The sequence below is a fragment of the Aulonocara sp. 'chitande type north' Nkhata Bay genome, linkage group LG10 (assembly GCF_057382095.1).
Source record: "Aulonocara sp. 'chitande type north' Nkhata Bay isolate Kocher_YH1m ecotype deep benthic linkage group LG10, A_spYH_male_GT1.1, whole genome shotgun sequence".
In the NCBI taxonomy this organism is placed as follows: Eukaryota; Metazoa; Chordata; class Actinopteri; order Cichliformes; family Cichlidae; genus Aulonocara; species Aulonocara sp. 'chitande type north' Nkhata Bay.
The window spans coordinates 32,750,832-32,894,272 of record NC_141353.1 but is presented as its reverse complement, the minus strand read 5'-3'; the positions used below and the strand labels follow the sequence as shown (position 1 = coordinate 32,894,272).

At 40.8% G+C, this 143,441-nt stretch overlaps 8 protein-coding genes across 16 annotated transcripts in view; 5 read left to right on the top strand and 3 right to left on the bottom strand.

Annotated features, from left to right (window-relative positions):
• Positions 1-6,303, top strand: part of kcnk4b (potassium channel, subfamily K, member 4b) — a 17,495-nt gene extending 11,192 nt beyond the window's left edge. Inside the window, exons 4-8 of the mRNA XM_086309580.1 lie at positions 2,721-2,835; positions 2,951-3,111; positions 3,647-3,833; positions 4,984-5,126; positions 5,215-6,303. Coding sequence (XP_086165706.1) covers positions 2,721-2,835; positions 2,951-3,111; positions 3,647-3,833; positions 4,984-5,126; positions 5,215-5,823 — 1,215 coding nt within the window. The 3' untranslated portion in view covers positions 5,824-6,303. The remainder of the gene's footprint in view (positions 1-2,720; positions 2,836-2,950; positions 3,112-3,646; positions 3,834-4,983; positions 5,127-5,214) is intronic.
• A 4,645-nt stretch (positions 6,304-10,948) lies between these two features.
• esrra (estrogen-related receptor alpha) lies at positions 10,949-25,252 on the top strand. Of its 2 annotated transcripts, XM_086309578.1 has the most exons (8): positions 10,949-11,259; positions 12,907-13,009; positions 18,901-19,284; positions 19,729-19,845; positions 19,952-20,065; positions 20,957-21,124; positions 21,494-21,763; positions 22,223-25,252. In XM_086309578.1, exons 3-8 carry the CDS (start codon positions 18,906-18,908, stop codon positions 22,474-22,476), a joined length of 1,302 nt encoding a protein of 433 aa, XP_086165704.1. In that variant the 5' UTR covers positions 10,949-11,259; positions 12,907-13,009; positions 18,901-18,905; the 3' UTR covers positions 22,477-25,252. The 2 variants fall into 2 exon arrangements, with proteins under 2 accessions (XP_086165704.1, XP_086165705.1); XM_086309579.1 differs by lacking the exons at positions 10,949-11,259; positions 12,907-13,009 and adding an exon at positions 13,940-14,097.
• A 2,723-nt stretch (positions 25,253-27,975) lies between these two features.
• Positions 27,976-30,818, top strand: prdx5 (peroxiredoxin 5). Its single transcript, XM_086309573.1, has 6 exons — positions 27,976-28,095; positions 29,298-29,432; positions 29,513-29,644; positions 29,799-29,837; positions 29,920-29,984; positions 30,489-30,818. Exons 1-6 carry the CDS (start codon positions 28,000-28,002, stop codon positions 30,592-30,594), a joined length of 573 nt encoding a protein of 190 aa, XP_086165699.1. The 5' UTR covers positions 27,976-27,999; the 3' UTR covers positions 30,595-30,818.
• A 175-nt stretch (positions 30,819-30,993) lies between these two features.
• Positions 30,994-34,122, top strand: banf1 (barrier to autointegration nuclear assembly factor 1). Of its 2 annotated transcripts, none has more exons than XM_086309576.1 (3): positions 30,994-31,142; positions 31,951-32,090; positions 32,538-34,122. In XM_086309576.1, the coding sequence occupies exons 2-3, from the start codon at positions 31,965-31,967 to the stop codon at positions 32,682-32,684; spliced, it is 273 nt and encodes a 90-aa protein (XP_086165702.1). In that variant the 5' UTR covers positions 30,994-31,142; positions 31,951-31,964; the 3' UTR covers positions 32,685-34,122. The 2 variants fall into 2 exon arrangements, with proteins under 2 accessions (XP_086165702.1, XP_086165700.1); XM_086309574.1 differs by lacking the exon at positions 30,994-31,142 and adding an exon at positions 31,428-31,574.
• Positions 34,123-34,178: 56 nt separating this feature from the next.
• gng3 (guanine nucleotide binding protein (G protein), gamma 3) lies at positions 34,179-40,466 on the bottom strand. Its single transcript, XM_086309577.1, has 3 exons — positions 39,963-40,466; positions 39,023-39,122; positions 34,179-35,704 (listed from the first exon to the last, which is right to left on the bottom strand). Exons 2-3 carry the CDS (start codon positions 39,119-39,121, stop codon positions 35,576-35,578), a joined length of 228 nt encoding a protein of 75 aa, XP_086165703.1. The 5' UTR covers position 39,122; positions 39,963-40,466; the 3' UTR covers positions 34,179-35,575.
• An 8,526-nt stretch (positions 40,467-48,992) lies between these two features.
• LOC147321229 (uncharacterized) lies at positions 48,993-73,904 on the bottom strand. Of its 5 annotated transcripts, none has more exons than XM_086309569.1 (5): positions 73,830-73,904; positions 73,589-73,740; positions 57,929-60,051; positions 57,270-57,572; positions 48,993-52,451 (listed from the first exon to the last, which is right to left on the bottom strand). In XM_086309569.1, exons 3-5 carry the CDS (start codon positions 60,033-60,035, stop codon positions 52,186-52,188), a joined length of 2,676 nt encoding a protein of 891 aa, XP_086165695.1. In that variant the 5' UTR covers positions 60,036-60,051; positions 73,589-73,740; positions 73,830-73,904; the 3' UTR covers positions 48,993-52,185. The 5 variants fall into 5 exon arrangements, with proteins under 5 accessions (XP_086165695.1, XP_086165697.1, XP_086165696.1 ...); XM_086309571.1 differs by adding an exon at positions 63,312-63,411 and having other exon boundaries at positions 73,589-73,898; XM_086309570.1 differs by having other exon boundaries at positions 57,929-63,411; positions 73,589-73,898.
• Positions 73,905-81,463: 7,559 nt separating this feature from the next.
• slc8a4a (solute carrier family 8 member 4a) lies at positions 81,464-111,114 on the bottom strand. 2 transcript variants are annotated; one of them, XM_086309566.1, is made up of 9 exons: positions 110,264-111,114; positions 109,824-109,899; positions 105,888-107,303; positions 105,224-105,741; positions 96,709-96,815; positions 94,824-94,942; positions 88,393-88,492; positions 86,731-87,003; positions 81,464-83,274 (listed from the first exon to the last, which is right to left on the bottom strand). In XM_086309566.1, exons 3-9 carry the CDS (start codon positions 107,226-107,228, stop codon positions 82,895-82,897), a joined length of 2,838 nt encoding a protein of 945 aa, XP_086165692.1. In that variant the 5' UTR covers positions 107,229-107,303; positions 109,824-109,899; positions 110,264-111,114; the 3' UTR covers positions 81,464-82,894. The 2 variants fall into 2 exon arrangements, with proteins under 2 accessions (XP_086165692.1, XP_086165693.1); XM_086309567.1 differs by having other exon boundaries at positions 109,824-109,894.
• Positions 111,115-124,522: 13,408 nt separating this feature from the next.
• On the top strand, positions 124,523-136,810 carry cnih2 (cornichon family AMPA receptor auxiliary protein 2). 2 transcript variants are annotated; one of them, XM_086309564.1, is made up of 6 exons: positions 124,523-125,150; positions 128,131-128,199; positions 131,909-131,956; positions 135,369-135,481; positions 135,560-135,703; positions 135,829-136,810. In XM_086309564.1, the coding sequence occupies exons 1-6, from the start codon at positions 125,013-125,015 to the stop codon at positions 135,854-135,856; spliced, it is 540 nt and encodes a 179-aa protein (XP_086165690.1). In that variant the 5' UTR covers positions 124,523-125,012; the 3' UTR covers positions 135,857-136,810. The 2 variants fall into 2 exon arrangements, with proteins under 2 accessions (XP_086165690.1, XP_086165691.1); XM_086309565.1 differs by having other exon boundaries at positions 125,012-126,213.
• The last annotated feature ends 6,631 nt before the right edge of the window (positions 136,811-143,441 follow it).

The window sequence follows — 143,441 nt, the reverse complement described above, 5'->3', positions numbered from 1 at the left end:
AGTTCCGACAACCCCCGCAAGGATGACTTATGGTACAGATCAGCGGTTCATTACAAGCATACAGCAAACTTTGAGTTACTGAAACTACACATTTTGCATTCAAAAAGTGACTCTAGCTTTGCCCAGTGCTGCTTTCTGTTAATCATATATTAACAAACTCCAAACAAGTGTCATGATGACCTCTGATGCCGACTGCCTCTCTAGCTAAAAATACACTTTTGCTGAGTGCGTGACACATACCTGCTTCATGTTTTATACGCACTGGCTGAGTTTGTGGATCCTTAGGATGATCATTCAGATGTGTAACGTGTTCAGTGGAGCTTTGCTGGTGACACAGTGCAGCGGCACAGCACGACGACTATGAGCCAGATAACAGGTGTGGTCAGAGCAGCTATGCAAGGTTCCTTTCATAAGTGTAACTGCGTGACAGCTGATCCACAGATGGGTTGAGCGTTGGCAACCTAGTTGTGATCCTGAGACGCTTGTCCTCACTCTAGAATGAACATTGTAAATTACTGTTTACGCTTTCAAAGCGATCTACGCATGAACTCGGCGACATTTGGGAAAAGGTTAAAGGGATCAAAGGACACTGAAGCACGCAAGCAGGTCTTGTTGTATTTTGTGTTTATTTAGAGGAAGCACATGAGCGATTAGGTGTCTTTTTTTTAAATATCCAAATGAATAGGTGAGCACAGTAAGAAGTCCAAGCTGAAACACTTTCTTGTTTCTCTACTTGTAAAAAGAGCATTTGACAATTTGCTTGATTAAAATCATGTAGATACTAATATATTGTGCTTTTAAAAAAATGCACTCATAATATGCAGCCAGTGATGTGATGATAGCGTCCGTTTGGTTCCATCAGAAAAAGAAAGAAAGGATTGGGATGGTTTGGGTGAACTTTGCACCTCAGTGCACTTATAGAAGTGGGGACACAATGCACTTAATGTCGGCTTACACGAAAACTGCTATTGAGCCACTGTGGATCATGTGTCACCGAACTGATGTTACATTCAGATGTTTCATCTTCTAGTTGCAGTTTCCTCCTCAAGCATCTGTCACATAGCACACCATACTTTATCAAAGATCATGCTATATTTTCTACCAGCAGATATTGATGTGGTTGATCATGTGACATTTATTTTATTGAAGAATTTATTAAACAAAAGTATCATTGCCTTGATGTAGGCATGTTGTGTAATTGTCTAATGTTATTTTTGGACACTGAAAGAATTTTCCGGAGGTCTTCAATTCAGGCAAAATTTGTGCAGCTACTTTCTGATTCGTCACTGTAAATGTTTATCTGAAAACCTTAGGGAGCTCTTCAGATCTTGGCAAGATGACACCACCGTACCAGATAGAGCAGCAGACTCGAGATGTCAGATTTAAATAAGAGCTTCAGCTGTCCCTCCGTATAGACGTTCTTATCACTGCCAACCCCAGATTCTAAATTTATGGATTTGAAAGGCTAATAAATAATGAGGTGTGCTTGGTGAACTTTCTCCACGTGACTTTTTTTCACATGGTCTGGCTATCAGTGCAGGGTCTCCTTTTGTATATCAGTATAAGCTGAGCTTAGATAAGCGAAATTACAACTTTTACAGCTGCCAGTTTGTACGCTGAAATTAAATAAATATAAGAATATAGATAAATATTAAATCTTTCAAGCAATTCATGAAGTCAGTGTGACAACATCCCCTGGCTCAATTTCCTTCTTTATAAAGTTTTGCTGGCTATCTAAACAATCATGTGACATTGACAAATGATTGTCAATAATAAGCAGATTAATTAATACTTCTATATCACATACATTTGATAGCATGTAAAGTATGAACACCATTGTGTTTTCATAGTTGCTGTTTGCATGTATGTTGTGTATTTCACTACATCTGTGAGGGAATTGTGTCATGAAAACCTGAACCTCTCACTTATGGTTAGCATTCCCAGGACGTTTCTTGAACACAGTTACTAAGGATTATATTTCTGGCTCCAAATCATCCCTTTCTGCGGTACACAGAGTACACAGGCTGAGACTGAGGTGCGCATGACTAACCTCATAATTTGCCTCTCGCTTTTAATGTAACTTGAGGAGTAAAAGTAACCTAATTATCGTATGCTAAACCCTCTGGACACAAAACCTCACTGCAGTGTCTTCCTGTATCCACTAGAATGCAGGTAAATTCATGCAAAGTCAGAGCTCACTGATACCCGAACAGTTACAGCACATATCTTGTAATTACAGTGTCACTGATTTGATTCCTACTTCAAACCTACTCTTTTAGTCAGTTGTCACTGCACAAATAGAATTTGAAAGGGTGAGAAGTTCAGTCAGTTTCTGCTAATCTGTTGGGACAGACGTACTTGGCAGTAGACATTTCTACAATCTTCAATCTAAACTTTTAATTGATTGGTTTTAATGATTTCTGCAGAGGCCAAGTTAATTCATAACCTCATCATGCTTAGGTTTATGTTCCGATAATTTAATCAGGGAATTTGATTCTGTGCTGTAAGCGGTTCGATATGCCCGGGACAGAATGGAGCCGTCACAGCTGCTCATCGCCGCTAACTTCCTGCTTTTGATCATGACAGTGCATTTTGTACCCCGTAGCAGGGATGGGTTCATTCATTCGTGTGTTTGTTAATGCCTCTTTTCCAGTGAAACATTAATTATTGGAGTGTTTCATCAACTAAGTACTAACCTTCCCCCCACTGTCCCTTCCCAGGAGGTGGTGGAGGCCACTGGAGCAGGTGTGGATCCCATAGGCAACGCTACATTTGTCAGCAAATGGGATCTGGCCAGTGCCTTTTTTTTCTCAGGGACCATTATCACAACCATCGGTTGGTGTCCAGCTAAAAGTCCTTGTTCATTAAATTTAATTGCATGATGGGACTCATTAATTACATCTGAAGTCTTTAAACAACTGCTCTTCTACCTCTGATCCCACATGTGCAGGTTTTGGAAACATTTCTCCCAAAACAGAAGGAGGGCAGCTGTTCTGCATCTTCTATGCCCTGGTGGGAATCCCAATGTTTGGTATCCTGCTCGCTGGAGTGGGAGACCATCTGGGTACTGGGCTGAGGAAAACTGTGGCCAAGATAGAGAAGCTCTTCCTGGTCAGAGCTTCAAAAAATATTTAAAATGTCTTCTTTACTGCCACTGTAAACATACTTATCCATAGATTTTATAAATAATAGATGGATCTAACATTTGGGTCTGAAGAGTGAAGCCAATGCCTTACATCATCTAAAGCCTACACCTGTATTTGAAAAGAAGAAATTGGTCTCAATTGCATAGAAGCGTTTGGTTCCCTTCATCCAAAACATTTATGGCCTCAGTTGATGGTATCAAGTCTTCTCAGACATAACAAGATTTTTATTTTGTATATTTGGGGTCCAATCAGTGTCAGAAATGTGATAAAATAGGATAAGATTCAGAGTCGGCATAGCTTGGCAGGCTGGTTTCTCAGTCAGACCCAAACCTCGTTCATGACGTCTGGTTTCAAAACGCTAAAGAGGAGATGGCGAAAAGACTGAACTCAAGGCTTAAAAAATGACTTCACAAAGAAATGAGTGACATCACGTCACCACGTCCATCTTTTATATACAGGCTATATATTCATGGAACTAATTGGTTATCCTTTTCTGACAGAAATGGCGAGTTAGTCCCACCATCGTGCGTGTGATCTCAGCTGTCCTGTCCATCCTGTTGGGTTGCGTGCTCTTTGTTGCGCTGCCAATCTTCATTTTTCAAGAGGTGGAGGAGTGGACCCTGCTGGAATCAGCCTACTTCGTGGTTATCACCTTGACCACAGTGGGGTTTGGAGACTATGTTGCAGGTATATAATCAACCACCCACGCTGGTTTGCAGTGGTGCACACAGAATAGGAAAGTGGAAATGGAAAAAGGCCATCTGTCTCAGTATTATTTTAGTTCAAGCGGTGGCCCTTTATCATTCTAGCCAGTTACAAGAAATGGCTTTGGTCTCTGTTGATAGTTCCATTCTTTATAAGAGCTTGAAGGGAGGTGATCCCCACCACCCCCTCACCCCCACCCAATCCATGTGTTTTGATACTGTCAAAGTTTTTAAATGGCTCCTTCTGCTTGTTCTGACATATTTGATTATTATAAAACTTTATTACTGATAAGCTGACATTTGAAACTTTGATGCTTTTATAGGCGGACTTTATTTCAGTACCGGATAATCAGCTGTGCTATTTATTCGAGAGCAGTTCGTCATGTAAATTGCGCAATAATATGTAACTAAGGCTTTCGACAGCTGGAGGAACAAAACACCAAAAAATACAGCATGAGAGAGGCGGCAGTAGGGATAGGCTCCAGCCCCCTCCATGACCCTAAACTAGATAAGTGGGTGGGTGGATCTGGTGTCAGGTTTTTCTTCAGACAGTCAGTGCTCACCCTTACTTTATGCAGAGAGGACAGGTTTATTTCACCCCTGAGGTCACATCAGACCACCAGTATCTCCCCAATAATTAGTCTGCAGGATTTTTTTGTGCTTGTTTTTGTTTTTATTTTTATTAAGATGAGATCCTTTCCACTCTCCACACCCTGTGCACCACCACGGATGCCCATAGCCTGCCACTAGTGTACATCCTGCTTTATTAGGCTCTATAAAAGTGATGCAGCTGAAACACAATCATAGCTTCCAGATCAGTATAGCTTATATCATTTACTTTTTCATACTTTTCTTTTTCGTTGAAGGTATTGATCTGTTGATAAGTAGGAGCTATGACTTAATTAGTCATCCATAAATATAGCTGTCAGTCGTGGTGCATTAAGTTCACTTAGCGCGGACAATGTCGTAAATTATTTATGATGATTTTCTTCACAGATGAATTATTGATTAGCTAGTCTGCTATCTTAACAGTTTATTTACTCCATGGAAATGGATGGCTTCATGGGCGGATGTGTGAATGCGCTGGCCCCTTTTTACCTCCTGCTTCTGTATAATGTGTCTTTGTGTCAAAGGGGATTCAGGAAAGGAAGGCAGCGACCACTGGTACAAACCCTTGGTGTGGTTCTGGATCTTGTTGGGGCTTGCATACTTTGCATCTATCCTCACAATGATTGGTAACTGGCTCCGGGTTCTTTCAAAGAAGACCAGGGCTGAGGTACTCCTGTTCTTTTATGCCTGTTTTATCACCTGCTGTCTCCACTACTTCCTCTCCATCACCTCTGCTTTCATCCTTTTCCTTTCAGATGGAGGAGTTGCGAGCCCACGCCACTGACTGGACTCAGAACATCCAAAATATGTCGGTGGACTTTCGCATGCCAGGAAAAATCGATGACCCCTTTAAACGGCGTAGGAGAAAGCGCCGCCACGGCCCTCGAAGCCATGGTCACAGTGTATCAGCTAACGGGGTGCCTGAGGGGCAAGAAGAGCAGCGTGAGAGTCAGGAAGAGTCTGGGTCATATTCGTCTTCATCATCGTCCTCCTCTAATGAGTCAGGGTCTGGATCGGAGACAGATTCTCAGGCCACTCAGACGGAGCGAGTCCCAGAAGAAAAGCCTGCAGAACCCAAACAGGAGGAGGCTCCTCCTGACCCCCACCTGTCCCAGCCTCTGGACTACTTTGGTGAAAACCTTGCATTTATTGACGAGTCCTCGGATACTCAGAGCGGCAAACTACATTTGGATCCCCTGCTAAATCCAACAAAGCCCAATCCCCGTCAGCCAAAAAGGAGACGCCACAGAAGGCCAGTTCCTCAGAGGAACCACAAAAACAACAGCCCCAACAGCACTAACAAGAAGGAACCCAATAGAAACCCCAGATCCGTTCCAGATTTGCCACCCAAGCCCTGTGAATGATAGCAAATGTATTGAGTCTCGTTTGACAGAGGAGTTTTAATTGTAGAATATATAGTGCCTGCATACAGACATTCAAGATAAAAACAAGATGTCGAAGCCTTAGCCACGTGTGGTTTTGCATTTAATGTTCTTAGCATGTGAGTGTTTATGCCTCCCTTAAAGGTGATGAAGAGATTTTCATGCCAGTGTTCCCTTTACTTGCTGAGGAGTTACTGCTCTCTAGTGGGCCAGGACTGAAGTGCAGTACGACTCTGTGAACAATCTTTATAGTAGTCACGATAAACTTTATACACCAGTGTGCTGAAGAGAGGCTTCTCTGATCTGTGACAGTAACTACTGAATCCCTCCAACAAATAAACAGGTACTCGAGATCCTCTTGTACATTTTTGGTATGTATTGAAATCTTTTTTAAATCCTGTAAACTGCATTATATTTAGATTTTCATGACCAAATGCATTGAATTCTATTGCACTACATACATCTGCCTAATAAAGTTGTTTTTAATAAAACAAGAAATGAATTGAGCATTTTATTACCAATAGGCAAATATAGTAATCATCTTATTTATATTAAAAAAATATTTTCATTTTAACTGTGGGCCCACTATAATAAAACCCCAAATCTCTATAGTAGATAGTGACAAACAGAGGCTTTTCTGTCATTAGTTTGTTTATCTCTACTTAATTCCTTTTTGTAGTAGGAATGGCAAGGAGGGGTGGAGTATTTACCAACAGGAAAAGGTGCAACACATGGAAATAAATTTAAAAGTTCAATTTTCTTTCTTCTTCACATTTTTCAAAGATTTCCAGCATCATCCCCCATCTCTCACACTTCTGTTCATTCCTGTTTCTGAATTTAAATCCATTGAGCTACTTTGACCGTTCTGTGTAGAATTTGTATGGGGGACATACATGTTAGGTTAACTGTTGATGCTGTGGGTGTGAATGCTTGTGTGTCTCCTCGTGTTAGCTCTATGATGAACTAGTGACCTGTCCAGGGTATACCTTACCTTTTGCCCTATGACAGGTAGGCTCCAGCCCCCCTGCAAACCTAAACTGGATAAGCAGCTAAGAAACTGGATGAATGGGTTCATTTCAGTTCATTCTCCCTGGAAACGCAGGGAGTATGTAAACAGTTCAGTTTGTTTGTCTGGTTGTTTGCCTGTTTGTTAGCAGTCTAGTGTCCACAGTTTACCAGATATCATTTCCAATTTCTGTGTGATGGTAGATACAGGAAACAGCTCAAGGTGATTTCATTTTGGTGAAAATTCAGTCAATGTGAAATTCAGTAAAAACTTTATAATACCCACGATTTTTACGGATGGTCTTCAACCTTCTTCACAATATACAAGGCCTTGTATGAGGGACACGAGTAACTAGGCTGGCTAAGCATTTGACCTTGACCTTCATGGTTGGCGCCCAAGGTCATAGTTGACCTTGAAATAAAGTAATTCAATAAACATATTAAGTAATATATCATATAAAAGGACATAGAGATTACTGTACAAAACACTTTTTATTTATTCATCATTCATCATTATTTATTTATGACATCACAATGATGCAAGAACGGGCTAATGTATATGTTTGGTAATTGAGGACCAATGGTTTAAAAAAAAAACACTGGTAAAATGAAGATGCTTTTAAAAATCACTTTCTAATTTGAGGGGATGATTTGAGAATACTTTATTCTTCCTCAACTGAACAGATGCTTAGTTTAGAGTCAAAAATAATCACATTTGAAGTAAAAGTTTATATTTAGCGTGCAGCCATATTGGCAGAAAACATGGCATATAGCTACAAACAGCAATAAGAAGAAAAAATATCACTCTAAGCACGATAAAGTAACTTGAGCATTGACTTTAATGCATTCTATAGGCCTGGTTAGGCTGGTGGAGACAAAAGCAGGCATACGCTGTCAGACTTGCATATCACACATAATGCAGTGTATAAATAGCATTATAGCATGGACCTTTGAGTTCTCAGTCTATCCTTTTAAGAATGTGCTGTGTAGCTGCTCATTTGACTCGTGTAAATGATAGTCTGTTTGAAATTCTAGCTTGTTTCAACCTGAAAATGGCACCAAGGACAAACACAGTGCAGCAGTACAGTGTGACTGCTGCTCTTTTGTTCTATGTATCCTTTTTTTTTAAAGGAAAGCCGGTGTACCTTAATGTTACAAAATATCAGATACACAAAAGTTGAGACTGTCACTAATGTAGATACACACCCCTCCTCCTCCTCAGCTTGTTTCTCTCTAAACACGGCCAGCAGGTGGCGCAAACCTTCAATGTCAAAGATGCAACTGTACTTCACACATCTAATCTGTAACTGAAAACTGAAATTTATCCCTCTGTGTGCGCTTGTTTGTGACCACCTAGATGCCACACTTGCAGCCTGCAGTCATGTCTGCGTGGTGAGTAAGCAGAGCGCAGAAAACAACGGAGTGGTCGACCGGCCTCTGGAAATCTGACACTTTCCCCGCAGGATGTCTAAAAAGAAAAGGCACTGTTCTGGCATTGCAATCAGGAAGTCAGGAGACAGCGATGATGTGCAGTGGCAGTGGGTGACCTTTAACTGGAGGACACTTGCTCAGCTGCTATAACGTCATCAGCACCGCTGCTGCAGTTTCCCCGAGCTGCCACCAGGGGTCGAGTGGTGGCCACATGGGTGGGCTAAAGCACTACTGGCCTGGATTTAAAGAATAATTCCACTCTAAATTAAAATCGAAATAAATAAATATTTTATAGGATTGTAAATATGTAAGCTTTTCTGTATTCAGGTTTTAAAAAAAAGAAGAGACAGACTGTAGTGTAGTGTCAGTTAGAGACATATCCCCAAAGCTGCCCCATAACGAGGACACACTGAAGCTCTAGTCACGGTCCGATACAGGTCATTTCAAACAAAACTGACAGAGTTAGTCAGCACTCACATGACCATCCTGAACATATAATCAAATCAGCCTTCTCTGATCTCACCCCACATTTGCGCACATTGACCTTGCTATTCATAACCACTACAACATGGCATGTGCACAGCAGAGCAGCATAAAACATCTGTGAAGAGAATGTTCCCCCTTGCATGTTCTTGCATTTTTTGGTGATGGCTGAATCTGTATGACCAGCTTTTCTTTTCTTTTTTTTTTTAAGTTTTAAGGTGGATCTAAGTGCACTAAATGAGTTCAGCCCCACTCTGGAATCAGCCTGCTACAGCCTGTAGTCTAATAATAAGCGTCTGTAGTATAGGTGGAGACTGTTTTCAGTCAGTCGTGCTGGCTATGACTCACTAATGCAGTGCCCAGTGCCTTTTGTGGATACAGAAAGAAAAAAAGAGCTTCTTGTTAGAATTTATGTAGCCTATCAGCTGACACCTGTCTCAGGTCATGACCCCCTATGAGGAGCACCCGCAGGGACCCCATCTGGCATTCACTGTGTTTTTTTCTATTTCTTTTTTAGGTTTCTGATTCCCGCACATCCACACTCAATGCGCAGTCACGTGTTTAGACCTATATTATTACGCTAAACACAATCGTACAAAACGCTTTAAACAGATTTGTGCGCAAATCTAACGAACATAGCATGACGGGTTTCGCCTCCAACCGGATAATGCAGAGTCTGCAGCAGTGTGATGCAGTCCCGCAGAAGAATTGCAGTCTCTGCAGCACAGGCTGAATGACCTTGCTTCAAGGTCGCAGTGACACCGCCGTCAGTTTTCCCTGTGAGGCGCGCGCCACGAAAATCCTGCCCGCGAGCGCGCCGCATCTATGTAACCACAGCGAGCCTGCTGTCCCGTACCTCGGACACAGCGCTCACTGCTTCAGTTGAAACCAACGTATACTGGGCTATAATTAGAGCCGGATCACGCCGGGCAGCTTTGGGGTGGAGATATCTAAATAATAGGCTACTATGGTTACTCCGATTTCTTTGTCTTTCTTGATTTCCTCCCCCTCCTCTCCACTTTCACCACACCAGTAGAAAAGCTTTTCAACTCTTTCGTGACAACTCCTCTGCTTTCTTAATGCCAGCTGTTGCCAGGCGTGTTGGGGAGCGCAGGGGGCAGCAGACTATTTCTAGAAGCAGGAGGCTTCTAAGTTTGACAAAAGAAAATCGTTTGTTTTCTTTGCTGTATAATAAAATTGCCAAATAAAGTGAACCTTGGTAGAGCAGGCTTACACAAAAGCCCATACAGGATAACACAGGGGGCGAACTTTGTATTCCAAGCAAGTATTTTTCTTTTCTTTCCTTTTTTTAAATTCAGACTACTATCCTTTAATTATTTTACTTTCTCAACCCTTGGCACAGCTCTCCTCATCTCTTCTTCCTTGGCTCATGTCCAGATGCTGTGCAGCGGCGGAGTGAGACGGGTCAGCGTCACAAGACCAAAAGCATGACTACATTTTCCACAGAGGTGTCCTGGAAAGGACATGCAGCCTCATTTTGTGCCCTATAGCTAATGTGATAATTATAATAATAAAGCATGTTGCAGAAAGCCATTTTCGTTATGGTGTTTTAAGCATAAAGGCTTTCTGAATATAGGCCACAAAACGTATAATAATACAACAGACCCGTGTTTTTAATCTCACAGCAAATATGAAAGCCGTGGGGTTTTTTTCTTTAGTGTGGAAGGGTTCACTGCTATAAAAAGCACTCAATGGTCTGAAATCAGCACTTTGAAGCAGCTCGTCTAAATGAATGAATACACCTTGACTGTACGCGAATTAACGTGGAGTGGGTCATATTTTTTTCACGAGTTGCAGGCCCTTATTAAAATGCGGATGACGCGGGTTGTAGGTGCGTGCAGACGTAACGGAGACCCAGTGGACGCAAATTGTGGCAGAGGGAGGAGAGCAGGCACGAGATCCAGGCTACGTCACTGAGTTCCGTCAAATGCGCGGAAGAAAGCCAGAGGTGTGCCGGAAGTTGAACTGTTAAAATAAAAGCAGCATTTAGAGTTCGTTTTAAGAATATCAGCGTCTCTATCTTTTTTAAAATGTGTTACGGATTTGACGGAAAGGAGGGAGACTTTTGTACTGGATTATTTTTTTTATTTTTGGTCATCTTCCCGCTTGGTAAATGTTTGAAAGGTTTAATATGTCGACGGAGTTTTGCTGTGAAATACTCTTACCGGATGTGGATGCTGTTTTTGTTGGAGACTTGACGCTAAGGTTCAGCTACAACCTCAGTTGTGGAAGGCGAAGACGGGAATTTTTTAACAGCAGTGGACGGAGCCGAACAGCCGGGCGAAGACATTGTGTCGCCGGTTGTTGTTATCTCCCTTTTTACATGCTAACATCGTGATGCGATGTGAGAAACGTCGCGAGGCTCTTACGGCGCCATTAATCCAGTTCAACTGCCAGTGGACTTGCAATCCGCAAAGACTTGACTGACCTCAAATATTTAAGAACAAAAACGACCCCGTGATGTTTTTACATTTCCTAGTAAGTATCTTGTCTTAGCCTACACTTCCGAGGTTGAGCACACATGGGGTGTTTTGCCCATTATTAGTGTTTTTTGGACGTGGCAGCTGTCTTGACGACAGCCTGATGTGCATGCACGATTTGCCCGAAAGAGCTCTAAGTTCGCCTGACCACGTTAATGGGGATATGGGACACGAGCCGGAAAATAGTTAATAGCCTACACTGTGGGATAATTTGCAGTGCACGCCATATTTCAAGCTTATAACACATGTATACCTTGGGACTAATTCATGCTTCAATAAATGCTAGAGGAGTCGTTGGTGGTTAGTACTCTAGTCACCAGTAAGCCACACTCGTTAATGTAGAAAATAAAGACCAACATGCAGATGATAAGTGTTTTCTTCTGTTTTTCTTTCTTGCATGCTGTTACTTAAACAGCAAGTTCTCATGTGCAGAATGCCCCTCCGGCACTTCTTCTTCAGTTGTTCACACTTTAACTTCTCTTCTGTGTATTTTAATCTCCCGAGTTATATTTCTCTCGGTTTTAACACACCGAACTATGTAAGTTGTCGAGCCTCCTGGGCCAGGATTGAGATCCCTGATCTTAAGGCATAATCCACTTCGGCAATTAACCTTTCACCGGTCCGAGATCAGTAAGGCAAGGTCACCCCTGGGTGCTGTTCTCCCTGTCTCCACAGTGCGCCGCATTTAAAACCCTTAAACTGAGTTTAGTGTCGCGTCTGTGAATGTGATGCCGTGTCACTGACGGAGACCTTGCCCCTGACAAAACCACGATAAGAAAGCTTTAAACGGTTGAAGACATAAGGAGCTTGTCGAGGTGTGATATTTGACTTTTTGCTTATGTAATAGAAAGTGTACTTGGAAATCCATTTATGACAAGGAGCTGTTTGGGTGCAACAGTCTACTGGGATTAGAGTCTGAAACTGAAACGACTTATAAAAATGAAATTGTCAGCTGTTTTAACCTCCAGACAAAATGGGAAAAGCATCTCAGTTTGTTTTCATATATAAGAGCCTTGCACACTTTTAAAGTTGCTTAAAATAGGTGTCCTTTTTTGGGATATGGCATTTTTTTAACAGTCATATTTAGACTTTAACAACAAGCTGGAATACTATTCCATTTGGGGTTTTTGTGTTTGTTTTTAAGCCTAAGTAATTTAATTATTTACATAGCTTTATCACCAAACTTAAGTTTATAACTTTGTATGACTGAAAGACAAGGTGTTGGCTTTTCTCTGTCTGCCCTTCAAGCATTCCTGTGACTGTGACCTTTGGAGTGTGTCACGCAGTGTAAAGGGGGAGGGTATGAGCAGTGTGTGTAAAAATCTGGATAGATAGGCTGGGTTATGTATTTTTGGAAAGACAGTTGGTTTTAGGTGTATCCATACGCCTCATTAGAGAAGAAACAAAAACTGTTGGCAGAGCACATGCTTCCTCTGGATCATGTGAAGATTAGCTCCACAGTTATTGTTAGGAGCCTGCCAGTCATTTGCTGCGAGTTTGCATACATTATGGTCATTATGAGGCCGGACGCGGTGTCCTTGTGGAGATTTGACCATTCAAAGCACAAAGGGCAAACATGAAAAGCAAACTCTGGCTTGGCTGCAAGTTTTGGGAATACTCTCAGAAGCGTTTGCTTGCTTCGCAGGTGTCCTGGTAACTGCAGACTTCAGCCCACAGCAATATCATTTTACTGAGCTGTCTTCTGGAGTGAGACATACACAGGCTTCAAGCTCCAGGTCACCAAACAGGTAAGCTGTTCCTACGTCACCTTTTATGTTGATGAAATGTTACACCGTTATGCCGTGTTTCAATTGGGATTATGTGTTAACAAGTGCCTCTTTTTCCTCACAATTCAGTCATTATAAAGGTAGACTTTGTGGTAGACTTTCAGCTGACGCCTTTAGGACATGCACAGATATGAGCAAGTTTGTAGAAGGATTGAGGCTGAGTAAAAACAACAGAGAATAATGTTACAGTGCCACAACCGTATTTTTCATTACTTATATATGTTACCCGTATATTATGATGGTTTTGTTGCAGTCATACACTTTCCAGGACATGTTCCTGTTTGAGAAAAGCAGGCTCATCAGCTAAACACAGATACTTCTCTTGGTCTGTTGTCGAAATTATATCATGAGGGCACAAACTTGAAACGACAGGCCGTGATTGCTCTGCAAACAGAAAATATGGGTTAGGGAGGGGCAAGAGGCGGATAGATGACAGAAAGAAAGAATAATTAATGTATCAGCCTGTGGCTCTTCAGTGACACTAAATTTCTTTTTTGTTTTGGGGATACTGTGTGAGGGGAAACACATCTTCAGCAGTATACATTTGTGTGTAACACCAGGAGCTAAAAGTTTAGCTGTCTTCCCCTAGATTATTGTAACTTTGTTGTTAGTTTAAGCAAGCTGAAACATTTGATCAAAAATAATATATATTACAGTTTAGAAGTTTAATTGCATCCTTCATTAACAATGCTAACTTATAATTCTGACAATGCCAATCAGATTTCCAGCTGGCAATGAAGCATCTTATATTTGATCAGTATAATTTGGGATCTTCCTTTACTCCATTCAAAAAATATAGTAAATATATGACGCTTAATTTTAAAATGAGACATTTACAGATGACAGTGTGAAAGTGTTACTATGTGCTTAGCCTGCATCGCCTCCCAGCTGTTAGGGAAAGCCGATTGTAGGCCGGCCCATCTCCGCACATAGCCAGCACGAGCTAGCAGGAGCTGGTGGTCTGGATACTGATTTTTCTGCTGGATCTGTGTCATGATAGCACACCGTGGGGAGACTTATCGTTCAGTGCTGCTCTAGTCACCGCTCAGGTAAGATGCAGCCTAGTCCGGGTTAGAGTGACCAAAATAAACCTCGGCCCTAGGGGGAGAGAGCTGGATAGTCAGGATTAACGTAGGCTAGCTAGCCTAGTTAGCTAACATACAGTTATCATTTATGTATTCGCTACTCTTGAAGCTAGCTCATGCTAACGTTACACCAAACACGCTGGAATTAGTTTACAGCAAACACCACGCGTTTCTATGGCTGATAAAGTAGATAACAGAGCTATTTAGCAGACCTCTTTAGGTTTTACGCGCTGCTTTAGTCGAATCAATGAGTAACCAGAGAGCTATCATCGCATGCTTGTTAACATTTTCTATGAAGAAACCGAAATTTCCCAAAGAAGTCGAATTGGCCAGCGGTGCACATGGTGACCTGATGATCTGACTCAAGTCCGAGCAAAGCCAAATGACACTGTTCAGTATCTGTGTTTATGTGCTACTACTGGTACTGTCTGGTTGAGCGATTAACTGAGCTTTCAGTGAGTCCAGGTAGGCTAAACTTTAAACAGGATAAGTTTCTTTGACGTGTCCGAGGCTTGCCAAACAGCTCTCATATACAGAGAGGGCAAACTCCAAAGAAAATTGTATGCCAGCAACCATAGGATTGGGTTATCTGCTGCAGCAATAAGTATGATAAAGGCTTACTTGCTTGGGAAGTACCTACTGACACTGTTAGTAGGACTGACTAACTCTGACTGTTTTTCTCATAGTGTGCTTTCAGTCTGAGGCTCTCTGTTCTGTTCTCAGTGGTTCCCATCAGCAAAGACAGAAAGCTCTTTTCTGATGGTCATGTCTTAGAAGTGCAGTTTGATGTTAAATATGTCTGAACAAGAGGCTGTTTATTATTGACACAGTAGTAATTAGTAGTAATTTTTTAAACTGACAGAGATAAACCACTCAAAGCTGACCAGCCCAGGACTGATGTTTATTGATTATATCACAAAAAGCCTCAGAATCTTCACTGTTTTTGTTGTCACAGTCACATGTTTTGTAATTATACGAGACTTGAGTGGATTATCAGCCCACCTGATAAACAAATAGAAAAATGTTGGATAATTGCAGTAGATTGCTACTATGTGTGCAAGAGAAACTGAGGACTTAACTGGATTGAGGCTATTTAGACTGCAGAAATCCTCCTCAACGTCCTCACGCAGTGATCTATTAACACAGTCATTCAAGTAAGGGTCTGCATTAATGCTTAAGAGGTGAAGCTAAGAGACAGTTCATGCTCACGTTACGGTTACTTTCTCAATTTCACAATTCAAATCAAGAAAACAAAGTTCGTTTCAGGTAGAATAATAAAACATGTCAAGAGTGTTTTGGTGGCAATTTATCAACTGTCTGTCTTTATAGTGATTAAATACAGGCGTGATCCGCTCTCTTCTGAATTGATGACCCTCGCTTGGGCTGGGCAAAGCGGTGGTCAGTTTGTGCATGCAAACACTCGCCCACCAGTTTGTTAAGTTACATAAAGACGAGAAACCTCAGATGCCCCATTGATATTATTACATTATATGTCAGAGATCAGACTGCTCTTAAGCTGATTGTCTTATTTTATATGGATGGTTGACATTAAGAACCCTGACATTTGGCTTTAAAACTAAGTTGAGCTTAAAAGCATTACACAGAATTACTCACAGAGATGCAGATTTTGGTATTAGAAGTGCATGTTCACTTGGGTAATTGAATCTTCTCTTTCATTTTTTATGTCAAACAACATCTTCTGCGTACTTCTCTCCTTCGCTGGAGTGCATTTCAAGGTGCAGTGCACAGTATGCCATCTCGACTGTGTACTGAGACTCATTAACTTTTTTATACGCTTGTATTGAGATTCATAAACATCCCAAATATAACATGTTTACTATTTTTGCTAGCATAATTTAAGTTAGAACTACAGACTACTACTTTTGCTTACTTATTTGAATACAAGTTATGTGATTGAGTGATTTCTTTATAGCACAGTGGCCTCCATTCACTCACCTTAGACATCTTAATGACTTGAAATATGACAGAGGTGTAGTTCTATTAGGTGCGACGTGTTTTTGATAGCTTTCATTAATATCTTTAGAAGGCAAGATTATGGCCAATATGATGATCATGATTATTTTGTTCAGCATTAAGGTCATGATTATTTGTCATAATTATTCATTAAGATCGTTGACAATATTTTTGTTGCACTTTCATGCATTTCATTTCACGTTTGTACAAATCTTTGTGTCAAAATAAAATTGGACCTACTTATTTATCTAAATTCAGTGTGTTTTTTAGAAGAAACATTTAAAAAAAAAAACTGTACTAAATGAACAGGCCACTGATTTCACTTTTGTGTTGCACCACATTCCTGTTTGTTAATGTTCACAAACCAATCTTTGATGACAAATAGTATGAAGTTTTTTACTTAATTCATTGCACCTGCATGATGGATGCGAATAAAACTCAAAGAACTAGATAAACCCTTTCTTTTTCCCCAGTAATGTTTCACATACTCGTCAGGTATTACTACTTCAAGAATCGCTCTTTTGTCCATTATGGTGACCGTTTTCCTGAAGTCTTGCTTACTCACAGTGTTTGGTGGACACACGCCTTTAGCCAAATGGAACGTGATTACTTTGATGATTTCAGTGTGCGGATGGATTTGCTGAGGCTCGGTAAAGGCTCGCTTTTAAGGATGGCTGAGTTGATGTTGGAAAGTTCACTGCAGCAACCATTGCACTATTTATTCATTTATTTTTGGCCTTCATGTCTGTGCATACTGCAGTTTGTGGTTGAATAAGTTGTGTTGCTGAATATGATTTATTTTTGATTAACCTCTCTAAAGTAGGGAGTAATTCTAGTCACTAGATGATTATCTGCTTTCTGCTGTGCCAGACATTTAAATATTTGTTGTGCATCAGCCATTTAATGAAGTGTTACACATCCAGACTAGTCCAGGAAACTTCGAGCTGCCAGGTGCAGCTGCAGTTGGCTCGTGCAGTCACATGTTCAGACATTGATTTGCGGAGTGCTTGAATTAATTAATTGTTTTAATTGGTGGAGGATGTATTTTAAATTGTGTGAGAAGCCAAATGGCATTTTCTTGTATGTATGTAGAGGACCAGCCACATATGTAGTATGTCAAAGGTTGAGGAAGGGAGAACTCAAGCATTTGGAGGGACAGTTTATTTTATGTTTGCATCCTCAGACTCCAAATAGGAAGGTTCATACTTATGTTTCATCATCTGAGAGGGGGTCCCCTTGACCAAAGAAGTGAAAACACAAATGAAAGAGACAACACCACTGGCATCTGGGTAAAATATCCCCTTGCTTCTCATTCAAGCCTCATCTCCTGAGCTGAAGTCAGGGGTCTAATCTGTCAGCAGATGACCCTCCCGTCTCTGGATAGCTGGCGACGAGCTGGCTAAACAACAACAACAACAACTGGTTAAAAGCTAACGCTGTGTCAGCTAATGTTAGGCTTGAGTGTCCTAAAGATTGCACTTTCTCTCTGATAAACAGTGTGAGTACATTCTCATGTCATGTATGAGTTCAGAAATATTTGATCCTCTTCAAAGAAACATTCACTTATGCCAGCTGACAGACAAACAAAAACAGCAGCGCGTACTGACAGAAAAGTTCAGGACATTCTTAACAGCGATACTCGGTGTTGCTTTTATTGGGCAGAAGTACATTTCACTGAATTACTGATTCCTAATAGACTCATTTTACAAAGTTTTAATCATTCAGAATAAATAGACACGGGCACATATTGACATCTGGGTAAACAACAAAGTGACACCCTGTACTCTCTACAGATGAACGGCGACAAGAGTGTTTGAGATGACTGGAGGGAAAAAATGTAAAATTCTAGAAAATATTTCATTGACACTTACCAGTTTTTCATTCCTGATTTCTTTCCAAGTGTCGATATTATTTAAATATATTCAAATTTAGTTTGTACAAAAATGTTTTTATGCAGCAACAGTAGAAGAAACATGTTCCCAGATGCTCTGCGTTTCCCCATAATGGCTGCTGTTATGGGGTACAGTCTAAACGTAATGTGTTTTAATGTCTTTGTCCTACAGTGGCTAAGATTATGCAAAAGTCTGATTACAGCAATTGTAGACTGTGAGCTACAATCTGCTGTAAGATTTTACACACTGTACTTTTAAGCACACATACATATATAGCTCAGGTGGTAGAGCAGGTCTCCTACTAATCAGAAGGTTGGTGGTGCAGGTCAAACATCTTTGGGCAAGATGCATCCATCAGAGTGTAAATGTTGGATAGAAAGAGCATAGAAAAAAACTGCTTGTGAGAATGGGTGAATTAGGCAAGTTGTGAAAAGTGCTTTGAGTGCTCAGAGTAGAAGAGTGCTATATATGAATCAGTCCATTTACCATTTAGTTTAGGGAAGGTTAGTTGAGGTTAATTTGATAGTAGATTAAAGCAGCATTTGCATCACCACAACTTGAAATGTTTTTCTCTCTGCTGCCTGTTTCCTTCTGATTACAGTGTTTATGCTCAAACCATCACAAATCCCACACAGTAGTGCAAACAGTTTGATGGTTTAAAAAGCTTTAAGAAGGACTAAAGACTGGGGTGGGAATATGGTAAAGTGTTGTAGCCCATGAAGGGGCACTACACTACTGAGATGTTTATTTACATCCTTTTTTTCTTTGCTTTATCATTTTATTACTTTTGTTTGTTATCATGAAAATCTGTGACTGATGATTTTCTCAGAGATATAGATGTGAGTTAAAAGTCTCTGTGCTATTATTTACTTTGACATTTCTTTTTCCTTTTGCCCTGCAGACATCATGTCTTCCCGTGAGCGTCGGTCAGATGTCTACATAAAGGCAGAACCAAGTAGTCCAGAGGGAGGCGGGGGAGGTCGGACCAGCCCTGGCGGGGCCTCCTCAGATTCTTCTCATAGCGGAGGCGGAGTGACCCGAGGAGACAACGTTAAACGTTACTCCCCGCCACTGTACACACCAGCTCTGCGTTGCCATTTCAAGGATGAGGGTGGCGATGGGGCAGAGGAGGGCTCCGCTGGAAATGGGGCAGGTCGATGCAAGTACGCCCTGAGCACGCTTCCCAAGAGGCTGTGTCTCGTTTGCGGGGATGTGGCCTCAGGTTACCATTATGGTGTTGCATCGTGTGAGGCCTGTAAAGCATTCTTCAAGAGAACCATTCAAGGTGTGTTGTGGTAAAGTTTGCTTTAGTGACAGGTAAAGCACTTTAAATGTGTTTAAATGTTTTCACAACAAAACATAGAGTATAAAACACGTATTTGTTTTCTAGAATACCGCTAAAACTTCTCATTGATTTTCCAAAAAAAAAAAAGCTATTTTGTCCCAAAAAACAAGAAATGTATGCAGTTTTGAAAATCTTTCATATTGTTGCTTGTTTCTGGGACCTTCATGAACTCCTGACATTATTTCTGTAACTTTCCAGAGAGTGTAACAAAATCACTGTCACACCTCTGTATGAGGATTGGTATAGTCGGAGTGTAGGACATAAAAAAAGAGGAATAGCAGAATGTGTGTGTGGTTGAAAGATAAGAGAGAGTATAGGCACTTGCTTCTTCGCGAATTTATTTGTACATTCGTTGAGATTAACATTTTCTGCTTCTTCATATAGGTAACATTGAATATAGCTGTCCAGCATCAAATGAGTGTGAAATCACTAAAAGGCGCAGAAAGGCTTGCCAGGCATGCCGCTTCACCAAGTGCTTGAAAGTAGGCATGCTTAAAGAGGGTGAGTGTGACCAGACTTTGATTATTATTCCAATATGTTCATTATTGTGCAGTTGCTTAGTTTATTGCTGACCTAAACGAGAACTGCTGATTCTTGCACAACGTAGGAGTTCGTCTGGACAGGGTCAGGGGTGGAAGGCAGAAGTACAAAAGACGCCCAGAAGTGGAGAATGCAACATACCAGAGTGCTCCTCTACCGCTGACAAAGGAGAGCGAAAAAAGTGAGCTTTGATAAATTGTATTATGCTTTTTTGTGTGTGTCATGAAATAGCCTTCAAGGAGTTTCTGCAAATGTGGCACAAAAGTTCCCTTCGAGTCAAGGATGCACTGATTAGTAGTCGGTCATAGGTCACCGTGGCAACATGAAACACTTTTTTGGCTATAACTCGTGAATTCTTACACTGATGGTGACTAAATTTCACAGAAATGTCTACTGCATATCACTAACAGGCAGAGCGCAGCCCGGGCCAGGAGTAAGTTACTCATGACAAGAAGTTGAAAGAAGATGAAAGATAGTGATGTAGAAAAAAGGGAGAAATACAGATGGATTTGGTTAATTTGGGAGATTTTTTTTCCCCTTTGCACTGAGTTAACGTTAAAATGTGGATTTATGTGTTTGGAAATGAACAATTTTCCCCTTAAAAATGTAAAGTTTTAAAGGAAAGCTCCTCAGAAAATAAAAGCAACACACAAAACATTTCAAATAAACTGGAATTAGCTACAACACAGCTCCCCCTAGTGCCTGATGTGGTTCACTGTTAGTCTTCACTCTTTAAATCAGCAGGTCAGGAAAAGCTTTGGCTCTGTAATGATTTTAATTTAATGTAATTTGACCTGGATTGTTCAAGCTACATGAATCTGGCTGTGGTATAAACATAGAATAATGATCATAAGCAGCAGGCAAAGCTGGCAGATCCTAAGCCTATTTTTAAAATCCATATTTATATACTGTACATAGAGCGCTGCGTATAATACAGTGAAGAGTAATGGAGATCATCAAAATATATCTGAATGCGTTTGTTTAGATAATGACAGTGCTGATGTTGTGGGTATCAACATGTCTGAATGTATACAGTAATTAATGCATCGTTTGTTGTGTGTTTTTGTGACAGATTCCTCCAACATCATCGTGTCCCACCTTCTAGTAGCAGAGCCAGAAAAGTTATTTGCCATGCCCGACCCTATGCAGCCGGACACGGCCCAGCGTACGCTCACCACCCTTTGTGACCTGGCTGACCGTGAGCTGGTTGTGATCATCGGCTGGGCCAAACACATTCCTGGTAAGAGATGCAGAGAGAATAAAGGAGGGGAGGAGAGGCAGCAATAGCATGGCAACAGCGGAAGAGACTTCCAGGCTCGCTGAAGAGCATCAGTCACACCATGACTAGAATATTGATTGTTGTTGTTATGAATGGCCTGCATGAGCGTGGCTCTAAAGGCTGAATAAATTTAAAGAAAATGTACAGTCAAAACAAATCAGTGTGCATTTAATGTCAAGAGACGAGGACCTTATTCTAAGAGCTCAGATGAAATTATTTATTCCCATATGAAGCTGGTTAAAATATCTAAACCATTATTTGGAGCTTGGTACCAGTAAACCCATCATCCTCCATTTAAATGTGTCCCTTTCTTTGTGCTTTCTCCTGCAGGCTTCTTGTCTCTGTCTCTGGCAGACCAGATGTCAGTGCTGCAGTCAGTGTGGCTGGAGGTGCTCGTGCTGGGCGTAGCGTACCGCTCGCTCGGCTGTGAGGACGAGGTGGTGTTCGCAGAGGACTTTGTCCTTGACGAGGAGATGTCACGTGCAGCCGGACTGACAGAGCTTAATGCAGCTATTAGTCAGCTCGCTCGCCGATTCCGTGCCCTTAACGTGGACCGGGAGGAGTTTGTCATGCTAAAAGCCATCGCACTCACCAACTCAGGTACTTTTACTGCAGCTGCAGACAAGCAGCTATGGGAACATATAAATCAGAATTCAGTATTTTGACACATCCTTTACTTCTCGCATCTTATGAAGCGTTTTGTTGTAGCTTGTAGTGGTAGGTGCACTGTAACACTGTATATTCCCAGTTTTAAAGGCTAGTCTTCTGCTTTCTTGCAGGTATCCGCACTGTAGCTGAATAACTCACAAATGATCTCTCTGTAGTGTAAATATGATGCGATTTGTTTACCCATCTCATAACCTTTATGTAGTTGTCCCTCAGAGGTCCACCTACAATGAGTGCTAACTACAGGCCCTGCTTGTTGAATAAATAACAACTGACATTAGTTTGTTTGTAGTCAATTACCGGGCAAGGCAGCCTCTCTTTCTGTGACAAAAGCTGAGAACATTTCAGCACCCTCCACACTCCCTCACCATGTGCTCCCTGTTGTTCTGTCAGACTCTGTTTACATCGAGGACATGGAGGCCGTGCAGAAGCTGCGGGACCTCCTCCACCAGGCCCTGCTGGAGATGGAATGTCAGCGGCGCCCAGACGACCCCCAGCGGGCAGGACGTCTTCTTTTAACGTTGCCTCTCCTCCGACAGACTGCTGGCCGTGCTCTGACCACTTTCTACAGCATCAAGACCCGGGGTGGGGTGCCCATGCACAAACTATTCCTGGAGATGCTGGAAGCCATGATGGACTCCCCCTAGAGAGAAACGCAGGAGCAGGAGTAGAGTGGATTCAGAGAAAGCCCCAAACAGAGAGCTACTCTTCAAGAGTGGATGTGTGTTTTATGGAAAAGGACAGCTTTCATTTCAGAATTAATAATGAGGAAACGATCATTATCTCCTTTAGGCCACAGGAAGAAAGGAAAATAATGTGAAGTGGAAATTGGCCATTTACAGAATGATGTAACTGTCAGAGTTCAGTAAAAAGCTCTTCACGTGAGAACATTTAACACAAATGCCAGAATATTTCTTAGTTCTAACCGTTTCACGGCATGTTTCTTCACAGCATCAACCTGCAGTTACTTAACCACTGAAGAACAACATGTAGGTACCGAATAACAGACTGCAACCATGTGGCTTTTGAACTTAAAAATAGTACTACATCTGCTCATGAAAAGCCATAATAACATACCCGGCAAAATGCTTGAGAGTCCAACAAGGGGTCAGAATAAAGTGCACACTAAGTGCTTGTATTTACTATAGTTTAGTGTGCCGTTGTAGGCAAGTCATAGGAATTTCTTGCAATATGTTAAAAGCAATATAACGACTCGAATATTGTCTGTCACATTCAAAATGTGGATCAAATGGTGAGACATCTATTTGTATGCCTCGATTAGTAGTACTTCACTCTTGGGACCCCAAGCGCTGCTTTTTAGAAAAAAACAACAAAAAAATCGAGCTTCTAGTAGAAACCGGTTTGGTCAGGGAAGCCAAATGAGTACATTTAAAAAAAACAAAACAAAAAAAACATTTGAGAAAAAACTGCAGCACTTTGGGGATTAAATTGTGAAGCAGAAGCCGCTGGTGTGAGTGCAGCTGTCTTTTTACAAGTTTGTGCAATGGATTCACAGTCCAGGAGAAGTGTATATGAAGACTGTATGCACATAAAATGCTCCGCTTGGAAGTTAATTTATATGTAAAGTGTTGTATGTAAATCCTACTGGCACACACAAAAAAAGGCTTCCATCCAAGCAAGCATGTGTGTTTGTTCGTATGCAGTCGAAACCAATGAGCTACACTGAGATCAGGGACGAACACGGCTCTTGGACATTAAAGCTAGTGTGGCAACGAGCGATTAGAAAAGAAATGCCTCATCTGCTTTTTAAAAAAAAAAAAAAGTATACTGCCCTCTCTACTCCACTAGAATCACAGTTTTTGACTTCAGCAGGTGTGTTTTTGAAGAAAAAAAGAAAAGGTCTGTCCTGTTTGATTTGTGGGCTGTGATGTGTAACACTAATTTGTATGATTGATACGTGTACGTTGAGACATTGCTGCATTTTTCTGCAGTGGTGAAGAATGTTGCATAGATCTCAGATGCTTTTATATGAGATCAGCTGATCTGTTGAACTTTTGCAAGTGCCCAATTATGGGCTTAGGGCAACAAGAAATGCAACATCTTCCCTTTTGGATGTGTGGAAGTCCTGCTTACTGTTCAGCAGGTTTGTATATTTACAGCATAAATGATCACTGTAGTAAGCTTTCCATGCGATGCAAAGCTACAGTGTCGGATAATAAAATCAGATCCCTAAAAATAATATTTAGTGGCCAAAAGGGCCATTAATCTTTTAGCCATGTACAATTCCACTGAAATAAACAGAAACATGCAATTTGTAGTGGACATTTTAACAAAAAAAACTAACAAAAAACAAAAAAAAAAGCCAGCAAATGTGAGAAAACCACCCACCCCCAATTATAATTTTATTTGTGCAGCTCACAGTGTACTGAAATTTGTAAAGACTTGAAACTTGCTTCTTTTTTTTTTCTCTTTTTTTCATACAATTTCCTTTTTAGGATTTAAGGGTATTTTATTTACATTGTAAACACACTGTTGTGGGGTTGGATAAAGTGAATGCTGATTGTGTTTTTAATGTAAACAGGTGTGTGTCGTCTGAGGTTGATTGTGATTTTAGGGATCAATTTACTTGGCTCTATAGGTCCGGTGGCATGGTGAGGCTACAGAAGGCTACCTCAGGAGGCAGAGTAAGCCAGATGGCCAAAAAACAAACAAACTGTGGAGACAAATGTAACTCGTGATCTGTTGTCAGTTTTAAAAAGTGGGTAGTGGGCATACCGAATGTCCCGCAGTTCATTTGTTTCTGTTTTCTTTACGGAGTGTATGGCTCATAAATGCCTCGTGAGAGAAAGTGTGTGTGTGTGTGTGTGTGTGTGTGTGTCACAGTTGATGTGGTGGTAAAGCTAAAACAGTGCAACTGCTAATCCATGGGTGCTACATAAGCAACAGCTGGCACTGTGGAATGGGAAATCTGGCAAAATGTGACACTGATGGATCTGTTTGGTCTTGTTTTCATAAGTTTGAGCTTATATACGTCTGTCTTTTTAAAAAGAAAAACTTGTGTTCTAGCCATGTTTCTCAAACCTTTTTAAAGATAGCAAAAACATAGATGCCGCTAAGTTTCTCCATATTAACGGGTCATATATGCAAAGGTAGATTTTTCTTTTCTTTTTTTCACTAGCATTTTAGGTACGGCGGGGGTTAGGGTGGAGGGCCATTTGCAGTGTCACTGTTGACGTCATACAGTCATTTGTGGGTCTACTTGCATACGTGCGCATTAATATAAATAAGCAATACAATAAATTTACCAAACCTCACACCTTTCCTTGTATAGCCACGGTGTACATATAAGCATTGCCAGTTATAATTAAGAATAGCTACTAAACGGTATATTATTTAGAAATTCAAATCAATGTTTGTATTTTGAAAGACTATTTAAATGATTAAATTCTATTTTTTACTCAATTTACTGTTGTTTGTTGACACTGCTTTCTTTTTTTTGTGTGATACTGGCTGTGAATTTCTGTGTGTAGGCTATTTTTTTTTTTTTTTTTTTTCCCCATTTAGATCAAAGTTTGATGTCCGTGTCTAAACTTGTCCACATAAAAATCACTGTGAAAAAAAAAGTGAGATCTTCCACTGTCTGACGCAAAAAGGGAGTGGATTATTGTAGGTGCTTTGTGTTGTGTAATAAATGGACACACCACCACCGCATACCATTGGTCTCATCTCTCCCTGTGGATGTGTATGCATGTGTATTCCGGGGGGAGGGGGGGTGTTTTATGAGGGTACTGTGATGAAGACCACTGTTGAAGCTGTAAGTGTCGTCGTATTTTTGACCATATCACCTTTGGACATGCTCTTAACTGTTGATGAATTGGACCTTGCTTTGCCCCCAGGTTTTCTCTTTAGCACCAGGGGGGTGAAGGCAACAGTGGTCCCAGTGGTAATTGGAGCACTTGGTGCAGTGGCCCCCAAGTAGATCCCAGAAACAACATCCAAAGAGCGTCCAGAAGAGTTGTTGGAACAGCAAAGATCCTGCACAGGACTGTGGAGCTTGAGGTTCCTGTGCAACATCCCCCCTTTGTTCCAGTAGCCTCCTGACATGGATCTTGCTAATCCAGGCAAAGTCAGAGTCGGTATGGCCACAGCTATTTGTATGTATAAATATATATTTCATTGTAGACACTTTTTTTTAAGTAAATAGTGAGCAACAGGGACATATTTAATGGTTTATGCCGGTATTTATGGTGAGTTATGGTAATATGAAGTGCAAAATTCATGCCCCTCTCCTCTGTAATTTTTCCATTCTCCAACGCCACCTAGTGACTTGGATTGGAAGATTTTTTTTTTTGGCCTCCAGGTCGTATATTTGCCCCCTTCCTTTATAAAATATATAGCAGATCCTGGTAATATGGGGCATAACGAAACAGAAATGTAAAATAAGTAAAAGAATAATTGTTAGTATTGTCTGCACAGCTTTATAAAAGTCTCCCATAGCCAATCATCATATGATCAACTACCTTTGGTCATGTTGTTTACATGTATCATATAGCCTAACTGGCAAATTGTAAGCTAATCTTGTAGTGGCAGCGTAGGTGTGCCTTTACATTTAATTAATTACTACAAAGCAAAAAATTACCAAGAACCTGAACAGGCTGGCGACCAGATTAAAATTTGGAAAGGGCCAGATTTGGCCCCAGGACCATGAGTTTACACATGCTGCTGACTCACAATATAAAAGTCACTATATAAAAGTTGTTGTGGAAATGCTGGATCTCCTCTCAACATCACTACTCTGTCTGTAATTCCCAAATAGAGATTTCTCCCCGGTATTACAGCATTTAGTAATTAAAATCAAACTTATTTTAACAGAGGCCCCCAGTACCCAAATCAGCATGATGAAAATTAATAATAATGGTAGAAAGCATCTCTTTGAAAAAATTTTTAAGAGGAGAGCTGTTTTGTTTTAGTTTTATCCCAGTCTCATCTGCTAACATGGACAGGACAGGGTTTAAGACTTATACTGCAGCCAGACCCCAGGGACCAATAGAGATATGCTGTCACACATTTTAATTTTCAAACAGTGAATCAATACAGTTTGGCCCAGTGTTACAACAGAAGCTCACTCACATTTTTGAATAAATGTTTGTGGTTGATCCAAATAATGAAATAACAATTCAGTCTTTAATCATTTAGTATGGTTAACTACATTTAGCCCTGGTTAATTCCATTCGCACACACAAGGCTGTCTTTAAAGTCTAAAAAAACACATAGAAGATGTTTTAACAGATGCCAAAATAGCAGGAGCAGCTTAATGGTGGGCTAAATGTACTGTAGCATATTTTATACACGCAGTCAAAATGTGATGTGAGTAATGAAGGCGTTTGTGTCCCTGAAGAGCCCTTTTAGAGCCTGCTTTTAATTTGTCACAGCAATGGAAACACAGGTGTATAACCAAGGGCTGTGATCGATTTGGGAGGGTTGGCTTCATACACTGTGTGACTACTTCGCTGCTGTGGCTCACTAACAGGCTTCATGGAACCAAACCATCATTTTTTCTGTGAAAAAGGCCTAATAGTATAAAAGTATGAATATTCGCTCTGTGTGATACTGCAAATTTGGATACTGACTCAATGCCAAGTAAATGCAGGGCCAGTATTGCCAATACCAATGCTGACACTTTCAACCCATAAAGCCAGCATATAAGGTATATTTTTGTCATTTACCCCCTCCAAAAAATTACTAACACAATTCAGTGGGAATTTAGGAGGATAGAAACAAAACATCCATCCGATACCCATACCGTCACTGGTATTGATACAATCAATATGTGAACCATCTGCCCACACATATATAACATTTTCCTGACTTTGGTGAAGTCTTCCCTTGCATTGTGCAAAGTTATTTTTCTTTATCGGAACTGCTATAGCTCCACGGGCTACTTTCAGTCTCTAGCCCTAACTGTAGACATGTGGGTTTGCTAGCAGATGGCGCAGTAAATAAAGGCTTAGCGGGCCCAAATCTGGCAACTACGTACCTACAGCCAGACCTAATGTGGGACAGCAGTGTAGGTAACTGTACCCGAGGTAAGAGTGACAAGTGAGCTTTGGGCGTGTCCAAGCGGAAATTAAGGCAGCGCACACGGCACGATAAAAGCCCCACCAACCGCTTTCCTAATACCTTGCTAAATAGCTTGCTAAACAGCTACAATGCTCCCCGTCACATCCGCTGTACTCAGAAGTTCCCGTGTGCTCCAGAGCGCTAGACTACTGCACATTACTCCGACATCCAAAATGCCGATTCAGGTAAGGCTTGCGAGCGTTTCGCTGCCGGACATGCACGAGCCAAATGCGACTGTGTCAGTGCGTTTTACTATAACTTGCTAAATAAAGCGGTTACGTTGTTTATTTGTAGCTCACGATGCTAACTATCCGTGTGAATTCCGTCCCCGTGACAGCCGTTATCTTCATCATTATCGGTTGTTAATAACAGCCGTCCTGTCGGTGCTTGTCTCCGCACCTTCCTCCCCCACCTGTTAAACTCGTTTTGAGCGTAGCTTGCGTGTAAATCAATCTCACCTTCTCTTTAGTCGACTAGGCTTGTTTATTTTATAGATGCACACTCATGGTACTTTTTAAGGCCCGTCAAGGCAGTATTCCGCTATTTTCTTTTGTTTGTTTGTTTGTTTTAAATACAGCCAAAATCACGGCCAGTATATGTGCACCCAAGTATAAGTATATATGTTGTATTTGGGTCACTTGCAGCTTTTCTGAATTCACTTCACGGCCATGCAAATCGTTGCATCATTGGGTTATTTAACCCATTTTTTGTAGGATAACGTTACTCAAGTGCATTGCAGTTCAGATTATTGTCTCTTGTTATGGGTGATACGGCTTTTTTATGGGCTCAAATTGTGGTCATAAATATTTTGTACTTGAAAATCAGTTTTGTACTTGAAAATCAGTTTTGTACTTGAAAATCAGTTTTGTACTTGAAAATCAGTTTTGTACTTGAAAATCAGGATTTGTATGTGAAACAAGAATTTGTGTGTGCGTAAAAAAAGATTTGTTTGTGGACTTAGCCAAAAAATACGTGTGAAACTCTGCACTCAAGTTTCAAGTTACAAGTACGAATTTTGAACCTATTTGGTCAATGTCATGTCAATCACAAATTTAACAATCCAATCAGAGAACCGATGGGTTCTAATTGTATGATTTGTCGCCCCCCAGTGGCCGTGCAAGATCCTGCAAGCCTTGTTTATTAATAAATAGGAAGCTGAATATTAGATGGGTGTGTTTTTGTATCTATCGTTCGTACGTACGTAGAGGAAAACCCCTCTCCCTCCACTGTGTCATCCTGCAGCACTTCTGTGCAAGTGCAGGCTAAACGTAACACAAATAGCAGTGCATGCAATGTCCTCCAGAGACATGCACATTAGTATTGCTCACTTCAGTAATGTGAAATGTAGGTCACCATTGTTCTGTATTGTCATCTCGCCTCTCATCAGGTGGGTGAACATATTCCTGCAGTGGAGGTCCAGGAGGGGGAGCCAGGGAATAAGGTGGCTATGGATCAACTGTTTAAGGGGAAGAAAGGAGTCCTCTTCGCTGTACCTGGAGCATTTACACCTGGCTGTTCCAAAGTGAGTCCACACTGTTAACAGTGCCTGTACACATTGATAATCAGCTGACCTTATTAATTATTTATTTTTTTTGTTTTCAGACTCACCTCCCAGGTTTTGTGGAGCAGGCTGCAGAACTGAAGAATAAAGGTATACAGGAAATAGCATGTATCTCTGTCAACGATGCGTTTGTCATGGCTGCATGGGGAAAAGAGCATGGAGCTGATGGAAAGGTAGAGTACAACTGAACAACCTGCATTTAGATGGCTTTTCTGAACAATTAGAGAGCTCTGTGACATGTTAGTCTTGGACAAAGACCTGGGAAATGGCCAAAATGAACTTTAAGGATGCAGTAATGCTGAGCTTATGGCCACTTTTCCTCTGCAGGTGCGGATGCTGGCTGATCCCACTGGAGCATTCACAAAGGTAAAAACCAATATCTGCTTTATATTCCAGCTCTACTTGAAGCTTTAGTGACTGACTATTAATTCATCTTTCTTTGCCTTAGGCAGTTGACCTGTTACTTGACAGTGATCAAATCGTGCAGGTACTTGGGAATAAGCGATCCAAGAGGTAACCTTTTTTGTTTGTCTTAAATTCCTGAATTTTATTAATAACAAGTTTGCACAGTAAGAAAGTTTATGCACTATATCCCCACAATCGTTCCCACAATCATTCCTGCCTTGAACATAATAAGTACTTTCTGTGCAGTTCTGTGTGCTAACAGTGTCACTACACAATAGTACACTTATGATGACACAGTATGTATGACACAGTATGTTGACTTTATAGCTGTCCAGAATCACTTTACTGCTCACTTAAGAGTGGAGCAGCGAGTGAGTGGAAATGCTTTTACATACGGCCTTTTGCACATTACCTGCTTTTGCACCTCTACCACTGCAATTGATTCATTGTGCAAAGGTTGCAGATAACTGCAGTGTTTGTGAAGTTTCTACTGATTTTTCAATCTTAATTCTGTCCATACTGATTAAAGACAAACTGCACACAACATAACTGTTATTTGTTCTGTTGGTCTTACCTAAAGTAGATTGGAGTGTGTATTTCATGTTGTTTCAGATATTCTATGTTGGTGGAAGACGGAGTTGTAAAGAAGCTCAATGTGGAGCCAGATGGCACCGGGCTGACCTGCAGCCTGGCTTCCAGCATTTTGTCAGCTGAATAAAAGAAGCCGCACACCCCGAGCTACTGTGAAAGTTGCAGTTATAAACCTACTTAAGCTTTCGCCTCCTCAACCCAAAGACTGATGCAAATGCCATGCTGGTGTCAGAAGCTGAGTTAGAAGATGATTAATGCGCACAACCATGACATGAAAGCCAATCCTAAGGACGGTGCATCAGTCTGTGTATACTGTTACTCCCTAGTTAATAAAATGCACACTGAAAGCAATATACACTGTTTTCTTTGCCTGTTTATTACAAAGTGTCTGCCACCTCAGCAACGTGTGACAGGCAAAAATGAAGACGTGCTTATTATAATTTATGATAAACGTGATAATCGAAATACCTCATTAAAAGTTGGTTATGCCCTAGAGGTTTGTCTGTTTATCCTGCGAGATCAAAATCAGGAGGAAATGACGTCACGCGATTTTTGACCTGAAGCCGCAGAGAGCCTGCGCATTGCATTGTGGTCGCCGGTGCTTATACAGAAATCGAAAGCACGTAGCTTTTCAGCTAACTACGTTAATATCAAGCTTGGACGGGAGACTAACGGGTAAGTTGATACGCAGCTGTGGGTTTTTGTTGTGATAAACGCAGACGTGCCCCAAAGGAAGAGGTTATTTGTAAATGAGCTTCATAGGAAAAATAAAAATTAGATTAGTAGCGTTAAAGCTTCATTAGCTCAAGTTAGGCTAATTTGTAGGCGCCTAAAATATGAGCCCCTGATTTCTAGCTTTACAGCATTAACTTGATAGTCTGTGATTATTTTAGGAGCAAGCCCTGGCTTTGAGATGGACATATCTCCCGCCAAGAAGCTGCGGCTATGTAGGAAAAAAAGCAGTAATATAAACTGGAAGCTAGTGAACTTTAGCTCGGTGTGCTAAAACGCTTAGCATTGAAATGTGTTGCGCGCGCAATTCAACTGCTTGTACTGCACTTACGTTAAGCAATCAGGCGAAATATTTCACGGGTGTAGTTGTGTTTGGTGAGTCTGACTAGATGCTACTCTGTAATGACGATCAGTTGGTAACCCCAGATGTTAAATATATTAGCATTAGCACTCAGAGCTCCATAAAATAAGTCATTGCTGTAGAGAAAGATACGGCACTTGTTGATATGTTCGCACTGTAGGCTTGGTTCATAACTAGAGTTGACATGAGTAGTCAAACATTAAACCATATCATGTTCAACTACTGTCTAAAGAAGTTTCTGTGCCGTCTATCAGTTACTGATAAAAATATAAGTAAAATTAGATTTGCAATTTTACGAAATATTCTTTCTTTTCACGAAATTGGGTAAGTATTGTTTTCACTTGTCAGATCTGTTTATATTACCGTTTAGCACCTGCTATTATTTGACAGACTCCAAAGAGACCATGTCATCGACATCCCAAAAACATAAAGACTTCGTGGCCGAGCCCATGGGAGAGAAGCCAGTGATGGCTCTGGCAGGCATCGGAGAAGTCCTTGGCAAAAGACTGGAGGATAAGGGTTTTGACAAGGTGACTTGGTTTTTGATTAGCTTCTGCAGTGTGTTTATTCACACAGTAATTTTAAGTTATTTTACCTAGTAGGTATTGATTACTTTGAATAATATTGAAATAATCTTAACTTACAGCAGCAGTATATCACAGCTGACGCAAGCTTAACAGATTAGTTCTTATTTTTGGAAAACTAGCACAACTAAAGTTGTGATGTAAAGAAAAACAAGCTGCAGTTTTTCTTCTGGACATCTGTAAACGTTTGTTGTCGCAGAAGAGTTGTTCTCTTGTCAAATGAGCTATGAATTTGATCAAACACACCCAAACAAATACTCATCTGTGCAGTTTTTCAGGTTCAGTTAAAAACTGGATCTGCTCGTTATCAGAACAGATGTGGCTCATTCTTAGATACTCGCCCATCGGTCTTAATTACATTCTTGTGTTGTGTCTTCACATCCACTTCCACAGGCATATGTCGTCCTCGGACAGTTTCTAGTGCTAAAGAAAGACGAGGAGCTTTTCCGAGATTGGCTGAAGGACACTTGCGGAGCAAATGTCAAACAACAAGGTGACTGCTATGGCTGTCTTAAGGAATGGTGCGATGCCTTCCTATAAACATTCAGTCATTTGTTTTTGTACTTCTGAAGTCCAAGATGTACATTACCTCTTCTGATTTTCTTTTAATTCAGCCCCTGCTTATAATATCCATGTGGCCCAACTATTGGAATACTATGTGTACTTTCTGTTCAAAATTTAAAAAATGTAAATTTCTAGTGTGTTCATTGTTGACAGTGCGTTAAGAAGTTACCATTTTAAGCTCATTATGGCAGTTTTAGAGGTAAACTCTTTTTAACTTCACGATTTGTTTTCATTTATTTCAGCACATTTCTTTCTATTTAATGTGATGGTTTACCTGTACAATCTACACTAACACCTGTAGTCACCTGATGCTTTTGGGCTGCTTGCACCATTTGCTTGTTTTTAAATGCTACTGGAAGGTTTGATATGAGTTGTCCATTTTTTTTAAGTAGCACATCATCACAGTTTCATGTACTGTAGTTCCACCAGCACTGCTTCAACGATTTCTTGATAAGGATTGTCTGTTTGGCAGAAGATTTGGCTAATTTAATGTGAAACCTGAAAACTAAACCTAAAAAAAGATTCAACTGACACTGGTATTTAGAGATTTATATAGATATATGTATGTGAAGTGTTTTATCTTTGTGTCTTGCAAATGAAGACACACCACAGTCCTACATCTAGTCTACTCTGAGCTTGTTTGGACTTGAAGATTGAAATGTATATAAATAAAGATGCCAATGTAACAAAACAATACTTTCAATAATAAAAGTGTCTCTATTGCTGGTAACTTAGATATTGTGTTTGTTAGAAAGCTCGATATCACAGCTAGTTGTGCTGCTAGTAAAAAAATGCAAACCTTCTGTGGAGGTCGTGAAAGCAAAGTTACGAGTTGGTGAGCGTCAGACAGCAGCCATCCTGATCCAAACCCACAGTGATAGATCTAGCAAAACCATGTTAGCAGCTAATTAAAGTAGGTTAAAAGTAGTAGGCTTTCTTTTCTTTCTGCAACTTACAAGCTGAGTAAGAGCGGAGAAACCCTCTTAATCCACTGTCATGTGACTTACAAATAAAATATCCTTTATTGGTTTAAGTGGCTTTAAATGAAAATCCTACACTGTGTGCATTTTGTTACAACAGTGAGCCTGATATTTAGGTCAGGTCTTCATAGCTGAGCTATGTATTGTCTTTGAATTTCTAGACATGAGATGCCTTAATGCATGTTACTTTAAACATTTAACTTGGTCTAAAGAAGTATAAAGTCCACAACACTGCATGTTCACACTGTATTCCCTAATCTTCCGTTCAAATGCTGAAACCCACCACCAGTTATCAAGCTGTATGAAGATGTAACCAGTGTGTAGCAGCTCTTTGTTATAATGCAGGCCCACGTGTTTGCATTTGACTGTGAAAAGGTTTCAGCTTTTCTATTGCTTTTATTATAAAACAATAAAAAGCAAGTATCACATTTGAACATGTTTTTTTTTTCCTGTGCATTTTATCAGAGAACACCCCAAGAGACAGAAAATGTTTGATGACAGGAGGCTTTATTTCAGTGCTTCGTTTCCATGGTTACCCTTTTTTCTGCCAAAGCTCCAGATATTTGCAACATGATGAAAATATGTCACTCATTTTTTTTTTTTTTCTTTTTGAATGCTCCAAAGCAGGAGGGAGGCGTTTCCAAAAGTTCCAGGTCACGGACACGAGAAGAGCAGTTTTTCGTTTCCTTTTATGAAAGTGGTGTTGAAACTTAACAGCTGACAGTACTTTAGATGGAGAAAGTGACACTGGTTGATCCATGACTTTTCTGGAAACCACTAAGAACCCCTGCTCTGGAGATCCTCTGATCATTTAAAATAACAATGATGCACACTTGTCCTTAAAAGTACATTAAGACTGCTTCATTTACTTGTTTTTATTTTCATGTCTTAAAGAATTAGAAAATTATTATTATGACAGGCTCAGAATAACCGATTAGATGATCTTACTTCAGTGGCTTAGATTAGATGTTGAAAGTCCATAACTCCTGGAATGTGTTTGGGTTTGTGTGTGTGTGCTATTTAACTACAAAATCTCAATTTGACAGTGATCCGATGCACAGAATTGTTGCTCAAGTTTCACAGTAGCACCTATGCATACACACACGTCCACATCCACACTACGGCAATAGTATAGAAATGAGCAAAAAAAGAAGAGGCTAAAATCTTAATACCCTCCCCCACTCCCAAAACCCCCCAAATCAATTGCATGTGTCCAGTTGTAAACAAGTAACTGCCAAGACAGGGCTAAACAGTGAATGACGAAGGTCAACAATAGATTAGATTAGAAAAAAAATGCTGCTACTTGTGAGAGGAGCATCCATGTTATGACCTCTGCCTACGAGTAGACAAAGAATGAAAATGTGTTTGATTACGCGGCATTAGTCTTCTCATTTATGGGGAATTTAAATGGGGAGAGCTGAGACATGTCCTCCATAATACCGAGACCTAATGTAATTTAGGTTCCCAGTTTCAATATGAATCTGTTGCCTGTGACTGGTGGAGAAATAAGATACTTGGTGATCATGTTGTCCCTTCTGGCAGTTACTTGTAACCTATTTGAGCATGAGATGCATGTGTTTCCTTTCAGATGAACGCTCTTTGTTTTTCCCCCTTCCCTTGAGACTTTTAGCAACTTTGTGATTTTTCTAACTCTTTATTGATTAAATGTTAAATTATTCTTGTTTGCCCTCCTCTAACATTGAGACAGTATAAGAATTTAGTTCAAGACATTTTGTAGTTGGTTATGTACTGTACATCGGCAGCTTTTATGCAACGTTACTATAGTACATTAATGTCTTATTCAGATTGGAAGTACATGTACATACTGTACATAGATGTACATACTGTACAGTTGTACTTTTTCATCACAACAATCCCTGATTTGTCTCAAAGCAAAGCGCAGAAGAACTTCTTCTCCCTGAAGGGGTTCTCTGAGGTGGGCACGGGGGTGATCAGGGGGTCGTCGCAGGCGTGTGCGTCGCAGTATGCCATCAGGTCGGCTGCTGCCTTTGATACCTGGAGGTGGAGACGATGGGGTTTAGAGCATTTAATTACATTTTTCCCCTTTACACTTTCCCCTCATCCCGCCTCTGAGTGGTCACAGTAGGGAGCTGGCTGATCCTGGTGATTTGCAGGTAATTTCCCTGTAAAATCAGGAACTTAGTGACTTCCTCCCCACAGTCGCCAAATCCTTGCTTATAATACTGTGTGATTAATATTAAATGAATTTAAAGCACCTTGAGATGCCTCTTGCTGTTATAGGAGTCATCTCAAGGTGCTTTAATAGCGACAGTTATTGATTTTTTGCATGCTGCTTTTAACCCGGGTGGTATAGTGGCATTGCAGACAGAAAATCCTCTATTTGAATCCACCAGCCAGCCTTCTGCGTAGAGTTTGCATGATCTGTGTGTGTTAGATTGGTTATTCTAAAATGGCCATAGGAGTGGCTGGGAATGGTTGTCAGTGTTAGAGCTGCGACAGACTGGTGACCTGTGCGGGGTCCACTTCACCTTTTGCTCCATGGTAGCTGGGACAGGCTCCAGCCTCACCATGAGCCTGAAGTGGATAAACATAAGTAAACGGATGGGAGGATCGATGGATGTTTCAGACCCTCATCCTTGTTTTGAGTTACAGTGGGGCAAAAAAGTATTTAGTCAGCCACCGATTGTGCAAGTTCCCCCACCTAAAATGATGACAGAGGTCAGTAATTTGCACCAGAGGTACACTTCAACTGTGAGAGACAGAATGTGAAAAAAAAATCCATGAATTCACATGGTAGGATTTGTAAAGAATTTATTCGTAAATTAGGGTGGAAAATAAGTATTTGGTCACCTCAAACATGGAAAATCTCTGGCCCTCACAGACCTGTAACGTCTTCTGTAAGAAGCTTTTCTGTCCCCCACTCGTTACCTGTATGAATGGCACCTGTTTGAACTCATCATCTGTATAAAAGACACCTGTCCACAGCCTCAAACAATCAGACTCCAAACTCCGCCATGGCCAAGACCAAAGAGCTTTCGAAGGACACCAGGAAAAGTCTTGTAGACCTGCACCAGACTGGGAAGAGTGAATCTACAATAGGCAAGCAGCTTGGTGTGAAAAAATCAACTGTGGGAGCAATCATCAGAAAATGGAAGACATACAAGACCACTGATAATCTCCCTCGATCTGGGGCTCCACGCAAGATCTCATCCCGTGGGGTCAAAATGATCATGAGAACGGTGAGCAAAGATCCCAGAACCACACGGGGGGACCTGGTGAATGACCTGCAGAGAGCTGGGACCAAAGTAACAAAGGTCACCATCAGTAACACACTACAACGGCAGGGAATCAAATCCCGCAGTGCCAGACGTGTTCCGCTGCTGAAGCCAGTGCATGTCCAGGCCCGTCTGAAGTTTGCCAGAGAGCACATGGATGATACAGCAGAGGATTGGGAGAATGTCATGTGGTCAGATGAAACCAAAGTAGAACTTTTTGGTATAAACTCAACTCGTCGTGTTTGGAGGAAGAAGAATACTGAGTTGCATCCCAAGAACACCATACCTACTGTGAAGCATGGGGGTGGAAACATCATGCTATGGGGCTGTTTTTCTGCCAAGGGGACAGGACGACTGATCCGTGTTAAGGACAGAATGAATGGGGCCATGTATCGTGAGATTTTGAGCCAAAACCTCCTTCCATCAGTGAGAACTTTGAAGATGAAACGAGGCTGGGTCTTCCAACATGACAATGATCCAAAACACACCGCCCGGGCAACAAAGGAGTGGCTCCGTAAGAAGCATTTGAAAGTCCTGGAGTGGCCTAGCCAGTCTCCAGACCTCAACCCCATAGAAAATCTGTGGCGGGAGTTGAAAGTCCATGTTGCTCGGCGACAGCCCCAAAACATCACTGCTCTCGAGAAGATCTGCATGGAGGAATGGGCCAAAATACCAGCTACTGTGTGTGCAAACCTGGTAAAGACCTATAGTAAATGTTTGACCTCTGTTATTGCCAACAAAGGTTATGTTACAAAGTATTGAGTTGTATTTTTGTTATTGACCAAATACTTATTTTCCACCCTGATTTATGAATAAATTCTTTACAAATCCTACCATGTGGATTCATGGATTTTTTTTTTTCACATTCTGTCTCTCACAGTTGAAGTGTACCACTGGTGCAAATTACTGACCTCTGTCATCATTTTAAGTGGGGGAACTTCCACAATCGGTGGCTGACTAAATACTTTTTTGCCCCACTGTATATCTTTATCTTTGCTGTGATCGTTTATATGCATGAGCATTATTTTGGCCTCTGCTCTTTCTCATTTGTATTTTCACAGGTACACTGTGGAACAGTCAGAACATGAAATCTTTGTAGGACCCTCACAAGCCCCGCTACTGTACTGGCTTATAGTTTTAACAATGGCTGGTATTTCCCAAAAAAATACCCCATTTACCCCCCCCCCCCCACCCCCCCACCCCCTCACTCACACTCTCTCTCTCTCACACACACACACACACACACACACACACACACACACAGTAGATAATATTTTGAATGTGTCTGTATGGACATACTACTGTAGATTATGTAAAGAAGATAAAACATAGTAACACCACAAACACATCAACAACAATTAAAATTCAATATGTTCTTACTTGACTCAAAATTGCTTTGATTGACCGTGAAATGATGTTTGTATGTATGAATGGATAGTTTTCTTAATAAAATCTAAATATGAGCATGAAATGTGCAAACATAAAAGTAACTGAACGTTAACTGAATTATTATTTAGCTCTTGTGCTCCTTATGTGGATCTCTCTCTAACAACAATTTCAACCTTTACATTGAACAGCCAGATGTTTCAAAGGTTTTGAAAGAGTGCTGGACCTCTGTGAAGACAAACCTTCTGCTTCAGGTTCTGATTATTGGCCAGAGGTGCCAGCAGATAAAGCTTATCTCTAAAACTTTGCTCTCATGGTAGCATGAGACAAGTTTGCCTCCTGCTCATTTTAACGCTCGTGGATTATTTCTTACAAAGAGGCAAGGTGCCTCTGCAAGGTGGCTTTGATGCAATTAGGAACATCATGCAAGCCAAACACCATTTGGAAAGCCTCCAGTGGGAAGCCTTCACTTAAAGTATGTTTGAGAAGGTCATCACTGCCTACCCATCATCGCTTACAACAAAATCTTCAAACCAAACTTGCATTTAGTTTGTGCGGCACAATTATTAGCATCTGACAGAACTGACTTATCACAACATATCAAAGAATTCTTTTCTTGATTTTTTTAAAGCAGAAAACTTTCGTTTGTGCTGTTTTGGACCAAACTTCACGATAAATACGTGCGCCTCACCTTTATCCTGCAGAAACTAGCCTCGATCTTCAGTTGCTCCACCAGCTTCCTGGCTTGGCCGACACTCATGGTGCTGTTCACTGGGGTGTCTCCTTTCATCCTAGCCACAAACACGGCGACGTATAGAAGAGACAGGAAAAGCATTCAGTAGATTTGTGCATTTGTTTGACTGAAATGAAAAAATAATTTATCATCTTACTGTTTTTGTGTTGCATGCATCCTTCACTTTGAATGGATTTTTAGAGCCATGAAAAATATTAGAAATACAAATATGGTTGCAGTGAGCTATGGTGGCACTATTCATTGCCATTATACAGGTTTATTAAGAGGATTTTTATTATTATTTTTAAATAACAGCTGCTTAATCAAATGGAATACACATGAGAACCAGTTTTTAGACAAATACATTATATAAAGCTCTTAAGACAAAAAAAACTGTGCTCAAAAATTGCATTATATTATTTATGTATTTAGGCAAGCTGGGCTTTAAGGCAAGCATGAAGCCAGATATTATAAATATCAGTCAATACTGTGTCACAGAATCGGCACAGCTGCCACATTATGTCATCTGATATCTGATATGGGATCAAATTCCCATATATTTTCAAAAATGCAAAGGCAACACACAAACTGGGCCAAATGGTAAGCATCATTCACTATAGCCCACAGATTCTCCCACTATGAACGGGAACAGGCACAGAAATAGCAAATGTGGAATGAAATAACCACTGCAGCCATTCACGAAATGATGCCCACATATAACAAATGGGGAAAAACGTGTCACAGATGGAAAAAGGACTGAAATTAAATGGACTGTCAGCAGGAAGGAAAGGGGGGAAAAAAGCATAGCATCAAAGGAACGAATCTATTTGAACCATTCTGGACCTTTCCCCATTGTCTTTTTCCTTCTCCCTCCATCCACCCCCCCTTTTCTCCTTACCCGTATTATATTCCTCTTCAGGTGCAGTCTTCCCCCCTCTTCTCTCTTTTTTCCCCTGTCTTTTTCTGCCTCTCTGGTGTCCCTCTGTCAGCTTATGGTTGGTGGTATGAGTGTAGCCGGACCCCACCCCTCACAGACAACAGCCTGGATGGTACCCTGCTCTGTACAGTCCAATGCACTGCAATTCTGCCACAACGAGGGCTAGATTTGCGGTGGATGGATAGGATAACCCCCTCAGCAGTGAGTGGTACCTGCCAGACAGAGGGAGGGGGGAGCATTGGTAAAGGTTTTCTAATGTGGGTGGATTGTACCACGTTTGTGCTGAGGAAATTGGGGCCAACTGGAATCTCTCAGGTTTCAATCTCTGACATGGAGCAAGGCTGTCTGTGTGGTCTGGGATTAGTTTTCAGTGCTAAAATGCTATACACAGCTTGGGACGTGAGCTCCAGTGGTGTGAATCATGATGCGTCTCTGTGCCATTTGTGATGTCCACCCTCTCCTCTGTTGCTATGGGGACTGCTGCAGTCTGGCTCAATGGTTTACATCACATTTTAAATTGGGGAGATGTCGGCTAGCATTTAAATAATTATGTGCTACAGATAATTCAGATTAGTGGCTCAATTTGTACATATTATAATGTTAAAGAAAAAGAAAATGGCAGAAGGGACGTAGATTTTGTCAGAAACCAGATTTTTACGACGCCGTTAGACCAAAGACGCTGTGAAGTTAAGAGCTCCGTTAGCTCACCGCCAACAACAGCTATGGCTGTCGCTATGTACACGAAGAAGAAAAAACACCACTCTGTGTGTTTAACTCTACAGTGAAGACTGGACTATAAAGTAATAGAATACTGACCATTGCGCAAAGTTAATTATATTAAGAGAAACTCGAGTAGACAGCCTGAAAACCTACAACACGGAGTTGAAGTTTGAAAAAGCAGTCCGACGCCATCTTTGCTATGCTAGTGTTTTCTTGGCTTTAATGGCGCTGTGCTGCTGCCCTTCTCATCTCTTTTTCGACTGTGGAATCTTTTCATTTGTATGGTCTCTGGTTACTGAGGGGCGTATCGCGTTCCAGCTAGTTTGTCCGTTTTGCTTGCCATAAGTTGCAACGTTGGTATGAAATAATAATAATAATAATAATAATAATAATAATACAGTAGAACAGAATTTAAACTTTGTGTTTGGTGTAAAGTTGCCCAAATCAAAGTGAAATTCATTAAAAATAATTTGTTCTTTTTAAAAATGAGAAGGAAAAAGACATCTGTGCATGTCAGTGAACATTATTTGTGCCATGGTAAGGTGTGAGTGGTTCCCGCATAACCTATAACCACCAGCAATAAATGAGCTCCAGTTACAGGCCATAGATCATTTATTTGTTTTCTTCTTAAATAATAATTTTCGTGCCTTTTCCCTTTATTAGACAGTGTAATGGTGGAGCGTGGATGGGAAAGCATGGAGAGAGAGAGAGTGGAGGAAGACAATCACAAATTTAATTTCAACTAACTATTGTACTGTATATGGTGCAGACATGACTTATTCTACTGTTGATTACTCTGCTGCAGCGCATACAATGGTGGAAGGTGAAAAGATAAGCTGCTACTGAGGTTCAAGTACTCCATCTGCTGGATGGTGCCGGCAGAATTTAATCAAATCTCAGCAGCAAGAAGCAACATCAAAACCTGAAAGGAAAGCCACTAAAAATGTGTCGTCATTAGTGGCTTTCTAATTATAAAATTCTAGCACGATAATGATGATAACTGCTGCTCTTTTCTAATCTATTTAATGCTAACTGATAAAACATTAACAAAGAACACAGGAAACAGGAATACGTTACATATAATGTTGGATTGAACACATCTGCTGTGCACTATATATGTAATAAACCACACATCACACCATATTGTTTTGATATAATTTTAGTGATATGACTTAGAGGAATAGTTCATGTTCTTATTCTTAACATGTATGGTATAGAATACAGTATATACCAATATAAGCTGTAGAAGTTCACTGCTTTTCAGGTCATTTTTCTGTCGTGTATTTTTCTGCTGAGCAGACCCATTTCAGGCAGCACATCTGAGAAATGAACCCAGCAGGTATTTGGTAACATTACTCGTATTGTGAGAACCAGTTTCAACCCTATGATAGTTTTTTTGTGCTGGCACAAACTCTGAAAAAACAACGACAGCAGGTACAAACCACTACATGACTGCAGGAGCCGTGTCTAAAGCACTCACCAGATGGTCTACCAGAGCTCCTCTTTCATCTCTGCAGGTTATTCTCTGTTATAATTAGTGTGGGTGCACATCCAACAGATAAGTCAGCTAATTATCTGATGCCGTACTAATGAAAAAAAAAAAAATGGTGTCAAGCGTAAGTGGGAAAACAATGCAGGAGAAAATAGAGGTGTGGCTCGGTGAAAGGTCAACTTAAAATGTGCATAAATCCAGTTTAGCAAAATTTCAGGTGTTAACTCGGTGTTTCATTTTGCATCCTTTAAATGATGCCTTTAATGACATTTTATTACACTCCTTTTTACATAATTAACAAAGCTTAATTAAGTTGAACATAATTACTGCCATGCCACACTGGGACCTATGAATCTGGAGACTCAAAGCTGAGAGACAACCAGTCTTATGTCTTTACTGCAGCTTCACTCTATGCACCTGATAGGAAAATGATTTTTAGCAAACACAAATTTAGGACCATTTTCAATAACAAGGCAGAAAAATGGCAGCGAGGATAAGATCTTGTCTTGTTATCTCCCTGCATAAGTAAAGAGGGATAATCACTTTCCTCTCAAACACACTGCAATTTCAAGAGAAACTCTTGTGACCCAGTCACTGCCTTGCTTTTGTCTGAAAGCATGTAGCACGCAGGGCACTTCTCTGCCTCGAGGTTGATGTCAATAAATATTGAAACAATGTTGGTAAAAGACTTTCATTTTAAGCCATTTGGGGCCATTGATTCCGCTGTGGTGCTGAAACGCTGGGTGTGTGTCAGCTCAACAGTCGGTGAAATGCTCGTATCGAAGAGCAAAATGCTTAATGCATTATCTGTGGGACCATTTATGTCTGATGATTTCTAGCTTGTAAAAAGAGCTGGCGCTTTTAAATAAAATCTGTGTGGACATTTTCACATTAAAGCATCCGTTGCAATAGCCTCTGAGTCATCACACATCACTGGTTGATGAGCTATCTTGTAAAATGCCCACACTTTGATAGGAGGCTGGTTTCAGGAGACTGATGCAATTGTAGCGAGTAGATTGTTGCCATCATACCGCCACACACTGTACTAAAGGTGGCAACAGATGTGCAAGCAGCTGAGATAAAGATGTGTCCGACAAAAGCTTCACTATGTAAACATTCAGGAAATTCACCATTGAGTAATATTTGAATGCGCTACAAGCAGTTTCCTGAATATCACATAGTGGTTTTCTCTGATACGTTTTGGAGTAAACTGCAACGATGCGAACATTCTGACGCCTCAAAGACAGCAGTCACCATCTTCACCATAATGGTTTAGATTCATCAGTAGAAACGCAACAGATTACATGTGTGCCAATGAGAAGGAGACAGGTGTAACAGTAAAGCTGCAAGGAGCAGATACAGTGAAACCTGGGGTCAACCATCCAAAGAAAAGGACAAGGCAAAAGAGAGAAGAAGAGAGTAAAGGCAGGGTGGAGTGAGTGGAGATAAGCGCCAGGGCAGCAAGACTGGGAGGAAAGGTTTCCGTGACGACAGTGGGACCTGCTATGATGTCAGCAAGCTGAGCTGGAGGTGACAGAGTTAAAAGATGTTAAGACTTTCAAAGTCTTTCAAAGTCTTAACCATCCCAGGCAAGGCTGGGATGGTTTGGCATGTGCAGAGGAGGTATAGTGGAGAAGATTCATGGATGCAGTGAAGGAAAACATGGAGAGTTGGTGTGACGTTAAAGGATGCTAGACGTAGGGTGAGTTCAAGGCAGATGATACACTGTGGCGAGACCTAAAGGGAGCACGTGAAAGTATAAGGAGGAGGAGGAGGAGGAAACGGCTCTTCTGACTGCAATAAGTTTTCTGGAAATCCATGGAAAAACAGCTCTCGGTTCCTTTGGTCCACAACCTCAGTAAAAGCTATCCTGATGACTTAATGGGCTCACACGCTGGTTTCAGGTCGTACTGAATAAAACATGAAGATCACTGTGTGAATCATGGTCATTATTAGAGCCACAGTCAGATCCACCCCTCGCTCGTCATATCTGGTTCGAAAACACACAGATGGTAACACCAAAAATATTCAGCTTAATGCTTCACAATAGGACATCATGGGAGCTTCTTTTATACTGTCTGTGTTTGCTAGGCAGTACAACATCAGACTGCTAACATGCTCACAATGCTGGCAGGTGGCAGCAAAGACATTAGATAAGGCACTCAAAGGATCCTGAATAGAAATTTATGGGAGAATTCTGAACATGAAAGATAGTTATCACCCATGTAGTCCAATCAACAGCTGAAATGGGAAGGTTTTAAAAGCTGTAATGTGAAACAATGCATGTGCACGTGTAGTACAAGTACAACTTAATGGGGGAAAAAACTTAACTTGGTGCAACGTTTTGCCAAACCTTTTTTTTTCTTGCTTTACTGGATATAACTCTCAATTTATGGCTCTCCCCATTCACTTAGATACAGACTGCAAAGTAAATACATGGATTCTGATCGAGATTTCTGATCGAGATTTCTTTGTGTCAAAAGGGAGTTTTTCCTTCTCACTTTTGCTTGAGATTTTCTCTGTATTATTGTAGGGTACTTACCTAAAAAGATAAAACACTTTGAGTTTAGTGTTTTGATTTGGCGCTGTATAAATCAAATTGCGGTGAAGTGACAGACTTGTCTACGAACACTGTCCAGGACTCTCCAATCTGTCGTGAAACCATGAAAACTGCAACACAAGGTTCACCTTCAAAGCAGAAGTTGTGACTTTTGAAACATGTCAGCTGCAATGCTGAGTTGCAACTTTTACTTTGAAGGTGAACAGTCTCCATTTATGTTTTTCTACTGCCCAAATAGTAGTTAGTATAGTTAGTAGCAAGTATTTGCAGATAAACATGAAAAGTTACAGGCAACCATAGCAACTGGCTAGCAACCAAAGTGATCACTGGTCCAGTCCCAAACCCCTGCCAACCAGCTGGGGAAGACATATTTTTCCCTAGGAAATGGTGGTTGTGTCACATCCAATATGGCTGACAACGTTCTAGCAATGTGTGCAGGAAGTCAGGTGACTTCATGCGACTAGCCTCAATAAATGAATTCATGGATATTTGTGACTACAAAATTCACAAATTGATCTAGACATGTTAGGTGCCTACATTTTGCAAGGTACTGTATTTCAGTATGGACTGATGCACAAGGAAAAGGTTCATTGTGATGTGGTCCCCACAGTTACATATAGTTGATGCAGTATTGCTTTTATTTGAAGCGGTTATTACCAGGCAGATGCTGAGTTGGTTTTAACCTCTCTGTCTCTGATCGATCTGCCCCGGGGTGCTCCATCGCAGTGCTGTGAATCCCAAACCAGTTTTATATAATGATGAGCAAAGCAGATCTGGGTGGGGTGATCATAAGAATCATCAATTGCAATTGGTCATTTGTATTGACGGAAACCTAAGCGTTCAATACTTTCCAAACAGACACTACTGACTCCATTCAGAGAGTGCTGGTGATCGGTCAAGAGGGCGCACATCAGCCTATCACAGTGCACTGGATGTTTGTGTTTGTGTTTTTAAATGTACAACACACACTCCCAGACATAATCATTTCTCAGAATTTCTTTATTAAAAGAGCCAGTTCCAGTGTGGTTACTAGAAATAAACACGGAGAACAACTTCACAATCCAGCCATCAGGTTTTGCACCACACACTTTAGGGATGCTATTATGGTAACATTATCATATTCAGCTATAACCAACAAAAGAGAGACAAGACAGCAGTTTAATCACTTGATGGGAAATCTTCAGTCATGTCACCAACACAGGAACCCGTGTAATCAGAGCTGCTGCTAATCAAACATGTAAGAAATGGAAGAGAAAGTACATGAATGAACGAGTTTGTTAGCAGCCACTGTCCAGACAGCATTTCCACAAAGAACCTTATTTGCAGCTGGTGTGCTTTTGTGTTGCACAAGACTCCTGCCTGGATAAGAATTTGAACCCACATCACTTTTTTCATCATTTACATTTCAAAACTTTAAGCTTCCAAACTTCATTTCTCTCTGGCAGGTCCCGGAAGCCTCAATGAAGGCCGGTGTACATCAGAGATATATATCAGAAGGCTGACACTGGCTGATTTGCTAGTTACAGATTCTCTGAAGAATATTTAAGAATAACACCACTAGTTTTTTTTGCATATTGTTTTGTGCTACACTATAATTTTTTGATGTATTGTTTTGGACTATTTCTGAGGTCTACTCAATATTCTCAGAGTTTATAAGACTCAAAGCATGTTTATGCTAAGAATATATTCTGTTTTACACGGATAGAAATGAAACCAGGTCTAAATATATTCAGGCAAAATGCCTGAATGTGAAAGTCAGGTAAAGAGTTTTTCTTCAGTTGAAGGAACTTTTTCCTTAGGCATTATTATAGCTCAGGCTTCAACTTGTCGACCAATAAACAAAATAAAACAACAAAAAACCCCCAACAAAAATCACTTTGGGCAACTTGTTCTTGATCTCATGGAGATAAAAAAAAAATCCGCAGAAACTCTAGCAGCTAAAACTATGAAGGTTTATGCGCAATACACTTCTGTTTTGAGGCATACCACATTTCTGTAATGCACTTAAAAACAACCCCCCCCCCCCCCCCAAAAGTTCGTATTATGTCTAGAACAGCACTGCACCATGACAACAGTGCTGGTTTGGGCTATCATTTACCACTGACGCTGTACTGAAGCCAGTGCTGGTGCAGAGATATTTCGGCTTTCTGAGAACAAGCCCACATTTCGGGAATAAAATGTTCCAAAGTCTTACGTAGATGACTTTTACTGATTTCCATCTGAAGAAAATCATGGGAGACAGTATCTGTGGGCTGCATCTGCAAACCATTGGTACATTTCTTGTGTTTACTTCTCTCATGATTACTAACATCGGTAGTCCATCAGTAGCTGTCCAGTAGCTTTGGAGCCAGCATGTCTGGTGCCAACTTCTTAGCATTGATAGCGCATCTGGACTCACATGTGTGTATAAAAACAGTTAAAGATCACTGTGCTAACCACTGTTACTGTGAGCATGCATGATGAAGTTTAGCTAGTGATGAACATCAAAGCACAGCTGAAGCTCACAGGCAGCAATGTTTTAATAACTCGTCATCTACTGATGAAGACTTAAAATGTAATTTCATGGCAATTCATTCAGTAGTTATTTTGACTCTATTTAATAAAAATGTGCTTGTTACAACAATGGCAACACAAAACTGAAACCACTGAATTTAGTGGCTGTAGGTGCAACTGCTGCAAAATTCCCCAATGGTTGTTAGATGCTGTCCCCCAGTTTTTGTCTGCCAGGATTTTCTTCTGCTAGTAATCCTACGTAACAACTGCCTCTCAAACAAGTCAAAATGTGGGCTTATTTGCAAAGAACACTGAAGCAGAACTGCTTCCACATCTGCACCATCACCTGCTGAAAAAAACCTCACGATGGTTCAAAATCGGTTAGGAATAATCAGCTAATTAGAATTCACCCATAAATTGTTTCTTCTGTGTTTGGAATAGATTTAATCTGCAGAAAAAGACATCACAGACTTTTTAACCACTGTCAGGAATGAGATGAGCTTTTAGAAACTGCTACATTTGACTCTTTCTTTCCATCCAGTCATGCTTGTAAAGGAAGACCAACAGGACAGCTACAGATCCTACAGTTGTGCACGAAGTCGCTTTGAGATTAATACACCGCACCGAGGCAGCACAAAGAAGCCTGGATTGAATTCAAACAATGGAAGCAGGGCCTCTGTATTCGAGCCCACTTTGTATCTGTCACCTTTAGCTTCTGGCATCGGCTAAATGTGACGTGCAGAATAATAGTCTTTGTGATATAGCAGCATTGTATTTGTCACAGTGCACCTCAAAGAATTATGAAGAGTATAGTCGGTACATGAAGGTAAAAATGTTTTCTAAATACGAGGACCAGTTATTACAATATGAAAATATTACATTTGCTTAAGATTAACAATCCATTATGAAAAGGGTGGGAAGGGGGGCACAGAAGAGCATCACAGGTTCGATAACATGAGGTTTTTTTTAGGTCTCTGGAGGAAGAAGGACAGCGAATCAGCACAGCATTACTCTGATAGGCAAACCTGAAGAGTTCTTACCCCCTTTAGGAACGGGGTGGTCTACTTTTTCTCTTGAGTTACCCCATCATCATCATCATCATCATCATCATCATCATCATCACACCAATGAATCAATATCCTTAAACTCAGTATTTGGTACAGGGAGTAACACAATATCTAAAAAGAAGCAGTAAAATACAAACCAGGTTAATCCAGTTCCCACAAATAAGCAATGCACTGGTTTACACACAGTAACAACTTTCCTCTTTTCAAGTGCAAAAAAAGAGAACAAAAAAAAAAGGAGAAAAAACTGTACGCACATACGGACACTCACAGAGACACTGGCCCTTCAGTTCATGACAATTAGAGAGAAACTTCCTTTCGATTTGTCTCTCGAGTACAAACATCTGAGGTCAGCAACGACTCGACTGCACAGCAAGTCCATACAGTGTAGAATTCAAAGAAATTGCTTCGGCAGCCACTTTGCATATAAAGTCTGTATAAAAGGAGCAATAGTAAGAGGCCCTCTTCAAACGTTACCCCTTCTCCTAACTGCGAGCTGAGCTGGAGAGACAGGAGGAGCGAACTGCACGTTTGGTTGATGTTTCTCCAGCTGAAATAAAGGCGAGAGGTAAAAACAGGAATACGGCGAGTTGACCCCCCCCCCCCCCCAAAAAAAAACAAAACAAAAAAAAAAAAAAAACACCCACCCACCCACTCCCAAGTTTACAGAGGTCTGATAACAGTGGATGCATTGCAACTCAAAGAAGATCCGATCCACATTATCACAGCAGAGTAGGAAGATGTCATTCCGTACAGACGGTCTTTCGTATACAAAACAAAGAGTCATGTAAAAAACAGAAAAACAACAACAACGGGCGTACGTGGATACACTCCAACATGATGAAGACGGTAGAAAAATATAGACCTTTTCTTAAAGTCACTTAAATCCAAAAACGTTTCAGGATAACTTCTTAAAGTCTTATTCAAACTGCTTAACCTGAAGGCATTTTGGTTTTAGAAAATTGTATCAGGGGATTTTTTTTAAATTACTAGTTAAAAAATATGGAAGAAGCAACAACTAGGATTTGGTTAATATATTGTAAAATTAATTTAAAAGCTTTGAATTTTGTGAATTTGTCTGCAAATCTGGATTTATTTGGGTCGTAGCTTCCACCTGTAACCTGACATATTGTCACATTGTGGTCAGCTATGAGATTATTAAGAAACATGTTCCAAATCCTTGAACTTTACAGTCATTGGCAAGTCTGCACTACCACTTCTTTCTTCTGTCTTTAAAGGACTAAGAGGCGAGAGCACAGCCTATGACAGCTGGGAGGCTACAGCCCCCCTGCGATTCAGGATAAACAGAATGGTTGGATTAATGGAAAACAAGCACAAATGTCCCCTATTTGTAGACCTTTCTTTGACGGACTGAGTCTTTATTTCTGTGCCTGTTAAACTGAGGCTGGGAAGAGTACTCCACATACTGTATGTCACATATGATATCAGACTAGAAAATGTATAAACTAATTTTCTACCTTAGCAGATTTCAAAACAGCAGCTCTAATCAGTTCACAGATGAGTTATGCCTCATTTAAAGCCTCACATTAATGCTACAGACAGACCACCACTGCACAACCCAAATTACTGCAACCATGTGCAATGAATTTGCGATCTTGTCTTTGAAATTGTTGCTCTGGAAACGACAACCCGATATGCAACCACTCGCAGTCAGCTGTCTTTAAAATGACTTTGGCCCAATGCGAAGAAGCAGTGAGACAGAGGTAGTCTGCTATCGGTCTGGTATCGGCATGCAGTCTGTTTGTGATAATACATGACTAACTGTAAAAAATCAGTAAGAAGTCAAAGCCTGCTGCAGTCTCGACATAACCATAGACGACTTCCATTCAGAGTTCAGTCAGAATCTCTGAAATAGATCTATTTATTCTGAAATAGTGACATAGCTGCTGCAGGAACAGCAATTTTACTGCAAAATGATACAGGAATTCAGCACTGTTGCTTTTCTGTAGGAAAACGGCCAGAATCCAACCAGCAGACAACAAGTTGATTCGAGTCCTATTGCAAAGAGATGCATCACAGACAGGTTTCTCTCATCGACGCAGACTGACTATAATTGAATGCAACATGATGGCAATCAATGTGACTGAGAGTGATTGCAGTCAGTTCAAACTGGACTGCAACTGTTTAGAGACAGGCTGCCTGGCGGGAGGCAACCTGTCTTTAAACAGTTGCAGTCAGTTGGGTGCAATTTCCTTGTGATTCAAAGTGGTTGCCTAGAGGTTTATTTATTAGGCAACCACTTTTATTAGCAACTAGTTTGTAAGCAACTTAAGGGGAAGTCAGGTAACTATACTTTGCAATGAGATCGTTTTCAAACGCAAGTCTCATTGTTTTAGTATGTTACACCTTAAACCTGAATAGGATTTACATTTGGACTAATTCACAGTGAATCAAATGCCCTTTTCTAATCAAACCAAAGCCTTCATAATGAAAGAGAATGCATAGTCATGACGCGCACGAGGAAGAAATTCAGTATGGAAAGCAAGGCGAAAGAACAGGGGCTAACAACCTTAGCATCAGCTAAAAACCTCCAACTTGTTCACAAAGGTATGAAAATATTAAAGTATATTTGTCTCGAGGACTTGTAAAGTAGTAAAGTTCATGAAAAAAATAACTTCAGCCCCGTTCTGGCGATCCCATTTATGAAACGACGCCTAGGTCGCAATTAAAAAACGGTACAAAATAAAAGCATCTATTTTTCGCATTGCTGTTTAGAAAAACAAAAACAACACAAATTCCCCACAAACACAGAAATAAAACAATTTAGCTCACAGTTTCCAACCAGATAGGCTACGCTAACATTAAACAAATGTTAATGTTATATCAAACTATTGTGTGCTCTTTAATTTGAAAAAATATTGGGCCACGCCCCCTAACAGGACAAATCCATGCTTAAAAAAAACATCTCTCTTATAAAGTAACCACAAAAGAAACAACGCACACTGCACAGTGTCATCGTAGCAGAAAAACCTTTAAATATTTTTTGAAATCATAGAGTGTAAAAAAAAGGTGTTGCGCTCTCATTCCCACTTTCATTACAAGCTTCTTTTAGTGTATTAACCTGCATAATAAGTGTAATGTTCAATACTGCACTGCTATTCTTTTCTACTACACAGGCTGCTTCACTCAAATAAAAACTGCCATTACCAGCATCAAGCTCTGTTTGTCACGTTTTGTGATACGTTTCCCTCCTGGCTCCATAATGCTCTATTGTACAGTGTTTAAATTAGTAAAAAACAACAACAACAAAAAGAAAAATGTTAATATGAACCAAAAACACTGTTTGAGGTCTGCATGACAAATTCTTCTCATCTTTGTGACAATTCAGTTGGTGATACTAAAACAAACGCACGGGAAATAAAGTGCATCGAAATGACCTCTGTGTTGCTACATATGGTGGAAGCATCCAAGCGGTTCAGTGGAAGCAGTATTAAAGTCCCTCCTTTCCATTTCTGCATGCATTTATGATTCATGGCAACAGAGTCAGTATCTTCCAATGTGTTACTGTGACTGTAAACAATGGGAATGGAAAGGAAGAGGCATTAGACGAAAAAGAAAAACGTGTTGAGATATCTGAGTGATGTTAGATATATACAAAATATTGGCACATTATCTTAAAAACAAGACGCTGGATGGAGATCAAGTTGTCTAAGAACGACTACTTAAACAACTGAACCGTCCAGTCTTTTGTCTCACAGTATGAAAAGTGCACTAACTGCCAAACACAACAGCATTTTCCAGTCCTCCCTTCATGCCTCATCAATGCCACTTCAGTCCTGCTCTCTCTTTCACCTGCGCTAACTCCCTCCATACACTCGCGACCCCTGACCTTTCTCACACCTGCGTCTCCACACCGTTAAGCTTAGGCATCAAGATGCGAGGAGTCACCCCAGAGTTGAGGTCCCTCTCGAACTCCAAAAGCTGGCCCATGAAGTTGAGATTCGGCGACACCACAGGACGGCGGCTCCGCACGTATTTGTAGGCATCTGTCATTGTCATGAGGGTGTGCTTCATAAGGTAGGCGATGACAATGGTTGCAGAACGGGACACGCCTGCCTGGCAGTGTACCAGCACTCCCTGTCCACTCTGATATGCCTCCTCTGTGGATGAGAGCAACAAAACGGATGAGCTCAGTTTTCATTCAAGAAGTAAAAAAATGACCTAACACTGCATCAGTTTTTTTCTAAACACAAGTAACACACATTTAGCAACATGTACATCATCAGCACTTGCTTTTAATAATTCATTTCATTTGTAACTTTAAAGAAAAAGTTTTACCAGCTATTAAATAAACTTGCAGATGAATCACAGAGTGCATGGCACAGAGTCAGCAATTCACTTCATAGACACTAACACAATAGCTTTTAAAGGAAACAAAGGAACTAACGATCACATTGCAAGTCACTGCCTTTCCTCTCTCTTTCAGTACAAAAAGAAAAAGCAGGTTACCAGGCAACAGTTATCGCAGACTACTGACTTCAGTAGTCTCCTGACTCCTGAAGTCACAGCAAGGAGTAATAAAGCATCCCGCAAACACTCTGACACTGAGTAACCACTGTTTGAACATTAGCTCATCATTGAAAAATAAAAGTGACAGTAACAGCTATCTGCTCGACGTCTTAATAAACATATGCTCGATGTCATTCCTATATCTTCTGGTAAGGGGAAGCTTGTTAACCTTAATTTTGCTACACTATCCTTTTATCAACAAGACCAACTGCGGGTCCTACCTGCATACCATGCATCACTAATTGAGCTCACTAGCTGTCGCAGTAATGAGACAGAGGCTTGTTTTTGTATTTGAAGAGCAGTGGGACCGTGACAGTTGAAATGCTGGTACAAATAAGTTCACCAGTTCAGACCAGTGTCCTCCTAGACGTATGCCACTTGGAAGTCATTCAGGCACTTATTTGGACAAATTGATGTATTACCTTAATTAGTTTTAATTTCATTGTTCCTAGTACATAAAAACTACATTTATAGAATCAACAGTGAAATCTACTAAAACACTCTAAAAGGTTTGCTGACTAGGACACAAAATTTTATTTTAAAAATTAGAATTTTTCTTCTTCCAGACTTCTACGTCTTCTTTGGCCCCTCTCTCTTTCAAATAAAGTTTCTTAATAAAACAGGATTATCACCGCCTTGCTAAATGCTTGTTAACACAATAATCACATGGCAGAAGACCACACCAGATGCCAACTGGAGCTACAATCCACATGGGCTCATCAAAATAAGCCAAAAGAAGATTGCTGAAGTGTTATGCTACATTTTATCGATAGTTCATATTGCTGGTGGTGTCGTAATGGTGTGGGGGGTAAATTCTTGGCACGCTTGGCCCCCTTAGTACCAACTGAGCATTGTTTAAAGTTCTGGATCGTTCTAAGGCAAACGGGGTCCCAGCAAGGTTCACCTAATAAGGTGACTGATCAGTGTATTTAAGATGCTATGTGGGTGCCTGCACACACATGTGCTTATTCAAAACAATATTAGAAGAGAGGGCATGACTCGGGGAAATATTGGTTATAGATGCCCACTCTGGTCATCTGTGTCATAATCATATCGTGGTTTTTAGATTGGCCCAGATTGACATTTTTTGTCTAGATTTGCTTCTCAATAATGTTTCTTGGTTAATGAAGTAATTTGATGCTTCTTCATGCCCAAATGCAATGCATTCTGTACATAACACATAAATTAGCACAGTTAAAAATTAGCATTGCTCTGATGTTAGCATGCTAGCTTCCACTCACAACAAAATTGCTAATTCTTGGCAGTAGGTTTACCATTTCAGTGCTGACACAGCTACTAGTTAGCACCTAAGCTGACATTTTTGGTAAAAGCCCTTTTTACATCTGAAAGATAGCTAAGATAGCATGTACTACGTCTGTCTCTACGTAATGCAGAAACTGATATCAAGCTTCTATATAAATGCTGGTAGGTCCACAAACAAGCTAAGCCTCCCATTATTTGGATTAGTATTTAAAATGTAATTACTAGTGGTGTCAGCGTTAATCTCGTTAAAATGACGTTAACGCCAAACCGCGCTAACACGTTGACGCTGTGTAGCCCTCGCACGGGGCAATTCACGTTAACTCGCTAAAGGAGATTTGCCGCATTAATGTGGTTATGGTGTTAACATCATTTTAGCGAGATTAACGCTGACAGCACTAGTAATTACTAAAGTAGAACTTTTAACCCCTTATTACTAGGGGTGCAACAATACACAAAATTCACGGTTCGGTTCGATACTTTGGTGTCATGGTTCGATATTTTTCCGATACAAAAAAAAAAAATGCTCATGCCTTTTTAATTTGTCATTTATTAAATTTTCTCGGCACATTCCACACCACATCTCTGTGCGTTCATCATTTGTTTGAAGCCAGCTCACCTCCTGCAACTACTTTTCCGAGAATACGTGCTTCTTTTGTGGTTCGGACTCCTTCTGACATTTCTTTGGAGGTGGAGGAACATCACAGTAATTGATTAAAGGAGCTTGCTTCTTCGACATCTTTAAGAGTTCTAAACAAATGTCTGTCCTCCTCCTGAAAATCTTATGTATGCAAACACGCGTTGCAACTTCTTATCTTGTGCCCGTTTTTTATTTTGACAGCGAATGCGCACCTGCGGACCACTTATGTGCAGCCCTGGTTATTTCGCTTGTCATATTGCAGTCACAGAAATTCTTTTGTCCATGAAACCATAAAGCTGAACTTTCTTTTTGCCTTACAGTCTGATTTGTCATAACTTTTCCGTTTTGTGGTAAGCTTTTCTTTGGCTGTCACTTCTTCACCCTGACCTGTCTTATTTGGCTCAGCAGAACTAAAATATTGTGGCGAGCTCAGACAAGGAGGAGACGGAGGTATCGTTTGGTCTTGCTTCCCGTGAGCTAGCCAGGGAGCACAGCCGTTTATTAACATCTGCAGAAGAACACTGCCGCTAGCTAACTGCTCAGCGCGGCAACAGCACAGCAACAACAACAACAGCAACAACAACAGCAACAACAACACACAGGGCGCCCTCTGACCCTGGAAGGACACACCGTCGCAGCGAGAGGGCGTCACCCGTCACTATGGCAACATAAACAAAACATAACTGTACAAACAGAACCCCGAACAGCCCTGACCCGCTACATAGCCCCCACCTAAGGGGTCAGTCGTCCTCAACGACCCCATTACCTCACACAAAGTTCTGCAAATGTCCAGGTGCCTTCTTTTGGCGCACCGGCCGGTCACGACTGGCGGGGGAAAAGTCACTCGGGTCAGAACATGGGGTGCCACCATCATCCCACTTCTGACACCAATGTGGCGAGCTCAGACAAGGAGGAGACGGGGGTATCGTTTGGTCTTGCTTCCCGTGAGCTAGCCAGGGAGCACAGCCGTTTATTAACATCTGCAGAAGAACACTGCCGCTAGCTAACTGCTCAGCGCGGCAACAGCACAGCAACAACAACAACAACAACACACAGGGCGCCCTCTGACCCCGGAAGGACACACCGTCGCAGCAAGAGGGCGTCACCCGTCACTATGGCAACATAAACAAAACATAACTGTACAAACAGAACCCCGAACAGCCCTGACCCGCTACAATATATATCCTGCTGCTTTTGCACACGCACTCACATAACGCTCATCGATTCTCTGCGCGATCAACCTCTCACATGTTTAAGCTTGTTGCGGGAGATTTCACCTGTCATTTTTGCATAGTAAGCTAACGATTGATAAGACGATGTCAGAGGAATTGGTGCGCAAATTATCATCACTCACCAATCAGTGCTGTCGCTCTCTATACACAGTTCGCCCGATTGCAAAGTGAAGCAAGTGAAAGCAAAAAACAAGCGCAAATTCAAACACGATTTCAATATGTCACATATTGACAGTGGCTCATCGATGCCAATGACATAATTACCCAGCTACATTTCCGAAAGAATGCAAAAGCATTGACATATATTTTTCCGTCCTACAATAGCCCGACGGACAGGGCAGAGATAGATTTTGGTAGCCCAACTGGAAAAATCGCTAGCCCCAGGACGTCGGGCAGCCGATTTTGCGAGCCCTGTATCTGATTGAGGAATCACTCATCTTTGGAAAAGAGAGTTTATTACAGAGAAATGGCTCTTTCCAAAATAAAAGCTATACTATACGCTTCTTCTGGGCTATATTCTCAGCAGCATATTAAACATATCAGGTCCCCATAAGGAGAATCATGTGCTAACGGCTGTCTAAATGACTAGGGTAAAGTTTGTAGCATGCGTGCTTGTTGTTTTTGTCTGCTTCCACTTGTCTTTGCACTAGGATGATGTCGGTGTAAATGTGCAGTCATATTTGTTGTGTTCCCACTAGTGCTGTCAGCGTAAATCTCGTTGAAATGACGTTAACGCCACAACACGGCAAATCTCCGTGCCAACACGTTAACGAGCTAACTGCGCTAACACACTAGTTCCCACCCATGTAATTGAGCATTGCATGGCACATCCAACATACTGTTTTACTTTAGTCCATGACTCGCTTACCTTCAGGGTCATACATCACATGAAAACCAAAATAGTTCCAAACGCCAGATCTGAATGAGGGTGGGGGAGGTTCAATTTGCCATGTTGCAAGGAGAGCTTAACTTCTGTCTCGCTAGCTTGCCCTGCGCTCAGTGAATCTGCGTTCGACTACTCCGCCTAGGCTGCACTGTCAAGCGCAGATCCACTGAGCGCTCAACACAGACAGCATCGTCAGAAGGAAAGTTGATAAAATAAATTAAAATTTTATTTTGTATTGTTTGATACATATGCGTACAGAACCGAAAGCACTGTATCGAATGGTTCAATATCGATACGAGTATCGTTGCACCCCTACTTATTACCTAATAAAGTAATCCCACCACAGTGCCCAACACTGCACACATCAATGTACAAGAGGTGGAGCACTCACCAATAAACTCAAAAACCTCCTCGAAGTACTGTTGAAGGTTTTGCTTGCTGTTGTCAGTGGCCGGGATCCTTTTGTAGCGCAGTCCAGAGCTGACATGGTAGAGAGGCAGGTGTGTGGTCACGTTGACCACGTAGCCGATGTTGAGGCGTAGGAGCAGGTCCAGGTCCTGAGCATCTCTCTCATTTCCCAGATACAGGAAGGGCAGGATGGGACTGACCACAGCGTTCTCCGCATCAGGAGTCATCACAGACTCATCGGAAAGAGAAGCCGGCAAGGAAGAGGAGAGCGGCAGAGAGAGGCGCACTGGGAAATGATAGTGTCGAGAGGTGGTGTTAACTGCGAGTTAACAAGTAGCTGCTACAACAAAGCACCAAATCAAGAGAATACTTAAAAAATCAATACAATGCAACGACAAAAACTAAAGTGAATCTGCAATTCTGTCCCTGATGCAAAAGTGGGTCATATTATTCTGTGTGCATTATTGGTAGATTATAAAAGCAGGTTGCACTAGAGCATTAACACTGTCATAAAATGAAGCTAACCAAAAGATTTTTGATCAACAGCTGTGATCAAAACAACCTGACACCAGCTATTATGACCCAGGTTTACATCACTGACCGCAATGGCCTCAGCACAATTGGATTTTAAGCTGTTCTTACTTCTGTTGTTCTCCTCATCTTGCTCTCTGTTCAGGGAGTTCAAGGCCAGGTGAAGTGACTGAGCCGACGACAGAGTGTGTCCTCCCTCCCTGTCTCTCTGCCAAGGCTTGGGTTTGATTAGCGTAGTGGGGGCGGATGGTGGAGGGGAAAAGGACACAGGTGACGGTGGGGAGGCAGAGCGGGGAGAGGGGGAGGAGGGATATGCTGCATCTTCGTCATGGTCAGGCCCATCGCTCATTCCCGCATCCTCGGCTTTATTCAAAAGCCTCTTCAGCGAGCTCCGACCGTCGTCGTACTCCGGTCCTGACCTGCAGCCCATAAAATCGAGGGCTGCCATTTTGCCCTGCTGAAGCCGCCTCCGTCCAGCGTGGTCTGTGAGCTGCGTCTGTGCGTACTCCTTGAGGTTTTGACAGTCCAGGAGAACGAGCCCTGTTCCATTACTGCCATTCTGGGTCTGACTCGCACAGGTTTTCGCGACTCCTACACCTCCCCCAGCACAGTGATTTTTTTGAGCTTTAGAGTGGGTCATCTTCTTGGCCAATTCTTCGGGCCAGATGGTGCGCACGCTGTAGTCGTCATCATCGGCTTGATACACAGACATCGGATGAGCTGCTGGAATGCTTCTTCCTGGGGGTTTGCCTCTGCGAGGGTTGTATGTGACCACTATGGGGTCGCTGCTGCAGTAGCTGCAGGTGGAACTGCCCGTTTGGGAAGCTTTGGGGTTGCAGCCTGTGACGCAGCTCTGTATTGCCCGCAGAGGGGCAGAAGAGGACAGCGGGGTGCAGGGAAGACATCCTCCTACAAGTTTTTTGCGAAGAATAGCAGGACTCTCAAAGTTTCCAGCCTCACCAGAGCAGGAGGCACAGCGGAGAGGTTTGAACAGGCCCGCGCGACACTCAGAAGCAGTGCTGTTAGAAGATGAGGTGTTAGAGGTGGAGGCGTTGGAGAGACACCCACCCAGATTTCTCAGGCCCATTTCTTTACCTCCTCTCTTTACTGCTCCAACATTGTGACCACAGGAAAATGAGGTGGAAGTGCTTCCACCACCTCCTTGAAAGCTAGCCGAGTGCCCTTTACACCCTCTGCATCTTACCAACCTCCAGCAGCCACAACTGAATGGGTGCGCGCAGTCGATGGTGCAGGTGTGGTCAGGGCTGGGGAACCCTCCAGCGTGGGAGGAGCAAGGAGAGAGGGGTAAACCATGAAGAAGGTGAGGGCGGTGATCCCTGGGTTGAGAGGCTGGGTGAGGCTGTCTACGTTGCTGAAGAGAGGCTGCGACATAGGTGGGTTGGGAGGAAGGAGACGGGGGGTAGGTGGAGTTTAGGATGGCAGCATGGGGCAAAGGGACAGAGTTGTGGTGGTGGGTCAGACTGTGACTATTTAGGCTTTGATGGACCGGTCCCAGTTTGGTGCTTGTCCTGTGACCTATAGAGGAAAACTCGTGGTCACATCTGTTAAGAAAACCAGTGTTTTCCTTCTCCTTTTCACTCCTAAACTTATGCTGCTGCGCCTGGGCGGGGACAAACTGTAGGACCCCACCAGGGGCTGATGACAGCTGACGAATTCGCTGTGGCCTGTGTTCGACGCCACCTGGCCTCCCTGCAGTTCCGGTTTTTCTCTCACACTGTCCTTGTTCGAACCCTGAAGAGACACATTTCCCTCTGCCACTTTTTATACTCCCGCTACGCCCTAATGAGTTGCTGAATCCTCCGCCTCCTCCACCACCTCTTCCTCCTTTGTCCAATGTCACTCTGATATCAATAGTATGCGTGTGTGAGGGCAGACGCGGGCCGAGAGTTACCGTGCCATTGCTGTGGCAGTGGCTAGGGATGTGTCTGACGGCCGCCGGGAGGACAGGTTGGTCGCCCTTGAATTTCTGCACACGAGAGGACCTGCGCTTGCATTCCAGAGTCAGAGATTTACAGGTGGGTGAATAAAATTGGGACTGAGAAGGATGGAGATGAGCAGGTTGAGCGACTTGTCCATTGGAGGAGGCTGTGAGATGAGAGGAGTGCTGCGGGATAGTCTGTGGGGAAGCCTCGCAAAGGGCTAAATTTTTGGGGCGCTGAATGACCACTATGCGTTCGTCAAGAGGGAGGGGAGGCATCTGGGTTTATGCAAAGCTGTCCAGTGAAAGGGGAAAAAGAGAGATAGAGAAAATAGTCAGGGATTTAGTCTTAGTTCACATATACACTGGAAATGAGGGGCACATTTTACATTCCTTCAGTTTAGATGCAAACAGCACGTGCTCATAAAAGATTATGAACATTGCCTTGCAGCTCCTGAGTTGTATGATGTACACAGATGCAAATGAAAGATTTTTTGTAATTACAGCTTTCAGTGGGTTTTTTTGAAGAGCAAAATTATTTGTGAAATGTAAAGCTCCAAATCCTCAACAATAATGACAACTATTTTCACAACATCAACAGATTTTTAGGTTTTGTATATTTTTGTAAGTCACCTGTAAAGGTGTCTTCCTCGTGACAAACCATGCCAAGAGTCAATACAAAACAACCGACCAACAATCTCTGTTTTGACCTTTATTAACTTGGTGGTATTTCTCTTCATACTTGCTGCAAATGAAAGAGAAATTCTATGAAGTGAAGACCCATAGAGGTGCATGTTTAAGGTGAATGGATATCACAGGAGTAATGACTTTTAAGGAATCCATTTAAACATGCACTGCACAATCTCAGTCTGCTTATACCAGGGCCAGTGGACAGACGCTTTAACCTTCATCTGTATTTATAGGAATCTGACATTCAGTTTGAAACTGCTCCCGGGTAATCCTGTTGGCATTCAACTGTGAGATTCTGAATCCAAAGGTTCAAGAGTGTGTACCTGTTTGCTGTTAGCAGCAAATAATCCTAGCTAATCCTGATAGCAGTGAGGCTTCTTAGCAGCTCTGTTGCAAAAGCTGCATCAAACAAGCTTCAGTAACCTTCATCCCTCTGAGAGGTCCCCAACAAGATGTGTGAACATGAAATAACAGACCATGTTAAAAGCAGCTGAATATACTGCTGAACATAGTATGTTCTGGATGTTAACATTATGTAGCCTTTATTTTGTTTGTATGCTGAAATATGTATGTGGATGCCAAGCTGATTTGGGCACTTAACGTTTTTCAATCTGTTGAATTCGGCACAAAATGTCTTTTTGTATTTCCGTCTCTGCAATGCATTTTCACTGCGGAACATCCTAGTGACTCACAGTTAGCTAATGGCTCAGTGAGATTCTTCACTTTGTGATTATCTGAGATGAAAGACTTCCTGCCCACAGCCATTAGGCCGTTCACCCTGTCTTTGGTAGCAACTAATTTAACCACATCCTTTGGGCCAATTAAAAACAAGCATTTGTCCAGGCCATGGTATAAACAGAAGGTCACCACGTAGACAACAACACGGCTCAGCTGGAGAGAAAGTTTTCACATCATGACGCAGCAAAAAGAGATGAAGTCAGTGTAATAATAAAACACACATTGAAGTGTCTCTATAGCATTAAACTGTCTGAATGAGTAATGCTTCTAATAACAGGTCGCTGCAGTTACTTCACAATGTCAGAGTTGAAATTTTTACTTTTTTTTGGTACATTCATTATAAACTAGGTCTGCTTTGAAAGGTTAAAATGACATATTATTGTCGTTGAGGTGAAATCCACCCATTGGCACGTATACTCTGTCTGTGATGTTCACTGTGCCGTGAGTTGTTTGGTTGATGGACTGCTTTAATTTCCTTTTTGCCACACTAGCAGACATGGTTGCATTGGTGCCAGGGCTGGTCAGCTGGGAGGATATTAGGATGCTAATGTTCGCGTTGAGCTCTAAACACAGTTTTCTCTGACAAAGAAAATAAAAACTATTCGTTAACTCCTGCCTTTACTTCAGCCATAAAAGGTGTACAGCCTGGTTAACCTTATAGCCGTGGGAGGCTGTTTTAATGTCTGCTTGTTTAATGTTTAATGCTTTGGGATTGAAAATTTGGTATAAACTAGTGAAGTGTGAAAGGGGCAACTGATTTCAGTCACTGAAAATTGATTTCTGGACCTAAGCCTTTTCTGTATGCATCAGTCTCACAAGCCCAGAGCTGTGCAACTGACGTTTGTTAAGAAAAATGTGTATTTTCTGTCCGGTTGGTTTGTTGACAGTTGCCAGATGAAATCTGCTACACCAAAAACCTCCTTGGTTGCTAAACATTTACATGGAAGATGTTGACTTGTCTGCAAACATTCACCAACTGGTTGCCCAGTGGCACTGAAACAATGCAAATCTTCTTCAAAGTTAAAGTTGTGCCTTGCTACTACAAACAGAACCTTTCAACTTTTACTTTGAAGGGAAACAGTATCCATTTCCATTATGTGCCACACTTTTCTGTTTCACTACCACACAGCCAGAAGTTAGTGACTGCAGATAAGTTGGTGCCCTCTATGGGTGTCCATGGCGATTGTGCAAATGAGCAATGATGCAATCTTAAGGAGGTTTCTAATGCAACCCTGTACACCTCGTTCTGACCATTTTCACCTACCAGCAACCATTTGCCGACCAGTTGGAGAAGTCGACCAGTGGTTGCCAGGCGGTTGCTGACCAGTCTCTAGGCCTGTGTCACTGGGGCTCTCATTGTTTTTAGCATTTTTTTGGTAAAAGACCTAAATTAATGTTTAATTTGTCATTCTGCCCCTCCACAGCTTTTTATTAGCACTGTTCATGTGTAGAACACCTTTAGGCTAAGCTTTTAGATACTCACTACTTTAATACTTTAATACTTCAAAAATGAATCACAAACTAAGATGGTTTAGAAATGAACCTTTTTGTAGTAAAATAAACCTCACAGGATTATATTAACTTCTAACCATCTTTTGAATGTTGTCATCTCAGACGCCTTCCTAGCTGTAATTTTAATTTTCGGTATTTGATCACACTGACTGCTGCTAACCAGGCACTTGCAGTGGCTGGGTTTCACAGACTGACCTTCGGTGTTTACTTCTTTCAATTTAACCCTCAGCCTAAAAGCATAAAGGCACTCCCTATACTGATCTTTTTATATTAGCAGATCTAGCAAACTAGAAGACCATCAATCCACCTGGTAAATTACATAGAGCTGTTTTTAGAGAGTGATTGTTGAGAGTGGATTTTCTTTTTTAAGCTTACAACTGTGAAGCAACATTCAAAAGTCTCTCAGCACAATGGGAGACTAACAGGTTAAAGTGGGTGCTGGGAGGAACAGATAGCTCGGGACGACACCGGCTGACAGAAACAAAAGAGGGTAGAGATAAAATACAGGGAGGCAGATTATAACGTGACACTATAAACCACAGACTACGGGGAAGGAAGGGACACGTCAAAGTGATCTGGGGATGCCTTCGGTCCCACCACAACACAGTTACCAACCCATAGAGAAAGCAAACCGCGCTCCAGCGTCCCCATGCTTATATCCACGCACAGAGTCTGGTGATGACATCCTCATCTTTTTTTCCTCTTTCAGCCTTGCCTGTGGTGAAGGGGGTGGGTGTTACAATGACCCAGTTTTGTCATGGTGGAAGTCTCTATCACTCTGATTACTTTTCTGTCACATGCTGTAAAGTGCAGGCTGGTTAGTGGCATTTTCACTCAGCTACAGAGAAAAAAGGAAAACACTCAAAGCACACCAGTGATGTTAGGATGTTGTTTCACAGCAAGAACAAAAGACACCACAGCTTTTAAAGTTTCAATTAGGAATTCTGCCTAATCTTCTAAATTAAGCCCATTCGGTGCTTCAAAGGCAACATTAAAGATTGATAAAAGATCCTATTTTCACATCTGCCAAGGAGATTGGATGTGATTGGTCTGGTTGGCAGGGTTAGATGGATTTCAGAGGTCAGGTTTGGCCAAAATGGACCAAACCAAAAGGATTTCTCCAGGATTTCTTAAAATTATTTATAACTGTGAGATAGAGCATTTAATTAAAATTGAAATAAGAAAAACTTGATGTTTTCAAGAAAATATCACAAAGTAAGAATGTCCAAGAATTAAAGAGCAGCGGCTCCAAACTTTTTTTAAGCAGTTATATAAAAAAGGTTTAAAGGCCCTAGTTACATTTGAGATGTTCTTTAGTTTTTTATTTCTCTTATTCAAATAACTCCTCAAATTACACAACATTTAACAACATGTAAATGTGTGTATGCAATATGAAACAACAGAAAAAGAGCCATATTTGTGCAGCACAGAAAATCCTGTACTTGGAGGACGGTTAACAAACCCCAGCAGAACAAGTACTTTTTATGCTAATACTTTAAGCACATTGGGTTGTTAGTACGCGAGAATAAAACAAGGGTATGAGAGCTGTTGATAAAACGATTACCGTAAATGTCGGGCTATAAGCCGCTACTTTTTGCACAAGCTTTGAACCCTGCGGCTTTTAGTCAGGTGCGGCTTTTCTATGGATTGTCCGTGATTTTTGTCATATCGTAAGACGATTTGTTTTGTGTGTTCCGCTGTTGTACGGCACTACGTTGCCTGGCGGAAGGATCGGGGTTCAAGAGTGGTATGTTAGTCACATGTCCGTCCGCCAGGCAACGTAGTGCCGTACGAAGTAGCGCGAAAAACAAACTTCAAAGTAGCGCTACGCGTTCAGCGGGAGTCGTGGATGATGAGCGGCGATAAACTTGCAAGTTATGCCCAAAAAGCAAGTTATGCCCAACTCCACCGGTGGATTCTGACAGCGTGGAAAAGTGTGAAAACATCCACGATCACCAACGGATTTTGAAGGGCTGGACTGCTGCATGATGGAGAGGAGGACACCGCCACGGCCCTTCTGAGGGTGTTCGACTCTGACACTGACAATGAGGATTTCTTTGGTTTTGAAAGTGACAACGAAGGAGAGAAGAAGAGTGGATGACGAAGCCATCCTGAGCCTGTTTGTATCCGACACTGGAGAAGAGGACTTTGGTGGTTTTAGTGCGCAGGAAGAAGAGAAAGATGGTGGTGAATGACTGACTTTTCTTCTTGTTAAAGCTGTGTCACTGCACCTGAGCCTAAAAGGTAGTCCGAATCTATTTTTCTGGTGTGCTGTAGGCTACTGTTATGTACTACATGTGCAAATATGTACCCATAACTTGTTTTTCAAAATATTAATAAAAGTGATGTCTCCAAACAGCCATCTCTTTCCTGACAATTCCCTTTGTGCATATTCTCTTACATATGATAAGTCAACATTGAAACACCTGCGGCTTTTGGTCAGGTGCGGCTAATGTATGTACAAAACAGGATTTTCCCCTGATTTTAGCTTGTGCGGCTAATATTTAGGTGCGCTTTGTAGTCCGGGAAATACGGTAATCAAATTTGTGTTTAATTAGCTGTGTTTATGTAAAATCACTGCAGTCGGTTGGTCCTAATTAACCTGCTCGTCTAATGGAATCTGATAAAAGTCTGCAAGCTACCTGCTCTGCCAACATGCTGTACATGCCGAGGGCTGACGCATTTCCAGTAATTGTATTTTTTTTTTAAAATAATAGTGAGGGTACAAAGTGTACAGGGTTTGTTTGAAGCCTTTTTAAAAGGGCAAACTCATTGTTTTGTGATCACAGAAACAGGCTTGTTATTTTAAATTTAGGATTTGACAGTTTTTCATTGCTGGCGCCTTGTTAATAGCTGAAGTTGACAGATCCTAGGCTGTCTCTAATTGCATCCAAAACACACACGCACGCACACACGCACACAGATGCACAACAAAGAGCAGTCTGTTATTGCATATTGGCAGAGCATGGGCACAAAAGGGACTGGCTTATCGCTCACTGAGATATTAAAGAAAGTTAGAAAAGAAACCCTTTCAGCATTTTAATGGGCCAAATTAATGTGTTACTAACTCTGACTCTTCACACAACATTTCAATAATGGTAAATAATGCTGTTGTATGTAATACGTAAAGTGTATTAGTCTCATAATTCATATCAGTATGTGCACAAAGCTAACTGTATATTTTCAATATGTTTTGAGCACTTTTCTGAGGATTCTGTATGAAACATTTGACAGCAGGCTACATGAAACTGAATAAACAAGCACCGCAGGATGAATGACACACACACACACACACACGCACGCACGCACACACACACACACACACACACACACACACACACATGCACACACACACACGCTCATGTGTGAATACTTCAGGAAAAATATCTATACTCTGCTAAGCTTTTAAATCACATTAGCTGCTTCTGAATTAGAGCACATAAAAGTAAAATGATTTGAAATACAAACTTTTGCACTTTAAAAGCAATATTTAAGGGGGGAGGAAAAAAAAAAAAGAGTGCCACTCAGTTTCTGTTAGTAAGAGCTGCATGATCCTGCGGGGGAGATCATGACGCCCTCCCTCGGCTCATATTCCACCAGCAGAGCAGAGATAACGGCTTTACAGTCACAGGCGAGAACCAGAAAGAAAAGGTAGACTTCCTAATGTTTTTCCATACGACTGAACTCTCCCACAGCAAAGAAATATCTGCAATAAAATTATAATTTCCTTGAATGAAGCATTAAGTGATTTCCCATGTCAACCAGGCAATTTTAAAGAAATCCAACAATTTTTTTTCGAGAACAAAAGAAGTGCATCCTGATATGCATTACACAATAAGGCCCTCATATGCATGACAGGAGGACAGTGTAAAGCTTACAGTGGGAGGGCCATCGCTGCATAACCCCACAGTGATCAGTCGCAGTGCTGATTTAGGCAGTGTGGTCCATTTCCAGCTGCAGAGGCATTGCAGTGAGTGTTTTTGGGGACAAGCTGTTGAGGGGAGGGAGCTGGTGTTTTTTGGGAGCAGATGGTTGTCTGGTTTTGCAAGATTGATAGCGATATTTCTGCTCTCTCTCACCCCACCCCCGTTTTAAGTAGCTACTTCATCACAATGCACCTTACAGCAAACACAGAGCAGACAGCAGCAGAGCAAACACCACTTTGAGGATGCTCAATAACTCTAAATGGGTTGATTTAAAGAATCTCTTCCACTGCATGTGTTTTTTTTGTCATGCTTCTTTTTTTTATATATAACAGTAAGGGTTCTTGAGCATGAGGATGGCAGGAAACTTTGTCATCTTGAGTCACTTGTTTCCAGAGGCTGATGAACAGGCTGTTTCTGTCAGAGGACGATCCACATTTCCACATTTTTGCTTGTGTTGAGCTGACAGTGGGCACAAAATGACAAGAGGCGGTCTGCTGCTCTCTTTGCTCTTCCGCACACATAAGCAAACGGACAGATGGAAAGAAAGAGTTATGGGCACTGGACACAAGCTGGTGTGAAAGTTAGTTAACAGATTTCTGTAGTGTAAAGTGTCAAATGTAAAGGAAATGTGTTGATTCAAATTATTGATGGATGCTCACTAATAACATATAATAATAAAATGAATAAAGTAAGCTCTTTATGCCTATGTATTACCGTTTGGTGAAAATTATGTCATCATGTAATGTTATGACGCTGGATGACTCCCATTTAAAATCATAAGTAACTGATGGGATATAACTTTGGATAAAATACATATTGTCAAAACTTAACTTTGAAGATTGTGATTTGTAGCTGAAAAAAAGGTGATAAATCAAAATATACACTACTGCAATGCTAAACACATTGCAAAATCGCAATATTATCTTATTGTGAGTGAAGTATTGTGATAGCATCATAGCGTCTGGTGAGTCTCTGAACTCTAATGGTAGCTGGTGGAGTTGCAACCTGCTCAGTCAGCCTGCAAAATCTGCCCCTCTTTGCAAAAAAGTGCAGACTAATCCTTTAAAATTCTAGCTTAAAATAAAAGCTAATTTTTTTTCTACATATATGACTTAGTGATTTTAGTGGCTTAGTGAATTAGACCAATTACTCTATGTACCTCTATGTCTTCATTAAAGAGTAAACAGAGCAAGTTTCCTTTACTTGCATGGATGTTGATGGCAGAGAATAATGCACCAATCATCAGGACCTGTCAGGACTTAAACACTCGAGCGTGACTTGGCGTTAAGCTTCAACAAGCCAAGCAGCAGAAAACTCCTCCTCTGTTGTACTGCTAAACACTGATAATACACTTGGCTGACCACCAAAGCATTATGGGAAACATCCAGTCCAGAAGCAGCCAAGTACCAAGCGCACAAAATTTGTTCTACATGTAAGCAAAACACATACTCTGCCCATCATCATTGGGTGCCTTGACAGTGGAGTCACGGCAGTATGTAGTCCCCCCTTCAACACGCCCCAGGGTAGAAATGTTAATTGTGACAGCAGTGGGTTGCAGATAGGAAAAGGGAGCAGGGAGCGAGGCTCCGCCTGCCCATCTTAAGTATGATATGAATGATAATGACTAATAAAGCACCCAGCACAGATAGCTGGTTGCCAAAGTGGGTCAGAATCAGATGTGAATAACATTTTGACACAGAAACAAGTAGGTTAATGTGTCAGTGTCAGGTGTTATTGACCGACTGAGGTATGATTGTGTATTACATATTACATAGTAATTAATTACACTACTCTATGTATTAGTAAATTAAGTTTTGGCTGTTCTAGGTGTACACTCAGCTTTAACATCATTTTTAAGACGTGTGAAACTCGTTCACGCACTATAAATGTTTTTCGGACTCACCTATGCTTAATGTGAATGTGACCGTTCACAGCGACTGTGTTTCGTAGGACAAATTTCTGGCAATTATTTCTTTGGAGCAAACTCGATTTTCAAATTTTTCTAATGCAAATAAACAATATTGACCAATCAGAATCCTGCAATTGGCAACAAAACGTGCACCGTTACTGAATATACAATCTGACTATCTCTGAAAGTATTTCTCTACCACCTCAGATGTGAGCTCAAACTGCCCCACTGAAATCCTGAAATATGTATGAAAGCCGGCGTGATACAGCTTCAACTCCTGAATCAAACCATGAAATTCTCCCTTCTGTTGCCTTATTGTGAGAACCCAGAATCTCATTTTCTTCCTTTTCTTGTATAGAAACATCAGGAACAGGTCACCATCGCTCCTTGTCGACTCAGTTTTTTCGTAGTAAACTTTACCGTCACGTTCTTGTCCTTTTGTGCAAGAAAATTAACATCTACAACACTGTTTTACATTAATGTGTGTCAGAAAAAAAGGGATTGGATTGCAGTAGTATATTATTTGTAACAAAGCTTTGGAAGCGCATTTAAAACAGCATAAATAATGCGTTATCAACGTCAGGCTTTTCTGTAATGACATCAAGTGACAACTACTGACACCTCAGACTAAGTGAAGTTAGACAAGATAAAGAAACTAGTTTTTAAAAAAGTTTGGTTATTGTGTGCGTAAGAACGGCACAGAGATGTGCGTAAGTCATTGTGAGTCACACTCTAATCAGACCTTAGTCGCACATCTAATGATGCATTCACTTGAGACAAAGGAAATGTCTGGCAACTCACTTGTATGTGATGACTTCGTTGTGACTCAGATGCCCAAATCAGAGTATTTTGCCAACAAAGGCATGATAATGTTACAATAATGACACACGAGGATCGTTTACGGCCATTCTTAAATATCCAACATCTCAAATAAAACGCCCTGCTGTTTGGCTCAAAAGGCATTTATGCTCTCTGCTGGTGTGCGTTAGTTCTTTGCATGCTTTAATTTTTAACAGCAATCGGTCTCAACACAGCTTCCACCACTACGGGCTAGGGAGGCAAAGTCAAAATAATTACATCACCTAATCGCCACAGTCAGCAGACAGAAAGTGATGGAAGCAACAGCACAAGCTGGCCAATCAGTGAGCATTAAGTCAACTCAGTTTATGAACATAGCACATTTAAACACAACAGACGTTGACCAAAGTGCTGCACCGCAAGAAAGATTATCAAAAAGCCATGCAAATAATTTAACAATTAACACTGGGTCAACTGTTCAAACTCTGAACAGCACAGCTGAATGATTAGCCTCAGCAGGGTGATCAATAAGCCCACAACTGACCGTGTCACATTTAAAGAGCCATATTAACAGGAAAAACGCAGCCCAGGGCACGTTTATGTTTGCAACTGGTTTGCCTCTGTGTTATGACGCTGCAGATGTGCTTTGGTTGTAAAGTCAGGTTAGCGAATCTAGCTAGCACTCTGTTTTGCCTCTCACCGTCATCTCATCAGCATCACCACAAGCACAAATAAACACTCACGGTCTTCCTCTGGACTCTTGTTCACATGGACATTTTAAAGGCCATTAATTGTCAGTGTATTTTAATTCGTTGCCGTTTATATGCTGTATTCTTAAACCTCGCAAAAAACAATGATGCTGTGGGGTGTAACAGCACAATGAGGAAGGCGTTTAAGCTCTGTGCAGTTTTATCGGAACGCCAAAGAAATGACAATCCTAAAATAGAAATCTAAGAATAGACAGTGACAAAAGGAGCTCAGGAAGAGGTTTTGTGGTTGGTTGGGACTTGAGCCCTCTGTCAGGTAAAGATAAGAAGAGAAATATTCTTTGAATATATAATCTCTGTAAAAAGAACGCCGTCTCAATTACCTTTAAAACTCTTGAAATGTTCTCGTTTCCATCCACCGGATTTCAGCTCACACTGTAACTTTCTGACATGTCGACTCTTACAAACAAAGGTAAAAAAAAAAGTCTTAAAGATTAACTGTCAAACAAGATGTAACAACGCGTAGCGAAGCCCTCTGAGTGACTGTGTGTGATCATTTGTTACAAGCCTGATCTAAACCAGTGAAGGGGGAAGGTTTAACTGGTGGGCAGGAAGGCTTTAAATCTAGTTTAAAGACCTCACACACACGAGAACCTTTGGAGGAGCAGAGCAGAAAAGCTCCACTGGGTCCCAAATCATTTTGCGGGTAACACCGAAACCTTATGCTATTTGACAGAGAGTCGCTCAACTAGAACAGAAAAAAGGAAAAAAAAAAGTCAACAGCAGCATCTGTTAGTTGCAGCGTGGTAACAACACTCGGTTTCTATTTTTCCCTCATATCCTCGAAAAGAAACCCCCTCCCCTAAGAAAGTATGAGTGTGCATGAAAATAATAATACAGGACACCCCGGGGCTGTCGCGGCATCTCTCTCAGCGCCAAGGCTGGCCGACGGCGTCAACATTTAGAAGGAGGAACGCTTAATGATTTAATCATTACTAACAGTGGGAGCGATTCTGAGGTCATGTTGGGAGGATTCATTTGAGGTCTGGAGCCCTCACATGTTTCAGTGTATTATTTCACATTAATCAGACAGGCTGTCATTGGCTGTTTCTTTAAAAAGAAATCAAGGTAATCCTGTGCGTTATTACTCACTTGGCCATATTTAGTGTATGTTTGCCTTTAAATAAACTAGTAATGTTTCAGAACTTCACTTGCATAGCAACCACTTTAGTGTTCGTTTCGCATTCGTAAGACGTCTTGTTATAAATGATTTAGGATCCATGTATGAAAAGCAGTGACTTCCTGTATTTGAGCATGCAGATGACAACACACATTAGTTTTCCTTTTTTTAAATACCAGCTCGTAATCCAAATTAAATCATCTACTTTTAACTGCTTGCCACCAATTCAGTGCTCCCGTTTCAGTCAGTCATACAGTCCAGCAGTCTCTAAACCAACCCTTCATTCATTACCATCATTACCAATACTTCAATGTATATGTTATGTTGTTTTATATTATTTTATTTTACTTCCTTGCACTCTTTCACACTATAGAACGCTCTCTGCTCTCTCACTTGCCCCCATTAGGATAAATAAAGTTATCTGACTCTGAATCGTTCACTTCTCCTCACAGCAGGGTTGCAAATGTGATCAGTTAATCTCCTGTGGCCTATAACACGTCAGAGAGCACGAAAAGTTTTAAACTCAAACATATTCAATTTCCCATGAAACAGAGAAGAACGAGCCAGCTCCACTCTGGAGAAGCTACTGAGTTTGCTGATTCATTTCAGGTAACAATCAAACCCTGTGATCACTTAACAGTCATCCTGACTAGTCTGCTGACTCTGACTTTGGGTGTGACAACAGAAGACCTGTTTGAGGCCTTTGTCCATTTACAGAGGATTATGCACATCCACATGGAGAAAAATGCTACTACGGTACTAAGTGTTTACTCTTCAGTCAACACTAGATTTATATTTAAGATGCCAAGTTATCATTGCCATTTTATATCTTGCCCAGTGATTATTGTTGGATCTGTATGATGCAATGTACCTACTGTACTTTTCCATGAGGAACTTTCTAAGGACACTGAAATACTGCAGACACACACATTATCATTATATATAGTGTGAAAGTAGAACATAGAGAGTGATTTTGGACACCTACGTGGCTGTAACATTGTTTCTATGGTTTCCTGATGTGTGTGCCTTCTGACATTAAACTCAAGCACATAAAGAATATGCATACTCATCACAGGGAAGATGAGGGTGTTAACCTTCATGTCCTTCAAGCTACTACATCACTCTGATGTGATCATTTTTTTTAAGTAATCTCAAGTGATGCTCATGTTCCTGTGTTTTATACATAAGTTGAAAATATTTCAGAGTTAATCAGCTGCTGTTAATCAGTTTAACCACCTTTTAAATGCCACCTTGATGCCTCTTCCCTTGGTTTAATAGATGGAGGTTTTTAGCATTGTCTGACAGAAGCGTTGGACCATCAGCAGAACTGCTCGTGCTTTCACCTGGACAGGTTGACCGAAGCACTGAGTCAACACTGAACAGCAGAGCTGAACGATTATTCTCAGCGGGGTGATCACTAAACCCACAACTGACTGTGTCAGGTTAAAGAGCCATATTAATAGGAACAATGGAGCCTAGGGCAGGTTTACATCTGAAACTGTTTTGTGTCTATGCGATGCCACTGCAGTGATTCTCCTGCAGATTTGTGTCATTGGTAAAGTTAGTGAAGCTGCTAAGCAACCTGCATGCTTCACTCTGACCACAGCCTAACTGTAATCCACCAGCCTCCTGTGTATGGTGGAGTTACAGGTCATCAGTCACTTACATAGGCTGGCATATTTATGTGTGTCTGCACCTTCATCTCTCTGTAAATGGCATCAAAATCTCTGGATCCTGCTATTTAAAACAACAAGCTCTCCTCATCTCATCAGCACCACTACAAGCGAAAATAAACAGTCGCATTCTTCCTCTGCACTCATGTTTACTAAAGGCCAGTAATTGCCAATCTTTTACTTGCTGTTTGTGCAGTCGGTAGATGGCGCACCGTCTAATTTCTCCGTATTTTAATCGCATCACCGTGGCACGGTCTTTTAACCTTTACTATGACGAGAAATGAAGCTAATGCGGGCCCGGGCCAGCAGGCCTGTACCTTCACTTCCTGCCTCTGATGTAGCGTGGACGTGCATAATTAAGAGTTCACGTGTCGTTCTTTGCTTAGCCCCTCCACGGGGCTGCAGTTATTTATCACAATAAATGGCACACGCCGCTTATCACTGCAAACACAGATGACTGATGGCATCCGGCAGCCAGCGCTGAAATGCACGATCATGCTTTGCCTTCTACTTCTTGTTTCTCTCTCTTGCATTCACATGACTGCACAATGACGGCGTTCAGGAGCAGATCTGTGCTGTGAGATAAACCGTTTGAAAGCAGATGCTGATGGGGGACTATCACAGGCTGCAGGCCGACCGGACCGTGCACTACGACGACTTACTTAATAATAAATTTAAATAAAAGATAACATCACTTACATCAAGAGTGGCAGTCCCGTAGTGTTTTCATCATTTATGCGCAGCGGAATGAGAGCTCCTCATGTCTGCAGTGGCCCGAATAGCACGACCCGATGTGTTGGTATGATCCAGCTGTGTAACACCTTCCCCTGCCTGCTCGTTTGTAGGTGAAGCTTATTAGAAAAAGGAAAATCACAAATAAGAATAATTTCTTTTAAAAAAACTGCTTTGACTAGACGATGCACAGCTCTGCCGGACTCACAGTAAACAGATAAATTAGGAAATGTCATCAGGGGTGCTTGGCTAACTCAGCTGGCGTCACGTCTGAGCGTGTGTCACTCTGAGCTGCGAAGCGTGTGTGAGGAGACAGTGACGGGGGAGGAGGGCTCTATTGTCTCTACTGCGGATGACATCATCCCAAACCAATGGCTACACGCACGAGAGGAAGGACTCAGGGGCGAGCACGCAGCACGTGCGGGCTGGAGGAGGAGGACGTGAAAAAGTGAGGGGATAATGTAAAGCTGGTGGTGTGCAGTACTGCGAATTTTGGTATCGATCGGATACCAAGTAGTGCCGATACCAATACCGTTACCGATACTTTTGGAGACCTGGAACGTAAATGTCCCTGTCTTTACGGCACTTTGGGTCCACTTCTGTCATTTAAGTTATAAGCTATAAATTAAACAGAAGGACAGACAACACAAAAAGCCACAGAGATATTGCATTTTTGAGGTATATTTTTTCATTTAAAAAATGTAACACAATTCAGTGGGCTACATACTGAACTTAAGAGGATAGAAACAAAGTATCAATGCTATCTATAGTATCGGTCTGATACCAGTACCAGCACTGATATGGACACTGTGGCTTTTTTGATTGATTTGCCCACTTCTACGTGGAACTCTCTCCAATCAAAACATTTCCCACAATAATTCATTAATTAAGTGATTAAAAATAAAATAAAATCAAAATGAAATGAAATAAATACGTAAAAGCTACATCTGTTTCTTTTGGCAGAGCTGATTACAGGTTTAAGATGAAGACTAAAAATGTTTTCTAGCTCCTGAATGTTGCATATTTTATTCAGAATTTGTTCTTTAGCAGATTTTGTCCTGAAACTGGCAGCACAGACTCTGTACAGTATATATCCCAAGCTCAGGTTTGAGGGTTGTGCAGTACTGTATAGCCTATTTGCGATTCCCAGGACTGCACCCTTCTGTTTCAAATGTCAAAGTTTGTTTATAAAACGTATAAATTGAACTAATAATAATTAAAAAACAATAAAGACAATTATAAAGAACTACAGTAAGCACAATAAAGGAAATAGAATAGAAATATATATATGACAAAAAAAAAGTTTACAGAGACTGAGACCTCTGATGTGCCTGGAATCTGCTGGAGCCAACTCTCCAGTTTCAGGGTTACAGCTCCTAATGCTCCTGTTACCACTGGGAGCTCTCTTTGCAACCATTTGGCCACACTCATCCAGACCGAATGACATCCTGATGTCCTCGCTGTATATCCTGGTGAGGTGGATCAGTGACTTGATGTCTCGCTCAATCCTGGCATACAGCTTGATATCATCCATTTACAGGAGGTGGCTGATGGCCGCTCGATTCCTGAATCTATGCCTGTATCCGCTCTTAGCGATGAGCTGGCTGCAGCGGTTTCACTTTAACTTGCCATTTTTGACCTCCATCATCCTGAATCACTAGAATGATATAGAGAAACAAACAATAAATCCAGATGTTTGGCTCAAAAGGTAGTTTGAACAGGTCATTGTGTCAATAGTCATAATTTACGCCAGCAGTTATGCATTATTTTCTGATATTCTAGTCTTTGGGCTTCAATAAGATGATTGTGGAGAAACAGCTATTTGGATTCCAACTATTGTTGCTACCACAGTTATTATCAGAATGTTCAGCCTCCAGTGAAATGTATGCTTTCAGAGAAAGTACAGTGAAAGCACTTCACATATCTGCAATAACGAGGACCTTTTAAGTTCAGACAAAATGTAAATATTCACCTTTTCCACAACCTTCTGTCTGTCCTTTGCTTTTTTCTTGCACACTGTTTCCTATCTGTCATGGTGCAGGGTTTGGGTCATGGGAGTTGGGGTTTAAAGATTCTTCATCTCTGTTAATGTGTTCTGTGTGGCCTCACTTCTGTTCTTGTTAGCTTGGGTTTCTCTTTCATTTCTGTTTGATCTCTAACATTTTGTGCTTTTATAGTTCTGGTGAGTGTGATTATTTACCCGTTTAGCGGCCTTTCGTTTTGTGATATCTCTGAGTCTCTTTTTAGTTTTTTTTTTTACTAGTGATGAGTTCAGTTTTTGTGATATCTTGTACTCTGGTTCACATCTCGTTTATTAGTGTTATTATTTGTAGCAGTCTCCCCATTGTTTCTATTTGTGCCTCCCTCTGTCTCCTCTTGCGCTTATGCATTGATCCCTTTGTACCATATTCTTGTTAGTGTTAGTATTCAGGTTGTTATGTCCTGATTTTCTTTTCTGTCCTGAATTAGTTTTACTTCCCCATCTGCCTTTTCCTGATTTACTGATTGCTCATACCCATGTCTCCTCACTCCCCCGTTTGTCATCCCCAATCAAATTACAATATTGTTACAGTCTTGCTTTTTTCATCACCTTTGTTAATTTTGTACCTTTTTGTATCAACCAATAGAGGCTCACTTTGTTTTCTCATGCCTCAGCCTCATGCTGAGTATGTAATATAAATAAATTAGATTTGATAGTTACATTTGATCTGATCAGCAACAAACGAATAAATAAAAAGAATACATTAATCCAGTCCAATAGCTAACTGACAAATTACATTATCACCCATTATGCATTTCATTAAAAACTTATAAAGTCTGTCAAATATGCATGATTGGTTGTTTTTCTCTGTAGGTTTGATTTGAAGTATCGTAAAAATAAAAATTTAAATCTGCACTCCCGCTCACACACCATTAGCTATGTCAGTATGATATTTTTGATCTCAGCTTGAACAGAGGGAAGCCAGATTTCTTTCTTCGGGAGGAAGGGAGATGATTGACATGCGTGTCGTGCTGATTAGGAAATGATCTTCTCTTTGTGTGAAATCATGAAGTAGAATGTAGCCACAAGCTAATTTTAACATTTTAAGCAGTTTAGGCTGCTGAGACACACTGAAAATGGAGACATTTAGATGTTGCAGAAGCGGCACTCACTCTTTAAAATGAACTGACTTTTACGTGTTTCTCACTTTGGCTGGGATCTGGGTCCACCGGCTCCTATTACTCTTGTTTTTAACATATCTGGGAGTAGAACAGCCTGTAGCTATGACACACTTGACCTATGTTGTTTGTTTACACATAGCATCACATTTACTATAATTTTCAGCTATTAGTTTTGCCAAACATGTATTTGCCACAAACTGTATCCTAATCAACACACACTTGTCTTCCTGTGCTTCTTTGAAGCCTTGGAGTAAAAAATTAAAACCCTGAGGGTTGATTGGCCCACCTCAACCTAATCTCTGTATTGACACTTCTGCAGCAGAATTATCACTGGAGCAATACAAAAGCATTACACTGTCTGTCTGATGTTATCTTCACTCATGCTGTGCATTTCTGCAGTGATTCCCAAAACACAATCGGTCTGTGCTTCTCCAAAATGATACTAATTGCTGAGAGATTGATCTCACCCTGCCAGCACTAGAGTCGCTTCACATAGCTGACTTAATTCAGGCCCATTCACAGCTATCACTGTAACAGCATGGGCCACACAATAGTTTACATCCTACTGGATGAGTGAGGGTGATCTTTTTTCCCCCCTTGCTGCATGTGGTTATATAATGATGAGTAAATCTTATAATGTGAATTATCAAGTTTTGCAGGTGCAATGTAAATTAGATAATGTGTCTATTTCTAATGTGTCAACTAAACGCTGCAGGAAGCCCCGTAAGGTATAACAATAAAATAGCGCAGGAGGTTTCAGTTCCACCTGCAGTACCTGTTAGGAGGAAATGTATCTGGCTGTGCGGAGTTTCTTTGTGAATTTGTTGATGATGAAACCGTCAGGATCTTGTCTTAACCTTGAAGGAACAAGTTGATCATGTTTATACGCTCTTACTGAGAGTCTGATGTGAAGATTGATGGCATAATTAGTTCCTGCCGGCAGCTCGTTGGCTTAGTTTAGCACAGACACTGGAAATATGTGGGTTTCGCTCCATCCAGAGGAAACAAAATCTTCCTACCTGTTCTTGTTAAAGTCTTGGCCAGAAAGCAAAAATGGCAAACTGTTCTTTTAGTAAGGTGTGTCTCGGCCCAGTCCACCGAAAGGCTTACGCACCAAACCCTCCAAAGACTGCTATAAAATTTGTGTTTTTAGCAGCAGTGTTTAAGAATTTGGGTTTATACAGGTTCAAAATGGTGTGAATAGAAACGGGACAGTGCTTTGTGACGCTACCTTGACAGCATAAAAAAATGCGTCTAGCTGTCGTCAGTTCGGGACTATTTATTTTGCATTTTTTACTTTCTGCACAGCCAAAGGAACTTGAGGGACCGAGAGTCTGATCTTCTCCCATGCTCTTTCCTTTAAAGACAGGAAATTTTCTCAATTTTGTCAAAACATAGAAATGTAATAAAAAAGGATCATCAAAAAAACCCAAACTGCAGAGTAATAAAGCACACACTGCTTCACGTTGCTTGCTGCAAAATATACTTGAAGTAGCTAAAATTTATATGAAAGGGTTAAAATAAGCCCCTAATGGGCCATGTATGTATTTGACACACTTTGTGTGAGTTTTTGAGGCTTATATCATCAGAGTGTTTCCCTCCTGTAAAATCTAAATAAATTGCATTGCATTTTTAAGCAATAAATTGCCCAAAAAAGCGAGATAGCAAATATGATACAAATTAAACTCATATCTGCCAATTTATATTTCGGTGTCTTTTTGAAAAAAATGTCAGAAGATTCAATAAACATTCCATTTTCAAAAGATTTGAATTTTCTGGCAATTAATTCAGGGTTCAGGCTTTAAAGGGATAAAAGGGTCTGAGAGTCGTCGTTCACTTCATTTGTTGACAACGGGACAGCCTTAAGGTATGGAAAGTGCAGGAATAAACTAGAGGGGGTGATATGAGGAATTAAAAAATTTTTTTTTTAACTATTGGGAGTGTTTGAGGAGAGCAGTACAGTGGTGTGGTGGTTAGTTCTGTTGCCTCACGGGAAGAAAGTCCTGGGTCTGAATCCACCATCAAACCGGAGCTTTTCTGTGTGGAGTTTCCATGTTCTTCCCACAGTCCAAAGACATGCAGTTAGTGTGGTTAGGTTCACTGGCCATTTTAAATTCTTTGTAGGCTTGAATGACTGTCTGTTTCTCTGTGTTAGCCCTGCAACAAAGCAACCTGTCCATGGTGTACCCTGCCTCTCGCCCAATGACAGCGGGGAACAAGAATTGGATAAGCAGAATGGATGATTGTTGGACACATAAGCTAAGAACCGCTGTCCAAGGAAATTAAAATGTGGACGCCTTAGTTTCCAAAACTTATTTTTTGACCACAGGGTAGTTGTAACACAGACACTGTCTCCCATTGAATTTGTTTGAACTTGTTAGCAAACAGCTTCCTACTCACACAACCAGAGGACAGAAAATTATTAGCACCATTACTTTCATGTTATTTGCCACCTGGTGTCCTGTTATTCCTGGGTTTAAGCTCCTCAAACTCCTGGGGGAAACATCTGTCTCTTTAGCTACTGAATGCTTCGCTATGTTCATATATCCACGTCTTTAATTCCGTGCTGCTGCTACTACTGCACACTTTTTAAAAACCTTTTCCTGTACCTGCTTATTTAGACAGCTAGCACATATCCAGCAAGCTTTTAGCATCAAGCGTATGTATGTATGTATGTATGTATGTATGTATGCATATTAAGTCAGTCACTCATTTTCTATTCAATAATGCTAGACCCATCCAATATAAATCAAATGAATGCCATTCTGCAACATTCTCCTTCTGACATTCCTGTTTTAGGTCTTCTTTCGAAATTGCTCTCAGTGCTATTGCAGGGCTGATCCTGGTGAACAACCTGGGGAGGGGGGATCAAAAGAACGTGATGTTCTGCATGTCTCGTCAGCTCCCAAGCATTCCCATTCAAAACTGTTTCAGACCGCAGCCCTTCAACATGTACGGCACCTTGGACCTTCAATGCAGAACGTGCCAGAGAGTTGACAGAGCGTGGGACTCCTTTTCTATAATTCAAAGGAATGAATTTTGCCAGAAAATGAAAAATTCATTCCTTTGAGTTATAAAGCAGAGCACTAGCACTCACATTTTACAGTCACAAAAGTGTGAAAAGTGGAATGTATGCGCCTACAAGAAATGATAATATTCTCCTTTTACCTCAGCAGGGGCTCGTTTCCCAGTTAATGTGTTTGCAATTAGTACATTCTTCTGCCTGCAATAAAAAAACAGTTATTAAGACACAGCATATGCTGCAGCGAGGGAAAATGATGAAATTATTCTCCATTTTTCCTCTCTTTGAAATGATTTTCTGTTTTTGCTGCTGCTATTTATCAGGCAATTATCAACATGATGAAACCTAAATCACTTTTAAAATGCGCCTAACCTGTCAGACACTACATTCTCTCATATTTATTTGCCACCTTCCAGGAATCTGCCGACATTTGTGAGTCTTTATATTGATGCTTTGATTTTTACTGTTATACTGAGGCTATAATAGTTATTCTCTCATTGATAAATTCAGGAATTGCAGTGAAAAAGTAGTTAGACATGCACAGTAGGACGTCAACAATGCCAAACAGGCCAGTCATGTACTTGCAGACTGTGTCCCGACATGTAGTTTAGCACATATGAAAAACATGCAGGGGCCTTTTTAAAATTGATGCTAACTGGAAAGTTCTGAATACATCTACGCTCATTGTCTAAAGGTAATGTCTTAAAGTTATAGTGTGTAAAATCTCACCACCATATTTTAGTCAATTGTAGATTGCTGTCAACTGAGTTCTGTTGGCGGCCTCTGTAGGACAAACAATTCATCTGTAGTGAGTGTAGCTTCTCAATATGCTGGGTGTCCACATGTATTTACTCTGGAGGAAGCTGCAAAAATCTGGAAAAAAAAGTTTCAATATGAGTTGATGAGTCAATGAAACTGACCAATAACAACCACACTAAGGTGAGTTGAAGATATTCTGTGCTTTTCTGTTGGTAAACACTGTTGTTTATGCCGCTGTTAGCTGCTGTTAGTTGGCATCAGTAAAACATTGTAAAACACAGTAAAACACCAAACATTGTTGGACTTGGACACTTAGTGAATAAACTGTCATACAATGTAAGAATATAATTATACTGTTTATCAGATTCAAAGCGTGATTTTTAGGAACCTAACATTAGCTGGCATCATGTTAGCTTATAACCATTTGTTGTTGTTTGGTTTGTTCTTGTTGTCAGCTGTCCAGAGAAAGGATGGTTATATGTTTAATCTGTTGACAATATCAGGAATAAATAAGCATGTTTGTGCATGGTTTCATGTTTTAAAGCCCTCACTTTAGTTCAGGAGATGAAGCTAGAAGTCAGGAATGATTATTTTTTCCAGATGCTAGCTGTCTTGTCTTTCTTATTTGCATTTTTGCTTTAAATGGTGATAGACTCCACTTCTCCGATGATAAAACACAGGTGTCATCCCTCATAATTGGAGCCTGACTGTACAGACATGAATTAAAATTTCTCTCCACAGCACATGAATGCCTTTACTTTAGCATGCTAACTCTTTGGCTAGTCTCTAGCTGACTGTACTTTTAACTTTATTAAGAGTAGTTTGTGAGAGTCATTGACGACCTGGTTTGTATAATCTAAACCATCGTTCAAAAAGTTAAATTAAGATGACAAGGCGTCTAACGGCATAATAAATGAGCAACATTTATTTCCACTTTTTTTATACATTAAACGTGCATATCAATAAAACTAAAATCGATCATATAAATACCTCTACTATTATACTGTTACAATAAATATGGCTCTACAGATTCTAGGTTAAATAAAAAACAGATTTCAGTATCAACTGCGGTGCAACACAAGGAGACACTCTCGGGACACACTGTACATGTCTTCTCTTTTAGCACATTTTCCATGTCAAATGATGGACTTGTTTGGTGATTGCGATATGATACAGTGTACTCCACTCTCATTTAAAAGAGCCCGTTTGCTCTCTGCTGTGCTTTTCCTAAAAGAGATATTGTTGAATAATGTTCACAGTGTCAGCATGACAGATAAGAAAACTGCAGTCCTTTTAATATCCATATTCAAATTCTGTTTCTCTTCTGTTACCAACAAACCACCCCGTACCATTTTGTGGAGTCAAAATGGAGACAGTGCCATGCTTTTTGACAATTTGTGCTGGAGTGCAAAGGAGCACACACTCACCACCTACACACACGCATACACAAAAATCATAAATGTGCTTAAAGTATTTGTACAATTAAAAGCAGGCACTCTGCTCCAGGTTGGCTTAAAAAAAAGGCTATTTTTCCAAAAAAATCTTGGCTATGTCAAACATGACAGTGCACCAGGCAGTGAATAGAGTATGATACAGCTGTGATTCACATGTACACAAACACATCAACACATCAACACCCATGTCAAAATATTACATACGGTACTTTAAAATATATTACTAAGAAACTGTTGTTATCTGATAACGTGCAAAACTAAGCACACCTTTCACAACACTCTCACGCACAATGTTCATCTTTTACATGATATACAATGAATAATTGTACAGACTAAGTAATAAATATCATCTCACAAATATGTTTTACTGGTCACTTCTGTCTTCCACTTAATGTAAATGCCAAGTACTATGTAATGCCGTCCCATGCACCATCTTTAAGTTTCCGCTATATAACAAAGGCCAAAAAGGAGAATTCTTCTAGACGTTTTCTTCAATCTTGTGCTTTCTTAACATCTACAAACAGAGAGAGAAAGGATCCAATGCCAAAAGCTGTCTGTATGCATCAAGTGGCAGAATATAATTTATGGTGATAGAAATGATTAGATAAATGTGTCATGTGATATAATATTTCAAAAAAGGAATAAAGTCAAGAGAGCTTCATTTTCAGTGGCTAAAGCTATCCTTCACAGCATAGGTGGGAGCAAAGTACCAAAGTCCAAAGAATCAGAGTCAGTCAGATACTGTGCCGTATTAATAATAACTAATGATACAAATAGTTATAAACCTTTGTGAAAATAGACAAAAACGGAGAGAAAACACGTTCAGTAAATTGTAAAAACAAGGAAAGGGCTTGTGTCTGTGCCTTTCCCTCTGTCTCAGAAGCCAGGCACGTGGCAGTACGCCTCCAAGGAGGACAACAGGATGTAGATGAACCAGAGAGAGAGGAAGAGGAAGAAGGTGAGAAGCTTGGCTGTCCGTGGGCCACCGAGCTCTCCTCCAGACACGGTGGGACGTCGGCGGTAGAGCAGCACCAGCACGCACACCAGCGCCATGATGGTGAAGAGGGTGACAGAGAAGGCCAGGGACCCCGGGTTCACTTTGAACACCTTGCCTTTGGTGTACCAGTAAACTGCTGCAATGGTCCACGCCACTCCGATGCCTAAGAACACGTTGACCGCATTGCTGCCCGTCACATTTCCAATAGAGGCGTCAGCATATTGATCCTGGATGGCAGCCACCTTACTTGCAAAAGTGTCTGTAAAAGAGAGAGAAATAGGCAAATATATATAAGTAATCAGTAATGTGCACAGACTGAGTACAGGTGCCACAAACACCAGGGACTGTACAATAAGCACTACATGTATTTAAGGAAATTCAAGCCTTAATTTAGGAAGTACCGCCATTATTATACTGTATATAGTTTCCCAATTTCAAAGGCTCAAAAATAATTGACTTACAAGTAATTTCATGGCCAGATGAGGCATATTTACCAAATTAAGCCATTAAAGATCTGGAGTTGATTTAGTAGTTGTGACTGGAACTCTTAGCATGTAAGTCCAAAGTGTCCGTGCTAGTGCAACGAGGCCATGATTAGGCTGAAAGTTCAAAGGAAAAACTTAGGAACACAGCCTAAGCTGTAAGAGTGGCCAAATCAACAAACTAGATCATGGTTACAACGAATAAATGGACTGTTCAGCTCAGCAATACCACACATCCCAAAAGACTAGAGAAGACTAAAGTGTATGATTGCAGAAGTTATTTCTTGGTTGGTTTCATCGATTCTGTCAAGAACACTCAATAGGAGGTATAAAACTGGATTATTTTATGAATCTACAATCAAGACATGCTTTTTGGAATGGAAATACAAAGACAAGAATAACAAGGTGCAAACCTCTGGTTACACTTAAAAACATGAAAGTCTGATTAGGCTTTCCTGGAAAAAAGGGTTGTCAAAGAAAACAAAAATCATACTCAGATATAAATATAAATAGATAAATATAAATAGATAATAAAATTAACATTGTATTAAGATAGTCATTTGAATCACTACTGATACAAACTCCCTCAAAAAGAGAGACTCAAAAACAAGCAGCAGCTGGAGATGGCTGGAGTAAAGGCCTGCCAGAATAATGCAAAGGAAGAAACACAGGATTAGGTGATGTCCATGTTTCCAGTCGTTGACTAAAAAGGGTTTTCATTCAAGTATTAAAAACAACACTTACATTTAAAGTGATGTTAGTTGTGTTTCAAAATTGTCGTAAACAGTTATTGTCTTGATGCATGCTCAATCATCCAGGTAAGTAAATCCCAAAGGGTTGAGACACATTTTTTCTAAACACCACATCTCCTTGGCTTTTAAACATGTTGCGCCAAAAACTGGTCCACCTCAAGGATTGGGTCCCCTGACACAAGCAGAGTAGTGTAGTGTACTCTGTTAAGTACCTGGAGGATTGCCATGATTTATACATGGCAAACAACCTCTGGGGAAGTGGATGGCACAACCTCGTCAAGCCAGGACTCCGCAGTCTATTTACACCTAGAGGCCAGTGGACACTCTTTTAATGATGAGGATGTACATATCCTGGACAGGGAGGAACGCTAGTTTGAGCGCGGAGTCAAGGAGGCCATTTACGTGAAAAAAGGAAAGACCATCTCTGAATTGAAGGGGGGGGCTAAGGGTACATCTTTCACCATCTTAAAATGCCGTGATTGCAGCCATTCCCCAACTCTCTGTGAATGGTACTCCTGGCCATTGATCAGTGGGCTTTGATCAATGGTCTAATTTTGGTCTAATGTTCATAATTCCACACATTGCCGAAAACCCAAACAGCACACGCAATAAGAGGCTTTATCTAAGCGTCCTGTTAATGTTGGTGGGGCGTCAGTTACACAATGGACCGAAAGCCAGCACAACAGAGCCAGCGGTGCACGGGCAAGAATTCATTTCTTACTTGGAAATTCGTCGAAATTAGTTGTGGTAGCTACCTGGGCTATGTGCCACTTCAGTATCTTTGATGTACTATTGCTGTGTGATTTATTACTATTAATGAAGGCTGCATTACAACCTGCTAGCTGCAAATAATCACGTGCAGTTCTGAAAGCAGACAGAAAGAAAACATATTACTGATACAGAAATAGTTTTCTACACGAGATCACTGCAAAAACTGCAGCCTTACCTAATGTCCACCCTACTGTTACTCATTTTATATTAAGATTTTAAAATCTAGTTGGTATTGCTTTCAGAACTGCACATGATTATTTGCAGCCAGCAGGTTGTTAATGCTATCCATCAAGTCTAACCTCAGCTAATGCTAGCTAACAATGTTAGCTCGGTGGCGAGTAGCCTTCAGTAATAAATCACACAGCAATATTACATTCATGTAGTTGTAAAAAGCAAGACAATATATTAGGTAATCCAAAGTATTCAGAATACGTTACTCACATTGAATAACTTAACGGAATTCATTACAAACTACATTTTGGGCCATGTATCCTGTAATCTGTAGTGGAAAATATTTTAAAAGTAACCTTCCCAACACTGTTTGTTGATCAGTGGTCATGACAATTTGCATATTAATGATTAGCAACCTCACAGCCCCTTGTCCAGTGGGCTAATTTCAGTCATTGTGCGATGTACTGTTTATAAAGCTGGGGAAACCTGCAGTCAGCTGAGACTGAAGAAGTCACTTGGATGAGTGACGAAACGTTTCTCCCACTGAAAATGCTGCGTCCAGATGAACAGAATCAACCCAGATTTTTGTGAAACTCAGTTATTTAAAGCTGAAAATAACACAGTTTTTGTGTAATATTGTTCTCATAAAACAATAGCCACCCATGGTGCTCTGTGTGTACGTTAATTGTTATTAGGCTGTTGTAGTCTTGTGGCCCTGCATTAATGATTAGAAGGACCACATCCTATATGTGGTTATGGGAATACAGCCAATAGCCTACTGTGAAACTGCAAAATAGAAAACTTTCTCTCATTGATGAAACATTGTTTGGCTCGTAAACAGATCTGACTTTTACTCACAGTAAAATAAAAATGGGCCCCCAGCTGTCAAGGAGTTCAGGACTCAAGAGAAATGCCGTTATGTATCAAATAATATATGTGTAGCTAATAAACTGTGACTCTGTATGTGACAGATCACTTGTCTGCAGTGTAAAAAAGCACAATGTTGTTTTCTGACTGTCAAGAATAATTATTTTTAAGCTGGCTAATTACTGAAGTCAAGTTCAGGGATCATTGAACAACTGAAAACACGAGAATTTGACTCTTATATTAAGACCTAGTTTACATTCATTAATGGTGACTTTTTCAAAAAGGGGGGCTTCATGGCTTTCTCTTATTTGGCACGGGATTTTTTAGGGAAGCATGAGAGGATAAGAAGGAGTCTCAAAGCGTGAGAGTTGGCAACCCTTGTTTATTAAACCAAAACCTAATTTTCATAGTCATTTTTTGTGTTCAGTGTTAGTGTTTAGGAAATAGCAAAATGGGACTATAATTAGGGCGAAACTAACAAGCGAAACAAGGTTTTTTTTTTCTGTTTACAACTTGTTAATATCCAAGACATGAGCTTTGGAGAGAATCCCTCTGACAGCACAGGTGGGGGAAAAGGTTACGCAAGCAGCTGCTTCTGCCACAGGGGAAAAGCCCAGAGGAGACACAGGACAAGGCCGCTGGTAGGACTGAACGACAAGCACAGATGCCCACCTGGAACAGAAGTGCCGAGGGCCACAAACACCACTGCGGTGACCGAGTCTTTGAGACCGACTGTGCAGCCGAAATGTGAGGCCAGGTCCCCGGTCACAGCTGTCAGAACGCCAATGAGGGAAATAGAGACAAAGAAGCAGGCCCAGCCGTTCCAGTATTCAGTCGGTGGGACGAAAGCAAAGAGGACCTTCCAGAAAACTGTCAGGAAGTGCATAATGTAATCAAAGCAGGACGGCAAGCGTTCCTCCCCGCTCTCCTCCTCATCGTCGTCACCTACCAAAGACAGAAAAGATGCATGAAAGCCTGCGAAACACAACCTTCATTTAGACCACTGTTTGGCTTTACAGAGCACCGTAAAGCCACCATGAAATTGATATAATTTTAGTTTCAGTTACTGTGTTTGTTCAGACACTGGCAGTTTTGGGAAATGTTCTACAGATACTGTAAAATGGAGAGAAGATTTAATATGCACTGCTGTTGGATGAAACTGTGAATGTGGATATTGTTTGGACAATGGCTGCTTTTGTGGTATGTGGCCATTCACGTTGTTATCATAGTCATTCTGTGACTGCTCTATACTGCTCCTGTTATCTACAGCCAAGAAATCATTGTTAAAGCCAAATGGGATTTGGACCAGTTGTGCTTAGATAAGAAAGACGTGCAACAAATACACCACAGGAGGACAGGAATACAGTGGCTTCAATACAGCAGTCATCACAGTTGTCACAATTCAGTGCACTACACACATGCGGGGGGCTCGTAGTTAGTGTCACACCATTTAAAAACAAATGTGTCATCGTGCGACCAAAGCACAGCAATTAGTAGAGCTACCATTCCAGTGACAGCCATCGCTGAGGGCAGGAGATTACATTATAATTTATAATATCATCATATTTTTCATAATACAGCTCAGACCCAAACTGTGGAAGTGAATGAGCACTAAAAAATCCTGACTTTTCAGAAATTTTGTGCCAATTTGTCATCATATTCATCTTCATATTTTAGATCAGTAAAACCTTCAGCATCTTTGAGCAATCCTTTTCAAATCAGAGACATGCTGGAAGTGTACTTTCTATCTTAAATATGCACATTACAAATGCAAATCTGAGTTTCTCCATCCAGCAAGAGAGAGAAAATAAAGAAAAGAGTATGTTAACCAAATGACACATCACGGGAGTCTAAGTGAGCTTTTAGCCCAATGATTTGTGCACTAGTGCAGATCTAAAAGGTTCACAGACAGCTTTGGAAAGACCCCCCAAAAAAGATTCACCATACCACAAACATCGTCATAAATTCTTCAGAACCATTAATTGTTGAGGAAGAGCCGGCCCTTTTAGTTTTTATGATGAGCCTCATCATGCATTTTTAATAAACTGTCTGGATTTAAATGGATGAAGCAAATAAGCTCAGAATGATCAAAAATGAATTAAAATAGCATTTGTTTTTGTACGCTCTTTCAACCCTTTCCGTTAAACTGGGGATGTTTTTTTCTTTATGCAATCTTAAACGGAGCATTTTAAATTTTATTTTAAAGACATATCTAAGTGAGCGCTGCACAACAGGCGGACCGGGTGGACCGGATCCAGCCTGCAGGCTCAATCTTCTTCAGGACTGCCTTCAGAGGGATGAACAGATGAGACATTTCAGGACGCCGCGACTTACCTGCACTGACAGTGACGGCACTAACAAACTGCTCTCTCCAGCTGCTGCTCCCTACAACAAGAGCCAGGTTCGTTTTCTTGATCAGCTTGTCCACTGTGCTCTGCAAGGAAAGCAGAAGAAAGGTGCATTAACACACACTGAATAACATACTCAGTACAATCTTAGTGCTGTATGACACTGGGGACACTGATGTGGTGAATCAAGATACAATTACCAGCTTCTGTCCTCCCAGTGTGAAGCAATGGTGAGTCACCAAAACAGATGCGAGCACAAAATCCCAGTAGCCCCCAGGAGAAAGGGAGTGTGCAAGGGAGTGTGCGAGCATAAAGCTGCTTTAAAGCAGTGAAGAAACACAAGCCAACTCATAAAACTGCAGCTGTTAATATCACTGCAGTATCATGTTACAGCTTAAATGTTCCTAAATTGTCTCAGAGCGCTGCACCACCCATTTTAAGCTGAAGGATCAGTTTACTTGCGCAGAGGATTGCAGTATGAATCTGTGTAGCTCCAGCACAAGTATAATGGCGATGATGTCATAGTTATCTGATAAGGGTTAGCTCAGATTGTGACTGGAGACTACACATCAAACAGGGGGTTATTTATTTCATGATCACAAAAATAAAATGCCATCACTACATGTCAGTCATTGTTTTTTTGGATTATTGTTTTAAAGCCTTAAGTTGAGTGGACAGGTCACATTCTTTATTTATTTAATTATATTTGCCAGAGGTGACCTTAAAGTGGAGACCCGATGCTAGCTAGCTTTGTTAGCATGATAGCATGACACATTTATTAGCTGTACAGGTGTATTGCACAGCCACAGGTTCCTAGAACCATAATATTATTTCCCGTAATGAAAAAAACAAAAACAAAATGCTAACACAGACTTCTTTTCCAGGACTGAAAAAAAGTGATTAGCCACTTGTATACAGCTCATAGCTGTTAGCTAATGAGCATGTGAAGGCGCAGTCAGATATAGGTTTGCCAACCGTCCTTTAAAAAACGGAATGGTCCCGTATTTAGAAACAAAAGTACACGTCCCGTATTGAGCTAATAAGGGACGCACTTTGTCCCGTAATACAGTGAGAATCAAAAGTAGTCTATAAATGTTTATGGAATTAACGCTTTGTTTGAAAACATAATTCCCAGCCCCTCTCCTGCTTTGTGACCAATGAGCTGATAGCACACTTATGACAATTCGAGTATGACAATTCAGATTACCGCTCATCTCATTGGTCGAGGAAAGGTCGCTTACGGAGAAAATACCGGAAGACAACAGATCCACAACAACAAGCATGGCCAACAAGGAAACAAACGCCGACACTGCGGTGCAAGTCTCGGACGACAGTACACCTAAAGCTGGGCAGACACTGCGATTTTTTCAGTCACGTTATTCAGCTCCTGCTCAAACTGCACGATTGACTCGCAGGGGTTAGAAGTTGGTGGGTCACAATGCAGGGTCTCACACTATACCGCCCGATGCTCTGATGCGACCTGAGAGCTCACACTGTGCCTCCATAACATGAAGGTTATAACAGAAAATCTGTCGCTCGCTCTCTCTCTCTGTCTTTCACTCACTCACACACACACCACCACCATCAACTTTGCTAAACTGCTAATGAAAAACATGATCAGGCAGCTGTGATTGAGCAGTGATGTAGATCCAACTATTTTCACGGTTGTTGTGGTCGTGATAATTTTGTGATGCCACATCGAAAAGGCTCGGATGAGCTTTCCAAAGTTCTACAAGTTGTGCCTCCATCGCTTGTGTCCAGATCACACGCTGCACAGCCGTGCTGCTCCATCTTTTTCACCGACGTTTACGTGTTTGCACGTGAGCAGTGTGAGCGGCTGTGGTGACACCCTCACGAGCGATTGATGATCGGGAGCTGGTCGTGAGGTGTTAATCGCTTCTCGTTACCCCACGTATACTACACGATGCACGATGAAGGCCAAAATCGGGCCGATCACCAAATCGGTCGCACGACTCAAAAATCGTCTCAAAATGGGCCAAAAATCGCACAGTGTAAGCCCAGCATTAGAGCAGCAATGTTTGTTGCTCAGAGAAAGAAAAAAAAGGCTGCAAAAGTACAGGGAGGAATGGGAAAAGGAAAACACCTGGCTGGGAAAATGCACGATAACACCTTTAAAGCGCACTGCACTGTGTGCCGGCGCACTTTTTCCATAGGCATGCTTCTAGTGGTGGGCACATGAAGAACATGAGGGGCGTGAAAGCTCGGGGAACCCTTAACCAATTTTTTGTCCACCAGGCCACGGCAGAAGCAGATATGGTATGTAAACACTGGTTTGTTTTTTTTAAACCCTCTGGTTAAGGTTAATATGGGCATGTGCAGTGAATATCAGCGCTATGTGGCCAGAAGTGTGATAATATAATTTATTTTGTGTAATAAACAACTGCAAGGATAGATGATTACAACAAATAGATGACTAATACATAAAAGTAATACATAGATTAATAATGATGATGAGTTATGATGCGTAATCATGGGAACAAGCCGGTTTACAAACAGGAGCAGCTGATTAGCATTAGAAAAGCTGAAATAATACCTCAGCTGAAGCCAATTGTACTAAATGCACTATATGTGCACTGTTACAAGAATATTTTTCGTTCTATTGTTTTCTATTAATTTATATAATTTTAAGTTAAGCAGGACAGAGTTCTTTTAAAGAAAGATTTACTTATATTCTCAAAAGTTAAGCATGACAGGCTTCTGTTTAAGAAAGAGACCTGTTTTACTGTGTTAATGTTGTCATTTTGAGCTAAAAACAAATGCCTAAATGATCATTTGTTTCCCATATGGTCATATCACAAAGAATATGCATCTGCTTAAATCAAATTCAAGTCAAATGGTTAAAAAATAATTTCACACAAAAAAAAGAGCTACAAAATTCACCACACTGGGAAGGGTGAACTGGCCACGAGGTGTCCCTTATTTATTTTTCAGGGAGTTGGCAACCCTAGTCAGATATGCCCCTTCCTCACCACTTGTGGTTTCAAAACACCAACATGGCATCTTGTAAATAGGCAGTACTTACTTACTAAATAGTAGTAAATGATGGAACATGTAATCTATACCACTACTGTTGTGCATTTATGACTCACTAGATAAGCACTGATTAGGCTCTATTCATGAACAGAGTCTATTGATGGATGAATCTTCTCTCTGTGTTAGGAAGCACCTGCTTTTTTGACTACTACTGAAATGCATTCGGCTAGCCATGCCTAGCTTCGACCTTCAAGGTAAAAAGAGCATTATTCTACCTGCAGGGCTTACAGCGGAGCACAAACATTTGTTGATTGACAGTTGTGCCGATATTGATGTTTGTGTACAACTATGTGATAAAGAATATGGTCTGTTGTTTATTACAGCTCATCCAAGAACTCCAGATTTGGTGAGTGACGTATTAGTATTTTATTAGCAGGACAAATAATCAGCAGGTCATTTTGTTGCTGCCATATAATCTATGGATGCTACTTGCTAACCAAGGTTGCTAGCGTTAGCTAGTACGTTAGCACACCACTCTCTCATCAGTCAGATTTTCAGCTCCAAATGGCACTGGCACCACAAATTTAGCTCACAGGCAGAGTTCAGTGACTTTTCCTATGTGTCAGCACCTACCCGTCACAGAAGACACCGTGCCTCTAATAAAACATAACTTAAAGTCTGGATATAACTTAAAGTGAATTAAATAAATAGTCATCCTCAGCACATTTTTCATGAATACCAAAATTAGCAGTAGCAATCCCAGTGCCTTTTCTTACCGGGCTGCAAATTTGTTTAATTCTGTTCTAAAGAGAGTTTCTGGAAATGAGCTTGTTTTCAGAATTAGCAGCATTTTTTTTCCACTACGTTTTTGGCTTGCTTCCTTGTCCAGTAGGGTTGCCAACTCCCTGAAAAAATAAATAAGGGACACCTCGTGGCCAGGGCCGGGCAACCCAGTTGTCTTCACCCTTCCCAGTGTGGTAGCTCTTTTTTGTGTGTGTGAAATTATTTTTTAACCATTTGACTTGAATTTGATTTAAGCAGATGCATATTCTTTGTGATATGACCATATGGGAAACAAATGATCATTTAGCCATTTATTTTTAGCTCAAAATGACAACATTAACACAGTAAAACAGGTCTCTTTCTTAAACAGAAGCCTGTCATGCTTAACTTTTGAGAATATAAGTAAATCTTTCTTTAAAAGAACTCTGTCCTGCTTAACTTAAAATTATATAAATTAATAGAAAGCAATAGAACGAAAAATATTCTTGTAACTATGCACATTTAGTACATTTGGCTTCAGCTGAGGTATTATTTCAGCTTTTCTAATGCTAATCAGCTGCTCCTGTTTGTAAACCCACTTGTTCCCATGATTACGCATCATAACTCATCATCATTATTCATCTATGTATTACTTTTATGTATTAGTGATCTATTTGTTGTAATCATCTATCCTTGCAGTTGTTTATTACACAAAATAAATTATATTATCACACTTCTGGCCACATAGCGCTGATATTCACTGCACATGCCCATATTAACCTTAACCAGAGGGTTTAAAAAACAAACCAGTGTTTACATACCATATCTGCTTCTGCCGTGGTCTGGTGGACAAGAAATTGGTTAAGGGTTCCCCGAGCTTTCACGCCCCTCATGTTCTTCATGTGCCCACCACTAGAAGCATGCCTATGGAAAAAGTGCGCCGGCACACAGTGCAGTGCGCTTTAAAGGTGTTATCGTGCATTTTCCCAGCCAGGTGTTTCCCTTTTCCCATTCCTCCCTGTACTTTTGCAGCCTTTTTTTTCCTTTCTCTGAGGGAAACAAACATTGCTGCTCTAATGCTGGGCTTACACTGTGCGATTTTTGGCCCATTTTGAGACGATTTTTGAGTCGTGCGACCGATTTGGTGATCGGACCGATTTGCTGCTCACGCGCAAACACGTAAACGTCGGTGAAAAAGACGGAGCAGCACGGCTGTGCAGCGTGTGATCTGGACACAAGCGATGGAGGCACAACTTGTAGAACTTTGGAAAGCTCATCCGAGCCTTTTCGATGTGGCATCACAAAATTATCACGACCACAACAAACGTGAAAATAGTTGGATTTACATTGCTGCTCAATCACAGCTGCCTGATCAATGTTTTTCATTAGCAATTTAGCAAAGTTGATGGTGGTGGTGTGTCTGTGTGAGTGAAAGACAGAGCGAGCGACATATTTTCTGTTATAACCTTCATGTTATGGAGGCACAGTGTGAGCACTCAGGTCGCATCAGAGCATCGGGCGGTATAGTGTGAGACCTGCATCGTGACCTACCAACTTCTAACCCCTGCGAGTCAATCGTGCAGTTTGAGCAGGAGCTGAATAACGTGACTGAAAAAATCGCACAGTGTTTGCCCAACTTTAGGTGTACTGTCGTCCGAGACTTGCACCGCAGTGTCGGCGTTTGTTTCCCTGTTGGCCATGCTTCTTGTTGTGGTCATCTGTTGTCTTCCGGTATTTTCTCCGCAAGCGACCTTTCCTCGACCAATGAGACGAGCGGTAATTTGAATTGTCATACTCGAATTGTCATAAGTGTGGTGTCAGCTCATTGGTCACAAAGCAGGAGAGGGGCTGGGAATTATGTTTTCCAACAAAGCGTTAATTCCATAAACATTTATAGACTACTTTTGATTCTCACTGTATTACGGGACAAAGTGCGTCCCTTATTAGCTCAATACGGGACGTGTGCTTTTGTTTCTAAATACGGGACGATTCCGTTTTTTAAGGGACGGTTGGCAACCCTATTGTCCAGCTTCTGAGGTTGCCACTTGGGCCTAATATCATGTTGTGTTAAGGTAACTGAAGTTTCTTTCTTTTTTAAAAATTTGTACTTTTTCCCGAGTTGAGATCGATCCACTGCTCATCCAGTCCAAATGTCAAAGTATCCTTCAGCAAGATACTAAACCCTGAGTTGCTCTCAACACATCCATCGGCATGTGAGTGTGTCTGTGGACGTTAGATAAAGTGCTTAGATGAAAGTGTTGTATGAATATGTGTGGAACTGGGTGAATAAAACTTGTAATAAAAAGTGCTCTGAGTGCTCAAACCGAGTAGAAAGGTGCTATTTAAGTACCGGTTCATTTACCATTTATTGTCTCTTGTAAAACACCCAACTTATCAATACAAAACAGATGGAGTACTGCTATAAATTCTGCATTATGGCAAATGATACAAATTCTTTAACTCTGACTATTCAAGCTGAATGATGCGTGAACACATCTACTGGAAGATTAATGAGTTGCATAATTTATCACACATCAAAAGTAAAATATATATTAACCCAAAATACTGTGACATTAGTGAAATTGCTGCATTTTTCCAGGTTAATGTTGTAAAGTCAGTCCATGTCGGCTCTGAGTTACGAAGCTGCTGATTTTGTGTTACCTTGAATTCATAAGACTCCTCAATGACCACCTCCAGCCTGGTGTGCTCTCCCAGACATGGGCAGCCCATCTTTGACACGTCCTCCGGACCCACTGCTGTCTTGTTGTCATTAGTGTCACCTAGGGCAGCACAAGAATAAACTATCATCCAGGATTTCCTACATGGTGCTTGGATGATAATGAAAGTCAGTCCTCTGTGTGTGCTACGGTCCATTACAGTGACTCTGAGTGACAGATCAGCCAATCATAATTGGTAAACCCAACGCGAGAGATGTTGGGGAGACACGTATTGAAATAAATAAAACACGGCAGTCTGCATATTGATACTCAAAATTTAATCAAGAGCATAAAAAGTACTTGGAATAGAGGATTTAGGTTTATTTATGTCAGTGGTTTTATTTATAATAGTGGATTATGTGAATATGTATTCTGTTATTTATGTTTTGAATTCTCTACTTAGTAATTTACTTCAGGGATATATTCTTTCTGCATTCATTACTGGCTTATCATTTCTTGTATGTGTTTATTGTCATTATGTTTAATAAATAATAAGCAGAATCGTATGTTATTAATATAAATAGGTCTCATAAACAGGACTTTCCCAAACATTTTCTGACTACACGTCACATTTTTAATATATCCACAGTACTTTTAGGTTGCAAATCATCAGTCATTAAAATATGATCACATTTAGCAAAGAGTCTGAGTGAGTATTGATATGAGCACAGTTGTATTACAAGTACTTTTTTGATGTTAGTTAGTTTAATTTAACATGCAATTGCAAAAGCAGCTATTGCACAGTAATTACAGCTCTCTTCCACAGTGTGTCTTTTCTCCTTCCTGTTAAAAGGGAGCTTTTCCTGGGGTGGCTGTAGCTCAGGTGGCAGAGCAGGTCAGCCACTAATCAGAAGGTCGGTGGTTCGATCCCAGGCTGCACCCTGGCTGCATGCCAAATATCCTTGGGCAAGATACTAACCCCGTGTTTGCCTACTGGTGGTGGTCAGAGGGCCTGGTGGCGCCAGTGTCCGGCAGCCTCGCCTCTGTCAGTGCCCCAGGGCAGCTGTGGCTACAATGTAGCTTGCCATCGCCAGTGCGTGAATGTGTGTGTGAATGGGTGAATGACTGAATGTAGTGTGAAGCGCTTTGGGGTCCTTAGGGGCTAGAAAAGCGCTATACAAATGCAGGCCATTTACCATTACTGTCGCCAAGTGCTTGCTTATAGGGGTCATCTGATTGTTTTTTTCTGTATTATTACAGTATAAAGCTCCTTGAAGCAGCCGTTGTTGCACTATATAAATAAAATTGAACTGAATTGAATGATTAATAATAATAATGGATTGGATTTATATAGCGCTTTTCAAGGCACCCAAAGCGCTTTACAATGCCACTATTCATTCACTCTCGCATTCATACACTGGTGGAGGCAAGCTACGGTTGTAGCCACAGCTGCCCTGGGGCAGACTGACAGAAGCGAGGCTGCCATTTCGCGCCATCGGCCCCTCTGGCCAACACCAGTAGGCAGTAGGGTAAAGTGTCTTGCCCAAGGACACAACGACCAGGACAGAGAGCCCAGGGATCGAACCGGCGACCTTCCGGTTACAGATACGCTTCCCAACCCCCTGAGCCACGGTTGACTGTAAAAGCTCTCAAAAATAACATTGATGAAATACAATGACATTTTTACTCTAACCCTGAGCAATTTTAAGTACATCAATTAGACTTTCAGTCTTCATGAATAAGGCCTGATGAGGAAGTTTGAGATTAGTTGTGCTGTAAGGTTTAATCTGCATTAATCCAAGCATTTAGTGCACACATTTATCTCAAGCCACCAAATAGAGTGACATATCACTCTGCACATGTAGCACACAGTGATGTCATCCACTCACCGTGTCTCTGTCCCACCTCCAGCAGTATGGGCTCCTCCAACACAATTGTGAATGTCTTGTTTTTCTCGTACTCCTCATCATCAATGATCTTCACATTCAGCAATTTCCTAAAGGTCGAGGGGTCAGGGGAACAAGGAGAAGCGGATTAGCTTTGTTTAGGGGAAATAAAAGTAGCTGCCCGTATGAGTCAACCTGCAGTAACCCTCTGTTATCTAAACACGCTCAAAATAGATCCCAGGCAGGTAAGAGCAGCTTCCAATGCTGAGACTATGCTTTCGTACACATTCAAATAAAACCAGAGTAGCTAAGAGGTAGACTGCCTACACAGTGAATCATGAAACAGATCTGTTAGATAAGAAGGTGGAAGCTCAACATTTCCCCCAAATTGACAAATATCATGCGCTGCCGAACACTACGAAGAAAAAAAAGACTAAAATATAAATTTTCCTAACACCCCACAAGAGGGCGGACTCCTTCTGCACCATTAATTCCATTAGAGCACAACTAAAGCGAAATAGCCCACACCCCTCCCACACACTCAAGTTAGAAGTCATGAGGAATTGAATTATTACCTTTGTCTCTGTGGAAATTATGTCACCTATCTACACAGGGACTCATGATAAGACATATATATATAGTTTGTGCTCTTAAATCCGAGAGCTCAAAAATGTGAGGCTGCTTTGTCAAACTGTGACCGACATATTTTCTTCAGCCCTCTTCGTTCGCCCACACTGTCACAGCCAGTCTCTCTCTCTCCCTCTCCCTCCATTTCCCTAATGATATGTGGGTGGCTGTCTATTTCTGTCTACACATATACACTCAGGGTTTGACAACACGCATGAAGAGCTTTTGCTTGCTGAGGAAGAAGAAGTTTATTTTAAACAGCAACGATACGTCACTGGCTGTCTAATGTCAGGCTAAGTCATGCCAGTGGGAGCAACGTGAAGCGCAGCCTGGAGACCTCGCAACAGGAACAAAAGAGTTTGTGTGCATGGTATATTTGCTTTGAATCGCCGTGCCGGGGCCTTGAAATAAAATGTGAAGGCTCTGCTGCTGTGGATTGTGCTAATGTAGCAGCCATTTTGACATTACATCACATTTTAGGCAGACACTGTTTGTCTTGCTGTAGCGTACCTAGATAAGCAGAATATACAGACGAACATTTACATTTTCCACTAAAATCCAAACGAGAAATTAAAGGCTGTCGAGAAGCAGCAGGGGCCCGGGTTCATTTAATGCATCGGGCTGATTAGCTGGCAGTCTAACTCTAAACTGCTGCCACAGTTTGAAGCTCATTTGCACTGATTTCAGACAAAAAGAGGTGGGTGATAATGCAAAATGCGAGAAAATCAAAAGTGACTTTTCAAAACAGACTAAAAAACAGCTGTGGTGAGATTAGTTCTCCTGCTTTCTTAGTTTCGGTGAGTTGGTCCTTCACGTAAAGTAGTTCCATCCCTCTTTTTAAAAAAATATATTTTACTTGAATCAGTAATACCTTTGTTAGTATTTCAAAAGCATTAGCAGCGCAAATAAACCAAGCAAAACTGAGTGGCTAAAGACAAGCAGTGCTTGCTAAAGAAAAGACAGTTACGAATGGAAGAACGGATGATTTAATTATTGCTACACTCCAGTCCTGCACACTAGTCTGCAACCATCTGGAAACCACTGGTCACCAGAGAAAAATGTGTATTCCCCTGGCTGGTTGGTGCGTGTGGTAGGTTGTTTGCTGTCGCTAGGAGAAACTGGTGGCAAAGTGCTGCTTCACAGTCTGTATTAGGTTGGTGTAACTGAGGCCTAACACACAGCAATCTCAAAAGCCACTGGAGGCAGAGATGAGGAGAATGTTCTGATATAAAAGCTACCTCTGTTGTAGTGACTGCATGTGAGTCTGTGTCTTTTGTTCAGTCTCTGTTATGTTTCCTGTTTTACTTTGAAAGTCCATGTCTCATGTTAATGTGTCTAGTTTTGCTTCCTTTGTCTCGTTAGGCCTGATTTGCCCCAGCTGTGTCTCACTCCTGTTGCCCTTTCCCTGATTGCTCCCTCTGTGTATTTAAGCCCTGTGTTTCTCTGTGTCCGTGTTGCAATCTACCGTTTATTTTGCTGTGTGTTTTGTCAGTCCACCGGTGTTAGTTTATTTTGATTTTTTCCAGTTATGTTATGTTTGAGTTCAGCATTAAAGCGAATGACGAATGACGTCACCACGTTGCGGAGCGTCATTTACCTGGCAGGAAACACGGCACGTAAGCGGCTCAAACGCTCAAAAGTTTGGTTATACTTTACGAGAACGGATGACAACAGGGCAGCTTGCAATACTCACACGCAAAATAAAATCTATTCAAGCTGAATTTATGCTTCAATTCTTCAAAGAAAATCGTACCACCAGAGTTTGAAAGTTGCAGATTCTTTTCAAACGCCTTAAAAGCCCAAAGCTTAAGAACATATTTCACATTTTTAATTTTCATGCGCACAGTGGTTCTGTCGTTAGAGACTCTGACCTGCAGCAAGAATGTATGCTGCCACATTTCTGCGTAGAATTTGCGTTTTTCCCCCCTGTGCCTACTGAGTTTTAGTCCTGGTGATGCAGTTTTCTCCCTCAATCCAAAGACACGCTTGTTAGACTGACTGGTTCTAAACTGTCTATGGTTGAGAGTGTGAGTGGTTTTGTCTCTCATCACCACCCAAAAGCAGTTCAGATGATGAAGTGATGCATTTTTAATTTTAAATGTTTCCAGCACGTAAATGACTACCAATGAAAGCATGTAAACTAATCAAAATATGAAATCAATGAAGTTCTGCCTTCATCTTCACTGTAAGTAAAAATAATCACAATTTAGCTGATTTAGCTAAAAAAGTTAGCTAAAGTAAACTAAGTCAGACACCTGCTAACTAGCTAAATACGTTAAAGGAATAGTCTCACATTTTAAAAAAATACGCAATTTTGTGTTCTTGCTGAAAATGAAAATTGATGACAGTTTAATGTCTGCACTCAAATTATTAAAGTAGAATAGCAAGCAGTCGACTTAGCTTAGCATGTAGTCTGGATGGAGGGAAACAGCTAGCCTAGCTGAGCCCAGTCTACAGCTAACAACACAGCTCTCGCAGGTCAGTTTAGATGATGTAAAAATGTAAGTTTGTGGATTTCATCTTAAAGTTACAGATACTCATCATTTTATATGAACTTCATTATACTTTTGGGCTTTTGATGATTTTTTTAAACTGTTCTTTGTTCATAGTGAAATGATTATACAGCACACATCTATAATGAGTTTGAAAAAACAAAAGAAAAAAGAATTGGGTCCACAAGTTTGAATTTATATTAGTATTAGATATTTTTTAAACCACACAGTGTCAAAAGCATCATATCCCCCGTTAACATTTGGTTAAATGTCCCTTAGCAAGTTGCACATCAACAAGATTTTTTTTGGTAACCATTAACAAGCTTCTGGCCTAATTCTGACATAATTCTGTCTGATGTTTGTCTGGGCTTTTAATCATAGTCCTCATTTTTGTCATGGTAAGTATGTAAACCTTTGACCACAGCTGTACAATATTCATGCTGAGCCAGTTATTTACAATGAATAGAACTCCCTGCAAAATCATAGTTGTTCTTTTTTATTTTAGCACATTTCCCAAAATGTAAAGTTATCTTTTAAAATTTGTGGTCCTTTATAATTTCCTTCGTACGCTTGGGTTTAAAATGTTCAGTTTAAAAATACATTTTCTAAACAGCACACAGTCCTGCTTTATGAGCCCTGTCGCTGCAAGTCAATGTAAACTCTGATTATTACAGACACAATTGGATTTTATCAACACTGTAAATCCTTGGCTTGCTCCATATCACATTACACTGCGGAGCCATCAGCCATCTCTGCTGCCCGGTTGGCTCAATTCCTGGGAAAGTTTCTGAGTAGCCGCAGTGGTATAAACCTCCAATTGCATCTGTCACACAGACAATATTGCATGCATTCTAAAGATTGATCTCTGCTCTATCTGCAACAACCGTAATCTGTTCTCCATCTGCCTGGCTCTTTTTGCAGTTGTCTTACATTTACTGAGAGTATGTTGAATGCTAAAAAAAAGTATGCCTTGTTTGTAAATTAATTATCAGGATTAGTTTGACTTAACCAGAGAAATGAGAAAAAGGAGGTTGGTCATAATTGTCACCTACAGAAAGAAAGCATCATACATATCGTCTGTGACTCTTAAAGTAGTTCTGTTTTTATTTGGAGGTTCCCTCTCCTCCACATTTTTTGTCGGTTCCTTAAGGATGCTCCAGTTTCCTCCCACAATCCAGAGGCATATACAGTAAGGCATGAGGCCCGGAGACTCCAAACTGCCCACAGGTATGACTGTGTTCACTCTGTAGCCAGAGAGAGTGTCTCTAATTTCTACCCTCTGCCTGCTGCAAAGAAAAAAAAAAGAAAGCTTCTGCCCTCCCGAGACCCTGACAAAAATTAAGCCGGCAGGGAGACCGAGTGAATGCATGACAGTGTGTCAAAATCCACAGCTGGACCTAGCACCTCCGTTCATTTAAAGAGCCATGAATCAAAGTGGCATGTTAGCATCTGCCTACAGTGCTGAAGTGTCCTTGAGCAAGATATTGAATCTCAGCCAGCTCCAGAGAGGCTGCAGTGTAGCTTATTATAAACAGAAAGCAGCTGCATTACATTACATTACTGTCTCTCCACTGTGTTGTTGGGTTATTATGTAGAGAAAATTTCTACAGAAAGAAACCCGTTTTGACATTGATAATAACAAATTATTCCACCACTGATAACTTGTACTTGCAAAAATGTGTGGCAACATAATGGAGAATGGTCTGAACTAATAAGCACAGGGAGAGACAAGTGGGACGAGGAGAATTTGAAATTCATTTCTACCCTGCAGCCGTTTAAGCTCAGTGGTAAATTTTAATGTCAGCAGGACAACACGCTGATTCTCCTCAGGTGTACTGTGTAACATGTTCACTATCTCAATTTAGTATGTTCACTTGCTAATTTGCAATAAATGTAAAGCACGGTTGGCTTTGGGAAGGATTTTGACCAGAGGGATGCTATCACTTCATTACTGTTCCTCTAGAGGTGAGCATTAACTGGTGGACCTAATTTCGTAGCACTAATTGCAGAGATATTACGCTCAGAGATACAAATGTTAACCTCATATCAGCACAAGAGAAAACGTTAGGCCATCAAAGACATTAGGATCCATCCTCCGAGAACCATGACTGTTTGTCTGTACAATATTTGACCCCAGTACAAAACACATTGAGATGTTTCATCCACTGGGGATCACAAATGTCTATTATCCATTAAAAGTCAAGAAATTTCACAGTGAATTATGGTGGTGCACTGATTGACAAACAGTGCCGTCCTTTGTGACATGGAAGCAGGAAGGCTAATATGTGATTAGCTCTGTGGCTACTTGAAAGGTTGATTTGAAGGGACAGGATACGCAATAACTGCAGTTGGATGTTTTCATTCTTTTTAATGAGGATTTATAAAGAAGCTGCATGCCAGAGGTTACGCCAGGGGTCTGAGTCTGCCCAAAGCAATTCCTGTTTTCCTGTATGCTGTCTACACTTTCTTATCAATAAAGGAAAAATGCCATAAAAAAGTTATTTAGTTATAGCTTCTGTCTTCTTTGCAGCAGTTGCTAAGCTAAAGGCTAACAGCCCAAACATAAACAAGAGTAGCCTACATTGCTGGTTTTTCCACATATTTTTGAGACTACCTCCAAGTTACATTAAACAGCTATAATATGTAAACATTGGTCTGCAAATGTTTTGTGTTAATGTTACCAAGCCCTGAATCTGTTTGTCTTTCAGGAAGTTCTGTATGTCATCGAGCTCGAGCACCTCAGGCGTGAGCGATAAAGAATATCAGTGTATTGATTTTCTTTTCAAAAGTGATCCCCTTCTATCTGTTTTATCTTAGCTTATGTAACTGCCCCCATTATCCACTTCAGACTCAACTAGTGCATAGAGGCGCATATTTGAGGCACTAACGAGAACAGATATGAGATTATGCTACATACGAGCATCAAAGGGTCTATTGCAGATCTTCCTCTAATCCATAAACACAGAATGTAAAATGGCGCTTGATGTCAGCTTGTTTATTTTGGCTCAGGTTTGTGTCTGTACATCATAATTTATTTACTGCAGAGCAGAATTTCAATGGTAAATTATTATTTATATGCATGCCTAGATTTTAAACTGCTCCTCCTGGCTCCGCATCAAAAGCTTAAAAACTTGGCTTCCTCTTTTGCTCCTCTGCATGCTCAAATATTGACGGGGGAAGACAGATGTACGTGAGCACAAAGACACACAAAGCTTGAGACCCTGTAACAAACACGCAAACACAGAGGTGCCCAGAGGACCGTCGCCGAGTGTCATCTCTTTGTCGCGAACAAGCGGGGAAACACTCGGGTATGAAAAGCCAGCTCGGTTTTGAACGATGAACTTTGGCAGCCTGCTGAGCAGTAATGAGCGCAGACGTGCATTTAACACAGAGAGGGTGTGAGTTTATAGTCTCGGAGAAACAAATAGACGCATACAACGACGGCGACGCTTCAAGATGATGCCATTTCACCTACATCTTTTAACAGGACTGACTGGCATAAAGAATTCACACGCTGCGTAAAGAGGAGCACAATCTGGCCTGGCAGTCTTCGACTTAAGCTCTCCAAAAGTGGTGAACTTTTGGCTCGGCATCAGAGTCAAACATTAACACCTTCGGGTGGCACGCAGAGATGAGCGCATTTCCAGCAGCAATATTAGAAAACTCATTTAGATTCAGCTTAAAAGATAAGTCAGCTGCTCAACCTGGCAATTTCGATTCAAGATCTGAGTCAAACCTTTCCCACCTATGATCAAAGTACTCCCGCATTCCCCTTTAAGTCCTCGCTTGCTATTCCGAGGAGGACAGGAGTAGCTGAACACTGCTTTGGCATTTTTTTTCTGCTGGGTCTGGGTTTTCTTTTCATCTGTTTTCTGATAACAAACTGTCCTGCCCCACTGGATCCCACTCTCCACAGTCACACCCCCAGTCCTCTCCACTGCTGCACATCGACTGTTAAGGGAAGCATGACTCCAGATATTATGAAGTGTACTTTCACTGTCAGCTTTCTACAGTCGAATGAGCACAGTCTTAGCTCAGTAGGTGAGGACTGTATCTACTGCTCGGTCTCTATTTGAATGCAGATGCCAGCTGCCTGCCTCTCATTTCACATTGTTATACACTATTGACTCATTAACTGCAGCCTCTGTAGCTGACTGTGCTATGAGGGGAACTTTTGGGACCCCTTTAACCCCTCTTCACTCTCTTTAATTGCTTTGGATGCTCAAGAAGCTCTTTTTAGTTCCCCTTTGGAGCGACATGTTGCTTGATGTGGGTTTAAAGCAGATTCAGCACTCTAATACGGCCTTAATTATACACATAGACTAATGCATAAAAAGGAGAAAAAGCATAGATTGTGCGCAAGGAAACTGCTAAAAACAGAGCAGTATATTCAAATTTCACCTGCGCTGCGAGGCAAAAAAAAGAAGAAAGACAAATAGGGAGATCTGCGTTTTCTTTGACACCATGTATTCACCTGCCTTTCCTCCCACTCGGCCAACCTACACAATACACCTACACACGAGCCTCGCGCAGACGGATGCATCTGACACATTTGATTCCTTTGTTTCGTCCTTTGCCGTGCAGTAAATCATTTTGTAATGAGCTCGGTACGGTTGAGGGCATTTTCTTTCTTTTTTTAAAGTAAGAAATTAAAAAAAAAAAAACATAACCGTTCTGTGTAACTGCCAGGTCTTTTGCTCATCTCGTCATAAAGCAAACACTACAAGTGTACTCATCATTCAGCCAGCCCTTTCAAACAGCGTTCAAGTGAAAAAAAAAAGAAAGAAAGAAAAGCTGGAAAAACATCACTCTTCCAGCGCTCTCACTCCCTCGCTCTCTGCACTCTGCCTCCCTCATCTTTTTCTCTCCTCATCTCTGCTGGTGCATCCACAAATGCTTTAACTAAAATAACCACACGGGCTCCAGTGCATGCACCTGTTTTAGTAGCTGCCGTGCAAGTCACCTGTCTGATTTTTCCCCCCTTTTCTACTCTGTTGCTCGTGTGGGCTTCCTTTGTTTTCCACAGGGAAGTCTTTAGTGTTGTGCATTACAATGAGCTTCAACAGAACTTCCACAGAAATCCCAACAGGCTGCATTTAATTCATTCACAGGAAACTGTTTCTGGGTTTCATCTTCCTCTTCTCCTCCTTTTTCTTGTTCTTTTAAATCTCCACGATCTTTCATTATCTGCCGCACAATTATATCCTCTTATCCTCCCACATCGTCCCTGCGAAAAGAGCTAAACTTCGCCGAGCAAACGTATCTGTGAGTCATAAAAATAGGCCTTTCATTCGTTACCAGAATAGATAACTTACAGTAATCTAGCAGGACAGTTTAATGTACCAATGTGTGGGCGGTGATGTTTAATCAAGTGATGAACAAGAGGAACTGGCACTCACATGGTCTCATCGTTCTGAAACTCCAGCTTGCCGGACACCTCTTCGTAGTCCTCCCCTGCTTTGGCGGTCCCCTCGACAGTGTGGTAGGGCACAGCCACTTTTCCCCGTGCCCCGGATGTCCTGTGAACCTTCACCTGCATGTTGCCAACGCTCTCGCTGACCCTTGTGGAGTTGCTCTCAAACGTAAAGATGCCAGCGTGGTCGTCATCATAGATGGTGACGGTGGCGATGTGAGGATTGCCCAGTGCCGCCTTTGGAGGAACATGGGAGGGAAGGCCCACCATGCTGTTGCTGGAGGTGATGGAGCTCGGCTCCAGGACTGAGACCTCGGCTCTGTGCACGATGCGCGGGTTGCTGAGGCGTACGTAGAAGTGCTCGTCCTCTTCAAAAATGTCATCGTCGATCACGCCAACAGTGAACTCTTTGGTTGTCTCGCCAGGCTTGAAGACCAACGTGCCCTCAGCAAACTCGTAGTCTGAACCTGCATTGGCAGTCCCGTCCTCCGTCCGGTATTCCACCTGTGCAGGGAAAAAAAATTTCATCAAATATGTAGTGGCTGGAGTTGTAATAAAAATATTAATATTAATACTTTATGCCTCAGGCAGTTAAAGGTGATTTAAAATTGACCTTGAGCATTTGCAATCTCTGTGCTTTCCCCCCTCACCTTGACAGTGCAGCCACTTTCTCCTCCGTGCCGACTCACGGTCAGCTTTAGTGAGCCGCAGTTCTCAAAGCACTGATAATGAGAGTCTTCAAACTGCAGGTAGATAGTGTTAGGATCTTCCTCTTGCCCGCTGGCCTCGTGACAGCTCACCACCTTCCTGGCCTGGTCAGCTGCATGCTTTTTCAGGATGTTCCCCGCTCCGATCATCATGCGCGTAGCTTGAATGCGATAAAAGGCCCTGCTCTTCTGCTGCTGGACCAGCACTTGATAGTTGGCCATCTCGATGAGCTGCTCCATGTCCTTATCTGGGTGCCTCTGTTTTAGCTCTTTTAGAGTACGAGCCATCTCCCTGCGGGCCTCTTCTTCTTGATCTTGTTCCGCGCTCATCCCACCACTATCCTCCACGCCCTCCAGCATCCCATCCAGAGCCTCTTTGGGGTGAGTGTGAGAGTTCACACCCTGTCCATCCATCTCCAAGTCCATTTTAGTGAACATGGCATCTCCCTCTGACTCGATGATAATGCCGCGGGTCTTGTCGGCTCGGTAGCGCTTGTGGACGTACTTGTAGAAGAGCAGGCGGCGGTCTGCGATCCAGGCTTGCAGAACGCACAGGGGGAAGAAGAGGAAGGTCAGGACTGCTTCCCAGACTTGCACTTCTCCGGGGGAAAACACTGACAGGATGAGATACAGCCAGATGTAGGCGAATATGCTCCAGGCTGCGGTGACAAAAAACACCCGCAGGTGTTTTATCTTGCGGGTTTCATTTTCTGGCACCACATAGACACAGAGAGCAATGATGATGAACATGTTGAAAGCAGCACTGCCCACGATGGTGCTGGGACCCAGAGCTCCCGCTTCAAAGTTATGGCCGACCACTTCGATGACAGACAGCAGGATCTCTGGTGCCGAGGAGCCCAGGGCCATCAGGGTCAGGTTGGAGACCGTTTCATTCCAGATGCGCACAGTGGTTGTTGTTGTCTCACCATTAGGCTTCTTGATGGTGATCTCCTTTTCTTGAGAGGTGATGACCTCGATAGAAGACATGAACCGGTCGGCGATGATGGACATGCCCAGGAACATGTATATGAGAGCGGCAAAGTAAACAATGGCACGTGCCACCTTGTCACCCACTGCGGGGTTCTGGGGATTCCACATGGGCAGCACCACGCCCTCGGAGCAGTTGTCATCACTGGAGCAGTTGCCTGGGCTGCTGCCGATGTCATCATCCCTGCTGCCGTAGGAGAACCGGGTGACTCCCGGGAGGAGAACCAGCAGAAGAGAGATGAACATGCATGGGGTGGCAGGTGGAGAGCAGTTCAAGATACGCTTGTGTAGAAACATGATGGTGTGGTGATGCTTTGAGTCTTCTAATGCTAGAGATCAGTGCACGTGACATGTGAAGGTTCGCATGAACCTCTGAAAGACAGGAAAAAAAAAGAAATTTGCATGGTGGATGAGAAAGCCACATGTCAGATGTTCATTATTCAGTTATATTCTCAAAATAACCCCAATATGGCACCACAAAAGTGCTCTTTTGTATGCAAATGATGTGGGATCCATCAGTTTCGTTGGTCCGAGTTTAGAGAGCCAGAAATATTGGCACCTACTAATCGTTGAGTCACTGGTATTGAACTACCCTGTACGACTCCCACACATATAATGTGGTCATTCTGTGCTAAACCGCAGTGAAAATGTTACCCTTTGCACCTGTAGTATCGAGGGAAAAACTGACTCAGTCCACCCGGTACTGTCGAGTTAGATGGGAGTCCAAAAATAATATCCACTGGCAACGAGAATAACAAGAAAGGAGCAGTTGTTCCTAGGTAGCCCTACTGGTACATATATTATAGGATGATTTAAAGGAGGAACAGCTCTAGTGTCTAGAGAGTCCAACACACTTCTCAGGTCTAGTATGAAATATAAAGCTGGATGCCTGAGTGCAATTCAATCATCACCACCTTACCTAAAAGAATCCATTCCACATGCAGTAATTTATATTTGCCAACATAGTTTCTCTGATTAAGTCAGACAGAGCATGACAGGGTGGAGTGGGGTTGCAAAGCAGCATGCATATGCACAGCAACTCGTGGGCTGGCTGAAGCAGCTTTAATACCATGTGTTATATGAAATTAACCAGACTGACGCTTAGATGGGTATCAGCTGAGAAATCCACAGATGCGGGCTACCACTGAGATCAGCCAATCTGCCGTTCAGCTTAGTTTAATTTAGTTTAAAATTTTACATAAGCAATGGAAACGGCATCAGGGGACAAGTAAAAACAATTCCCCAGTGCCCCCCCCCCCCCCCCCCCCACCAGCAGTATCTTAATGGCCTGAATAGACATTTCAGGGAGTACTGTGCTAAACTCTTCAAAGGATTAACATCTGTGAAAAAAGAGGAGAGGGAAAGATGTCTAGTAATGTGTCTGGTGTTTTCTAATGAAAATTTAAAGACCATCCTTGTCTCAGAAATAGGTTGCACACCTACAGCAGAAGCAGTCTGGCAAAGCTGCATGTTTGGCACCTGCTCTCATTGACATGCAGCAGTGAAAGGCAGCATTCTCCAATCTGACCTGCATAACAGTAGAGCACGGTTTCGATCAAGGCTACATTTCAGGGTGAAGTGGTGCAGCACAGATGCAGGAATTAAGCCGTCAGTTTTTTTTCTTTCTTTCTGCTGTTAGCTCATAAATAAGTGACTAACAGATTGTATTTGTACAACAGCAACAGCAACAGCCCGACACCTGTCTGCTGATCAGATTGAGCGAGTGAGATCAGCACCATGGACAGCGACTCCTGCAACAGGCAGCTCCAATCAGGGACAATGAAACAGTCTTTTTTTCGGACTGAATGAAATATCCCTCATTACTGTTATGTGAAATCACATATTGATATCATCACTGATTCCTTCACTTTCGAAAGCAGATTTAATTAATACGTTGCTTTCATCTGGCACACAATCCTGCACAAATTTTGAGTGGGTGATGTTTCTATGGCAAAAGCAAGATCTCCGACTGGTGGAAATGCAGGAAAACTATAGAGAAAAAATGTCTCTTTCTGTTCTGTGCAGTATTTAGTGATATGTTTTCCTCACTAAAGTCGCCAGGCAGCAACAAGTAAATGAGATACTGAAGCACATTATTCATTTCCCCTTAAGAATACAGATGTTTTAATTTTTTAGTCAACACAAGCACACACTCTGAAATCTCCTCACCTTCGTCACATTACATCTATTCAAAGTGTGCAAGTATCCAGTGCAAAACTACAGTTCTCTGATCTGCTGATTTCTAACATGTTTGCAATTAAAAGCCCGAGTGCAACATGAAGACTTTACCAACTACTGGCAAACCCAGCATGATGCCACTTTCCATCTAACAGAGTTACTAACCTTCAATAATTCTATAATTATCCAAGCCTTTAAAAAAAAAGCAGACCCAAATTAAATTAATCCTCAAACATGTTCTTGTTTGCTAAGCAAAGGTCCAGGGTTGGCAAGTAAACACATAATGACTCACACTTTGATGCCTGCACTTGTTTTGTGTGTAAGCGTGTGCGCTTTTCAAATGGTGGCACACTCAGTTTGTATTGAGACGCCTCATAAATGTCATCTCTGCTATTTAGGGAAGGAAAAGTCATTAGAATTCATAAACAAAAGGAAAACAGAACAGAAACATGGAAGAAAATGAAAAGAAACCGGAGTTTCTCGAGATGTTGTTTTGAGCTCAAAGCACACTCATCAGTCTAAGCACTAAGACAAGTGTTACTGGATTTACATGCAGCTGTTAGTCTAAGAGTCTAGTATAATGGGGGGCAAGAAAAATTCTCATGCAGGGGCTTGCTTAGTTTCTTTTCTTTCTTTTCTTTCTTTCTTTTTTTTTTTGTTTAGCTTATAGTTATAGTTCCTATTTTAAACATTGTGAGAAACTATATTACTCACCTGGATGCAGCTGTCAGTGAGTCAACCCAGAGTGGAAGTTCTAGCCTCAGGAGATGAACTTATCTTTCATGCTGCTCTGTGGAAATACAGCTTATCTTAAACGAGCATACCACAAAGTCCGTTTTTAAAACCATCATGAAAGTAACGAGTGTTCCACATCGGAGAATTTTGAGAAGCTTTAAAAAAAAAAGAAAAAAAAAGCCATAAATGTGAGCCAGTAGCAGCACAAAAACACAAAACACCGCTGTTGCAGATTCGAAACAATTCAAAACGCTAAGTTAGAAACAGATTCTGAGACGGCTAGGTAAGTGATATTACAGAGGTAGAATAAAAAGGGAAAAAGAAAAAAAGATAGAGCCTATTAAATGATCAGTACGCTGAGCATGAGGGACAAACAGACCGGTCCATTTGGTGCGCACAGCTGCCCCACTGATACTCACGGAAAGCCCAGAATCTCAGTTGGATCCTGGTCACAGCGTGGCTACCCTGCACCAGTTCAACAGAGGAAGACACCCCGTGTGCCATTCACACGGCAGGCTGGTGTAATGGTGTTGGCTTGTTGCTGGTGTCTTGGAAATGACGCGTAGTTTTCCCCGGTGCTTGTTTTCTTTCTCTCTCCTTTTTCTTTGACAAGTACCCTACCTCAGCAAACTTAACACAGCCGGAATAGTTCCCCTCATTAAATTCCCATTGTTCCACCACCGCGACACCCTCCGCAAAGCTAAGTAAATTATTCAAAAACCACAAGGCGCTTTCAGCTTTATCCTTTCCTGACTGCGTGTTGATGCGTAAAATAATAAATTAAATTACACCAGTCCAAAAAAAACAACAACAAAATCTTAGAAAGTATTAATTTAAAAAAGAGAGAATTTAATTGTATTTTCTATTTCCGAAAAATAAACTGAGTGCAAAAAATTCCCTCGCTCTTCTGCCTGAGCTGGATAACGCAAGGAACCAAACAGGGCTGCACATGAGAGTGGGCGTGAATGAATGGTGAAGGATTGAGAGGACGCAAACCACACAGTACGCGGATCAGGACAAGATGGATATCAAGCAGAGGGATGGTGGCACACAAGAAAGAGGAGTGTGAGTGTGGTGTGGAATGGAAGTCTTGTCTTACTCTCGCGGTGGGCAGCACTGGCACAAGAAACGACGAGCGAGAAAGGGAAAACAGTAACACTGCAGAAACAGGGGAGGGGAGACGTTCAGAAGCAGCGCTACACGCACGGCTGGTCCTCCTGACTGCGCATCAGGAGACCAGGATTAATGATCATTTCCATCAGAAACCCTTTAGAATGTTTGCTCATTATCTTGGTTGCCCATCAGCACAAAAAAACCTGCTGTAAGCTAGAAGATAGAGAGCTGATCTTCGTTTTTGACACTCCGAAATCCCAGATGTATCTGCCCGTACGCCTGCTGTGGGCTGCCGTTGTTGTAGTCTGGATGGTTACTTAGAGACAAAAAAAGAAGAAGAAAAAAAGCACATAGTCTCAATAGTTTTTCTTCTGACATGTGAATTTAGCCTAACATCACTTTAAAAGATGGGAGCCATGTGGTTGATCTACTGTTGGGGGAAGACAAAACAAAGTAAATTAGACTTTCATTTGAGAGAAATAAGACACCACCATCTCATGTTGCTTCTATCTGGTCAACAAATCTAAATCCTAGAGAGAGAAAACTGAGTGCTTTGTCATTGTGATCTGTACCACCACTGGGCCAAAGAACATGACGGGCTTTGGTGTGGTGCCAGGGTAAAAGCCAGCAATTTTAAAGCTTAATGTGTGGAAGATGATATTTTGTGTTTCTCTGGACACTCTGCCACAGTGATGGGCTTATTCTGTCAGGTTTGGGTTTCATAAGAAACTGGAAACAGGGCATTTAGCAGCCAAGGATGATTATGTTTCATAAAAAGTATATTTTGGGTTTTTTTTAACCATTACTAATCCTAGCCGTGTTTAAAGCGGTTCTGTTATGCTTTTCCTTTCCTATCATGTGTATACTGTTAAAATGATGGAAGCTCACATTACACAATGAGAAAATAAGTTAAAAATAAGGATGTCGCTTTCTGGGCAAGAAATCCCTGTGAGGAGCGGCTCAGTCTAAATCTCTAAATCTTCAGATGATTTTTTTTAAATACATGTGGCTACTTGTGTGAGAGAGAAAAACATATACCTATGTACTCACCGGGTATTCAGGTAAAACTGTTCAACAGATTTTTAAGAAAAATACCTGATCTGCCAATCACATGGCATCAGTTCAATCCATTTAGATGTGTAGACATGGTCAAGATGACCTGCTGAAGTTCAAACCAAGCATCAGAGGTGATTTAAGTGACTTTGACTATTGGTGCCAGACAGGCTAGTATGAATCTTTCAGAAATTGCTGGTCTCCTGGGATTTTTCCCACACAACCATCTGGAAGGTTTACAGAGAGTGGTCCAAAAGAAGGATATATCCAGTGAGCAGCAGTTCTTTGAGTGGTCAGAGAGAGAATGGAGACACTCATTCCAACCAACGTATACAGCAGAGCATCTCTGAACTCACAACGCCAAGACCCACTTATGTCAAGCAAGAACAGAAAACTGAAGCTACAAAGAAGCTTCTCACAGGCTTACCAGAAGATTGGAAAAACATTGTCTGGTCTGATGAATCTTGGTTTCTGCTGCAACAGATGGTAGGGTCAGTATTTGAAATCATATGAAAGCTTGATTTGTATCAACAGTTAGATACAAGTTAGACACTTTTGGGATCTGGGTACCAACTGAGTATCGTTTAAAAGTCAAAGCCTAGCTGACTATTGTTGCTGATATCTATGCCTATCTTACCTATCTTTTGATGGCTTCTTCAAGTAGGATAACATGCTGTGACACAAAGTTCAAAACTCATCTGAAATTGATTTCTTCAACATGACAATGAATTAAGTGTACTTGGGATGTCTCCACATTCACCAAATCTCAACAGAACGCCTTTGCGATGGAAGGATTCAGAATTCGTCACGGTGCAGAAACAGCATTAGTCAAGGTTAATAATGACCGTCTTACAGTGTACTCATCTCTGTGCTTGTCCTGTTAGACCTCCATGCAGCATTTGTTAACACTGATCACAATATTTTACTGCACTCCATTACAGTTGTTTGAATCGTATCCATCTAATACATTTCTGTTTGTTCATTTCATGCAGAGTCCTCTTCACATGCTAAGATTAATAGATTAATTAATAATGGAGTTCCACAGGGTTCTGTGCTAGGACCAGTTCTGTTTACATTATACATGTTCCCCTTAGGCAGTATCATTAGAAGGCATAGCATACATTTTTACTGCTTTGTAAATGGTGTCCAGCTTTATCTTTCCATGAAGCTAGATGACACATATGAACTAGTTAAACTACAGGCATGTTTCAAAGGCATATGTATAAATAAAATAAAATAAAACAAAGTTAAATTAAATTGGTGGAACAGGATATTCTCATGTGTGATGCTATCGTGCCAATATGGAGAAAAATCTCTGAGGAATCTTTCTGGCACCTTGTTGACTTTATGTAGACTTAAAGAATAAAACCGGCTTATAATAATATTTTAATTTAATAAATAAAACCTTCTGATTGCAGGGGCCAGCCAATCAGAAGAAGGTTAAGTTAAAGTTTAGGGGAAGGCCCTAAATTAACTTGTTTAAGACAGTGAAACTCAGGCACAGGCCTACTTCAAATAAATCAGGATGATTTTCAAAGATGAATCAAGCAAAGCTAATAGAATGCAGTAATAAAAATATGGTGCTGAAGATGAGCCTTAAAGATCTACTTTGAGGACAGCTGTTCCATTCTTAATGTACAAATGCTAGCATGTGTAAGGGTCATAGCTCACTTTATTTAATTTATAGCATACTAGCTTGCTTCACTTCAAATTATACAGGTGAGGTATTCAGTCATTAACCTACCTGTCTGGTGAGCACCAGCATCAGTAATCAAGCATGTCAATCAATGCCTGTATCTGAGGTACTGCCACCTCCACAGCAACTCAGCGGAAACCTAAAAACACAGCTTTCATTTGAATAACATTCATTTACTCTTCACTGGTGAATGATTGCTTGCGATGATCATGGAATGGAGGCTTGAAGGGGTGATTACAGGAAACCTTGGAGAGAAATAAAAGAGATTAGACAGTGAGTGGTGGGCAGAAAACACCAAAGAAGGGAAACAACCCAAATACCATGTGGCTTCTCTTCCTGGAAAGAGGAATCAGTTTAAAACACCTTGCTGATGACAGTGGAAAGGTTGCACGGTCAGCTGCAGAGACATCTCTCTTTAAAAAGTCACTTAAGACACCCATATTTAATCCATCACACCCTGCATATTTCCTGTAAAACATGTCTGCCTATGTCAACACTGACCTTGAACTAAAGAGAAATTCTAATTACTCATGAAGTGGTGAAGGCTCCAGTTTATGACATACACATTTGTGATGTTTAAGTGGCAAGAGAAATTTTACTTAACTACAGAAGGCTGAGGGCAGCCATTTATATGTCTTTGAATGCACCTCTTTTTTTAATAAAAAGAGGAAGCAGTGTATTCAAACACAAATAATCGCATTACACACAAGCCTGGATAAGAATGCCTAAATGGGATCTTTAAATTGAAAACACTGACCTACTCTAAGAACAACACACTGCTCTCCCTTTTGCCTTGGCAGAACAAATCTTATGAAATACTGAATCGCAACATTGTATCCAGTTTATTCATTCATTGTAGGTGGGAGCAGATGGTGATGTATGCGCCTTCAGAGAAAAAGGTGTTGCTCAGACAAAACCGTGACTCTGATGCAAATGATACTGCTGCTTTCCCCTGAAAGCACACACATATATACTATTACATTCTTCAACGTGTTCAGATTAGCTGGTATGCTTGTCACATTTCGGTTAGCTTGAGTAATGTCGCTGTTGTTCAGCACCATGGACAGAGCCTCTTTTGATACACTATATGTGCCAAAAGTATTCGCTGGTGTGGCTTCACACACATATGAACTTGAGTGACAGCCCATTCTTAATCCCCATATTTTTAAATAAAATGTGGGCCCACCCTATGCAGCTATAACAGCTTCAACTCTTCTGGGAAGGCTTTCCACAATGTTTGCAAATGTGTTTATGGGAATTTTTGACCACTGTTTCAAAAGCGCATTGTGAGGTCAGACACTGTGGTTGTACGGGAAGCCTGACCTGGCTTGGCTCCACTCTAATTCATCCCAAAGGTCTTCTATCGGGCTGAGGTCAAATATGCTTTTGTTGAAATATGTATTATAAGATCATAGTTAAATGTTGCTTTACAGGAATAGATTTTACAAAGAGGTGTCTTTCCTATTTAACTATTAAGCTGCATCCCACAATTTATAGCAGGGTGTTTAGAAACAACTCTTAATATAATGCAGCGATTGCACGGCTAAAATATAGAATTGAAGGAACTCTGGTTTGACACTGAGACGGATAATAATAATAATAAAAGAACATCAAAACCACAGGCATTAATGGACTAGATAGCATGAAAGAATGTCTGCTTTCTTGCCCTTTAATAATGTGGGTGTGCTTCTGTGATTAAAATCAAGGTAACATTTCACAATACAACATGCAACTAAGGGTGTGACTTCCCTAAAGTGACAAACACAATAATTTAAATGTATCACAGTCTGCACACCAACATTTTTGCATGGTTACAATGTGAGAAAGAGGTGGTTATAGTACGTTCTAATACAACCAACATTCATAATAGTAATGTGTAGGAGGGGGGTAAGGATACTCTATAATATAGTCCAAACCCCATAATGATACAGTTTCTCTTAAAGTATAACCTGCTCCTGACAACTCTCTTTTATTATGCCATAACTAGATTTTAAGTATCAGTAAGTATTTTCAGTATTAAAGACATGGAGCCTAAATTTAAAAAAAGATGAGGTAAATATTTGGAAATGAATTATGATGCATTATGATGTGCACCCCCCCCCCCCCCCCCCAAAAAAAAAAGAAAAAAAAATCAACCCTAAATTAGAGCTAGCTCAGGCATTATCTGTTGCTTGGCAAAGGATTCCCCATTGTCTTCATTAGTGAGAACCTGGATTTAAAGGATACTTGGAAGATTTTCTTTCTGCTCAATAAAGCTTAAAACGCATAATAATATTGTCATAACTCACCTAATTTTTTTGCATCTGTACAGGTTCTTTTTCTCACCTGCAGCAAGGTGCAAAGAAATATCATTGACAAGGGAGAGCAGTTGGTCCTTTTTTAATTTACTTTAATTTATTTTTCTTTTAACAATATTAATTCATTTTATTGTTTTTAATGATAGGTGAATAAATAAGTGAATCAAACTGAGTCTCACAGATGATTTGCATACGACGGGACTGGTCCACACCACTGGTGTCCAGCATCATTTACTCTGTCCCACTGTGGCCAGCCAAAGCAGTGCCCTAGTTGTCCAACAGCCCCACCAATCAACTTAAATAGGTGGCCCAGACAGGCCAATAATGTAAAAGAAGTGATTGATAGCCGAATAATAACAATAGTCTGTGTTTCTTAATAGTCAGACTGGTTGGAAATACAAGACAGAAAAACACAGTTAAAGGAAAAACAGTAAAATCTCACTGAGTAATAAAGTAATATCTCTCCCTTCTCCAATTCCCTTCTCAACAGTAGTGTATCATTATCCTCATGGAAAAGATTTCTTATATCTTAGCATCCAATAACTGTTGCAGCATTTAAACCCCAGTTTCCTGATATGATGCAAAAGACATTCATGTTATTGTAGAAGGGAGTTATGGTTTAGAGAGCAGATACAGTATCTTGAGTTATTTCCACTCATGTGCCCTGTGGCCATGGACTATTGCAAGATGATTATGGTTAAAATGCAAAAGTGTTTATTCATAAGGTCTCCTTGTAGCAGTTATCATTTTACTGGTAAGTGCTTGGATGCTTATGTATTTGTGAGTTTCTCATTTCCAGTGCTGAGCTTGGATTTGAGAAACAGACGCCCTCTCTGCTTTTAAAGTGCGTCTTAAAACTTTTCTGTTTGCTAAAGCATATAGTTATAGTTGGATCAGGTGACCCTGAATGCTCTCTTAGTTACGCTGAATTGGGCCAGGCTGAAAGGGGCTTCCCATGATGCACCAAGTGTTTCTTCTTCACTCACATTTTTCACTCTCCATGTGTTTATACACCACTCTGCATTTAATCAGGAGTCACTCATCTCTGGTTCTTTTCCACAGCGTGTCTTTTGTCCTGTCTTCCTCCCCTCAACCCCAACTGGTAGCAAAAGATGGCTGCTTCTCCCTAAGCCTGGTTCTGGTGGAGGCTTCTTCCTGTTAAAAGAGAGTTTTTCTTTCCCACTGTTGCCATGATTGTTTTTTCACTTTCTAATATAAAACATCTTGAGGCATCTCAACATCCCTGGCTCTCTGGGTCTCTTCCACAGCATGTCTTTCATCCTGTCTTCCTTCTCTCACCCAACCGGCCGCAGCTTATGGCCCCGCCCCTCCCTGAGCCTGGTTCTGCCGGAGGTTTCTTCCTGTTAAAAGGGAGTTTTTCCTTCCCACTGTCGCCAAAGTGCTTGCTGATAGGGGGTCATATGATTGTTGTTTTTTTTTCTCTGAATGTATTATTGTAGGGTCTACCTTACAATATAAAGCACCTTGAGGCGACAGTTGTTGTGATTTGGTGCTGTACAAATACAATTGAACTGACTTGAATCCTTGTGTCAGTATATGCTGCTGCTTTGAAGGCTGCTGCTTTGCTCGTTGTGCTCTATGGAAAAGGTAAAGGGAAGGGGATTCCTGAGACAATAAAAGCACAAAGTAATTACAAGAATAGCAATAGGTGGCTTACAAGTCAATGCATCTGTCTTAGTTTTACATGGAGACATAACTTTATCCCCTCAAAGAAAGACACAAAATATCAAAAATCTTCCAAACCCTACAGAAGACAATAAAGCTTGCATTGTTTTCTCTGTGATGACATCTTGGACTAGTTATCTGTCCAGGGTGTTCTCTGCTGCTCACTCCACGACAGCTAGAAAATGCTTCTGTCCTGCTGTAATCCTGATTTCAATAAGGAAAATAAATGGACGCATGGACAGACGGATGGATGGGGTGTATTCTTTGAAGGACAGGCTTTTATTCCAGATTAGTAATTACAGCGGTGTTTAAAACAAAAAGAATTGGATTGTGAAATATGAGACACGTGTTTCACATTAAACAACATCTCCCAAATCATCTTTGTACACTTCTTCTCAAATCAACACTCTCAGGATGATCAGAACAACAAAGGGCACAAAACATTTGATTATAGCAAAGAGACTAAAAAGCAACCTTCCAGGGTTTGTTTCAGTTGCTATAGCAACTGTTGCTGCTCCTGTGTATCCATGGATGTTAAAGACGTTTTTCATCACGGTGGTCATGCTGAGCGATTTAATTTTTTTGGCAGACACTTGTAAATTGTTTTCAACTTGTATTGAGTGTATTAAAAATGTGATAATATCCGCATCAACTGTCACTGTTGCTTTTACTGTACCTATCACAGCCAACCCCACAAAAAGTTTCTTGTATTTGACACACACACACACAAAACAGCTTAGCATTTCCCGGAGACTTACAAATCCATCATATTGTTACATATGCACGTTTTTGTCCAGCATGAAGGGTTAAAAATGCATTTTAATCACTGTGCTGCACAGAGTCTTGTCAGGATTTTATGTTGTCTTCTATACAAGAACCTCCTTGAGCTTTTCCACTGGCAGCTTTGATGCCCAAGACAGCTTCCTGACAGCAGCATGAAGCTGTTTTGTGTTGCAAACTAACAACAAATGTACCACTTAGCTGTGGTAAGGTCAAATATATGCGTTAGGATTGTAAAGTGTATGTACGACTCTCCGACTTCCTGGCAGTTGACTCTGATTGTTTTTTCTGCTTACAGCAATCAATAAAACTGACATTTTATTTGGGACCAGAGGTCAGAAGGTCATGAGTCTTGATTTACGGCATATCAATAGCTGATGATTTCCTCACTCTTTAGTACTCTCGGGATGTTCTTTTACATCACCTCACTAAACACCTTCGACATCATTGTGCTGAAACAACTGAGACCAGTTTGTGCCATGATACTCCCCGAGGTCATGTGACCGGGGATAATGAGCTAATAAAGCATGCACATCTCTAAATTCAGGGGCGGACTGAACTGCTTGATTTGTTTTCTCTGATTTCTCAGCGAGGTTGCTTTCTCTCCCTGAGACTACCAAGCATGGATTCCTCAAATGTACAGCAAACACAAAGTTGCAGGACTGCAGAATTCACTTTAGGGTTCTTTATTTAGCTCCACATCATTAGTCATCTCAGGGCACTTATATAGTCAGGTTACGAATTCTGCTTTAGTGAGTCATTCCTAAGTCAATACTGCTGTTAGGCACCTAATGCGACCATCTGTTGCTGCCTCTGCCTCTCATATGTTGCCATCTTGTGGACAATTTAAAATCTGCCAGTCCTCATTTGTATTAATGCACCGAGTTAAAACATTAAAATGGTCTGAGGAAGGCTAAATGAATGACAGTGTTAGTATATGATAATAAGAAAACAACACCACCAACAACACATTTTTTATACATTTGGACATTTGATATATTTATACTTGTATGTATGTTTATTGTAGAGTCTGATGGTGAATAAAAGCACTGATGTGCACTGTCTGGTGTAAGTTCTGACTGACAATAAAGTGGCTATTCTAGTCTGTTCTATTCTATTCTGTTCTATTCTTCTTGTGTCTGCGTTCATTACATTTACATTACCATAATGAGGGGAAATAATACTCATAAATGTGGTTGACTTATATAATTAATTTCTTTCTTTCTTTTAAGATTTATTAATGGGCATTTTGTTGCTGGGTAGGACTGTGAAGCAAAAACAAAAGAAGGGAACGACAGCAGGCAGCATGAACTGTACAATGCCCTGTGGCACGTGGCTTTCCTGCTCAACCTTGTGCGTTAAAGCATAGCTGATTTATTTCCTCTGTATTTGCTTGCCATTTGGAATTATATTAGATTTACATATAACAATTTGACAGACTACTGTCCTGTAGAGCTAAAAAATCAGGGGTGTCAAACTCCAGTCCTCGAGGGCCAGTATCCTGCTTGTTTTTGAGATATCCTTGCCCTACCTGCTGCTGATTACCTGGATCAGGTGTGCTTTGCCAATAAGAAGTTACAAGGGCAGGTTAGTTGGAAAACAAGCAGGACAGTGGCCCTCGAGGCCTGGAGTTCAACACCTGTGTAATAAATGAATAAATAAATACATGAAATTTACTGGCATGGAATCTGCAGCCTGATCAAACAATTAGACTCAATGTGCTAATTACAATCAGCAAAGTTTTTAGTTTCAGGCAAAATCCTGAATGAATCCAGGTCCCTGAATGATTCTCACTTTTATTTTCATGATAGTTTGGTCCAGCCTTCCTGCTGAGCAGCTCAAATAAGGGAGCAAGTGTAGAATTTTTGCATTTTTAATGAGCAAAGGGTGCTCACACCAAATACTAATTAGTTTTTTGTTTTGTCTAACTCACAATAAAAAATACAAATCACGGCATTGAAAGCATCCTCCATTCAAATAGTTTTTCAATAAGCACCTAAAGCTTTTGTCCCCAATATCCATTTTGGTTATTCCTTCTCTTTTCCTTCTATCTGTTATTAGATGCTCAATATCAATATCATGCCAATAAGGCACATGCGATAAACCGTAAATAGTTATGTATCTGTTCTTTTTCATTCCTTTGCACATGTGTGTGGGTACTCTTGTGATGCTTTTGGGACCATGCACATACATGAGGTGCTGCAGTCACTGATTACTGCCACTAGTGGGAAGCCTAAAGCCACTAATAAGATAAGAGCAAGTCTTTCATGGTTTAAATGATTTTGCTTGTGCTGCAAGATCTGGATTCTGTTCAAGCTTGTTTTTGAAAAACGTGTCAAATAAAAACCCACGAAAACATCAATACATACAGACAGGCAGAGAGGGTAAAAAAGACAAGCCCTTCAAATCTGACCTTTATTTTGACACAGGTTAGTCGGTGACACCAAAGCCAAGTGGTGGCCTTAGAGTTCTGTGAGGTGAAAAAATATGGGGCTTGTTTTCCTTTTACCATAGACGTACACCCACAGTACATTAAATACGCTTTCCTGCATTTATACATACATGCAAATATAGATGTAATACCAGCCTTAAGATCAAGTGAGGTCATTTTAATCAGAGAAACTCAGGAAATGTTCACTCTGAGGGCCAGAGGACTAACCTTTTTGGACTTTGTCCTATGGTTTCTGGGCCAGAAACACTCATTTCATGCTATGAGTTCTGAGCTACTGGCTCAAGATGGAGCCAAAACCTCATTTGGCAGCCTTTAGGACCTGTGGCATTTAACTGGAGCTCATATCCAGTGTGACCTCCATCAGTCTTTCAACACAAAAACACTCAAAGGATGCTGATTGTGAATTGAACAAGCGAACTGTGTGAGATATCTGTGATACTTTTTTATTGATTTTTCACTGTGCTCCCTGGTTTACCAAAATAAATGACATCGGGATAAGGAGGCTGAAGGACAGAAAGTAATTTTGATTAAAAATAACATCTTGACACAGTTTGATCAGACTGCAGGGAACCCCCACTGCCGACAACACAGTAACCCAAAATAGACCAGCAACCTCTGCTTTCCTCGGCTGTCAGATGGCTAGCACACTTACCCAGACTGGCAAAAAACAAACAAACAGCAACAACAAAACACCTCTAACCTTTTAAACAAACCATCATCCAACTCCAATTTGCGAATCTGTGGTGTGTCAGTGTCAGTCATTGCAATACGCTCTTAAAGATCTGTTTTTGTTTGTTTTTTTTAAATTAAGATTGGGCTGAGAAGCAGCTGTTAGTGTCTTTATGAGCTAACCGGATCTGGAGATGCTCACAAAGCACTGATCAATGTGTCACCCAATGTGATAAAGTTACACAGCCAAATGGAACTATAGTTTTATGGAAGATGAACAAGAATATCAGTCTGAGTGTTTTCTCTAACAGAAAATGTTACAACAGAAATGTTGCAGGATTGAAATCTATGTAATGACTTTTCTTCATTCTTTCCTTACGATCAGAAATAACAGACATTTACAATACCTCTTAATATTTAGGCTGTACTTATTATTAATGAAGCATAACAATAATATCAGCATGAAAGCAATGTAACCACTGCTGTATATCTTGCAGTACAGAAACATGGAAAGTAATAAACAGAGCGCGTCTGGTTATTGCAGTAATAAGAGAATCTCTATTATAACAACAATAAAATTAAATGTGATTTGTCTGAGTAATGAAAACTGGTTGATTTGAATAGTTAAAAAGAAAACTCTGCCATTTCAGTTGTCAGTGTGACTGAACATTTACAGTATACTGTAAAATGTTGTGGCACATACATTTTGTGATAAAATGTCTGTTCTGTTCTGGGGGTTTTTTTCTTTAGAAAAAAAAGAAGAAGAGTGTTTTTAATTTTAATGTCGGTTGGTGCCAGATGGGCGGGTCTGAGTATTTCAGAAACTGCTGATCTACTGAGATTTTTCCACACAACTGTAACTAGGATTTACAGAGGATGGTCTGAAAAAGAGAAAATATCTTGCTGATGTCAGAGAAGAACAACCAGATTGCTTCAGGCTGATAGGAAGGTGACAGCAACTCACATTAAGCACTCGTTTGGGGAGGCTGTGGCTCAGGTTTTATGAATGAATGTTAGTGGATCAATCCCTGACTCCTTGAGCTACTGAACTTCAAGTTACCCCCAAGCACCTGTGAGAGTGTATGAATGTTAGGCTGTATGAATTGAATGCGTGAATGTGACTTGTAGTAGAAAGTACTTTAAGTGTTCAACAGAGTAGAAAGGTGCTAAATACATTATATTGCCAAAATTATTCCCTCACCCATCCAAATCCCTGAATTCAGGTGTTCCAATCCCTCCCATGGCCACAGGTGTATGAACTCAAGCACGTAGGCATGCAGACTACTTCAAAAAACATTTATTAAAGAACGGGTCGCTCTCAGGAGCTCAGTGAATGTCAGCATGGTACCGTGGTAGGACGCCACCTGTGCAACAGGTCCAGTCATGAACTTTCCTCACTACGAAATATTCCACAGTCAAAAATCTAATTGGAAGTGATTGGGAATGACAGCAACTCAGCCATGAAGTGGTAGCCAATGTAAAATCCCAGAGTGGAGTCAGTGGATGATGAGGTCACAAACTTTCTGTAGGGTCAGTCGGTACAGACCATCAAACTTCTTGTGGCCTTCAGATTAGTTCAAGAACAGTGCACAGAGAGCTTCATGGAATGGAGATGCATGCCTGAGCAGCTCCATTCATTCAAGTCTTACGTCAGCAGTGCAAAGCATTGGATGCAATTGTGCAAAGAACGCTGCCAGTGGACTCAATCAAGCTTCTCGGTCTGGCAAAATATACTGTATATAGAAAGTATTTCTGCAGAGTATATCTACAGTATATAGAGAGATATTGTTTATACAGTGCTTAACTTAACTTAGTCATACTATTTATTAATCTTTGCCTCTCTTCCACAGCATGTCTTTTATCCTGTCTTCCTTCTCTCACCCCAACTGGTCGCAGCAGATGGCCCCTCCTCCCTGAGCCTGGTTCTGCTGGAGGTTTCTTCCTGTTAAAAGGGAGTTTTTCCTTCCCACCGTCGCCAAAGTGCTTGCTCATAGGTGGTCGTATGATTGTTGTGCATTTCTCTGTATTATTGTAGGGTCTACCTTACAATATAAAGTGATTTGAGGCGACTGTTGTCATGATTTGTCATTGTATAAATAAAATTGAATTGAATTGAACTTAATCCTTTAATAGACCAATTGCCATAAACACACGAAAACACAAACATTGAAATCTATCCATTGTTATTTATTAGGCAAACAATAAACAAATATCAAAATTTTTATACCAGAATTTGAGCTGGCACACTGGACACCTCGGATAAGTCCGATACTAATCATGGATAGCAGGTATGATCTTTAATTTGGCCTCTTAATCAAAAATAATGTGCCTTTCTAGTTTTTTATTAAATTGTTCTTTAATAAAATAGTGAATTTGAACATTCATGGATAGAATAGTTATATACAAGCATTAAAAATATCATATTGATGAAAGAGCCTATGCTGACTGGAGGAGTAACCATCACAGAAACATAAAAGATAAATACCAACACTGTTAATGTGGGGCAGCTAAAAAAGGTTGGGCCATGGCATAGATCCCTCTAACAGAGGAATTACTTTTCTGAATAAGCCTACATTGGCCACACAAATAATACGAGTATCAACACTTACATTAGGTGGCACTAGTGGATTCTGTTCATTAATAGAGTGAGAGAATAATCAAAAAGTGAGATTGAGGTATTTAATGAATGCACTGAGAGAATTGAAGGAAATGACAAATGACTGAGAACAATACCCTGTAACAGACAGAGCTATATTTTATGGCATGACAGATGACTGAAAGCGTGGGCGAAAGGGGCTAATAAGGAAGGGGGGGGCACACCAGACATTTGCAGCCTTCCCTGCCCCCTCATCAGTCTCACGGGAACAAGGGATTATGGAAATGTATAAATGCAAGAGAGGGGGAGTCTGACAGACAGAGAGGAAGAGAGAAAGGCAGAGGGGAGAGCAAACAAGAGCGGGAGGGAGACAGAGCGATGCTATTGGCTGACCGTTATAACATCAACCGTGATGGAAATATTTCTCTCGCAGTCTAAGAAATAGAGGAAGAGACAGCCAGAGACAGTAGACTCAGGAAGAACATTCAGGTCTGTTTTCAAAATCTTTGAAAGGGATGAAAAGAAGGGGGAGTTAAAGAAGAAAGAAAGAAAGAAAGGAAAAAGAAAGCAGGGTACACGAGGAGCAGGAGAGATGATAGTAAGGTGGACTAACTTATGACTCCTGAGGGCTGTGGAGATTTTTTTTTTACTTAAGAACAGAAGCGCTTTATTTTTCTTTTAAATCAGCACGAATGGGTTTCAACATGTAGACACTCTGCAGGCTTCTGTGTAAATATTTCCCTGCTAGAATTTAACTATTTAACCTGCACATCAGCAGAGACAAGGCTTCACGTCTTTCTTTTTGTTTTTTGGAGATAACTGAGGGATGCGCTTGAGACAAACATGCAGAGCAGACAGTTCTGACATGGTGTCGACCCAAATTGACAGAGAAGAGGAAAGAGTGGACTGTTCAGATGCAGACACGTCTCCTACCAGGCACAGGTATTCGCTACTCGATATTAAGGTCAGTCAAGATGTCGATCCATGCTAACTGAAACTATCAATAATGTATCGTGATGTCGCATCTCTAAGCCCTCTTGAAGTGCTAACTAATCTTTCGATTCAATTAGAATATCTGCTGCCTCAGTGATTCACCCTTCTCACTTTGTGAAATCAGCAGTGGCAAGTTGTGATTTGCTTTGTCAGAATATAACTGTGTAACATGCAAAGCAATACCTTGAATCTCAGCTAGGATGTAAATAATTACTCAGCAGTTTAGCCATCATTATAAGTAAAGACTCTGTAAATAATAACTCACAGATGTAAACCTGTTAACTATGATATGGAAATATATGCGTCATTAATTGTTCTGGATCCCGGAGCAACAGATGAACAGAAAGCCATACAACAAACTACAAAAACTACAAAAAGCCATAACCGACTGGGACAATAATTCTCGCTGTTTTTACTGCTCTTAGTATCGACTAGTAACCTGTGCTTCTGTTGTCGGCGTGTCAGTCAGACTCTTGGTGGTTCGTCAGTAAAAACAAAAAAGAAAAAAAACCCATGATGTGTAGGCTTTCTCTAAAGAGAAACTGCAGGAAGGACAAGGAGGAGACAGACATTTTCCCTGTCAGAGACTGAAAAGAGGAGCACTGGGCCAGTGGCAGACTACTGTGGCTGTGAACAGACACACAAGTGCTTCCTAGATCAAAGCAAGGAAGGAGTTGTCCTGCTGTCAGATTTACAAGAAGAGACAAAGACAGAAAGCAAGTAAGCAGTGGAGCTGCGACGTCAGCTGATTATTGATTGTTTCTAAAACTGAGTGCTTTACCCACCTGGACAATATAGACTCAGCTTGCATCAAAGGGGGAAACCAACAATAGCCTCTACCACAGTAAAAGGAGGAGGGGGAGTGACCAGTAGCCAGAGAGAGGCAGAGAGCAGGGAACCAGTTTCCTTTCTCTCCCTTCACCCGTGTCCTTGTCAGGCTGGCTGGTGCAGCCATGGCGTTCACCTTTGCGGCCTTCTGCTACATGCTCACCTTGGTACTGTGTGCAGCTCTCATCTTCTTTGTCATATGGCAGGTGAGTGGCACGGTGAACACACCAGAACTAAGACTGACACACGTAGGGCCTGCAGCATCCTCACTGTAGCATCCCACACAGGCAGACTAGCGCGGCCGCCTACACACAGGTGTACAGAGCTGCTGGCAACATAACATACACACTTCAGCCCCTCTAGAGATAATGATATGCATTAAAGGTGTAATTGTACTTATCAGACACTTCAAATGATCTCCTAAGAGCCACCCGATGACACTTTGACAAAAAGCACAGATTCCTGCTGGCTTCATCCCTCCACATAAAAGCAACTTATGATCCCAGAGAACTGATGATAAACATTTCCACGTAAGGCGTTCGGGCTTCAGCAAACTCCAGATAATGAGTACAGACAGTCAGCAAAACACAGTGATCATAAATCTCACCACCAGACTGTTGTGAATCTGTCTGCCCGCAGGCATTTTCAGTGGAATTTGCACAGCTATCGCTGGAGACCAGTGCACTCGGTTTGCCTGTTACACAGACTCAACAAACACCGCAGCTTTGATCTCTCACCTTTAACATTCCCTCCGTGGAGGCAGGAACACGGCGAAGCACAAAAACGCATCATTATGAATATAGGACTTGAAATGACTAACGTACCAATTGACTAAGTGGGTGAGACTACATATGACTCAGTGAGTGTGTCTGTGTGTGAAAGAGACAGCGAGAAGCCTGCGTCTGGCTCGGCTCTCGAGCATGTGACCGAAACGCTTATCAACCTATGATTTTGTTCACCCCTTCCCCCAGTCTGCTTCCACCCACGGGCACAGCACCCCAACTGTATGTGGCCGTCGACCAATCAGAACCTCGGTTCACTGGTATAGTAACCATGGTGCCCACTGAGGGGCTCATCATGTCGCCATGGAAACTGCATCTGTTTACAACAGAGCTAATTGTGAACGAAGACGAGGGCGAGCCATATAGGCTCGTACAGTATGTGGAAGGTGCTCTCCCCTTCGTGCCATCAGTCACTGCTGATGTTCACTTTTCTGCAAATGATGTCTGCTTGTTATGGCTTTTCAATGAGCCGTCAAAGGGAAGCTTAGCTCTTTAAAACCTGAGCCGATGATAAGCACAGCAGGTGTCCTTTACACTCCGAATTATTCGTGTTTTTATAGAGCTATTAATCAGGGAGCTAGTGAGAATAATTGTCACTTATACTCGCCTCACTGGAGGCAGTTAGAGTGTATTGGTGTATCTGAACAAGTGCCCTCAGTATATTATATTTCAATATGCAGAGAGACACTCAAGACAGTGTATGTACCAGAAATGTACCGCAATGCTCTTAAATATCAACCCAGCTAAAAAATGCTCAGTCAAAGAGCTTCTTGCATTTTAAATTTCTCAAGCACTTCTTGGACGACTCCTGGCATTTGTGTCTTAATATTAATCTTCCAATGTGAACTTAATTACTGGTCTCAACGTAAGAATCAACCCTTATGTAATTTCTTAGTGCAATGCATTTATCTACTCCTGCAGCTTTTCATCGTTTTTTTTTTACAGGAATTGGATAATGCAAAGCTGTATGGGGTGAATTAACCATCCAAGCTGTTCTTATTCAGGGACAAATTTCAATCAAAAATCCTTTAGCACAAGCACTACTACATAATCACACATGATGTCAACATAACATGACCTTCCTAACAGCATAAAGGGCAATAGCAAATGTCTGCATTTACATATGCCACTAACTCACCATATGTACTCAAAGTGATCTGAAAGCAGCTGCAGCTGTGGATGTAGGGATCGCAACAGTGTTCAGCCGACTCAGCCGAACCAAATTTACGAGTGGCGAGAAGACAACAGCTACATTTGCATTACAGTTGCAGCGTAGTGGTGGTGAAACAAAAACAAGCTCACGTGTCCAATATTATTATTTTATTTTATTATTTTTTTCAGATCATTGCGTTTGATGAGCTTCGCACAGACTTCAAAAACCCCATCGATCAGAGCAATCCCACCAGAGCGGTAAGAACCCTGCTGTTTCACTTCTTGCAAGAATGATCAAACCTTCATGTGCACACAGAGAAATCCCTTCTTTGTACTTTCAAGGAGACTATACATTTAAGGTTTTGCCCCCCAAATATTGCCTATGCTGCATATTTTCCGAGCACAGTTCACAAAGTTTCACGTTCATTTCATAAATAAACACAGCAAACGCTTTTTTCCAAGCCTGCAATCACCAAAAAAAATGAAATCATCATGTTATGTAAATGAGAGTTTGGGGTTTTTGGAGCGAAAGCTTTCATATATTTAATTCGGCTACATTTAGCCTTATTCATTAATATTTCTAAATCAAATATTTGCCCTACTTTGAAAACACTAATCCAAGCTTCCAGGTGATTGCTACAGTAACACCCAGGCAGTGTTTCCCTGAATGCTCATTTGTATGCAGATTGAAGCAATCAGCCTCCTACAAAGACCACGGCTCGTTGGCTTAATCAGTTACAGAGATTCATGCAAATGAAGTTGCTTTTTAGACAATGAGATACTGTAGTGTCGCCACAATAGGAGTGCAATTTGGAGTTTTCACCTTACCGTAACGAGAACAAATGCATTCACTCGATCCAAAGTGACAGATAAATAATTGCTGATTGAAAGTTAGCGCAACTATTTATCCTCTCATGTTGCAGAGCTGTTTGCTTACAGTATGTATAAGTTTTCTTCTGAAGATGAAATAACATTATCATGAGTCAGTAGTTCGAGCTATTATTCGCTTAGCAAGTTAACAGCAGCTGTGATTATCGTTTTCACAGGATAGCTAATGTTCTAGCAATCATGTGAACCTGCATCTGAACTGCAAAGTGAGAGTGATGAGGAGTGGGAGAGGAAACTGTGAAAGCAGACTGTAGGAGTGTGAAGGAATGCCAGCTACAAGGGGGTGGACACAATAACTGCAACACCTGTAAATTATAATGCAGTCAAATACAATGGAGCACAAAAGCCACAGTGGATCTTTTACTTTCCTCGGGACAACGATGGAGAGCTGTCTGACAAACAATCCCCATTAGAACTTTTCTGGTTTCACAGCAGTGAGATAAGTATTGAGGCCACTCTGTAGGACTGGTGACAACCTAAACACGCTGTCTGATGTCACCGTTTCAAATGTGTTCAGAAATAACTGGATCTGGCAGGACGCGACACTGCTGGTCTCTCCCCAAAATCAATAAGCTGCACAAACAGAAGACAAGCGAAGGCAACAGCCATGGAAGATAAACAGCAATTATATTTGTGGTTAGCTGAGAGCAACACATGTTCACTAGAGTGCGGTTGTGTACAAAAAAGGACAAAAGCAGTCAATATTTGTCGGGAAGAGAGAGAAAGAAATGATAGAAAGACAGAGCGGAAGAAGCTAGACAGCTGTTTTTGAATCAGGTTTCTGCGTAAAGCCTTTAATCACAGTAACACTCAGAGGGAGAACCACCCCATCCATAAAGAGCCCTTCTATGGCTACTTCCCCCGTTAAAACAACAAAATTAAACACATCATAGTGGTAAAATTTATTCCTTTTCAGGCCTCCTTTTATGCCAGTAGCTCTAGAAAAGTTATGAGGCAGATTGTCAGGGAGATCACTCATTTGCGTCTCTGATAATAACGGCTTAATTAGATTACCAATCTAACTACAGCACTCTTTGCCCTGTAATTGTTGCTCCTTTATCTCTTCTGTATATTGTGTATATTGTGAAATGTCTCCGCTGCCTTTGATTAACATCCTCAGTCATGTTTCTTTATTGGAACTATTAAATATTCAGAGCAAATTGGATGACCTGACACAAATAGGGCCACCTCGGGGAGGCTACGAGCTGTAAAATCTGAGCAGCGCAATGATTTACACCGACAACAATAAACCATATGATGCACAGAAGCTAGGCTGGCACTTTCGCTCCTTAAATAACAGCACTGTGGAGGAAGGACTAGAAAGAAAGAACGAAAGAAAGAAAGAAGGCAGGAAATTACACTGAGCATACTAACAACAGTGAAGGTAGAGTGCCTGTGTCTAATTCAGGGCAAAATCCACTTTTCCCTTTCAGGTCACCAGTTTTAATTTATGTCCACAGACTCATAAAAGCTGGATGTTGCTCCAGCTACACTAAGCCGATATCACCGGTTGGTAGCCAAGATAGATGCCTCAATATGTCAGAATGACTAGACATGCTTATCCACTTGATGTATTATATTTAACAAAATAAATGAAGCCAAGCAAATTAACAGCCCTGTGATAATTATCTGACTATAGACATTATGGTTACACAATAAAGCAATAACTTTCTGTTGATGGAAACGGATAAACGGGGCAAATGAAGTAGAGCAAAACATCTAATTTGCCTTGCTGACTAATTAATGGACAACCAAAGAAAACATCTGCATGAGCCGAATATCTGATGTCAGGCTCATGTACTCAAAGACGGATGGCTTTAATTTTTAAACTGATAATTGAGCTTTCTATAATGGCTCAGAGACTCCGAGCTGATAGCTTTACAAGATAAGGTGGGAGATGTGCGCACAGGGTTTTTTCCCTGCAATATGAGATTTGCTTCTCAAATAGGTTTCAGCCACATAAATGAAAAACAAATCAACACCATTGTAAGTACTTTATTATTATTATTAACTGAAAATGAATTTATTCAAGTATAATATACAGTTTGTGTTTCTCAAATTTCATAAAAAAGAACAAGTCTGATTTCTGCCATAGGTGGGCACAGGTATGATTAATGACATTCATTAAGGCTCTAGATCAGGACTGTCACTAGTGTCATTAATAAAACCTATATTTAACTCATATTTCATGCAAAAGTTGTACCTGTTGTATGTGCCCAGATCATGGTTATGGCCTTATAGTCCACAGCCAAATGAAAAGTCCTGTCTGCACCAAACCAAGGTTATTATAAATAAAAATAAAAGACTGGCCTAAAAAACAAAAATAAATAAATAAATAAAACTAAAATACACTAAAAAAATCCATATGAATGTATCATTTTGGTCAAATTAACCAACAATACCAGAATGAAGACGTACTTGCGTGTGTGTGTTTATTAGAACAGGGATGTCTACGCAACTGTGTGTGTGGGTCTGTGTATTTTAATATTGTAATACTGTTTTGTATCGTATTGTGTTGAACTTCTGACAGACACCACATGTATAACAACAAAAAGCTGCGGCTAAAAAAAAGAACCGAAAAACTGTATTAAACTTAAAATTATTAAACAATAGAAACTAAAGTGAAATGAGCAAACTCACTCTGGAAACTAACTTAAATAAAAATTTAAAAAACAGATCGATGATAAAACTGCACCAAAGTGTAAAAATATGTATTTTAGACGTTTTTTAAAAAAGAAGGTAGTTAATTAATTACTATCAGTTGGTAAGTGTATTTTTCCATGGTACTATTGTTGGCCTGGTGATCTAATGTAATATACAGCTGCATATTACAGTATCACTATACCCATAATACTGATATTTAAGCAGGAATGCTAACATAAAACTAGCCATCAGGTCCAGTTTTTAGATTTTATCACTATATTTAATATCTGTCCAGTTTAAAAAATCCTCCAAAATAATAATAATAAATATTCACTCCAGTCTATGATCGTCTATTGTTTCTGCTATGAGACAGCTATTTCTGTTAGGCATTGACAGTAATATTGTTGACCGGACTTTCTTTATATCCTCTCCACAGAGAGAAAGGATTCTCAACATTGAAAGGATCTGCAACCTGCTTCGCAGGGTGAGTAATAGCTGTTTTTCATCTGCTGGTGGTGGATGACTAAAGCAGAGGGGCTTCACAGAGCCATGACCGTTTGTCTTTTTTCATTGTGAGGACCATGACACACACTGATTCATTTCACATGTAGCCCGTCCCCACAACACGCCATTACCTCTTTACAGGCACACAGTGATGGAGAGCACTGATACAGCCCAGATGTTGTCAGCTTTTTATTTCAAGGCTTTCAGAAAAAGAACTTTGTGTCTGTGAAAGATCACACACTGTGGAGGCCATTTTAAACATGCTTGTGCTTGAAGATGGCCAGTGCCATTGGGTTTTTTTGATTCAAAGTTAATGGATAAATAAATAAAAATATATAAAATTACAAGAGTTTAATTTAATACTACTACTACTACTAATTGTAGTATTAGGGTCTATATGCTAATGTAGTAAAGAGCATTTTCTGAGAAGGTTTGCCCTGGGTTCAAATTGTTACCATTTTCTCGGTTTTTTTTTTACGTTTTTCTTTATATAGCTGCTCAGTGCAAGAAAATAAAATGCCACTGATGCATAATTACAATACCACCATGTTATTGAAAAGGAACTCTTATTGCTGCAGTGGAAATATAATTTCAATTACCCTTAACTGCTACACAGGTTTAATCTAGCGTGGTAATTAGACTACATATGTATTAGTGATATTTGCTCCAACCAATCACTGCTGAAATTGGTTCCACTAAAAATATTAAAATAATATTGAAACAGATTGTAATGATTGATGGAGCCAGCTAAGGGTTATGATGTCAGTCAAAGAAATGTAAGTTGTTATTTTGCAGCCATATTTTTGAACTAGCATCAAGATCAAATTGCTACGTGTATGTGATGTGATAGTTCTTATTACATTAAGTTCACATTAAATAAGGTTCATTTGTATAGCACTACAAAGTACTTCCCAAAAACAGAATAAACAAACAATAGATTTTTATAAAAATTAAACTATTAATCACTTAAAATAGACCATGCAAGACTTTATAAAAGCGATAATGTGTAAAGAATAAATTGAAATGAACATAATTAAAAGTTAAAACAAAACTTGGTGTTAAGCTAAGAATCTTAAAGATAAAAATGTTATAATAAAATTTGCAAGAAACAGGTCTTTAGCAGTAAAACACTAAAAGAAGACACTGGCAAAACTACCCTGAATGCTGCAGGCAGGTCACCCCACAACCAAGAAGTAGTGATGTGCGGATCGATCCTGAAATATCAATTCCTCCGATACCAGTCATTTATGTTCTAGAATCGATTCTCACATTAAAATATCGATATTTTAGTAATTTAGGGTAAATTTGTAGTTTATCATTAACAGGAACACAGTGGAAAGAAACTATAACATTCGGATTGTCTACACTCAAAGGAACTACTTCCTCTTCCGCCTTTCATAGTCATTTGCGAAATAGGCTGTCTGTCTTGCAGCCCCTTGGCGTGCGCACTCACAACAATGGCTGAGCGTAATTGGAGTCATGTGCGAACCTATTTTACCTCCACAAAAACTGAGACGTGGTTTGCGATACATGTGGCAAAAACGTGAGGTGTTGTGGCCACACTAGGGAGACAAAGGCTATTGGGGGGATAAATACATTTTACAGTGTTTATTTATCGGATAAAATACGTTAAATGTCCGGAAACAGTGGGGGTGTCCAAATTCAGAGGCTGCTTCCACCTGAGGGCCCGGCCTTCGCGGTCTAAAGAAAGCCAGGTAGTACGGCACGAGCTCCCTCGGTGGAGTGAAACTGCCGTCTGCTCCTTGCTATCTAAAATATAACCGGGCACTGGCGTAAACTCTCGACCGTCTCACACTTCTGTTTAATCAGTTTTCTGTTTGACGTTTATTCAGCTGTGTGAAAACCCCGAGGAACCCTCCTGAGGGATTAATAAAGTTACATTTTATTTAATCTAATCTAATAACTTTAATCTCAGCCAAACTGATTTACTCACAAACAAATAAAACACTGAAAAAGCCAAACAATAACATTTTTAAGTTATCTAAGTGACTTATATATCATGTTTAACCCGAGTAGCGAAAGACCGCAGGGGTTTGAAAACAATGTGTCGATGGGCTCAGATATTTGAAGTTTACACAGCTACATTCTCACCTGAAAATATGTTAAAAGTTTTTTTGCGACCCAGAAAGAGAAATAAGAGTAATATTAAAACTAAGCATTGTTGGAAACAAGTACTCTGATGTCCTGTAATCATTATGACGCTATAATTTGAGCTACAATAAATAAAATAAGTTTTTGTACAAAGTATCGGTATCGGATCAGTATCGTCGATACCACCCTGAATATTACTTTGTATCGGATCGGAAAGGAAATCAGTGGTATCGCACATCACTACCAAGAAGCCTACTAGGGGTTACTGGTGGGGCTAACCATGCTAGCTTGTTAGCACGGTTAGCAAGGCACATCCACAGACTGTATGAGTTAAAATGAGAAACACAGATACACAAACCTTCTAACAAATATGAAATACTAGAATTTCACTCACCAAAACTGAAGTACAAAGCCACAGCATTATCTGTAAAACAGTTCTATTAAAATGTTCCCGCACACTGAAGCCCGAGTCTGACATCTGAATTAGCGCAGGTGAAAGCTTAAAAGATTTAAGGTGAAAAGCCAAATAAAGAAAAATTCACCTCCTGTAGTCATTTTGTAGGGGTATATTAGTTATAGCAACCAAAACTCTTTTTTGGAACAAGAAAGCTCTTTAACGTAGGATTATATGGTTACTCACTGACTTGTAGAACAACTTTCAAGTGGCCACTTAAGGAACTTTCTGGTGCTTGCAAGCTGGCCTCATTTAGCCTAGACATTACAGCGTCGGTTCATTCTCAGTGCTCTCATTGCACTGCTTTTGGCTGCTACAGGCAGCTATTTTCAGAGAAAAGTTCTGAAAAGTGGTAACACACTCCCTGCCCAGCATGAAACACTAAAATGTTGATAAGTAAGTGTTCAGAGCTTGTTTCTGCTGCCCTCAAGTTGCCCCCCAAAAGTTTTTGTCCTTTCACAGTAAATGTAGTTTTATCATCTTTGTTGCTATCCTGTTGCCATCTTGAGTCTTAACCCCATCTCAGATTTTCCCAAATAGTATTTTAACAACCAAACGCTAGACTTTACATCACAAGAAAAAAAGGTCAGCAACTTACATCACCTTCTACTAATGTATAAAAAAGAGTCCACATGCAAGTGAACATATATTTGCACCCGTAACAGCAGCTAGCCCTGACTAACAGCAACACCTTCCGTGTGAAAGTGTTTGCCCTGCAGTGTGGTCTTGTACACTGTAATTCTATCACATCAGTGTTTTCTAAAGAGTTGTTGGAGTGTTATCACTTAATCATTTCAGTTTCCGTCCTTCTTATATTTCTTATTAGTTGGTGGTACCAGAGTACTCCATCCACGGTCTCTTCTGCCTGATGTTCATGTGTGCTGGAGAGTGGGTCACACTTGGCCTAAATATCCCGCTGCTCTTCTACCATCTGTGGAGGTATGGTCCCACAGCAGATGTGTAACTAGTTTGTGTTGGTCTGATGGGTGAGTGAGCCAAACCTCCTGCTTTTTTCAGGTTTTTTCATCGGCCCGCTGATGGCTCAGAGGTCATGTATGATCCTGTCAGCGTGATGAACGCCGACATTCTCAACTACTGTCAGAAAGAGTCCTGGTGTAAGCTGGGCTTTTATCTTCTCTCATTTTTCTATTATCTCTACAGGTAAGTGGGAGATTTACAATGTTTCTCATTTCATAATGACACTTCAAGGAATCCTTAGACGTGTGTTACGATTCATAAATTTGTAAAATTAATTTTAATTTATCATCCTACACTATTTCTTGTAGTATGGTCTACGCCTTGGTGAGCTTCTAACAAACAGGAGAGATGAAGAAATAAAATAACTGTAAAAGAAAAATTGGAGAACAAACGGAGACACAAACCTTTACTTTCTCCATGTATTCTGACCTTTCTGGCTTTGGGCTTTGGAAGTCTAACCTTGGACTAAGCACGAAGAACAATTTGAGTGAATGTGAATTTTTTCGAAAAAGCCTCTTTTCGATTGTATCATTGTACACCCGATACTGCCGTCGGACAACCGGATGAAATCTTGAAGGACTGAAACACAGGTGTTTGTGTTGCCTTTGACCCATTATACAATTTAACAATATTTCTGAAGGGCTGGATTTTCCCCACGCTGCTCTTAATAATCCAGTCGCTCAACTCACTGTGAATCTCCAAACACTTGGGGACTGGAAAATGAAAAATTATGTCTGTATTCTTTGACTTTGACAATGTACTAAAAGCAGGATTGTTTTGCATATGGAAACTCTGACATCAAACCGTTACTCTGATCGTGTTGCAGGAAATGGGTTAGCAGTGTAAGAGGTTTAACGAACCTGGCATGAGCTGGAGTCTGCACAGACACCTTTAACCAGGACAGAGGATAAAGATTTGCCTGATGCCAGTCTCTGCCAAATGCAAAGTCAAATCAGACATTGGTAAAAAGAAAATAAAATGAAATGAGAAAAAAGCAAGGAATTATCCAGGGTTGACTTAAATAAGTTTGACTTTAAGGGTCAATGCTTGTGATGTGCATTCAAAATAGGTGTGTCCAGAGGGCATATTTTACGCTATATGCTAGGTTCATGCTTTCCAAAGAGCGTTCAGCTCAAACATGCCAAAATGTTACCGCTGAAAATCATTGTGCCAAATATAAAATCAAGGTCAAAAGAAAAATGATGAGACTAGAAAGTAGTTGCAGTATTTTGTGCTCTCAAACCTTATCTTTAATTCTACTTTCTTTGGCACATTATTTTTTTGGCACAATATTGTTTTTCCTCAAAAAAAAGAAAAAAGAAAAAAAACTTTAGTTTTGTTGTGTTTTTTAGTGTGCAGGAAGCACCTTATTCCTCTTTCCAGTGATGTTTACTCTTATTCATCTGCATTTATACTATAGCCATCTTAGCACAGCAACTCTTCTCTGATTCGAGGTAGAATAGCATAGCATAGTCATCTCATGTACAAAAAAGCAATTAATAACAGTAATCTAGCAATGTAAATTGAGTCATGAGACATATCGATCCAGTGTTATTCAGTGTTTGTAACAGTGAGTGGGACAAAAGTGGCAGATGAGACAATAACGACTCTATGACAGTGTTTCAGCTGTTTAAGGAGTGCAACGACAGCATCGCAATACATCGACAAACATACAGCTGCAAAGGCAACAGACGTAAGAGACACACAATCTTGCTGATGACCAAGATTTATAAACAGTAAAGCCTTTCCTCGGCTGGCCTTTGCCGCCATGTGTTCATTAGATGGATCTGTTTGCAGATAAGTGATGGTTCAGATGTGTGATATCAGTAGGAAAACAGAAACTCTGGGGGCCTGAGAACAAGCTGTGATATTTGCCATACACCAACTCCAGGTGTACTAAATGGTGGTGTTTGATAGACAAACTGTGGGCTCAGATAGGAAAAAATGAGGTAAGGAGTCTCCGGAGAACACGGGTGGGCATTTCTCAGCTGCTAGACATGGCTGGCTGTAATCAGTTACCTTGCCCCCAGCCCTGACTAACCACGTCTTACTGTCAAGGAATGCCCACTTAAAATAATGGTCTCAGCTGCTGCAGCCTACTGAAGTTCTTGTTACGTAGAAGGATTCACAGCAAAAATTGACAAACTGTCATGACATTTATCCAATAATTAAATAGTAGATCTGTTTAAATAAATTTAATTACATTTTATTTTGATAGCACAAAATCACAAGAAGTCACATTTATATTACAAAGTAAAGACCCTACAATAATAGAAACAAAACCCCAACAATCAAACGACCCCCTATGAGCAAGCACTTGGCAACAGTGGGAAGTAAAAACTCCCTGATCATTCGATCAGTGATAAAAGTAACAGTATAATTTTCCAGTGTGTGTTAGCAATATATGAAATTTATTTCTAATGAAAACTATGTTTTCCTTAGAAAACGCCCACACTGCACTGTATACCAGTGCTTGAGGCTGTTTTGCTAAGCTCAGCAAATTCAATACAAATGTTTGTGTACATCAGCATTTCACGCTTTCTTGCCCTGCCTATATTACTTAGCCACAAGCCTATATTTTTCACTGTAGTTTTAGCAAATGTCCCTCAAAACAGGAATAAATGCAATATTTCTTATAGAGAGAAACATTTTTGCATCAGCACTTTTTCCGGCAACAGCACTGTGTTTATCAGATTCATAAAACATTAGCCCCATGCACATTTGTCAAGCTGAAACACTGGGGGGAACGAAATGTACCAAGCCTTTGCTACAACTGGAATACTCACATTAGCTGAATTGTGGTTTGTTAATTTTCACAAAATGTGTTGGCAATTTGGAAAGGATGACTTTAATTCCTAATATTCAATTCAATTCAGTTTTATTTATATAGCTCAAAATCATAACAACAGTGGCCTCAAGGTGCTTTATAGGTGGAAGGTAAAGACCCTTCAATAGTAAAAAGAAAACAGTGAAAATCCCAGCAATCATATGACCCTCAGTGAGCAAGCGCTTTGGTGACGGTGAAAAGGAAAAACTCCCTTTTAACAGGAAGAAACCTCCAGCAGAACCAGGTGTAGGGAGGGGCGGCCATCTGCCGTGACTTTTTGGGATGAGGGGAGGAAGGTTGTGGAAGAAAAGCAGAAATTAATAATAATTAATATAAATCCATGAAGTGTCCAGAACGTACTTACAGTTCTAAAATCACCTTCATTGACTGACATACAGTATGCTCTACATTACAGGAAGCCTAATTTCTTCAAAAAATATATCATATATTAGTCTTAAAGGAGAAAAAAACATGTTTTATAACCATTAATAACCCGTGTCGTTAATGTAGCTGCACTGTAGATGTTCAGGACATACACATACATAAATATAAACAAAGCCTTATCTAAGTCTGAAATCAAGGCACGCAGAGCAAATCAAACTGCCTGTGTGATCTGAATCGCAAGCACTGAAGCAATTTCAGTAGGCTGTCAGTGTGTCTGAAGACAAGACGGTGTATGCTGTTCCAAATAATGTCAAAAGTAATCACAGGACACTGAGACCTCAAAACTACAGTGTGAGCGTGTAGAGTCTGGACAATCGCTTCTAAAGCACAGGAACACGAGGAGGAAAAAAAGGGGGGAGGAGACATACAGCTTGGTTGAATGTCATGTAGTTGCTGTGAACAAAGCCTTTTAGAAAACTGTATTTGAGTATAATTATTTGTATCTGTCTTTTATACATTTCTCATCAACGTACGCTACAGTAAATTTGGTGGATGACTTTATATATATAGATATTAGGCTACACTATGATGTACAGCCGTGCCATGCCGTATTCTAATAAAACAACGATGCCAAAATGTCCATTTCTATGTCGATCATTTCCTGCCTGTTGAGGGTCAGAATTTATTTGTCCATCTGTGAAGAGTTGTCACAGAAATGCGATGTTTCTTCCGAAGATGTGCTAGAAGAGAAAAAATAAAACTGAAGGATGATGGGGACACTGAGTGGTGCATTAGACTGAGGGATAGGAGACGAACTGCCTCATTGAGAAGCTGTTGAAAAACAGCTGCATTTAGAAGTGGTTCCAGAGACATTCAGCCAGCCTCTCTAAAGGCACCAGAATAACTAAATACCAATACTGATGTGGAAAAAGCTTCTACTGGAGGGCAGCAGAGAGAGGATTAAAGCCTTTCATTAACGTCTGCACCTTCAGAATACTAACATTTCAAATTATAGAGCTCTGGATGCCTATTAGATTACATAATAAAATGAAGCTGACAGAGTTCGTCTCCACAGAGAGACATCATCACTTCTGAAAATGTCACTGTAGCTATATAACATTTAAAATTCACAAGTTGTGATTCCTCAGAGAGAGAGGGGGGAGAGAAAAAAGACACACAACCTAAAACACTGAGTGTGGGTCTAAACTGGCTCTGGGGCTCATTTGTAGAGTCTGAAAGGTTTGCCAGGTTATCACTTGTTTAAATAATGATTCAGACAGAAAACAGAGAAACAACAAGGCTTCAAGTTGGCGTTTTCCCCTCTGTTTGAAGAGGACAGATCATTCTCCGCTGTCACCATGGAAACTAAACTGTATTAGAAATTCCTGTTGACTCACTCTGAAGCTGAAAACACAGAAAAATCCAATAGAAGTTGGTGCACATGCCTGGCAGCACTGCTTCACTGCCCAGTGCATTTATATTTATTACATCCACTACATACATATCACTTTCATATAAGCAGTTATGACACTTGCTTACACCAAGACACAGACACTGACACGCGCGCATATATACAACATTCACACACACACTGAACCCGCTCACTCACAGCACATGCATCTGTTTCTCGTTCCCTCTCATCCCACGATTCACACTGTTTCACACTCATCATCTCGGGCTCTTCCTTTTTTCAGCACCCTCCACCACCATAATTGTCTCAACTCCTTTCCCCTCTCTCCTACGTCTGTGCACCTCTCAGCCAGGCGTTACCATGGAAACTGGCTAACAACTGATGGGCTTGAAAACGTCAGGATTGGCATGCACGATTGGCAAGCACGCGCGCGCTCGGAGGTGCATGCACAAACACACACATACATATTGTGCACATTCATTATTATACAATTCAAGCTTGGTGCATGTTATTCTGGCTCTATAGGCATGCATGCATAAGGAAACGATAGGTATGGTGAAGGGGTGCACACCAAATTTAAGGGGGGTGGGGGTTAATTTAAGAAAAATTAAAGAAAAAAGGAGAAGAATAAAAAATATGTAGTTACTGACTGTCCCTTTTTTGAATGCACACTCGGATTCCTGTAAAATGCAAAATGATTTTGGTTTGACATTCATCATAAACACTCTGCGCATGCAGTGAGACCTTTTTATATGTTTGAAAACTCAAAACAACAAATGAAAACGTAAGCTACTTCCAGCTGCTCCCTTAGACACAAGGGGTTACCACAGCGGGTACCTCCGCATGTTTGGTTTGGAGGATTTTCACACCGGATGCCCTTCCTGACATAAGCCCCCATGAAATGTATGAAAATCAATCAACCAGATTTGTCACTGCATATCATGGATGTATTACAAAATTAGCATGATGTTTTTGCATTTTTTTCTGAAGTCCTAAGTTTGTGGAAGGAGCAGATGTGCTGTCTTAGCAGTCTCTTTTTGTTTCCAAGGATGTGTCAAACCTGTTCACACTTATGTTTTTATTTGGACTGTGCATCGTCTGTCCAGACAGAGACACGAGCGTGACTCACTCTGTCAGCTGCTGTCTCACTTATATAAATAAATTTCATCAAACTAACTACTAACTTCATTTTCAGTAACTGGCCTTAGAAAGTCATGACTTGGCTGCTGTTGTCTTCCCCTCTTCACTGTTATGTGAGACTGCTTTAAGACGAGTCTGAAAGTTCCCGGGTCACGTTTAAGGCTGCTTTATAAACAGAGTATTACTCGCTTGTAACAGACTTTTTAATCAGCCACGTCTGCTCATATCTAATTTTAATTTTCAATTTTCAGATCAAATTGAATATTTTAAATGGATGAAGCCCTCAGGCTGAGAGTTTTTTTTTCCTTTTGGTAATGAGAATGGCAGTCTAATTTTAATCCTGATGACTACTGCAATGCTGATAGTGTAGTTTAACACCTGAAATATCTATATAGCATTTAATTAATACACAGGGAAAGCAACTTTTCACAGATTATACAGAATCAAAGTGACAAGCATTTACAGAATAATTTGGCGCTACGGGGAGTGAAGAATGACAAAGTCTTTACCCACATATGTCAGTTGTCATTATATTCATTAAAGATGGCAGTGTGTTTGCACAGCATCATGTCAAAGAAATCATGAGCTGATACAATGTAATATAATAATGCCATGAGATGGTTTGTGACGTCCTGATTTAAAGAGTTAAGCATTTAGTTCTTATTAAAACTGAACACCTAATCTAAGGGCTAATTACTCATTTTGTATAGAGACTTGTCAGTCACAAGTGTGATGATGACTTGCAAAGTAGACATCGTATTGTATTACATAATGCTTGGAACAATAGAGTGTATATAAAAGATGGAGGTGTGTCATTAATATCTAGTAGTCTTGGCTAAATACAAACATTGCATTTACATTCGAACTCCAGGTTGAATGACCATAAACAACTATATTATACAAAATGGTGTTGACCAGAAGTTAAAACAGGTGGGATTTAGGATTTAGCTAATTGCAGTAGTTTGCTGGTAGTCCTCAGTCACACTGACCTAGAAAATGGTCAGCAACCCCTTGGCAACGACTGGTCACTGGGGACAAAAAGTGTATTTCCCAAAAGGATGGGGAGCAGTTGCTGGAGACAGCTGGCAGTCGCTAGGGGAAATCTGTTCTGCACCTTGTGGTGGTCCCTGTGGTTATTATCAGATTAGCAGATTGCTGGAGTCACCCACAGTTTGCATGGAAGATGCCAATTTGTCTGCACACACCAACTATTTACCTCTCTGTGCCTGTGTGACAGACCTAGCTGACATATATTAAGTGATTAAAGTAGTTTAATTACCTTTTGTCATTTATTGTGTGGCTAACTACTGCAACAACAACAAAAAAAAGGAAATAAAAGATATTTGGCTGGTTTTTAATGTTCTGAATCTGAATTTATAAGCCACTATATTAGGTGTCAGCCATATTTATTACTGATATATATTAATAAGAAGCGGCTTGGTGTAATAGCCACACCTGAACTTACTGACTTCAAAGCTAGAGTTTACATTCCAGGTGAGATTTGTCATTTCGTTGGTTTATGTATGAACACTTTTTGCGGTTGACTACAGTTACTTTTTGAAGTTATATTTTGTTATTATTTTGTGTCACATGCACAGGTATCTGTGGTGTAATCCAGCCTTATAATTACCATATGAACAAAATATGTAATAAAATTTTAAAAAGAACAAAAACAGCAGGCACAGTACATGCTGCACATGCACACAAATATTCGCATATCCTATAAAAAGCTAAGAAGCTTATGTAATAATTCAGCATGAGTCTAGCCACCATGTAGACACGCATTCACAGTATAGAAGCCCGTTCCTAATTAGCACTTAGCATTTGAAAAACAACACAAAATAGCTTGTGTAGGCGAGGCCAGAGGCCAACAGTACTGTAAATGGGTTTAAAAGGTGAAAAACGAAGGTGTGCATCAGCAGAGTGCTCTGTCATTTGTACGCACACGCCTCACTGCATGTGAGAAAAACATCATTTGCTAGTGTAAATGCAGGGTGATTTATAATGGAATAGGTCAAATATAATACAAACATTATTTTTAGACGAATCTGCATCGTAGCCTAATAGAATAGACGTCTCAATCTGTTTTTAAAAAGGGCAACAAACAAGCTCAAGAATTGAAGCGCCATAAAAACCAAACTGCTGATCATCGCACAGTC

Bases quoted from the DNA above. Each gene is read 5' to 3' on its own strand.
- esrra (XM_086309578.1), top strand. From the start codon at position 18,906: ATGTCTTCCCGTGAGCGTCGGTCAGATGTCTACATAAAGGCAGAACCA. The intron at 19,285-19,728 runs GTGTGTTGTGGT...TTCTTCATATAG, and splicing joins CTTCAAGAGAACCATTCAAG to GTAACATTGAATATAGCTGT. The intron at 21,764-22,222 runs GTACTTTTACTG...TTGTTCTGTCAG, and splicing joins CATCGCACTCACCAACTCAG to ACTCTGTTTACATCGAGGAC.
- prdx5 (XM_086309573.1), top strand. From the start codon at position 28,000: ATGCTCCCCGTCACATCCGCTGTACTCAGAAGTTCCCGTGTGCTCCAG. The intron at 29,433-29,512 runs GTGAGTCCACAC...TTTTGTTTTCAG, and splicing joins TTACACCTGGCTGTTCCAAA to ACTCACCTCCCAGGTTTTGT. The intron at 29,985-30,488 runs GTAACCTTTTTT...ATGTTGTTTCAG, and splicing joins GGGAATAAGCGATCCAAGAG to ATATTCTATGTTGGTGGAAG.
- banf1 (XM_086309574.1), top strand. From the start codon at position 31,490: ATGTGTTGCGCGCGCAATTCAACTGCTTGTACTGCACTTACGTTAAGC. The intron at 31,575-31,950 runs GTGAGTCTGACT...ATTATTTGACAG, and splicing joins CACGGGTGTAGTTGTGTTTG to ACTCCAAAGAGACCATGTCA. The intron at 32,091-32,537 runs GTGACTTGGTTT...CCACTTCCACAG, and splicing joins AGGATAAGGGTTTTGACAAG to GCATATGTCGTCCTCGGACA.
- gng3 (XM_086309577.1), bottom strand. From the start codon at position 39,121: ATGAAAGGAGACACCCCAGTGAACAGCACCATGAGTGTCGGCCAAGCC. The intron at 35,705-39,022 runs GTGAGGCGCACG...CTCCACCTCCAG, and splicing joins CTAGTTTCTGCAGGATAAAG to GTATCAAAGGCAGCAGCCGA.
- LOC147321229 (XM_086309569.1), bottom strand. From the start codon at position 60,035: ATGCCTCCCCTCCCTCTTGACGAACGCATAGTGGTCATTCAGCGCCCC. The intron at 57,573-57,928 runs GTAAGAACAGCT...ATCATTTCCCAG, and splicing joins AGATGAGGAGAACAACAGAA to TGCGCCTCTCTCTGCCGCTC. The intron at 52,452-57,269 runs GTGAGTGCTCCA...TCTCATCCACAG, and splicing joins GGAGGTTTTTGAGTTTATTG to AGGAGGCATATCAGAGTGGA.
- slc8a4a (XM_086309566.1), bottom strand. From the start codon at position 107,228: ATGTTTCTACACAAGCGTATCTTGAACTGCTCTCCACCTGCCACCCCA. The intron at 105,742-105,887 runs GTGAGGGGGGAA...TTCCCTGCACAG, and splicing joins AAAGTGGCTGCACTGTCAAG to GTGGAATACCGGACGGAGGA. The intron at 96,816-105,223 runs GTGAGTGCCAGT...CTCGACCTTTAG, and splicing joins TTTCAGAACGATGAGACCAT to GAAATTGCTGAATGTGAAGA.
- cnih2 (XM_086309564.1), top strand. From the start codon at position 125,013: ATGCGCTTGAGACAAACATGCAGAGCAGACAGTTCTGACATGGTGTCG. The intron at 128,200-131,908 runs GTAAGAACCCTG...TCCTCTCCACAG, and splicing joins AGAGCAATCCCACCAGAGCG to AGAGAAAGGATTCTCAACAT. The intron at 135,482-135,559 runs GTATGGTCCCAC...TGCTTTTTTCAG, and splicing joins CTCTTCTACCATCTGTGGAG to GTTTTTTCATCGGCCCGCTG.